Source organism: Coloeus monedula, assembly GCF_965178545.1.
Source record: "Coloeus monedula genome assembly, chromosome: 25".
NCBI classification, from domain to species: Eukaryota; Metazoa; Chordata; class Aves; order Passeriformes; family Corvidae; genus Coloeus; species Coloeus monedula.
The window spans coordinates 4,889,287-5,025,233 of record NC_138805.1 but is presented as its reverse complement, the minus strand read 5'-3'; the positions used below and the strand labels follow the sequence as shown (position 1 = coordinate 5,025,233).

General features: G+C 56.1%; 9 protein-coding genes and 1 long non-coding RNA gene across 14 annotated transcripts; 5 read left to right on the top strand and 5 right to left on the bottom strand.

The window, feature by feature from the left end:
- Positions 1-3,719: 3,719 nt before the first annotated feature.
- On the top strand, positions 3,720-9,824 carry NLRX1 (NLR family member X1). Its single transcript, XM_082296921.1, has 10 exons — positions 3,720-3,829; positions 4,294-4,420; positions 4,518-4,645; positions 4,842-4,902; positions 5,273-5,370; positions 5,559-6,175; positions 6,544-7,958; positions 8,760-8,846; positions 8,930-9,181; positions 9,291-9,824. The coding sequence occupies exons 3-10, from the start codon at positions 4,525-4,527 to the stop codon at positions 9,607-9,609; spliced, it is 2,970 nt and encodes a 989-aa protein (XP_082153047.1). The 5' UTR covers positions 3,720-3,829; positions 4,294-4,420; positions 4,518-4,524; the 3' UTR covers positions 9,610-9,824.
- An 879-nt stretch (positions 9,825-10,703) lies between these two features.
- On the top strand, positions 10,704-13,404 carry NHERF4 (NHERF family PDZ scaffold protein 4; the record flags this gene model as incomplete). Its single annotated transcript, XM_082297003.1, has 9 exons — positions 10,704-10,966; positions 11,185-11,249; positions 11,452-11,663; positions 11,801-11,987; positions 12,071-12,207; positions 12,281-12,485; positions 12,643-12,839; positions 12,941-13,111; positions 13,284-13,404. The coding sequence occupies 9 exons, from the start codon at positions 10,704-10,706 to the stop codon at positions 13,326-13,328; spliced, it is 1,482 nt and encodes a 493-aa protein (XP_082153129.1). The 3' UTR covers positions 13,329-13,404.
- Positions 13,405-16,191: 2,787 nt separating this feature from the next.
- On the top strand, positions 16,192-51,588 carry CBL (Cbl proto-oncogene). Its single transcript, XM_082296969.1, has 16 exons — positions 16,192-16,465; positions 22,663-22,910; positions 33,366-33,512; positions 34,767-34,923; positions 36,387-36,508; positions 36,971-37,108; positions 37,546-37,633; positions 38,039-38,170; positions 38,546-38,749; positions 40,122-40,253; positions 41,122-41,499; positions 42,361-42,455; positions 43,357-43,512; positions 43,988-44,091; positions 44,736-44,918; positions 47,436-51,588. Exons 1-16 carry the CDS (start codon positions 16,319-16,321, stop codon positions 47,714-47,716), a joined length of 2,712 nt encoding a protein of 903 aa, XP_082153095.1. The 5' UTR covers positions 16,192-16,318; the 3' UTR covers positions 47,717-51,588.
- A 2,672-nt stretch (positions 51,589-54,260) lies between these two features.
- Positions 54,261-64,067, bottom strand: MCAM (melanoma cell adhesion molecule). Of its 3 annotated transcripts, XM_082296830.1 has the most exons (16): positions 63,942-64,067; positions 60,073-60,200; positions 59,753-59,966; positions 59,575-59,645; positions 59,406-59,493; positions 59,133-59,312; positions 58,927-59,054; positions 58,612-58,768; positions 58,399-58,520; positions 57,992-58,130; positions 57,681-57,802; positions 57,466-57,601; positions 57,308-57,325; positions 56,674-56,818; positions 56,158-56,275; positions 54,261-55,506 (listed from the first exon to the last, which is right to left on the bottom strand). In XM_082296830.1, exons 1-16 carry the CDS (start codon positions 64,006-64,008, stop codon positions 55,477-55,479), a joined length of 1,863 nt encoding a protein of 620 aa, XP_082152956.1. In that variant the 5' UTR covers positions 64,009-64,067; the 3' UTR covers positions 54,261-55,476. The 3 variants fall into 3 exon arrangements, with proteins under 3 accessions (XP_082152956.1, XP_082152958.1, XP_082152957.1); XM_082296832.1 differs by lacking the exon at positions 56,158-56,275; XM_082296831.1 differs by lacking the exon at positions 57,308-57,325.
- An 8,616-nt stretch (positions 64,068-72,683) lies between these two features.
- RNF26 (ring finger protein 26) lies at positions 72,684-76,083 on the top strand (the record flags this gene model as incomplete). The annotated part of the gene is made up of 1 exon (XM_082296873.1): positions 72,684-76,083. The coding sequence occupies one exon, from the start codon at positions 72,684-72,686 to the stop codon at positions 74,049-74,051; it is 1,368 nt and encodes a 455-aa protein (XP_082152999.1). The 3' UTR covers positions 74,052-76,083.
- Positions 76,084-80,660: 4,577 nt separating this feature from the next.
- C1QTNF5 (C1q and TNF related 5) lies at positions 80,661-81,929 on the bottom strand (the record flags this gene model as incomplete). The annotated part of the gene is made up of 2 exons (XM_082297087.1): positions 80,661-81,178; positions 81,716-81,929. The coding sequence occupies 2 exons, from the start codon at positions 81,927-81,929 to the stop codon at positions 80,661-80,663; spliced, it is 732 nt and encodes a 243-aa protein (XP_082153213.1).
- A 2,703-nt stretch (positions 81,930-84,632) lies between these two features.
- MFRP (membrane frizzled-related protein) lies at positions 84,633-88,299 on the bottom strand (the record flags this gene model as incomplete). Its single annotated transcript, XM_082297002.1, has 12 exons — positions 84,633-84,857; positions 84,938-85,065; positions 85,172-85,306; positions 85,677-85,807; positions 85,987-86,135; positions 86,270-86,346; positions 86,465-86,590; positions 86,712-86,842; positions 86,924-87,167; positions 87,713-87,841; positions 88,054-88,165; positions 88,246-88,299. The coding sequence occupies 12 exons, from the start codon at positions 88,297-88,299 to the stop codon at positions 84,633-84,635; spliced, it is 1,641 nt and encodes a 546-aa protein (XP_082153128.1).
- Positions 88,300-89,095: 796 nt separating this feature from the next.
- On the bottom strand, positions 89,096-104,387 carry USP2 (ubiquitin specific peptidase 2). 3 transcript variants are annotated; one of them, XM_082297026.1, is made up of 14 exons: positions 104,134-104,387; positions 102,554-102,664; positions 99,688-100,442; positions 92,861-92,911; positions 92,471-92,594; positions 92,124-92,235; positions 91,936-92,046; positions 91,720-91,784; positions 91,526-91,629; positions 91,350-91,430; positions 91,153-91,231; positions 90,939-91,046; positions 90,635-90,755; positions 89,097-90,543 (listed from the first exon to the last, which is right to left on the bottom strand). In XM_082297026.1, the coding sequence occupies exons 3-14, from the start codon at positions 100,399-100,401 to the stop codon at positions 90,456-90,458; spliced, it is 1,758 nt and encodes a 585-aa protein (XP_082153152.1). In that variant the 5' UTR covers positions 100,402-100,442; positions 102,554-102,664; positions 104,134-104,387; the 3' UTR covers positions 89,097-90,455. The 3 variants fall into 3 exon arrangements, with proteins under 3 accessions (XP_082153153.1, XP_082153152.1, XP_082153151.1); XM_082297025.1 differs by lacking the exon at positions 102,554-102,664 and having other exon boundaries at positions 89,098-90,543; XM_082297027.1 differs by lacking the exons at positions 99,688-100,442; positions 102,554-102,664; positions 104,134-104,387 and adding an exon at positions 95,416-99,594 and having other exon boundaries at positions 89,096-90,543.
- A 149-nt stretch (positions 104,388-104,536) lies between these two features.
- Positions 104,537-117,114, top strand: LOC309582102. Its single transcript, XR_014227090.1, has 5 exons — positions 104,537-104,598; positions 105,777-105,963; positions 107,485-107,593; positions 107,712-107,846; positions 116,965-117,114. It is a non-coding gene; the product is annotated as an uncharacterized lncRNA (long non-coding RNA).
- THY1 (Thy-1 cell surface antigen) lies at positions 107,479-108,676 on the bottom strand (the record flags this gene model as incomplete). The annotated part of the gene is made up of 3 exons (XM_082297108.1): positions 108,598-108,676; positions 108,159-108,494; positions 107,479-107,591 (listed from the first exon to the last, which is right to left on the bottom strand). The coding sequence occupies exons 1-3, from the start codon at positions 108,632-108,634 to the stop codon at positions 107,479-107,481; spliced, it is 486 nt and encodes a 161-aa protein (XP_082153234.1). The 5' UTR covers positions 108,635-108,676.
- Positions 117,115-135,947: the final 18,833 nt, after the last annotated feature.

Here is a 135,947-nt window from a genome sequence, read left to right as displayed (position 1 = left end):
TTGCAGCGGGTGATCCGGACGCTGGGAAGGCCTTTGCACTTTGTGACTGGTACCGCTAAAAGATCCCTTTTGGCACACGGCTCTGGTGGCTCCTCCAAAGTCGCACACCTTGCAGAGGAAAGGCAGTTCGGCACCTTGCTGGCTCTCCAGAGAAACTGAGCTGAGCCCAGGGCTGGTGGGGCACCTGCACAAGCTGCTGTGCTGGGAACACAGCACCCTGCTCACCTGCACAGCACAGGCTCCGTGGGTGCGCTGGCACTCCTGGAACCGGGCTGCACTTGCCACCCACAGGTTTTTGGCGAGCACAGACGTGGGGGAGGCAGCCCTGCCCCACCCTGGCAGGCTGGCCCTGGTTCAGGTCAGCCTGAGGAGTGCTGCTCCTGGCACTCTGAGCAGCCAGGGACTGCAGGGCAAATGCCAGATTCCAGCAGAGTCCTGGAGACTGATCTTTGGTTTTGCTGGCTCGGGTTGGGGCTGCACAGCAGAGTCTGGCTGGCCTGACACTGATGCTGGGCACTCAGCAAAGCCGAGTTTCCCCTACCTGGAGGGCATCAAGGAATGTTTGGCCATGGGGCTCTCCTGCACAGAGGGTCTGGAAGCAGGACACACCTTGCTGCCCTTTCTGTGCAGAGCATTGGGCTTTTCCCCAGGGACTATTGTCTGACTTTGCACCATCCCTGACAAAATTCCCCTCTGCTCCTGGATCTTCCTTCAGTGCCGTGCTCTGCAGTGGAGCTGTGGCAGCTGGAGGGCTGCAGGGTCCTGGGCACAGTGCTGCCAGCCACAGCCACAGGGGCACGGAGGATTGGGGGACAGTCCCTGTGTCTGCTCTGTCACGAGGTGCATGGATGGGCAGGGAGCCGGGGGATGGTGGGGCTGTCACCCTTCTCCATCTCCTTGTCCCTGGAGCTGATGGGACTGATGTCCTGCTTCTGTTCTGCTCTTGGGCTGGCACTAGTTAAGCCTGGCCCAGCACAGAGCATGCTCTGCTGGGCTGAGGCTCTTCCCTGGATGGATCCCGAGGTGCAGGAGGTGTCAGCGGGGCAGCTTTGCACAGCTCCTGCGTCCTCCCTGGCATTTGGGGCTCTCGTGGTGGGTCCTGCCTTCTGCACCCTGGAGGCACAGCCATCCGCAGCGCTGTGTCCTGTACCCAGCACACCTGGACACCCCTGTGCCACCACAGCCAGGGCCACCACCACTGCCAGGAGGACCAGGACAAGACAGACTAGTGTGTGGAGCAAAGGCTGCTACCAGCAGGCACCAGTGACTGCCACTGCCCGTGTCCCCCATGCACAGGGAAGGCTTTGTTGACCAGGGCTCCCACTGCTGGGCCCAGCCTGTCTGGGATGGGGCAGCTGGCAGCACCCCTAGGATGTCCAGGAGGGCTCAGCACAGCCTGTGCCTCCTGCACCGGTGCGTTGCAGTGTCCCAGCTGACCAGGTACGTGGCCACTGCGGGGCAGAGGGCCAGGACAAGCCCTGGAGCTGCAGGATGGCTGTCCCCGATCTGGGCAAGGGCTCTGGGGGCTGGGGGTGATGGGGCAGGCCCCTCGTCCCCGGAGCAGCAGGACACAGGTGAATGTGTTGGTACAGAGGGGCTGCGATGAGTGAGGGATGTGGCACAGGGCAAAGGCACCCTTGGTGCTGCCTGAGGAACTGAGCCGAGGTGCCACTGTCCTTTCCCTCTCCTCAAGGACAGTCCCTGAGGTGGTGGAAGGTGCAGGGAAATGCAAAGGGAAGAAGCACGTTTGCACTGAGCCCCCGGGCCGGCTGGGCTGGGCTGGGCTGAGCAGCCGGGGGTTATTGTCCCTCTGCTGCCGGGATGGTCCCTGTCCTGCCGGAGCAGGTTGTCTCTGCCCTGGCATGGCAGAGGGATGGGGTGCAGCTGTCCTGCTCCCGGGGCCCCTTAGGGAAGCAGCAAGGATGCACTTTATCAGGGCAGGGAAGCAGAGCCGTGGGTGCTTCTGGCTGCAGGAATCCCACGAGAGAACGCAGCTGGATAATCACTAGGAGTGTGATGGCGGAGAGCAGGCTTCTTCCCCCACACCTCCTCTCCTCTCCTGCCCCTGCCTTCCCTTGTGATGCACTTTGAGTGGATGAGGGTGGGGTTCAAGCTGTGGCCCTGGCTCCCTGGGAACACCGGTCAAGCCTCAACCCACCACAAACTGCTTCAGCCCCTTCAGCCCACGGCTGTATCAGGTTCTGCCTCTCTCCGGTGCTGGAATGGCAGGCAGGCAGGCAGGGGTATGGCCACTCACCTCCATGCATGTCCAGGCCACCTTTGTCACACGCACAAGAAGAGCAAATGCTTCATCACCTGGCTGGGGGTTGCTGGAGGGGAGACTGGGCTAGAACAGGGAGGGGATGGAGCTTCTCCCAGGGTTTCACCCCTCCCCCAAATCAGGCAATAAAACAGTGTTTCCTTCTCACTGTGTGGACACCATTTGTCCTGTCCCTCTGCCACGGGCAGCCTGGGATCTCTGTGTGTGTCCCTGCCACGCTGGCCCCTGAGCTTTTCCAGCCTTCACCATGTCCACAGGTGCAGAGGAGGCTGGACAGTGCGGGGTACGTGTGATCCCGGGGGCAACCATGCAGAGAAGTGCAGCCATTGAAACTCACATTTCCACAAGACACAGGCGTGAGCTGCTTTCTCCCTGGGACAGCTTGCCAAAATAAATGCAGGTAACAGCTCAAAGGCCGGGGGAGTCTGCTGGCACAGCTCTGTTGTGGCAGCTGGCCAGGTGGCATTTGCCCAGGTCCTCCTGCTTTGCTGGGAGGGGGCTGCGAAGTGGGACCAGGGCACTGCTGCCCACAGCTGCAGCCTGGCAGGAACCAGGCAGGGTGGAGGTGAGGCCCTGGGCTCTCCAGGCTGGGCTGTACACGCAGGTAAGTGCCCCGCAGGGACGGGGTGCCAGGTCCCAGCTTGCTGCTGGCACTCACCAGTGCCCAGAGGGTCCCGGGAGCTGTAGGGCAGGAGGAGATGTTGCAGTTTGTGTCGGTGTTTCCGAGATGCCAGCTGTACTTGTTGGATTTCACACATCAATAAAACTTATATTTATAGTGTACTGCCTGGATGTCTCCCTTTGCTGAGAGCCTCGAGGGCACACGTGTGAGGGGTGGGGGGTGTTGTCAAGGGATTTGGGATGCAAATACGGCCTGGCAGCCTTACCCAGGTGTGACCCCTCAGTCCCAGCACCCCTGGGTGGGCTGGCACTTCCCGGGACAGCATCCAGGGACTGAGAAGAGTGCATGTGGCCCCACTGACACAGCTGTCCCTTGTTGGGTGGCCAGAGCAGATCTGCCAGCAGCGAGAGGCAGGTACAGCTGTGCGTGTTTGTGTGTGCATCACGTGTGTCAAACTGGCACAACCGGGCGCTGCTGGGCTGCTCTGCCGGCAGAGCCTCCCCCAGCTCCTTTTCCCGGTGGGGAGGGATTCTCGGCAGAGCAGAACTTGTCCTTGCAGGCTGCAGTTGCACAGCCGGGCAGCAGCTGGGGATGCAGAGCCGCCAGATGTGTCCGGAGGACATCCCCGCCTGGCAGCACATCTGGTAAGACCCCAGGCCCCCAGCCCTGCGCGTGGCTGTGTTTGGGCAGGGAGTGCGGATGCTCCTCCCGGCCGCTCTCCCATCCTGGTCGGGGAGCTGGCAGGCGCCGGGCGTGGGGCGGGACAGGGCAGGAAGGCGTTGCAGGAAATTCAATCTGCGGAACAGCCGCCTGCGCAGCGGAGCCGTGCCCGGGACAGGCATGGCAGGAGGCGGATGGGCAGCTCTGGGCTGTGCTCCGTGAGCACGGGGAGCTCGGCTTTCCCGGCTGGAACCCTGCTGGACGAGGTAACCCCGCTGCTTCCAGCGCCGCCGCCGCTCTCGCCCCGCTCCGTGCCCCGGGCTCCGTGCCCTGGGTGGGCTCCGTGCCCCGGCACCGCCACAGCCCCGGCCGTGCAGCGGGGACGGCACAGGGAGCGAGGGCACGAGTGCCACGGGGGGCCCGAGAGGGTCCCGAAAGGGCTCTGCAGCAGGAGGGCAGCACGGGGCCCTCGGCTCAGCAGAGCGGCTGGGAAGGGGTTGGACACTGGGGATGGGACACAGTGGGGTTTGTTCCTGCAAAGGCAGCGAGGTCGGGACACCCGTGTTCAAGGTCGGCTTCTCTGCCCCTGTGCCTCAGTTTCGCCATGTGGATAAACATAAAAAGGGACTGTAAACAGCGTGGCTTGTGGAAGGTGTGAGCAAGCTGTCACCCTGCTCGTCCCTTCCTCTCTGATGGGGTTTGCTTGTATCTTTCTTGCCCCGTGCCTCAGTTTCCCAGGATGTTGCGGGCTGTGAGCACCACCCGAGCTCCTGAAGGATCACCCTGGTGAGCCGGGGCAGGAGCCTGAGTCAGCGCCAGCACAGCCGGTTCTGCCAGACCGGACTGCACTGGGGCAGGTAAGGCTGGGCAGGGCTCTGCTGCAGCACAAACCTACAGCTCCCTGTGCTCTGCAGAGCACCCCGGAGCCCCTCACCCACCTCCCCTGTCTTTCAGGTGGAGGATGTCCCGGGCCATGCAGTGCCAGAGCTGCCTGCCCTGGGGCAGCTGGGCACAGCTGCCTCGGTCCCTGGCAGGGAGCAGGGGGACCCGCAGTGTGTCTGTGCGTGCTGCTGCAGTGCCAGGTGAGCTGGGCTCTGTGCCTCTGGCACTCTGTCCTGTCCCCAGGGAAGCCTGTCCCTGTTGGACATCCCTCCCCAGCTGGGCAGGGATGTGGGACACCCCAGCAAGGTGTGAAGCCAGTGGGCTGGGTGGGGTTAGCTGGGCTGGGCTGGGCTGGACAGGGCCATCCGTGACCACGTGCATTCTTCCTCCCCACAGGTCCTGCAGGCAGGTGCTTCCTCAGGAAGATCCTTCGCACAAGCAGCATCTCCCTCCCCAGGTACAGTCAGTGTCACACGGCTGGGGCTCTGCCAGAGCACCTGGGTGGCTGAGCTGGCTGCCTTGGCACCAGGACACTGCTTTGCTTCCACCTAGAAACACACCCAGACCCACCTCCCTGCCTGCTCTGACTCCAGCCCACCTCCTCCGCCTCTCCACGGGTTTTCTGGGAATGCACAGCCCATGGCTTGCTGACCTGCCTTCACCTCCCAGCCGTGCCCCTGCCCTGGCCCTGCGCTCTCCTGTGGTGTGGGGGAAGGAAGGGGTGAGCTGGCTCCTCTCAGCACTTCCCACGGCCTGGCTTGTGACCTGCCCACCCTGCCCCAGGCAGGGTTTGGAGCTGCTCCTCGTGACACTCCCTCCTCTTGCAGGGGCTGTGTTCGCTACCAGGGCGGCTCCCAGCAGAACTCTGCTCAGCCCGGCTCCTCTGGCCATGCCCAGTCCCAGCTGAGGAACGTGGCCTCTTCTGGTGAGTTTGCAGCTCTGTGCGGGAGGGAGGGTCTCACACAGTGGGGTGGGGGCAGCTGCTGTCCTGGGCAGTGTGAGGGTTCCCCATATGGGTGCTGTCCCCTCTCTGCAGTGGCTTGGGGCAGGCAACTTCCCCAGTCCCCTGCCAGGGAGAAGCTCTTGTCAAGTCCAACACCTTCCTCCTTCCAGGTGCCATCAAGAAGCACCAGAAGAGCCTGTCTGCATGGTTCAGCCACCAGCCTAATGAGGAGAGGCAGTTTGGCCCTTCCTTCTCTCTGGATGCCGTCCACGTGGACCCAGTGATCCGGGAGAGCTCCCTGGAGGAGATTCTGAAGCCCTCCCCTGACTTAACCATCCAGAACCAGCTCCAGCAGCCCTCCAGACGGGTTATCAGCCTCCACAACCTCTTTGACGTGGACACTTGCGGGCGGCAGGTGAAGAACGTGGTGCTCTATGGCACCGTGGGCACGGGCAAGAGCACCCTCATTAAGAAGATGGTGGTGGACTGGTGCCACGGCCGCCTGCCCCGCTTCGAGCTGGTCATCCCCTTCTCCTGCGAGGACCTGTCCCACAGCCACGCCCACATCTCCCTGCGGCGCCTCATCACCAAGAAGTACCAGCACCTCCGGGATGTGGTGCCGGTGCTGGAAGCTTCCAACCTCAAGGTGCTCTTCATCCTCAACGGCCTGGAGCGCCTCAACCTGGACTTCCGCCTGGCTGGCACGGAGCTGTGCTGTGACCCCAACGAGCCCGTGCCTCCCTCTGCCATCGTGGTCAATCTGCTGCGGAAATACCTCCTGCCCGAGGTCAGTGTTGCCCTCCTTTGTGCTGGGATGAGCCCTGAGGCATCACAGGGAGGGCTGTTGTGATAGTTATTTGCAGTCCAGCTGGACTGGGAGCAAGCAGGCAGCCTCCATTTGTGGAGAGACTTGCCATGGTGGCTTCATGTCACTGGTGGGGTCTTTGGGGAGGCCTGGTAAGGTGATGAAGGCTGTGAACTCCCAGACTGTGTCTATGTCTAGCAGGGAATGGGGAAAGTTCTTCTGTCCCCTCCAGCACCCTTTTTGCACCAGCTTTGTGAACCGCAGCCTGTGGATGGGGTGCTCCTTGTGCACCTCTCTGTGGGTTGTGCCCTGCTGAGCAGCCCCAAACCCATCCACCCCTGTGTCCCCAGGCCAGCATCATCGTCACCACACGCCCGTCGGCCGTGCGCCGCATCCCCGGCAAGTACGTGGGACGCTACGCCGAGATCTGCGGCTTCTCCGACACCAACCTGCAGAAGCTCTACTTCCAGATGCGTCTCAGCCAGCCTGGCTGCACCAGAGAGAAAGGCCAGGATTGCAGCTCTGCAGAGCAGGAGAACCTGGTGGAGATGTTGTCGAGGAACTTGGAGCGCCACAACCAAATAACGGCTGCCTGCTTCCTGCCCTCCTACTGCTGGCTGGTGTGCACCACCCTGCACTTCCTCTACTTCACCAGGACGGTCCCTCCCAGCCAGACCCTGACTGGCATCTACACCAGCTTCCTGAGGCTCAACTTCAGCGGGGAGGTGCTGGACAGCACCGACCCCACCCACATCTCCATGATGAAGTATGTGGCCAAGACAGTGGGCAAGCTGGCCTACGAGGGGGTGATGTCCCGCAAGACCTGCTTCTCAGAGGAAGACCTGCAGCAGTGCTTGGAGGTGGAGATGAAGACTGAAAGCGAGCTCAACCTCCTGGAGGTTTTCCGCAGCGATGTCTTCCGCTTCTTCCTCAGCCCGTGTGTGCAGCCAGGCAAGGAGCACACCTTTGTCTTCACCATCCCCGCCATGCAGGAGTACCTGGCAGCCCTGTACGTGGTGCTGGGCGAGAAGAAGACCCTGGCCCAGAGAGTGGGGCAGGAGCTGTCAGAGGTCATCGGGAAGGTGAGTGAAGATGTGGCTGTGGTTGTGAACATCATCTCCAAGGTGCTGCCCCTGCGCTTCCTCCCCGTGCTCTTCAACCTGCTCAAGATCTTCCCTCGCTACTTCTCCCGGGTGAGCGGCAAGGACAAGGATGCCATCGCTCACACCATGGCAGAGGAGCTGTTCAAAGAGGAGGACTACTACAATGATGATGTCTTGGACCAGATCAACTCCAGCATCCTGGGTGTGGAGGGCCCCATGCGCCACCCCGATGAGGCCCCCGACGATGAGGTCTTTGAGCTCTTTCCCATCTTCATGGGTGGGATCCTGTCCCGCCGCAACCGCGCCATCCTGGAGCAGCTGGGCTGCTCCATCAAGAACCTGGCAGCCTTCGAGATCGCTAAGGCCATGAAGAAGACAGTCATCAGGAAGGGCCGCAAGGGCCTGCCCCCCTCTGAGCTCATGGACTACCTGTTCTTCCTGCACGAGTTCCAGAACGAGCGATTCACGGCCGAGGCCATCCGCTCCCTCCGTGCTGTCAACCTCTCCTCTGTCAAGATGACCCCTCTCAAGTGCTCTGTGCTGGCGTCCGTCATGAGCACCACGTGCCACGAGGTGGAGGAGCTGAACCTGACCTCCTGCAACCTGGACAGCAGCAGCTTGAGGACCCTCTTCCCTGTCCTGCTGCGATGTAAAGCTCTCCAGTGAGTACCACCTCCTCCTGCCCTTGGGCACTGCTCAAAAATTGGGTTCTTCCTCACGTCTGCCCATCACGGGGATGCTTTAGGAGCCCAGGTATGGAAAAGCTGAGGATGGGTGTGTTTATCCTCAGTGCAGACCTAGGAACTACAGCTCCCAACATGCAACACTCCTTGAGCAGCCTTTCTAGGGCACTGCGTGCTGGGATTTGCAGTCCCAGCTCACCCTCCCGCAGGAATTTTGGGAAGTTCCCTGCAGCTGGTACAGGCTGGGCAGGCTGCCAGCTGTCCTGGCAGACCCACGTCCCTACGGGAAGTTCCCCGGCATCCCCGTGTCGTTAGCTCTGTGAGGAGTTTGGTGTCCCAAAGGTGGGAGTCTGGGCTGTGCAGATGTTCCCACAAACGTTCCAGAATATCTGTGGAGCTGCAGGTCTTCCTGTCGCCCAGGTGGTGGCGAGACGTGCTCAGCACAGATGGATCGGGCTGTGCAGCTGGGCTACGCCGCACTTCCTTCCTCCAGATGCTCAGGAGGGCTTGATGGAGCCCTGATCCCTCCTCTGACCTTCACCCACCCCCTGAAGACTTCGCCATCCCCTTCCTCTTGCCCTGCTCCTGCTGGCACTGGCTCTGCTGGCTCATGCTCCGGTGCGGTGTCACTGTGCTCCCTTTGGCAGAGGAAGCTTGGAGTGGCCTAGTTTGGGGAGCCCAGGGCGGATGGTGATGGGCAAAATGAAGCGGGCAGGGCTGCCAGGCTCACAGGTAACAGCCATTTTGCTCCCGTCACCCCCATGTCTTGCTCTGCACCAGTCTGCAGCTCAACAGCCTGGGCTCCGACGCCTGCAAGGAGATTCGTGACCTGCTCCTGCACGACAAGTGTGTGGTGAGCAGCCTGCGGTGAGTACGGCCCCCGCCCTGCATGACACTGCCACTGCTGCCCACCACGTGCCCTGGCACTCCCTGAGCTCCCGTGTCCACAGGCTGACCAATAACCCTGTGGGCGAGCAGGGCGCTCGCTACCTGGCCGAGGCGCTGGCCGGCAACCGCTCGCTGACCCAGCTGTCGCTGCTGCACACGGCACTGGGGGACCCCGGCGCCGAAGCCATCGCCCAGCACCTGGCTGAGAACCAGCACCTGCAGGAGCTCAACCTGGGCTACAACTCCCTGACGGACGCGGCAGCCCTGCGTGTGGTGGAGGTGGCCAAGAGGCACGAGACGCTGGACAAAGTGCAGTGAGTCCACTCTGCCACGTCCCTGCCCTTTTGCCCACACGGCCTCCCTGTCCTGTCTGCCTCTGTTCCTCCCCTCAGCCCTCACTGGTGTCTCCTGCTGCTTTCCCAGCCTCTACTTCAACGACATCAGTGAGGATGGCAAGAGGGCGCTTGACAGCCTGCGCATGGACCGGGATGGCGTCAGGGCTCTGGTTTTCCTCACGGCAGGCACTGATGTCTCCGATTACTGGTCCCACATCCTGAACGTGGTGCAGAGGAACCTGCCCTTCTGGGACCGCGAGCGGGTCCAGCAGCACCTCGCCCTCCTCCTGCAGGACCTGGAGAGCAGCCGCAGCCAGACTGCCAATCCCTGGAGAAAAGCCAAATTCCTGCGAGTCGAGAGCGAGGTCAAGAAAATGCTGGGGAAACTGCAGGATGGGACCCTCTAATCTGCTGCCCATCCACCAGCCAGGGATGGGGCAGTGGAGGGTGCCTAGCAGCACATTCCCTGCACCCTTACCCACCTAGAGATGCTGAGTGGATGGTGCTGTCAAAGGTGCTGGGTGTGTGGGGCTCAGCCTCCTCTGCAGGCAAGGCTGAAGTGTGGGAATGGGACAGAATCCAGGCCAGGAGCAAATGGGACTTGTTCTTCTGGGCTTGTGGAAACCCAGCCCCTGCACCCCAGCCAGAGCAGTGGCAGGCAGCAGGATTGGGGCTTGTCTGTGAATCTTTTGGGAGCATTAAAGTGCACCACTTTGTTTCCACTGAAGCGCACTAGTGCCAAGATGTGATCTGCTCTTTGGGCCCTTCCTGGGGTGGAATGTGGAGCTGCCCCTCCAGCAACTGGAGCAGAGGGTTCTGCCCCTTCCCCATCTCACAGGGTGTGCGTGGAGCAGCCCCCCTCTGCTCCAGTGCTGAACCAGTCACTCTTCCCTCCGTGTGTCCCCCTGGAAGCCACCAGGAGCTGTCCACACGCTGGGTGTCCCGGGGTGCTGGTCCCTGCTCCCTGCTCTGACTGGCAGTGCCCTGGGGCTGGGAGGGCAGGGGAGACCTCTGGGCTGTTTAACCATTAAACCTGGGGCGCCTTGGAAGAGGCGGGGACACTTCCCTGCCACTTCACCCTGTACCTTGCTCCCTCCTGCAATCCCTGCAGCCATGAAGCAAACAAAAGGTACGTGCCGGGGAATCCTCTGGAGACCCTTCCCCATACACACAGGCCCTGCTGCTGCATGGAGCAAGGCAATGCCAGAGCCCAGGCAGCCTGTGGAAAGGAGCTGGAGGCATGCAGGAAAATGTCTCATTGTGGGGATGCCGGGGAGGAATCCCCTCTCCCTGGGTTTGGGGTGCCTTGTGCCCCAAGAGGTGGGGAGGGGTTTTGTGGGGAGGTGTGTGCCGGGGAAGGTCTCTGTCTCCATCTCCTCGCTCCAGCAGCTCTCTGGGGTCCTGGTGAACCTTCTCACCCCTCACTGAAGAGCCTTGTAAACCCCCAGGACTGAGCTCCATCTGCCTGCTTTTCCCTCACTGGGCTGGGCAGTGAGTGCCCATGGGACCTGAGCAGCAGGTCCTGCTGTTGGGAATGCAGGAGGACAGTGGTGACAGGGCCAAGGAACAACCTGTGCTGAGAGACAGAGGGGCTCGGGGGCTGTGTGGGCTTGGCAGACCCCCTCACCTGGCATGGCAGGCTCAGCCTGTGAGTGGACGAGCCTTGAGTGCTCGAGGGTGTGGGGTCTGCTCCCAGCCCACCACCTCCTGTGCTGACCTCTCCTCTCCCTCTGCAGGGCTCGAGGGAGACAAGATGTCCATCATGTAAGTGCTGATCTCCCCTTGGCCAGGGCCTTCCTGGGGCACAGGAGAGATGTGGGGAATGGTCCAAGAGGGAGATGCCCTCTGGCTTTCCCCAAGGAAAAGGAGGCACAGGCCCCAGCTGGCCCTTTCTGGGAGGAACAGGCTCCCCAAAGCTGGGGGAGGCAGGGACAAGGCTGTCCTGCACTAAATGTGGCCTCTCCTGCCCTTTATCATTTCAGAAAATTTGAATTTAACCCCAAAGTTGGGATCGATAACCCTGCCTTGACACTGACTGAGGACACGGGTAAATACACACCCTCATCTCCCACGGCATCCTTGTGTCTGCATGGGGTTGTGGCACCTGGGCACTGCTGGGGTCCTTTCACACTGGGGGCCTGTGGGAGGTGAACACAGGAGGGATGAGCAGATCCCCAGCCCAGGATGGGGCAGAGAACTCGTGTGAGGATCCCTGCAGGGCCCTGCTCACGGGCTGTGCTCCCACACAGACGGCGAGGGCGTGGGGGAGCCCCGCTTCTACCTCCTGACCAAGGACAACACGGAGACCTTCGGCTTCTGCCTCCACGAGGAGCTGGGCTGCCAGGGCCACGTCATCCGGCAGATCGAGCTGGGGGGGGTGGCCCAGCGCAGGGGGCTGCAGGACGGGGACCGGCTGCTCCAGGTCAATGGCCACTTCGTGGACCACATGGACCACGTCAGGGTAAGCTGGGAGCATCCCATGGGAACGCCTGGATCCCCCCAGCCAGGGGCACAGAGGGTTCATGACCCCTGCTGACCCCAGGGACACCCCATCGGAGGGGAGTGCCTGCCCAGGGTTCACAGCCTGGGGCCTTCCAGGTGGTGCAGAAGATCAAGGCCAGTGGGAACCAGGTCCTGCTGGCGGTGCTGGACGGTGACTCCTACGAAGCCGCCAAATCCCTGGGCAGGGACCTGTCCCAGATGCTGCCGGACGACATCCGCCCACGCCTGTGCCACGTCATCAGGGACAAAAGTGGCTTTGGCTTCAGTGTGTCGTGTCCGGAAGGTAAAGCAGGATGCTGGCACCCACGAGCCTCCCTGCTGAAGCACCCCACTCACCCCAAAGTGCCCCTTCTGCTCCTCCTGCAGGCACCAAGGGCACCTTCCAGCTGTCGGTGCTGCAGGACGGGCCAGCGGACAGAGCAGGGGTGCCACCAGGCTCCTGGCTGCTGGAGCTCAACGGGGACAGCGTGAAGAGCTACTCCCACACACAGCTCACCAAAAAGGTGCCTGCTCATGGAGTGGAGGGTGAGGGATGGGGCTGAGAATGTCACTGAGCAGCCCGTGCTTCCCATCCAGCTTAAGCAGAGCGGCAACAAGGTCACACTGCTGGTGGCATCCAGTGCCGTGGAGGAGTTTTACCGCCTGCGGGGCCTGCGGGTCACGGCTGCCTTGGCAGACACCTCCTGGCTCCCCTTCAAGGTGCGGGAGCTGCACCTGGTGAAGGGCCCTGCTGGCTACGGGTTCCTGCTCAAGGAGGATGACTGCAGCTCAGGGGGCGTAGGTGAGGGGGCCGAGGGGGGCAGTTTGTACTTGAGCAAGGCACTTGTGAGGGTTGGGAGGAGCCCAACTGGGACCCTGTCCCCACCTGCACACGGGGGCCAGCAGAGCCAGTTCCTCCCTGCGAGCATCTCCCCCCTCCCTCTGCCCCGCTGTGGCAGGCCAGTTCCTGTGGGATGTGGATGTGGGGCTGCCGGCCGAGCAGGCAGGGATGAAGGAAGGGGACCGTGTGCTGGCGGTGAACGGGGAGAGCATCGAGGGGCTGGACCACGAGCAGACCGTGCACAGGATCCGCGCCCATGAGGACCAGGTGACGCTGCTGGTCATCGACCCCGCTAGTGATGAGTTCTACCACTCGGTAGGTTTTGGGGGCATGGTCCTGCCCTGGCCGGGGAGCCCTGGGGTGGGATGGGGGTCCTCCACAGGGGTTGTGCATCCATCCCTCTTCTGCTCTTCCAGATCGGGCTGTCCCCTCTGCAGTTCTTTGAGGACAGTGACCCTGCCTCGGGCTCCTGCACGCCCTCCCTGCCCTCTCGCAGTGGCTCCCCTGCACTCTGTGATGTTGAGGTGGGACCAAAGGGACCTGTGTCCTGGCTGATGGCTGCTGCCAACAGTATAGAGATCATACAGGTAACTCCTCAGGGCAGTGCTCACAGCCTGGCAGTGCTCTGAGTCCTGCCACCCTCCTATTCTGCCCATCCTAATATTTCCCTGCCACCTGTGGTGGCAGCAGGAGGAGGCTGTGTGGTCCCCTGGCCACGGGGGCCAGGCAGAAAGACCCCTCCAACCTGTGTCCCCACAGAGCCAGCGCCAGGAGGAACAGACGAAGCTGTGCCAGGCGTTCTAACACCCCAGGAGCCTCTGGACAGGCTCCCCCACACAGCACCTCCACCCAGGCCACATCCAGCCCCTCGGGCCGCAGCACTGCTCAGCATGGACCCTTGCACACACAGCTCCTGTGTCTCCATGCCTGGCTCAGCATGACACTCCCAGGGACTCGTCCCTGCTCACCGAGGATGGCTCCGAGCTTTTATCAACCACAGTGGCAGCTCCTTGTAACCTGACCGCAGACCTGTGTGTCTGCCTGCCCAGCTACCTCCAGGGATTTCTCAGGACATTGCACTGAAGTCCTCACCCAGCTCCAGGCTCTGGGAGTTCCCAGGAGAGCTGAGGCACTGCCCTCCGCACTGTGACCCAGGGGACTTGAGGGTTGGCTCAGATCTGCACACGCATGGACATCTCTCCTGTGCTTGTCCTCTCATGCTCTCCCTGAACCCGTGGGCAGTGAGTGTCCACCACCCACCACCACACTGTCCCTGCACCACCCTTTTGGGGTGTGATTAAAGGACAAATCCACACTGCTGTTTGTGTGGGTGATGTTATGGACAGCACTGTGACTTGGCAGCGTGTCCCAGGGCCAGATCCATCCTCTCTTCCCAAGCCTGGAGCTGGGCAGTGGATGTGGGAAGCTCTCCAGGTGTGCTGCTGAGGAGGGAGGAGCTGAGAGCCATCCTGGGAGCCCCTGGGCACTGGACCTCCCGGGATTTGAGAGCGATCTCCTGTAGGCATCCCTTGTGCTCCACAGCAAGGGTCATTCCTGAGGGTTCCCCTTGCAGGTGACACATCAGGAGCATCTGTTCATGCCCTGCTAGGGCTGTGACAATGCTGGGGGCAAAGGGACAGGGGGGATCCCAGCAGGGGAAGTTTCACCTTTCTGCCGAGTGTGGGAGAGTGAAAATAAGCGTGGAGTTTTGCATGTGGCCAAGAACCACAAACCTCTGGCTGAGGTTTTACCTCGGCCCCTTCTCGAGCACGAAAGGAAACGCGATAATGGAGCATCACCCCGTCAGGCAGGGAAGTCGCTGCCTCTGTGGTCTCCTCTGAGCTCAGTGCAGACATCTGGGGTGCAAGGAGTTCTTGGCCAGAGCCTTTGGGAGCTGACAGCTCGGGAGGGAGCAGGGCTGACCAGCTGCAGGGTGGTTTGGGGCTGAACAGTCAAGGGAGAGGTGGGATAAGCTTGGCTGGGAGCCCCCAGCAGCACCAAGGTGTGGGATCCCTGCATCTGTCCCAACAGTACCAAGTGAAACCCTCCCAGGAGTCCCAAGTGAGACAGTCAGAACAATCCCAAGCAAAACCAACCTTTGCTTGAAGTCTCACATGTAGCTACAGCCCTGACGTGGAGTGAATCATGCCCAGGGAAGCAGATAGTTGGGAATGCAATTGCTCAAGCGAGTTCCCTGATCTCTTTGGATCAGAGCCATGGTGATTTTTGTACTTGGCTCTCACAAAGCCAGTGTTGCCCTCCCCAGCTCTCTCCCCAGGTACTTGTGGTAGCGTGGAGCTGGCCAGGGCACCCGCTGGTGGTCAGTCCGGCTTGACTATTAGCCAGAATCCATTAGCACCTAATGGGAAAAGCCTCAGGAACACGGCCTCAATAAACGTTGACATATTTGAGGTCAATATAATCCTTAGGAAAATTTACCCAGGTAATTAAAGCCAGACAAGGAGTTGCCTGTCCCAGAAATATTTACCAAGCTTTACCAAAGGCAATAAAATGAAGACAGGGAGTTTTATAACCAATCCATGCTGCGCTCCCTTGTTGTGTTTAGTGCTGCTTCCTGCTGGCCTGTCGATCTGGCTCCTCAGCAAGTGGCTGCCACAGGGGAAGCAAAGCTCCCTCGAGGAGGCTGGTTGAGGCTGTGCTGTCCAGCCTCCAGGCCCGAGTTTGGGGTGCTCGTGTTCCCCAAAGGGATGTAGCCAAACTGCAGCACCTGCAGTTTTCCTTTGCCCGGTTTCCTGTCGCAGCCCCTGTGGTGAGGCTGTTGCCGTGTGGTACCAGCCACAGCTGTTCTTTGCAAAAGGATGTGTCCTTCTACCTTGGAGAGGAGATGAAAAGAGGATCTGAAGGCAGCAAAGAAACAGCGTATGAGCCCATGCTGTAATTTTTTGAAATTTTTGGTGGTGTCAGCTCTGACAAACTCAATGCTTGGTTCCCTTTAGATTCCCTGGTCCCCTTTTCACTCCCTAGTTCCCTCTTCTCTCCCTTGTCTCCTTTTGACCCCCTGGTTCTCTTTTTTGCCCCTGGTCCCTTTTCCCTCCCGGGTCCCCTTTTCTCTCCCTGTTGCTCTCGCTGCCCCGGTCCTGCTCCTTCTCCCGTTGGAGCCGGGATGTCGGGAACACCCGGTGGGCTCTGCCTTCCCCTGCCCTTGCGGGGAGACGTCTCAGGTACCTGCCAGATGTACTGCCACGCTCTCCTGTTCCCATTCCCTCCCTGCCATGGGGACGCCGGTGCTGCTCCTGCCTCGGGCACATCCCGGGAGAGGGGGGGTGCGCCGCCGCTTCCTCGCGTCCGGGCCGTTCTTAGAAAAGGGAAGGCGCCGTCAGGAAAGGGGAAGCGATCCTGTTTCGCAAGCTCGGCGCGGGAAGGGCGGCGAAAGGCCGCGGGTCCCTCCCGGGGGCGGCGGGGCGAGCGCGGCCCCCGCGTTCCCATGGCGACCGCGCCCCGCCCCGCCCCGCCCGCCCCGGCCATGGCCGCCGCGCCGCCCTCACGCCGCCGCACTGCGCATGCGCCGCGCTGCCCCGCCAATCAGCGCCGGCCCCTCCCCGGCGGAGGGGGCGTGACCGGGCGCGCGGGGGGGCGGGCGGCCAATCAGCGCCGGCGAGGAGGGCGGGGCCTCGCTGGAACCGGGCGCCGCCGCCGCCGCCGCCACCGCCCACGGCCGCCGCCGCCGCCGCCCTGCCCGGCCCGGCCCGGCCCGGAGCGCCCTCAGCCCGGTCCCTTCCAGGGCCGCGGCCCCGGTGCCGGACGGGCCCCACGGGCCGGGTGTGGGCGCCCCCATGTCGGCGCCGCTGAAGAAGGGCCCCGGCGGGCTCATCGGGCTGATGAAGGACGCGTTCCAGCCGCACCACCACCACCTCGGGCCGCACCAGCCCGGCGCCGTGGACAAGAAGATGGTGGAGAAGTGCTGGAAGCTCATGGATAAGGTGGGGAGGGCGGTGGGATGGGAGCGGCCGCGGGGGGCTGGGGTGGCTATGGGATAGGGCTGGGCTGGGGGCTTTGGGACTCTGGGATCAGAGGGGGTCTGGGATGAGCCTGGAGCCGTGGGGTTGGCTGGGAGAGAGCTGTCTGTGGCTCAAAGAGAAATATTTGGGGGGCTGAGAGGTGTGTGGGCACAAAATGGGGTGCAGCGCTTTGGGGGAAGGATGTAGCGAGCATGGAGTGACAGGACAAGGGGGAATGGCTTCACACTGATGGAAGGCAGGCTTAGATGAGATATTGAGAAGAAACTTTTCCCTGGGAGGGTGGTGAGGCCCTGGCACAGGTTGCCCAGAGAAGCTGTGGCTGCCCCATCCCTGAAAGGGTCCAAGGCCAGGTTGGACAGGGCTTGGAGCAACCTGGGATAGGGAAGGTGTCCCTGCCAGGGGCCAGAACAAGATGAGCTTTAAGGTCCTTCCAACCCCAAGCATTCTGTGATTCCACGTGGAAGCTGGTGGAGAGGTGAGCAATGGAGGAGAGGCCAGAGGCTGGATGGGAATGGGATGCCAAGACGGGAAAGTATGAAGAGAGATCAGCAGCTGTGCAAGGAACAAGCTGGAGGAAGAGGGGACAATTTGGGATGGAGGATGCAGACTTGCTTAAGAGGATCTGGGATGTTCCCCCAGGGCAGTGGTCACAGCCCTAAAGCTGCCAGAGCTCAACATTTGGACAGCACTCTCAGATACTGGGTGGGATTGTTGGGGTGTCCTGTGCAAGGCCAGGAGTTGGACTGGATGATCCTTGTGGGTCCCTTCCAAGCCAGGATATTCTGTGATATCTGTGTATCATATACAGGTATAGATGACGATAATCCTGCAGGTGCTGGGGTTGGCACTGGTGGTGCTGGGAATGGGTAGGGGCTGGTGGGGAGCTGCAGGTGGTGACAGCAGCAGGACAAGGGAGAAATCTAGGATTTGCTCCTTGCAAGGTGTGCCTGGGCCTGTGATACAGGCTGGTGTGTGGGTACTGGATAGTGAAGCTTTGTGGCAGGTCCGGTTATTCCTTTTGGAATGAGCAGGAGTGTGTTGCTGCTCTCAGGACAAAATATTTTCCTTAGAACTGGGAGCTGAGGAAAAACTGTAAAAGCCTGTAAAGAAACCCTTCTGCAATAAGTACGTGTAGTTACAGAAAGATAAAGTATTAACTGATGTTAAACAAGAAAAACTTGTGGCGTGGGAGTTGGAAAGGCCTTCTTCCAGTCCCACACCTTTAGGAGGGGCACGGCTCTCTGGGGTCATTAAGACTCTCCCCTCCTCCTCCTCCTTTTAAAATGCCAGGAAATGGCTTTTGCCGGGGGCAGGGCACCAGACCTTTTGGCCTGCTGGTGTGATGGGATATTTGATTTACTGGCCTGGCTAGGTGTGCTGGTCAATCCAGAGTTTTCAGAAATCCTGGGGAGTTGTCAGGGAATGATGTGGTGAGTGAGTGCAGGCACACAGAAATGGGCACAAAATAAAAATCTAACATTCTTGTATTTCATTCATACTTCCTGTTCAGCCCTGAAATCAAGGCTAAGCTTGACACGTTGCAGTCTGAAATGTGCATTTTATGGCACTGGGTTCAGCTCCTTAAAAGTAGTGCAGAGTAAGAGCATCACCCAAGTTGCCCCCAGGCCTTGGGGACTGCCACCTGGCCACCTTCTTCCCCTCTGGGAGCAGAGCAGGCAGGGCTTTTGGGCATCCCTCATCCAATTGCCCCTCAGGCTTATGCATTCCCACTTTTCCTTCTCCTTCCCCTGCATTGTTTATCCATGCAGTGTCTGAACCTCCTGCAGTAAGTGCTAAAAGCAGGCAGAGCAAATGACTTCTTTAAAGGCGTATTAAATTATATTCCTGCCAAGAAATCACTCTGTGTTGGCTGGCTCAACAAAAGCCAGGGTTTATAGTTGTGCCTTGCTGTGCCTGTGATGAGCTTTGATCACCTACAGCGAGACTGGGGCAAAGAAAAAAAGCCTTTTGAGAAGTGCCATTGGCTCTGTTACAGACACTGAGGGCCAAGCACAAGTGCTAATGTAGGGAAGGCAGTTTGGGCATGGAAACAGGATCCTAAATAAGTGTAACCTGTAAGAATGCTGGTCTTCATGTATAGGATATGTAGACATGGATGGCAACTTGTATTTGACCTCCTAACCTGCTCTGTTCAAAGGAGAAGACTGGCCTGAAAAAAAAAGCTGATTATCATTCTGAAATTATATTTTGAAATGCAGTGGGATGTTTTGTGGGGGGAAATTTCACAGCTTCAGGTCTTTAGAGCGGGTTGGATGTGTGCTCCCTCCACTGACAGAAAAGCCAAGGCTGGTGCTGTATTTGTCACAAGTTACATCAACCTCGTTTGACTTCAGGTTTACTCTTAGGCAGCATCCAGAAGCTCTCAGGCTTAAGGTCTTGTTCAGTCTGATTTGTACAAAAGGAAAGATCTGGCTCTGAAAAGCCTTTCAGATTTCAGTTAGATTTCAGCTGTACTTCTGCACACTCAGGAGAACACATCTGAATTAAAATCTTTTTAGTGGTGTAGCAAATTGCCAGTGAAGCTCATGGTGAGAAGGGCTAAATGAATGGAAGGTGTTGAAAATGGGTTAGATTTCTGGGCCAAGAATGTGAAATTCCAGGTGCAGATAAAAAACCTGCTCGTGTGCATGTTTAATAGATGATGTTTTTGCCTCTCAGAGCTGCGTGCTGTGTCTGTGTGGGTACACTACACTCACGACCTCATTTGTTAGTCTGCATAATTAGCTGGTGTTGTCAAAGCATTCGTGCATCTCTGCTTTCGGATGTGACTGATGAATTTCCTATGCAAGTTGATTCTTGTCCAAATATTTCCCCTGTAATGCTCTCCATAAGCTGCCTGACATATTTATGTCTTTCAGATTCTTTCATTTGAAGCCCTAATTTTTTGTCAGTACCATTCCTCCCACAGCTGCACGTGGTCACACAAGAGCATGGACATAAAATACCCTTTCCATCCCTGTGGATGTTCCCCTTCAGCTGAATGAGGTGATATTTATGCATTTCTCTGCAGAACAGAGATTTAAATGCAGCCCCTTGGAGTTCCCTGCTGTGGGTGGTATTTGAGGAATAGGTGGGTTAGTCATGAGCTGCTTGGGATGGAGCAGAGGAATGGTGGGATTCGTGTGGGAAGGCTTGGAGGAGGAAGAGGAGCTTTGAGATAAAGCTTCTCTAAAGGGTTTCCTGATACCATTCAGTTCCTAGAACTGAGACAGAGAAGTGCCACTGCAGGTCACCTTCATTGTGAGTAGAAGAAAGGCCAAACACAAATCCAGCAAGAGATAAGAGATGCTTGAGTAGGTTTTGTTTTGCTGTTGGCTGAAGCTGGAATGAGGTGTGATCTCAGTACAGTTGGCTGTTCAGCTGCTAAAGGAAGGAGAAAAATGAGTTTTCAGAACTGCCCTGGAAGAGGAAAATTTTACCTGGGAGTAGCCCCTGGATGCTTGTCAGGCCTGGGACTCTTAAATCCAGAATTAGTCCAGGCAAGCTGCAGATTGTTGAGGGGAAAGATTCAATTCCAGGCCTCAAAGATCTAGATGAGATTGTTTTTCCTAGAATGAGTAGGTAACAGATTCTTTCCTCAAAACTGAGTTGGGAAAACTTGTTTTTGATTACTTTCTCCTCTTGGTTTGGAAAATGGAAATGGGTGAAGTCAATTTTTGGGTTCTTCACAGGCCCACGTCTCTTCACGCTAAACTTTATTGGTGTGCCTAAAAACCCAGAAATGTCTCCCGAAAAGGTTTGTTCCTGAAACAACAAAGCATAAGCCATGCAAACTTTTAGATGATAATTTAAAACCATGGATTGCTTCTGTTCGTTGCCATCACACCTAAACAAAAAATAATTTGCTGCTTTTTGCTCGATTTCCTTCCACGTTGCTGGTCCCTGTGGAAGGCTGCTGAGGGGCAGCTGTTCCCAGGGCTGGGAACATTCCTTTGGATGTTGTCATGATGCTGCAAGTGCACACGTAGAGAAACAAGGAAAATGCCCCTGCTTTTGTTGCTGCTGTGTTATGAAACCACCAAGTTTGCTCAGGAGGCAGCAGTTCCTAATTATGCAGTGTTGTTTAACTGCTTATCTTAGCTAATTTTGGTCTGCTTGGTAAATAAAGAAACTGATTTGATAATAAAATACCAGCAGCTTTGACCTTTCCCTTAACTGTTTGAGGCATCTACAAGTCACTTCTTGGGAGGCATTTTACAGGGGCTCTGAGAATGAGCAGTTTGCAGAACTCTCTGCTGCTGTGGGGAGATTGTTCTAATTGATACCAAAGTCTGAAATGCAGCAGGTCTGCTGCTCCCAGAGCTGGGTATTTTCAAAGGGTAACAGCCAAATGGTTCTCTATTTCCAGCTGGCTGAGGGCAGTGCAGACTCTGCTTGCTCAATGTGGCTTCCTCCTCGGAGCTGACAGTGTTTGTTAAGGTTTTAAACCCACTGTATAATAAACAATTTCTGCTGAAGAAAAGGTTTTGCTGCCCAGAGCACAGCTCAGCTGGGTCAGAGGAGCGTATTTAGAACCTATTCATGCTCATAGCGAAACTATTTTTTTTTTTTTTCAGGGGACAAATGTGTTGACTTAATTTGTTGATATGGTTCATTGTACAATGTTCACAGGCTCCAAGGAAGCAGCAGTTGAGGCATCAGCATCAATTGACTAAGTCAGCTGTCTGCCTGTCCATCTCTTTATCTTAAGACCTTGGCAGCCTCCTCAAAATGGAGGGAAAATTTTGGTAGTTTGTTTTTCCCGTGTATTCTTGCAGAGGCTTTTTTAGGTGTTCATTTATTTTTTTTTTACTGGCAGTCTGATTTTTCTGGTTTGAGTTTTGATACACTGTGTGCCTTTCTCTTGGCTGAAATCAAACCTTTCTCAGTCAGCTCTTGGTACAGGCACTGCTGTAAGTCAGATAAAATTGGAGATGTCACTTCACAAGGTTGCTTTTTGCACATGCCATAAAGTGCAAAGTTAAACGCTAAAGCACCATTTCAGAAGAAATGACTCTGTTTACCATCCATGTTTAAGGGAAGTAGGTATTTTAGTGTGTGCTGTAGGGAACTGCTCAATTCCTCTTGAAGGTTTCACAAGGTTTTGTGGAAATGAGATACTGCAAAAGGTTGTTAAGTTGTTCTTTTGCTTTTTCTTTTGCTTTTTCTTATCCACTTTACTTAAGCTTTGCACTCTGCACTGTTTGATATCTGTAATTCCCTCATACCTGGCAGTGTCATGAGTTTAGACCTCATTTATATGCTGGATGTTAAGCAGCCAGATAATATTCATTATAGGGAAGAACTTTAGGGAAGTGTAGCTACATTTTGTACTCAAGTTTGCTGGAAATCACAGATTGTAGAAGTGTTGGACTGCTGGTTCTTACCTTGTAAACTTGATCCAAAACTGACCTCACAACTCTAATTCCTGCCCTTTCTATAACTGAAAGTTCACTACTTAATTTTTAAAATTGCAGCTTTGCCATCAACTCTGCCTTTTATTCCCTCAGTTTAGAGAATGGAAAAATTTGTCTGTGGCAGATGGTGAAGTGGCTTCCTTTCCCCTCCCCTGTCACATAAATTTATTACCATGAGTTTCATCAGTCCACATGCACTTCAGCCCAGAAACTGCATTCTTTTATGGTGGCTGGGCTCACTATCTGGAGAAAATAGCCTGGAGAAAAGGAGGCTCAGGGGAGACCTTATCACTCTACAACTCCCTGAAAGAAAGTTACAGTAAGCTGGGGTTGGGCTCTGCTCCCAGGCAGGCAGTGACAGGACAAGAGGAAATGACCTCAGGCAGCACCAGAAGAGGTTCAGGTTGGACATCAGGAGGAATTTTTCCATGGAAGGGTGGTCTGGCTTTGGAAGGGGCTGCCCAGGGAGGTGGTGGAGGTGTCCAAGGAAGGACTGGACATGGCACTCCGTGCTCTGGGCTGGTTGGCAAGGTGGGGATTGGTCACAAGTTGGACTTGATCTCAGAGGTCTTTCCCAGCCTCAGTGATTCTGGGATCCTGTGATTCCATCTGAATTTGAACAACAAATGGGCTTTGTTGGAGTGAACGTTTCGGAGCGTCGCGCTTGCGACAGGGAATTGTGTTTAACCCCTGATCGTGCTCCTCGAGTTCTCACAAAGGTGTTTTCTCCATTACCCACAGGTGGTGCGTCTGTGTCAGAACCCCAAGCTGGCCCTGAAGAACAGCCCTCCCTACATCCTGGACCTGCTGCCTGACACCTACCAGCACCTGCGCACCATCCTGTCCCGCTACGAGGGCAAGATGGAAACCCTGGGCGAGAACGAGTATTTCAGGGTCTTCATGGAGAACCTGATGAAAAAAACCAAGCAGACCATCAGCCTCTTCAAGGAAGGGAAGGAACGGATGTATGAGGAGAACTCCCAGCCTAGGTAATGCAGAGAAATGGTTTTAAGTGTTTGTTGTAGGAATTAAATGCGTCAGAAGCTTTGTATTTAAAGTAGATCAGTTGTCGGCTCGTCTTTCATTTTGTACAAAGGCATAGCTGAGGTCAAGGGACATCTTCAAGGTGAACAGCACTTAAAAAAAAAGATAGGTGGAGGTAGAAACTGCACTTGCTGAATATAAGGCTCTCTTGAACAAAACAGTATGAATTTAATGTACCTGAGAAGGTGTTTCCTCACCCAGCTGTAAGAAAAGGGAAGACAAGGTGATTTAAGAGTAAAGCAAAGCTCTGGGAAAAATGAATCTTACAAGTTTGTGTAAGGTCTAACAGGCAGAGATATACAAGGCATACATTTGTAACACTAAACTCATTTCAGGTTTTTAAAGTAGATGTTGAATTTTTTTTTAAAAAAATGGTGGGGGGGAAAAAAAAGTGAAAACCACCCAGTGGCTGAATGTAATTGCCCTGGGGAGAATGTGGTCAACTCCCTGGCAACAACTTGGAATTACTGGAGGGGGAAAAAGTGCTGGCACATGTTTCTGATTTGATAGTGAACTCTGTGTAGCATATTCCACAATATTGAGCTCCAACCAAAGGCTGTGGCAGTGGCTCCAGAAAGCATTGCTGGTGCTGTTTGGATTGCTGCTGACTGTGTTGAAGAATGAGTTAAGAAATGGAAATTTCTTTCTGGAGTGTTGTTAACTGTGTGTGTATTGTGATCTGTCATAAATCTGGAATATCTGATGAGTAAATGATGGCTGTGTCAGTCATGAATCCAAAATCCCTCCTCCAGTGCCTTGGTTTTTCAGAGAGAAGCAAAGAGAAATCATTCCAGAGGGTTAATCATCCTCACTGGTTTGTAATCCAGCTAATTGACTGGAGGGAGCAGGGGAAATGCAGATTGATAGATGTGAATGTCAGGACTGCAGCAGAGGCTGGTGTTCTCACAGCAGGATGGGAGTCCTTGGGGAATTGCTAATTGTCCCATTTATGAATAAACAGCTTAGCAGGGAAGGAACTGTGGTGAGACTTGTGTTAAACACAGGCATTAAAACGGCATCACATCCTGGCCACTCTGATGGCATCTTCCTCTGCTCTAGGAGTAGCCCAGGAAGCAGCAGGGACTGTTTGGTCCTAAAGGGGTAACACCAGAGAGCCTTTTCCTGGTGCTGAGCTTGGGAACTTCCTCAGTTCTTTAATTTGTCACAAAAAAGGACAAGATCAGAGCAGTCAGTGCATGTGATTTGTGTACCAGTCCAAGAGATACGTACACAAAGAATGGGGCTTTTGGGTTTTGGGGGATTCTGTTAAATGCTGCACTGCCAGTGCCAGATTCCATGGCTGTGGGAGCTCTTGGAACCAAATCACTTAAGTGCTATTTGTTAATTAAATTAAATGAGTTTTTGCTAAAAATGCACCTATAAATATAAAATATATATCCTAATCTGAGGTGAAGAAACTGAAATTTTCTCACTTGTTAGGAGTTGAAGAAAAATACTAATTTTTTTTTTTTTAGTAAGAATTAATAAATTCAAATACTCCAAGCGTGGGAGAAGCTTTCTGGAAGATGGTCAGTAAAGAAAATCTGGTATTCACAGGGAATGTACTCATGGCATTTTATATATGTATATATACATATATGAAAAATCTAGTTTGCCCTTGATCTCATGCAGGTTTGTGGCCATTAGTCTGCAGTGTTTTGAGAACAGGACTTTAAAAGTTCCATAAATGTGTTGTTTTGAATCTTTTGCTGACTTTTCCCCCTGTATTTCTTGAAGCTTTTTTCCTCCTTTCTTCCAGATTTCACATTCATTTTGCTTCCTGTTGTGTATCACCTTATTTTCTCCCCCAAATGGCTGCTGGTGTAGAGCAAAATGCACTATTTTGACATTTGTGTGAGCAGTGTGCAAGCTGTGCAGGTGTTTGCTCCTACAGACCAGTCATGAAAAATGACTGAAGCAGGATCAGAACTGCCCTGATCACTTGAGCATCACCCTTCTACTCGTATTATTTCCAACTTGCTCTTTGAGTATTTCCTCTCAGGCATTTGGGAGGTCCCTGTAGCTCTGTGGTTTTGGTGTACAGTGGTTCAGACTATAAATATATAAATTAACCATGCTTGCTTCTCTCCTGCCTAAACTCACGCTGTGATTTTTGTGAGGAGACCTCACTTGTTTTATTAGGAGAGCTTTTAAGATGCTATTTAAATTCTGCTTTAGCTCACTTCCATGTCTGTTTAAAAATTCATGCTGCTGAGGGTGCTGTGTGCACTTCCTGACTGATAGGTACGAGCAGTAACTTCTGGTTGCTGTTTAAAACTGAATTTTAGGGAGTGGATCAGATGCAACTTGGTGACTTGTGAGTAGCTGTGGGTTTTTAGTGGAGATGCTGTGCTGCTCCTCTGAGCTTTGATAGCTAAAAGTAACATCTGCAGGCTTGAAATTAAATAGTGTTTCTAGAGTTAATAATTTTGGATATTTTGTTGTATGCTTGTAATAAGGTAAAGGCAAATCATGCAATAATTGCTTGGTTGTGTGAGGTAATTAACAGGAATTTTTGAGGCTGAGCACATTCAGAGCTGCTGCTTCCTTTTCTTTATAGATCCAGAGGTAAATATGTGACTTCTCTATTGTGAACTTCTTGAGGCTTTTTTTTTAACCAGTGATAACAAAAAAAAAAATTAAATAAATGTATTTTTTCCCCTGCAGTGTGATGGTTCCATTGCTTGACAGTGCCATTCTTGCTCTGAACATGCTGAACCTGCCTCAGATCTTGATTTCAGTTTCATTTAGAGGCTCAGTGGTTTTGCTGGACTATTTTTTTTTTTCTGTTTCCATTGCAGAAAGCTTTTACTTCTCAGCTCTCTTGCTTTCACAGAGGAGCTGCAATTTGTCAGCCTTCCACACTACATCAATTACTTGTTGCAGCAGTGGTTTTGCAGTTGTGTAAATAGATTACACTTGACATGACAGGAGTGAAAAATAGCTTGTTGATCAGGAGACAGGTAGAGGAATTGTGTGTTTCTTGGGAAAGGATTAATTAGGCTGAAGAGTCCATTTTTCACCAAAGAATCAAATTTACTAATTATGTTAAACCAGAAGTAAAATTCAGAGAGGTTATTTTCTAAATAAAATCAGAGCACTGCAAATGTTTCCACATTAGAAGCTGCAGCTGTGGAAGCTGCAGGGTGAGTGAGGAGAAATAATTACTCAGGATGTGGACTGGATGTTTAAGGAATAGCACAAGTTATTTTTCTAGTTCAGCTGTGGGAAACAAACTGTTAACAAGCCCAGTTAACAAAATAAATGTATCTGTAGAGAAAATGGGGTTAGGCAGAGAATATAATAAATTTTTTCCATCTAGCATGGAGGTGAAAAAAAGCTTTGGGAAGCTGGTCCATGTTTAATTGTTCTTCTGACAACGGCTTAGGGGATGCTGGCTCAGCAGGATTTCATATTCTTCTCCAGCTCCAATGTTAAGACTCACTAATTTACACAGGAAAAAGCTACCAGTGTTTAATGTCTCCTGGAAATGACCATGCATATCTCTAAAGGGGAAGGAAGTGCATGAAGAATGACTTAGAGAAGAAAAAAAAAAAAAAGAAAAAAAAGAAAAAAAAATGTTGGAATTTAAAGAGGAAAAAGTTGGAAAACACTTGTGCTAAGCCCTGAACCAGAAAACCCTCTGGGGGAGGGGGGGTTGGTGCTCTAATCTCATCTTTGAGACCTCTTGCACACATTCCTGCCCAGTGAAAACGAGATAGTGCAAAATGTGGAACTCAAATGGTGCATGTGAGTCCTCTTTCTGTCACTTCCTTCTAATACAGCAGCACTTTTTTTCCTTTTTTTTTTTTTAAACAAAACCCACTAGTGTGAAGTCTACATCTGCATTTAAATTAGAGCATCTTAAAGAAAAGAACAGGCTCCAAAGCTGCCCACAAGAAAGGTTTCCTTGCCAGGCTCCAGCATATGAACACTAACTAACTACTTATTACCCAAGAAGAAATTCATTATCATGTAAATGTTGTTGGAGGGGAGGAATGTGAATTATTTCTTTTTAATTTGGTTTTAAATTGCAGTTTAGGTGATAGTTTTGGAACTTAAGTAACACTTAGCATAATTGGCTTAAGCTTGCATTCATTATAGTTTTCTTTCTGTCTAAAATTGGACCACCGTCTTGAAAATCAATTTGTGGACAAATGTAAGATTTCAGATGATTGCTTAATAAGGAAGGAAGATTTTTATTCTTCTTTCCTCTCAGAGCCTATAAAATTGTAGAGTTTTATGGGAGGCTGTGGACTTTCTGTTGTGGGTGGAATTACAAGCACGTTGGTTCGTTTGTAGTAATTATCATTGGAAATGTGATGGATTTCTCCATGCTGGCAAAAATGTGCTGCTGCTGCTACTTGGCAACTGTGTAGTGTCTCTTGGGTGCTTGGCTGGTGTGTTCAGGGCTGGAATGCCACATTTGGGATTTCTCGGGTTGAATTTTATCCCATCCCACCCCCTGCCATGGGCAGGGACACCTTCTACTGTCCCAGGGTGCTCCAGCCTGGCCTTGGGCACTTCCAAGGATCCAGGGGCAGCCACAGCTGCTCTGGGCACCCTGTGCCAGGGCCTGCCCACCCTTAGAATAAAGAACTTCTTGATACCTATTCTGAACCTGCCCCAGTTCCTTGTCATTGCCACTTGGTATCCAAGAGAATTTTGAGGTGGCTGAAGATTAATCATGAAATACAGAGTCTTCCTTGGTGTAGAAGCAGGGCTTTTGTGCTCTGTTCTTCTCTTTAACTATTGCAAATAGCCCCTGAAATACGAATTTGGATTCCAGTGCAGAGAGCCCAAAATTAGGTTTAATGAGAAGTGTCCTGAGCAGTGAGTTTGCTGTGTAATCCCCTTGAATCTGGTAAAGTAAATTAATCTGTTACCTAAGTGAGAGTTTTATCCTTTACCTTGTCAGTCCTCTGAGTATATGTTGAGCTCTTTAAAGACCATTAATCATATCAAATGTATTCTTCTCTTTAAAGCTTTTTCTCTAAAATTTAAATTTTAAAAATGGATTTTTAGCTTCTTAACAGTGGAAAAAAAATGTAGCACCAGCATTTGTGCCTAAAATAATAAGTCCAGATCTTTTAAAAGTCAGTAGGTTTGGTTCTTGTGGTCAGCACAGTGGCCTGATGTCCTTTCTTCTTCACATCAGTCACAGCCATTTGCATACTGATAGGAGAATATAAAGGTTTTGAGTGGTTTGTGGCTTGCAGGGTGTTTTGTGTGGCACTTTGAAGTGATGGCCAGGCTCTGCTCACAGAACTGAAGATATTTAAATATATTTATGTGAGCTGAAAAGTGCCAGGATTCAGCAGTGTAAGGAAACTGTCCTGTAATAGCTAAAGCACTGAAAAAGAACGAGCTGAGGGTGAAAAATTCTACAGAACCAGCAAATATTTAATATTAGGTTGTTCTTTTAGTTGTCCTGAGGAAATCTGTCAATGTTAGAGAGCTGCAGCCCAGCCTGACTCTGTAAGGTGCCTTTTGTTGAGCCAGCAATAGTTAAGAGGAATTTCATTCACTTCCTGTGTTGCAAGTTTTGTTGAAAGTAGTTCCGCTGTTTCTATTTTTAACCCCGATCTCTGCGTGGAGAGGACGCCCGAGCTGTCTCAGGGTTACAAAAGACAGCTTGGGATCAGCTCGAGCATTTCCACTCACTGCTTCTGTGAACGTGAACGCACAGAAAACTCCTGGCTGGGCTGGGAGCACAATGGAAGATAGAGTTCTTTTGGAAGCCAGGCACATCAAACTCTGCTGAAATCAAACTGCTCCTGCCTGGTGCATCTGAAAGCCTCTGTGACATGAGAACCTCTCACATCTCTGTGGTTTCTGAAAGGTGCATTTCACTTGTTAAAGTCGTTAAAAGAGCTGTTTGGTTTTTTTTTTTTTTTTTTTTTTTTTAATTAATTTTTTTTAGCTCTCCAAGTATAAAATCGTAAGATGTAGTTATAGGAAAAAACCTGTGGGTTTGTGGTTTGGTTTATTTTAAGTAGTGGAGCTTGCACTTAACTCCAGTGGATGCTCACCTTGTCCCCTAAACAGAATCTGGTGGTAAAGAGTGTAAGAATAAGAAACGAGGACAATAATTACAGAGAAGTGAAGCATTTTGAGGTTGCTTTCTTGTGCTCCAGCTCATCATTCCTCTGTGTTTGTAGCATGCCTGCAAAGCAGAAGGAGCTTTGCAGACACGACAGTATGTGCACGTCAAATTACGGCATGTGAGCACAATATTGTGACTAAATCAGCCTGGCGAGCTGATCCTTGCTACGTGTGAGGAACTAAATTACACTGTGTCAGCTGGGTAGCTCTGAAGGAGGTGAGAAATACTGGAAGAAAATGAAAAAACTGTAGCTGGCAGTGGCAGAAACCAGCCACGTTAACATTGCCTTGAGGGGAAAAGGCATTTAGTCACAAAGCACATTAATTTAACTAATTGTGTCAGCGTGGCTGAGAGAGACATCTCTGATTAAACCATCCTCTGCCCTTAATGGCTTTCCAAGACGGAGCCCATACGGTGGAAAAACGCTTTTCTCCAGGAAACTGGGGAAGAAAAATCTGCTGAGGGTCTGGGGGGAGAGACAACAGCACCAGAACCCCCAGCTGGAGCTGGCCATGGGGGGCTGCACATGGAGGGGCCTCCTCGGCCCCTTGAATTCCACACAGATGTGTGGAGCAGACCCATCCTGAGGCAGGAAGGAAGGAGCAGAACCGCAGCGGAGGGGCTCGGAGCAGGAAGGAGGGGGGGACCCGTCTGTGGGCTTGGGGAGCCAGCGGGGCACGGGGTAACTGAGGAGAAGCTCTTGCTTCATGCTGGTTTTGGTTCCCCAAAGCAGTTGTGTCTTTAGAGCCCGGTGGGTGTTGAGGCAGCAGGGTTTGGCAGCAGGGACTGCAGCTGAGCAGGCTCTGGAGCTGCTGCTGCCTTGTTACGGGAACAATTCTCAGCTCACTCTGTGTGCACAAGGACTGGTGCCTCCATGCTCGAGCCGCAGGTGTTCCTCGCGAGTGAAACACTTGGTTACTGTATACAGTGGAAAAATATCGGGCTTTTTACATTTTCACTTGTTGATTCATTATTTCTGACCGTAATAAACTGAAAGCTTTGCGCGTACGTGTGAAAGTGCTCAGAGATGTGAAATCCCACCTCGGCTGTGGCTGTTGCTGACTCTGGCTGTAACCACGGAACAGAAACAGGCTCTGGTGCTTTGAAGCTGGCACAGGTGTTGCCTCCAGCTGGCTGCACACACCGGGGAGAGCTCACTGATGTGGCCTGTGGTCCCTGGGTAACGTTTTCAGCAGTGCTGGGGTGACAGGTGTTTAAATTCCCCAGCAGCAGGGTTTAGGTGCTGCAGTCAGTGCTTCCCAAACTGGGCTTGGCAACCTCTGGTGCTGCCCTTGGTGACAGTTTTGTGTGGATTACTGTGTGTAGCTAAAATTTTGAAAGAGGGCCATCATGGGACATTGCTGGAGGTCTGTGGCCCAAACTGTTTGGGAATCTCTCGTCTAAGACACTTAAATATTCTTTGAATATATGAGCCTTTTTCTGGGAGTACGTTCACATCTGTTTAGTTGAAGCAATGGCCATAAGAACAGTTCTGATGTTACTAAAAATAAAATCACCAGTAAACTTTGATACACCAATAAAAATATTCTGTAGAATTGCAAATGTTTATTTGGTCTGTATAAATTTACAAATATGTAAATTGTTTTACATTAAAATTTAAACCCTTTTAGCATAGGATTGGTAACTATTTGCTGTATGTAAAAGCCACTAACACAAACTATTTTGCAATTCGCTCTCTTTATGTTCACTTCCTGTGGTTTTTCCTGTTGTTTACCTACAGTATAGCTGAATATTTATTCAAAAATATGATAATCTTGAGAATTTAAAATGTTCAGCTCTCAGAAATGTTTTTGGAAACGGAGTCCTTCAATGTGTGTGTGTAAAACTATTTGTTTATCCATCCTTAAGCCTGAGGAAGTTCTTACTTCTCTCATTAACTGATGTGCTCAGCTGAGTGCAAGCACTTCCTGGAGCTCAGCTGAGGCAGAAGGCTCTTGGGCAGAAGAGATAAACAACTGGACGCAGGAATATTCCCTGGCTTCTTGCAGTGTTTTATTTAAACCATGCACTTGTTCAGGGTCAGAAATGCACCAAAGGCTTGTCTGTCATACCCAAACTTCCCCACATTGCGCTGGGCAGCAATAGGAGAGTACAAAATCATTAGCAGGTTCATTAAAGCCTCCATTTTTATGAACTCAGTTAAAAAATTACCGTTTATTTTGCTCGGATTGTAGATGGATTAAATGATTGATAACAGCATGGTGTTTGCTTTTTCTTCTTGCGCTAACACAAACTGTCCTCTTTTTTTGTCACTTTATGGGAGTGAGGACTTTCAGAAGTCCACAGCTCACACCTCTGATTCGCAATTTTCCAGTGTTTGTGAGCCAAAGGCATTGCAGGGACACAGTGGGAATGTCCGTGAGGGAGGGAGCTGGGTGTGAATTTACAGTTTAATCATCTTCCCTGGACCACGAGCTCAGAATCGGAGCCTTCCCCTGGTAAATGCAAAGAGAAATACGCAGCTTTGGATTACTTAACGTGCCACCAGGGTGGGGAGATGCACAAAGCAAACTGCAGAACTGCTTTAAAATACCCACTTTGAGTGTGTAGCACAGCCAGAGACAGCTGGGGAATGGGACAGCTCGTGGAAGAGCAGCTGGGGGCTTTTCCTTGTGTTAATCCCAAGCACCTGCTGTGGTCGGACATGTATGAAATGACAAAAACCAGAATTCTTTGTGTAGCTGGTGCCTTCCATAAACACTTTGTGCAGCTTTCACTGCTGCACGCAAATCAAAATGTAGCTGTATAAAGAAGGGTAAGAGAGAACTGCTGTCAGAGATGATGTAGAGTTTTGGGCCCTTCTCATCTACCCAGTCTGTGTCAGAGTATGGAGAAAGGGCTCGTGTGGGGCTGAGTAAATACAGGAATATATGTCAAACAGTAGGGTTACTTCCAGTTGAGTTTAGACTCTGTGAAAATGTGGAAAAATGTCCCAAATGTCCAGGGAATTTTTGCTGAAAGGCTGGAGGTCAGTTCTGCAATCAGGCACATTAGCAGGGTAAGTCCTTCAAGCAGCAATAGCATGTCTGGAGCAAGTGGTATCTGGAAAAACATCAAAGATGAAGTGGGTAGGAACCAAAATTGGTGAAAGGCTGGAGCCTGGGGGAGCAGAGTTTGCTGCCAAAAACAGGTGTCTTCTGCAACAGCAGCAAACTCGGGGAGAAAGATGGGAAAATGAGAAAATACAACGTGACTGGGGATGTTCTGTGCTCCCCCTCTGTGGTTCAGTGTTTAAATAATCAGTGCCATAAGTGAGCCTGTGCAATGCCTGGGTGGTGGATGCAGTTTTCTGATCAGCTCTGCTGTGTTGGGCAGAGCTCACAAGTTGTTCTTTCCCACATGATGCCAGTTCCTTCTTTTACCTTCAAGCACGTGATGTGGGGGTGAAAAAACCCTCTGGCCTAGAAATAGCCCTGTCTCTTCAGGAAGTTTTCCTAGCGATGGAGTGGAGGAGAAGAGAGGCATCCTTTATTTGGATAAAGGAGTGAGAGAAAGAAGTGCCTCTGGTGAACAGAATAGCAGAGAATATCTATTCTCTTCTGCAGCTTTCCTGCTCCAGCTTAAAAAAGGGCATGTGCTGAGGGATAGAGCACTCCTGATACCTGAGTGTCATCAGGCAGAGAAGGGACTTGGGGTACCAGCTGTAATTCAGATTGGATCATTAAACACGAAATGTTTGAGAGCCCTGACCATGAAGCTTTTGTGTGGAAGTTATTACCATTTTAGGAAAAACCTGCAGGTGTTTTTGCATTCCTTTGGGAGCTTGGGCCTGTTATTATCAGTTAGACATTCCCTGAGCAAATCTATTGTGTTGGGAGCCTCTGGAGACCTGGGAAGACATTCAGCTTCCATTGTCTGGGGCGCAGGAGTAGTTCTATGTGCTCTCAAAAGGAATTTTCAGACCCAAGACCAAAGAGAGCTGATGAGGTTTTGTCTTCAATACTCAGTAGGTGAGGTCTGAATATTGGTTTTGCAGTTTCTGTGAATGTGTTTTTCCACGGGAGGATTTTTGCCTTGGAAATAGCCTGCCCACCTTAAAGAGATTGTACAGAGTTTGTCATTGTGGAAAATGTCTTGACAAACACAGACCTTGCTGGTAATTCCCGTGTTCTGGATGTTCTGAATGCTGGGGAAACACTTGAAAGAGAGCCCCAAATAAGAGTTTTGCATGTTGGGATCATTCTTAAATTGCAATAACCACTGGTTCTGCTTTGTTCAGAGTGATAAACTCTATCTTTTTCTGAAAAACGATTGTTTTTATGGTCCTTTGCAGGAGGAACCTGACCAAGCTGTCCCTGATATTCAGCCACATGCTAGCAGAACTCAAAGGCATTTTCCCCAGTGGCCTCTTCCAGGGAGACACATTCCGGATCACCAAGGCAGATGCTGCAGAATTTTGGAGAAAGGCTTTTGGTGAAAAGTAAGTTCCTAACTCATCTTAAAAATAGAAGTGTGGGAGCAAATTGCATGCAGTGTTTTTTAAGAAGTCTGTTTGGCCATCCACAAAGGGCTTGGTCAGGTTAAAATAAATGATGGAAGAGACCTACTGGTCATTTGTCCTTCTCTGGGGTGAGGTAAGGAATTATTCATACTTCAAATTTCCCAGTTTTTGTCCTGTATGGTTTTAAATGTGTCAAGTGGTGAGTCTTTCCCCACTTTCCCCAGGAGACTCTTGTATTGTCACAGTGTTTCCCTTGATTATTCAGCTTAAATTTTCCTCTCCTTGATTTAATTCTGTAACTTGTAAGTAAGCTCTACAAGCTATGCAAAATAATCCTTTCTTCTTCTAAAGGTTACCATGCCCCCAACATGGGTTGTTCTTTAGCTAAGCCATTCTATTATATTCTTTTCATCTTCCCTCCAATTAGTCTTTCCAATCATTTACTCACCTCTCTTCTTTGAATTTCTGTTTGCAAAATGACTTTGCTAAGAGTGAGGGGGAAAGGGAAATGCAACAATCTTTGTGTGCAGACTGCTGAAATGTCAGGTTTAATTTCTCTATCTAATGAAACGCTGACTAAATGAGCCATGGAGGTGTTCACAGCAGTGTTTGGGGATTAAAGTTAATGGATTGGGTACTGCTTTCAAACTGAGGGAACTGAGGTACTTCACCTAAAGAGTTTAATTAGTAGCTGTCAGAACAAAAAGCTGTAATATATTTACTCATGAATAGCACAGTTGTCTGAAGTGAGGCATTTTCTTTCTATGCTTCTTTTCCACTTGATATATTAAAAGAAGGAAAATATTCCTTTAAACAGAAGCTTGTGTTTTGGCTTCTGATTATCTTCCTTCTCCAGTTAATCCTTCTTTAGACAGTTGTTTGCAGCTTTATTTTTTAACCATCTAGATTTAACTCCTCCACCAGCTGCAACATCATGAAATTATTATCAGGTGATGCTGTGATAGGACTGCAAAAAGAGGGAAAGGAGAAAGCAGAGGGGGATTTCTAAATCCAAATTTTTGCATGTACAGAGAAGATTGTCTTAAGTTCATTTGTCTGCTGATTTCCTGCTGTCCCAAGAAATCTGTGTTTGTGTAACATGAATAAATCTCTCGTGGGTGTTTTTGATTTTTCTCTGTTCTGTCGTCACAACGTGGATACTCACAAAAACAATGTGTAGGTGTGCACATGGTGGGGGTCCTCAGCCATATCCCATTCCCTGGTTTTCCCCAGGACCATTGTTCCTTGGAAAAGCTTCCGCCAGGCCCTGCACGAGGTGCATCCCATCAGCTCAGGGCTGGAGGCCATGGCCCTGAAGTCAACCATCGACCTGACGTGCAATGACTACATTTCAGTATTTGAGTTTGACATCTTCACACGGCTCTTCCAGGTAAGAATTGAGGAAGGAGAATCACTTAGGGTGTCTCAGTGCCTCAGGTTAAACTCTTTTTTCCAGGCCAATATTTTACACACATTATTTATACTGTATGAGATTTGATTGTCTTGCCCTCCATCCCTTAAACAGTAATACTTAAGACCCCACATTGCAGTAAAAGCAGGTAATATTTCTGGCTGTAGGATAAAAGATTCCCTAAATATACACTGCAACTCCCAGGCACATTCAGCATCCTGCCATGAATCAGGTTTTCCCTTTCAAAGGTCACTTTGAGACTGAAGTTCTGACACAGCTTCTGCAAGCCAGGAAATGCGAAGCTTAGTTTATCACTCTGTCCTCTCTTGTCCCTTTCTTTATTGTCAGATTTATTTTCCATGGGGGTTGTTCAGGATGGAGCTCAAGCATGAGAATTTGGGCTTTCTATCTTTTGAACTGACCCAGCCAGGATGTTGTGGTCGTGTCTGTGTGTGTGAGAAATCTCTGTATCACTGAAGTGATATTAATAGTAGGTAAAATTCTTCCCCACAGTCTCTAGTACTGCTAAATTCAAAAACACAGCTTCTGGTGGTACAATTGGGTATTTACAAGAACAATCACTTACTTCTTTGGCTCTGACTTGCCTTTTCCCATGTGATAGGGTGGGCTGTAATTAAGATATGTCTAGATGAAGAATTCCCATGTTTGGTGTTGCAATGTAGCTGATCTCATTCAGCACTTTTTCCAACTGTCATACATAAAGAACAAGTCAAGAGCTACTGCAGATGCCAGGGGAAGCAGAGTTCTTAGGGAGTGCTGGTATTTTCTTGTAGACCAGTTTAAAAACTTGGAAAAATCAGGTGAGATTTAGACACCCAAGCCCTTCTCAGGGTCGAGAGCTTTCAAACGATTGTTATGACTTTTGGGGCATCATTTGAAAGAATATTTGAGATGTATGTGCTGGTTTCTTTATTCAGGTCTGAGATCAGCCTTGCCACACCCTGGTGAGGTTAGGTTGATGAGGAATAGTCACAAGTTACTGACAGTGGAACTGAGACACACAGGGGAGGTCACTGTCCCGAGGCTGTGCAGGAAGTCGGTGTTGGAGAGCAGACCTGTCATGGTTCCTGGGCCTGTGCATAATCTCATTAAACTCCTGCCTTCATCCCTGTCTGGGGAATGAGTCATTTTCTCTGCAGAAGCAGCACAATTGATGGCTATTCTGGAGCTGTGACCTCAGTGACTTCTCCTTTAGTATTTATTAAAGGAGGTTTGATTAAGGTCTGTCTTAGGTGATGATTTTATCCCCAGCAAGTGACGAACTCCAATGCCAAGTGCTGCATGGGAATGAGTGTTTTGGTCTCTCTACTGGATTTGTGATGGAATAGAAAATGTTTCTCTAACTGAAGAACCCTTTGATTCAGGAATATTGACCCTTTTCAGAAGTGTGTGGTTAATTTGTTTCTTTGTTGCTGCTGCAGCCCTGGTCATCTTTGCTGAGGAACTGGAACAGCCTGGCAGTGACTCACCCTGGGTATATGGCATTCCTCACCTATGACGAGGTGAAGGCCCGGCTGCAGAAATTCATTCACAAACCTGGCAGGTGAGAGAGAGCTCAGCCAGCAGGGCCCTGCTGGGAGCTTCTTCCTGACACCACTGATTGCAGCAGGGCTGACAGATTCTCTGTGGTCCTTTCTGGAGGTTATGTGTTTACTTCTGGGCTGCTTTTAAACATGAAAACCTCCTGTAGTCTGTTTGTTGTTGGCTTGTTGAAAGTTAATTTGGAACAAATGATTTTAAGGATATTAACTTCTCTTGCTCTGGATTCTGGGTTTCATTTCACCTGGAGGCCAGTGCTTGGATTCTTTTCTCGTTTTGTATGGTATTGCAAAGTTTCCCTTTGAACTGCCTGGGATCAGTTGAGGAAAGCTGGTACAAATCATCAAGTCATTCCTACTAATTTTTATTTGCTGTCTTGATATGGCCAGACAAAGGCTGCCTACATGTCATTTAATCTTTTCTGCCTGTTCCACACTGAGGTTTCCTTTCCTTTGTGTGTTTTTAGTTACATTTTCCGATTGAGCTGTACCCGCCTGGGTCAGTGGGCCATTGGCTATGTCACTGCAGATGGGAACATTCTCCAGACAATCCCCCACAACAAACCTCTTTTCCAAGCACTGATTGATGGCTTCAGGGAAGGCTTGTAAGTAACTTGATAAAAATTAAGACCTTGATTCAACAAAGCAGTTAAATCTTGAATAGTCCCATTGCTGTCAGTGGAATAACTCATTGCTGAACTATTTTGGCACTCAAGAATTACTGACAGCTGTCTTTGCACTGAAGAGCTGGGCAGTAGCAGATGATAAATGTGCAGCAGTGTTTCCCTTCTCATAAATCCCTTGTTTTGTCAAGCCCTTAATTTGAACCAATACTTTCAAGAATAATATGTTTGATTTTGGTCCAATCGTAAAATTCTTCCAAAACTTTAGAATTCAGAATACCTTGAATTCCCACCCCTTGCTTCTCCCCTTCATTCTTTCTTCGTTGCCACCCCCAAAAGAAGCCTTATATCTATGTGTGTGTGTGTATACATGTGTGCTCATGCACATATAGAGATATTTTTTTCCCAACTGCTTCCAGTTATTTATTTCCCGACGGCCGGAATCAGAATCCTGACTTGACTGGCTTGTGTGAGCCCACACCTCAGGACCACATTAAAGTTACACAGGTGAGTGAAATATTCCATCCCATCAAACTCTCTGCCTTTCTCCCTAATTCCCACCCTCCTTAGCTGTTCATACAACTCTGCCAAACTTGGTATTCCCAAGACTTGTTTTTAAGGCTGCAGTATTTTAGAGGAACTACAGAAATCTTTCATGATAGGGAACGGCAGAGGAGATTGCACAGACAGATTTTAGGGGGTTATTTTTAGAATATTCTGCCAAATATTGATGTTTTTGTGCCATTCAACATGTCTTGAACCCTGCTTTTCGTGGGACACTTAACTGGAAATTGTGGATAATTTGAACTCTACTTTTTTCAGAGCTTGACAGATGCATCTAGCACATGGAATTACAGTGAAATCTTTGCAGACTTCTGTTCTCCCTGTGATTTTATGCTGTCTTTCCCTCAGGAACAATATGAGCTGTACTGCGAGATGGGCTCCACGTTCCAACTGTGTAAAATCTGTGCTGAGAACGACAAGGACGTGAAGATCGAACCTTGTGGGCACCTGATGTGCACCTCCTGTCTCACAGCTTGGCAGGTGAGCCTTGGCCTCTTCTTTTATCCCTCTGAGGGCAGCTGCCTGCTCTTTTACAGATATATTCTCTTCTCAGAACTGTTCAGGTGTGGAGAGAAGGCAGCAGAAACATTGAGCTCATAATGTCACTGCATCAGAAGCTGTTTAGATGCCTGATCTCTTAATATGGAACAGACATAAACTGTGAGAACTGGCTAAAAAGCTGATTTTCTACTTCAAGGAGAAAATATTCTGTATTTGTAGCCCAGTTTGCCTTTGTCTTCCTCTCAGCTGAAAGCTACCTGCCAAAAAGCAGGTTAAAAGCCGATTGTTTATGAAGCAGGTGATAATTTGTGCACCCCAAAGGCTGCTGTGACAGATCTCTTCTGGCCCCTGCAGGAATCAGAAGGCCAAGGTTGTCCCTTCTGCCGCTGTGAGATCAAAGGCACGGAGCCAATCGTGGTGGATCCGTTTGATCCCAGAGGAGGAGGAGGATTGTCCAGGCAAGGGGCAGAAGGAACCCCCTCTCCCAATTATGACGACGACGACGATGACAAAGCTGATGATTCCCTCTTCATGATGAAAGAACTCGCTGGTACCAAAGTAAGGTGGTGCTGATTAATGTGGCAGTGCCTTTTCTCCAGCAGTTTTCTCTTAATGATTTGTGCTTGTGACGGTCCCCAGACCTTGTAACAGAAAAGGAAAACAGAGGTTTAGGTCCAGTTTTGTGAGCTCACTTCACACTGTCAGTTTGGGATCACACTTTGAAGCTTTTGATCTTTTGTGTGTTGTCTTGGAGGAATCCCTAGAGGGGTGAAACAGCTGGCCTGACCTGCTGGAAGACCTGGCTTTGGAACACTCCTCTGTGTGTTAGGTTTTGATTTCCTAGCCAGATTTCACCCAGATCAGCAAAAATCCGTCCATTTTTCCCCAGTGGTGGATCCAGCCAGGCAGGTACAGCCTTCCCAAGGTCCTGATGAATAACAAGGTAGAGGGCAGGCTGTTCTGCTGAGGAACTCAATTTGGCTGTCATCTTTTCATATGGTGGCTGATAAATTTGTCTAATAAAGGTGTGATAACTCTGCCTTTAGTGCTGCTTCCCTCCAGGAGCTGTGTACAAGACAGGTGTTCTTTGTGGATCCCTGCGTGGTTTTTTCATTTCATTTTCATTTTTCATATCAAAATCTGATTGCTGCTCTTGCATTGTTTTCCTGGATAAAGAAGTGGGTTTGAATTTGGCTAATTTTTAATAGCTGAACCAACTAAAATAAGCTGCATTTCAGAAAGAATCTTCTCCTCTGGTTTACCTAGAGTCTTATTTCCCTTCATTTTCCACTGTGTAAATAGTTTACTAATCAGTAAACACTATTCCTGGAGGGTTTTATATACATATTTTGGGGAAGAAAAGCAATTTCCTTGGTGTGACATCCTGTCAATGTTGATACTCTGTTTGCTTTAGTGAGCTCAAACATGCATGAAGCTTTTCAAAATTAAAAAGCACTAGCTTAGATTGTAAAAAAGAGAAACTAAAGAGAAGAACAGGCACTGTTCTGCTTTGTTAAGTGGAAAACCAGCTTTCCAGGGACAAAACTGGAGGGTCTGGTGCACATCAGTGCTCTGTAGTCGAGGCAGTTTGCACAGGGACAGGAAGGTTTGCAGCAGATCGTGCCCTCTGGTGTTGAAAATCAGCTTTTCCCTGCTCAGGGCCCACTGAGGCAGATTTGTTACTCCCTCAGAACAGCTTGGTTGGTGTTTCCAGGTGTGCATTTGCGGTGGTGTCTCACAGCTAAGCCCATTCCTCAAGGATTGCTCCGAGTGCTGCAGTGCTGGGAACTGGCTGCATTCCTGGAGGATGGCTGTTACTCACAGAGCAATTTATCACCAATATTGCAGCCAGACAGCTGGAAAGCCTCTCCAGAGGACAGGAATTCTGTGGGTTGAGCCGTGTGCTGACTGTGCCCTTGTCCCCTGTCAGGTGGAGCGTCCTCCCTCGCCGTTCTCGGTGGCTCCTCAGGCCGCCCTCCCTCCCGTGCCCCCTCGCCTGGACCTGCTGCAGCAGCGAGTGGCCAACCCCCCCGGGGCCTCCAGCCCTGGCACCACTTCCAAGGTCAGACATGCTCCTCTCCCCTTCAGCTGTGATTTGGGTGGGGCAGGCAGGGAGCACAACAATCTGGTGACCCCAACGTGTTCTCTGTGATGTCCCCAAGTACTTTCTTCCTTTTCAGTCCGGCCTCCCTTAGAGTGACTGGCATCCTGAACTACCAAATTATTGTTACTACCATCATATTCCCTGGTTTTCAGCCTCAATCCCTGCTCCCTGTAGCCTTTGGATTTTCCTTGTATTTTGTTCTAGCTAAGACAGAAGGTATCATATTTCTCTCCCAACTTTCCTGCACTCATTTTTACATCAAGCATTGTTTTAGATAGAAAATGAAGGAAGGAATTCAATGTGTGTGACTGGGAGAAATTAACTGGCTTTCTGATTGATCAGCAGAAGGCAGTAGGATGATCTTGGTGGCATTAAGTTAATGGTTCTTGAGATGCAGCAGCAGTTTTTCATCTGGTTTGGATGAAATAATGAAATTAGGAAAGTTCAAGCAGAAGAAAATACCTATTTCTGTGAATACTCGTTGCTGACTGATGAATGTTAACTTGTACAAATAACCCACAATTGAATCTTTTTTTTAAATAGTGGGGGGGCTCTGTTTGGAATCTTGTCTAAGGCTGCTGTAAACTCATGTTTTCCTTCAAGAAGAATAATCTGGGGTGTTCAGTGCCTGGCTGGAGTGCACGTAGTTCCTGTTATCTCCTCAAGCCTGTACGGAAGGTGTGGAGATATCTCCACATCCTCAGAGATAATTCCTTGTAAAAACACATAAAACCACCCCGAAACTCTCCCTTCTGCTCCCACCTGTTTATCTTTTCTGGCTGGGCTGCCTTTGTTAAGCAATATTTTCCATTCCTGTGCCCTGCAGGCCGCACCTGGTGCTCTGCACAAGGACAAACCTCTGCCAATCCCACCCACGCTCCGGGACCTCCCTCCACCGCCGCCTCCGGACCGGCCGCACTCCCTGGGCACCGAGGGGCGCCCGCAGCGCCGGCCCCTGCCCTGCACCCCGGGGGACTGTCCTGCCAGGGACAAGCCACCCCCGCTGCCCTCCAACCGCCAGGGTGACCTGTGGCCAGCCAGGCCCATCCCCAAAGCCCCGGCGGCAGCTGTGAGCCCCGGGGATGTGTGGGCTGGGAGAGAACTGTCCAACCGGCACTCGCTTCCCTTCTCCCTGCCCTCCCAGATGGAATCCAGAGCTGAGAGCCTCCGGCTTGGGAGCACGCTCAGCTTGGACAACCCGGGGGTGAGTAGGTCTGGGGGGGCTGGAGGTAATCTGGGAGAAAAGCACCTTCTTATCACACTGAGGAGTGGGATTTTGTCAAGGGAGAGATGGAAAGAAGCTGGTGGATGCCAGGCACGGGACGTGCTTTCATTCCTCTTGGGAGCAAGGTTGAAATCGCAGTTTCAGCAGTCATGAGCCACAATTGCCTGATCATTGTTCACCTTTCAGTGTTCACCTTTCAGTGTTGAAAAGCTGAGACTCTTTTCTGTTGTTATCTAAAAAACTCTGATTGACTCTGCTCAATTTTCAGCCCTGAGAAACCTACACACATCAGCTGTGATGAGTTTGACAGGGTAAAACCTGAGTTAAATTTGGGTCTATTCATGTTCAGGACACTGTTACCAGTGTACTGAGTAGTCCAACATTTTGTTTTCTAAAAGAAATTGCAGGCAGTTTTGCTTTCCTTGATTCTATTTTCTTAATTTTTCCTTTTAATGCTTCCAGCTCGCTACAATTGAAATCCACCACATTTTTAGCCAGATTTTCTAAGAAAGTGGCACGTGCACGGTTGTCATCCTGTCTCCAAATGTGTGTGCTTGTCTGCATCCTTTTCCTCTTGGCTCCCAACTTGGCCTGTTTCAGCTGAATTTGCCAAGGCCACTGAAATCTCAAAACCTGTGAAGTTCTTCCTGTGGGAAAACCCCTGCAGTGTCTTCACTGAGGGAAGGCTGTCAGAGAATTCCTAGATTTCTGGGGTGTTAGCAAATGCTGTGGAATAAATGAGGATGCTTCATTCCCACAGAGGCTGTTCAATGAATGGCTTTGCAGCTACACTGGGACCTGTGGTGTTTCTGATTCCTGCTTTGGAATTTTGTCTTCCAGAGCTCCAACAGTGGTCCAGCAGCAAGCTCAGAGTGTGAACACCCCAAAATCAAACCCTCCTCATCTGCCAGTGCCATCTACTCCTTAGCTGCCAGGTCTGCTGGGATTTTTTTCTAACTTACAGAGTGGGAATTGCAGGGTGCTGGTGCCAGGGACAGAACTGACACAACTCTTTCAGTCTTAAACTCTGACTGATTCAAAACACACAGTTTAAGAGAAGGCAGCTGAAATCAGCATCCCAAAGAGCTGTGGGGAGAGGTGGGAGTTCCCTTGGGCTGTGGCAGTAGGAATCAGGCTCCAGATGCCATCAGCTCTTTATTGAATTCACTTTTGAGTGGGGCTTTATGTGATGTAAAAGTGCATGATATCATCACTTCCTTTTGCATCACGACTGTACTAATTTGAAAACAAACCAGTGGAAGATGGCATAAATTAATAGGAAAATTAAAATAAATGCAATAGTACAAGAACACTGACAGAGGCAGCACACAACCTGACACCCTGTCAGGCAGGTTGGTGGTAGCAGTCCAGATGAAACGGTCCTGTTGAAGCTGTGATCCTGTAGAAGGTCCGGAGGTGTAGCTCTTATCCTCTGGGAATCCAGTAGGTAAGGGCTGAGTGTGCTGTTCCAAACCCCAGATTATATCCAGGTGGGAATGCTTGGCCCCTCCCCCTTGGTGGAGCCTCTCACAATGGGATGATGTCATTCCATGGGTCAAGTGGTGAGGGTGTTATCAGGGATGAGTCATGGAAGAGATAAGAAACATTGCCCCACCCAGTTTTAACAGCTGGTGATGGAGTGCATACTTTTGTTTACATTTTACCTTGTAACTGAGACAATGACCTTGTGCCAGTGTGACCTTGGGGGCTGCTTCCTGAAAACCAAATTATCTCTTTAGACAGACTTGCTGTGAGGTGACTGTGGATTTTCAAGGGCACCTTGATATTAATTAGATTTGGTGTAAATGTTTTATATCTTGTTTCTCTTGCCTCCAGACCACTGCCTGTACCAAAACTGCCTCCTGGGGAGCAGTCTGAGAGCGATGAGGACACTGAGTACATGTCACCATCCTCTCTGCCTGTGGTGCCTCCAGGTCCTGCTGTGCAAAAACCAGAGCTCAAAATGCCTTTGGAAATGACTCAGAGTTTACGGTGAGATTCTGGATGGTTTTGCACTTCCTCCTCTCAGCTCTGGGGCAGCACATTTGGGACATCAGGGTGGGAATTTTGCTTGCTCAGATTTCTGAATTCCCCTAGTGATATTCACCAGATCTTGACTAAAATAGCAATAAAGGAAATGTGACTGGTGCTCTTGTGCAGTATTAAAGGACTCAGATATCCCTTTCCTTCCCTCTCTCTTTGCCAGGAACCTTTTGAGAGCAGAAACAACTGAAATTCAAAACCCTTATTAAAATGTAATTTTTGGTGGTATCGGTTTTTATGGTATCATTTTAACTCTTTTAAGCTGCAGTAAACATTACCAGAGCATTTTCCAGAACAAATATTTCACAGAGCAGTGGTGATTTCACTTTCAAACAAGAATCTGTGCACAAGCTCTGTCACAGAGACAGGGTGGAGGTGGTGGCCGCTGTCACCTGTGTGAAGGGGAATGTGTTCTCTCCCTCAGAGTTTTGGACTGTGACCAGCAGCCCGAGGGCTCCATGTATGAAGCAATGTACAACATTCGCTCCCAAGCAGCATCCTCTGCTTTCGAGGCTGTCAGCACTTCTGGTGAGTGGGTGTGGCTAAAAGACAGCTGAGGAACTGGGGTACAGTGAATTGCTGGTGCCAGTGGAACAGCATTTTAGGCTGAATTAAAGGAATAACATTTGGTTTCGTTGTTAAAAAAGCTGGGGTGGATGTGGAAATGTGAGTCTGTGCATGCATTTTAAAGTATTCCCAGTCCATACTCCAGAAAAATCAGTTTTTTCCCCTGAATCCATTCTGTACACCGGGGAAAATCCAGTCCGGGTTTTCCCTCTAGCTGAATCCATTCTGTACGCCTGGGAGAAATCCAGTCCGGGTTTTGCCCCCGACCGAATTCGTTCAATACTCCGGGAGAAATCCAGTCCGGGTTTTGCCCCCAACCGAATCCATTCCGTACTCTGGAAAAGTCCAGTCCGGGCTTTCCCCCATGCCGTACTCCGGGGGAAATCGGGTTTTTCCCGTGCCGTCCTCGAGGAAGCAGGTATTTTTACTTAAATAGTCCAGTATTTTTAACTTAATATTCCCTTTTGGAAAGTGCTGCCATTAAATGTGAGGTTTTAGCAGCAAAACTTTAGTTCTGTGTCCTGTCAGTGTTTGGAAATGGGGGAACAGAGTCTGCCTCGGCAGACAGCTCAGTCCCAGAGCTCAGAATGTGCCTCCTCTTCCAGATGAAGGGAACTTGGCAGCAGCCACTGCCAGCAACGGCCCTGAGGAGTCAGAGAATGAAGAGGATGGTTATGATGTCCCCAAGCCACCACTCCCCATTGCCATTGCTCGTCGCACACTGTCTGATATCTCCAATGCCACTCCTGCCTTCAGCCGAATGTCCTTGGAAAATGACCCTGTCACAGGTCAGAGAGCTCTTGTGTCTCCTCTTGGTACCGATGGCTGGCTCTGCTGGTTTGAAACCTGTGTCACTCACTTGAGATTTTGGATGTAAGCTGTAAAATCAGGTTTATGAGGCAGAATTACACTGATTCTTAGGTATTTTGTTTGATTTATTTTAGCTTTTGTTTGATTTATAGCTTGGAATGCACTGCCTTGGTCATTTAATCCCTAAGCTTGTAGATCAGACTGAAATCACAGTTAGGAAAAGCTTTTCTCAGCTTATATTCCTTAATCCACTGCTGACTACAGGGGATAGAATATTTTTGTACCAGGGTGTACCAGGGCGTGAGACAGGATTTCCCATCCCTGGAAGTGTCCAAGTCCAGGTTGCATTTGGGGTTGGAGCACCCTGGGACAGTGGAAGGTGTCGCTGCCTGTGGCAGGGGGTAGAAGGAGATGGGCTTTGAGGTCCCTTCCAACCCAAACCATCCAGGGATTGTGTCCCTGCTCCAAGTGGAAGATGCAGGGCTGGCCTGGCACAGTTTGTGGCTCTGTCAGTCCCTGCAGATGGCACGAATGTTCTGCCTGACGCTCTCAGCTCCTCTGAGTGGGGACCAGTGGCTCAGCAAGGTCAGCTTTTTGTCCCTGGGGAATAGAGGACGTCGTGTCCTTCTGGCTGCAAGGCACATTCTCTGAGGGAAGAACTAAAGCCTCGTGTCTCCAAGAGCCTTTCTGAATAATGATTGACTTATTCCCTGCTCAGCAGCTCTTAAGGAAGCTTTGAAACTCTTCCTGCTGGGGGTTTTCAGTCTGAATGTGCTGGTGATTTGCCAAGGAACAGGAATGAGTTTCATGTTCTTTCTGGAGGCAGAACCTCCTGTACCCAGAACCCTTTCCCCCAGTGAGTCTTCTCTTTTCATGCTTCACCATTCCACTTCCCTGACCTTCTTCAGCACAGAGAAGAGTATCCTAGTGCAGAAAAGTTCATTATTTTTGCCCCACCTCCCTGCTCCCTGATTCTCTTTTTAAATGTGTCCCTGTGTGTGTAGAATTTGGCTGAAAGGGATAAAAAGGAACAGAGCAAATCACAGATGAAGTACTGAACTTAATCACTGACATTTTGTTTCTACAGCCCTGAAATAACACTGCTGTTGTCCTGCTTTAGGGGTAGGGAAATGGAAAATGTGGAAAATGGGAAGCAAGGCACTGGTGCAAGCAAGCCTGACTGGTGTGGGATTCATCTTGGCAGATTTATGCTCTCAGGAGTTGGACCCTGCAGTTTGGTTTATTAATGATTTACCAAAATAACTGTCTTAGCAGTTGTCCTTTCAGACTGACCCGTGGTCTCTGAAACTTGATCCAGCTCAAGCTGAAGCAGCTATTCCAGAAGGCAGTTTGGGGCAGAGGAGTGGGCAGACCTTTTTCTCACGCGTACAAAAAGCTTTTCATGCGTGAGAAACTTGAATTCTGAAGATGAGGGAGCTGGACTGAGTTGTGGTTGGTGAGGAAGCTTCAGGGAATTTGATTCCTGAGGAGCCTTCTCTGTCTCAGGGCTTTCAGTGCAAGTGTTTCAGAAAGGCCCCACAATGCTGCTTCTCTGAGCAGGCTGCGGTGCCCACTCTTACAAAGGGATTGTTTGGACGTGATTTGTCTGTTGTACTCCAGTTCTGCTGCCAGAAAACTCTGTGGAGTGCCCTGAGGACTTTTTCCAGGAGACAAATAAATCCTTTTTTTTAAGGTGATGTCAAATATCCATGCAGAAAAGTTTCCTGTGACTGGCAGAAAAATGCTTTCTGTAGTGATACAGAAGGTTAAAACTCAGAAATGATCAGATGCTGGATGAGCACATTAAACAATGTGGTTTTTCCTTGGAGAGTTTGGTGACTTGTTTGGTTTGTTGGCTGTTATTTCCTCTTCCCAGCAGTGCATGATGTGGCTGCAGGGCAGTGTCACATCAGAATGACTCAGGGAAAAGCAGAACAGGCTGAGCTTTATTGATCTGCCATTAGGCAGGGAGAGCTTCAGCAGAGGAAAAGGAGAACATAATTCAGTTGCTGACCCTTCAGAGAGCTTAATTCAGTTGCTGAAGCAATTGTGGTGGCTGAGTTGGACTGGGTTTGTGCACACAGAGGTGAGGGAGCTAAACTGGACAGCTAAACTGGGGGGTTCTGTCTGGTTCTGGGAGGAAATGGGATGTCTGGTAAAGAACTGAATATTCATGGTGTCATTTTTTCTGATTCTAAGGCTGCTATCTGAGCTCTGCTTACACACATAGATCCTATGTCATTTTTTATAAGGTTTTGTCTTAATAAATGAGCCTGATGAGACCTGCTAATTAAAACCAATCTCCGCAGCTGTTTTTGCACACAGGAGGGGAAGCTGGGCAGGTTGGGAGGGAGGATAAAAGGGTTGGAGAAAGCGGCGGAGCTCAGTGACAGCTTTTTGAAGTGCTTTTTATCCCCCTGATGTCATCTCAGCTTTGTTCCAAGCAAAATTTCCACTTCTTTTCACTGAAGTGATGCACTTGTTTCTCCTTGCAGGTTTTTCAGACAGCTCCCAGGTCCCAGAGCGGCCGCCAAAGCCGCTGCCCCGGCGGATAAATTCGGAGCGGAAAGCCGGGAGCTGCCAAGCAGGAGGAGCCAGCAGCGGGGCCAGCTCCTCCCTGCACCTCTCCAGCGAGATCGAGAACCTCATGAGCCAAGGCTACTCATATCAGGACATTCAGAAAGCTCTGGTCATTGCACATAACAATATTGAGATGGCCAAGAATATTCTGCGGGAGTTCGTGTCCATCTCCTCCCCTGCGCACGTGGCCACATAGCACACGACCACCTCCACACCTGAGCTGCTGTGGACCAACTGCCTGGGCAGCTGCTGCCCAGCTGTGCACCAAAGGGGAAGGGGGTTCCTTTAGAGACTTCGTGCTGAGGTCAGTCCTGCCTCTTTAAGAGAATCAGTTATCAGGTTTTCGTGGTTCCAGATTTCAAAGCAGTGGGATGAAACGGAGTGGAGCGGTGTTTTATACAGTGTATGTCTTGGAGTCCTTTACCCCTACCTCTTGTCTGAGAGAGCAGATTTATTTCCAGGGTGTTGGTAGAGAAAGTATCATGAGGAGGGATCCCCGAGCCCATGCCCTGGAGGCTGGGGGGTGTTGTTTTGTGCTGTGAATTTTAAGTGGATGCTCAGAGAAACAAAGTCTCGAGGTCGGTGTGGTGTGTCCTGTGGTTCATGGTACTAGGTTTGGGTCTGTTCGCTGCTGTGTGTCTGGCTCAGGCTTTTTAGAGCAGCTGGAAGGTCACCTTCTGCTGGGAATTTTTAGGAGACCTTGGAAGAATCATTTGATTGCTTCCTGTTGGCCATGGCATGTCCCCCTTGCCTGTAATAATAGCAGTTATTGCTTCTGATTCCAGTCCTCCCCTGCTGCCTGGAGAGAGCAGGATGAGCTTTTGTCAGGGATTTTGATCCTGGCAGTGCTGGCAGTTGGATTTCTCTCAAGTGTGTGCTCTTGCACTGGCAGCACCAGATTCCAGCAGCTGGAGGAGCTTGACCTGGTTTTGAGGGTTGGGACAGGGGGAAAGAATTTGAGCAAGAGCAAAGAGCTGGGGCTGCTGCTTCTCCTCTCTTAGCCTTGAGCATTTTGTGCTTCAGTGCTCAAACTTGATTGTGGCCCTGCTGGGCTGGAGCAGCCAGCACTGGGCACTCCCACTGCTCTTCCCTAGGAATGTTGCACCTGGTAAATAGGATGTTTTATTTATCTTCTTTGCATGGTGGCTGTTGCAGGCTAGTGGCCTTCACACACATTCCCTCACCTCCTCCAGAGAGCTTTTGCAGGAGCCATCATCGTGCCAGGGTGTTTTGTGGAATTGGTAGATGCAGCTGATGTGTTTGTTGGTATGTCACCTGCTTTGCAGTCACAGAAGTGCAGCAGTTCTCTGCATGGCTGTCAAAAGAACATGAGGGCTCTCTGTTCCATTTCCATTTCTCTAAGGTATTGCTAGGTCTGGTGTTAAACCAGGCCTGGGGGAAAAAATTCTGTATTTGTGAAGTGATCACATGGCTTTAAAGGTCAGAACTCAGCTGTTACATTGGAAAAACCTGACTTGCCTACTCAGCTACTTAACTCTGTTCATACAGGAGAAGTGGATGGTTCCTTTGGAGAGGATTTAGATCCAGGAGGCACAGACAGATCACAGCCTGACAGCCTGAGAGGCTCTTGGCCTTTGGAGCATGTCCAGCATTAGTTGTATCTGCCTGAGGTCAGCAAGGGGTCACCAGGCCAAGGAATATTGCTGGAGTGATTCTGGCAGTCAGGTGCAGTTTGGCCTTTTGAGGAATCCAGAGGCTGGGCCAGATGGCTGCAGTTGGCAGAGAGGCCTTCACAAGTGTTAGCAGAGCAGAAAGTGGGTTTTTAATTAAAGCAAAGGTTTCAGCTTTCTGAATTGCTGCAGTGGCTTCCAGGCAGGCTGAGCTGTGTCTCTACTCCCCTCCTTTCTGTAGTGAAGAAAACACTCTCAGACAGCGTGAGGAGATCTGCCACGCTCAGAGAGCAGCAGCCTTTGCTGTTTTGGGGTCAGGTCTGGCAGTGGGCAGGGTGCTCTGCAGGGCGCAGGGCTTGGGCACAGCCCCCAGCAGCCCTGGGCAAGGTGGGGTCAGTGCCTGGGGGAAGAAGAAGGGGAATAAGAGCTGCTCTTCCTCCTGTGCCTCCGGAGCAGCTGCCAGGGGTGCCAGCCCTGCTCCCTGTGGCATGTGCTGGGCATGTGGGAGCCTCTGGAGAAGCAAGGGCAGCACTGGTGCTGCTGAGGCAGGAGCAGGGGACAGCTCTGAGGGCTGTTGTGTCACACTGGGGGGCCTGAGCAGCCACATAGTCCCTTGTCCTGGAGATGCAGGTGAAAACCCTTTAGTGAGGGGTTTATTTCCCTCTTTTTCACACTCCCACTCGGCTCTGGGTTGGTTTGGAGCTGCTTGGTGTCTGCCCTGCTGTGTGAGCTCAGTGTGTCAGTGTGACTCTTGCCATGGCTGAGCAGAGCTGAGTCCAGCCTGCTCCAAAGCCTTAACTCTTGTCCTGCCCCGTGTGTGTGACCAGAGCAGTGATTCCCTGTCCCCTCCAAACCCCTCAGGGCAGGCTGGCTGTAATTTCAGTGAAACCTTGCTTGGCAGAGCTGTTCCAGGCCTGTCTTTGGGGTCTATGTGCCAAGAGATGTTCCTGTGGATGTTGTTCCGGGTATTAGAGATTAGAGAGAGCAATCTTTTGTGGCATGTATCACTGATTTCTCTGCATGTGTCCTTTCTGTGCACTTGTTTATGTCTCAAACTGATTTAAGAAACTTAAGTCTTGCCTTTTCTTCCTTAGACACGTTAAGAATTTGCTGATTCCACTGAGTGCAGCAGAGTCCTGGCCATGTCTTGTGGCTGTGCTCTGCCAGCTCAATCCAGGCACTGCCCAGTGGAATTTTCTTGTTCTTTCTAAGCCCAAGACTGATTGCTCTTCTTTCCCTTCACCTCCTTCTTCTTTATTCTGAAGAAAATTAACTTTCTGATGCTACTTTAAAAAGGAAAAAACAACCCAAATGTCTAGTGCCTTTCTTAAGGGGATGCTGCATGGCCAGGCTGGATCCGAGAATCCGCCCCTCTGGGAAAACGAGCAGAGCTGGACAAGCAGCAGAGCTGCCTTTGAGCACGGAACTGCTTTGGGAAGGGGTGAAAAGGAGGAGCAGGAGAGGTGGGTGATTGTCACTGGGACTCTGACACTGTGTTTTGTAGCATTTCAGCCGTGGAGCTTCCAGTCTGGACTGGTGCTGTGCCGAGCTCGGGGCCAAGTCAGCATTGTGGGACGGGCTCGGTTGGGGTAAAAAATGCTGGGTTTGCCCTGCAGCTGTCCCCAAAAGGAGTGGAAAACACTCCCAAGAGGAGCAGGAAACACTCCCAAGAGGAGCAGGAGCTGTGGGAAGAGGGAGGTGCCCTCCTGAGCAGGATCCCGGTGATTTCCAGCGCCACCGGGAGCCGAGCAGGAATCCCAAATCTTTCCCTTTTTAGTGCATGTCCTTGCCCCAGCCCTCCCCTGGGGGGCCAGGCATGCTCAGGGCCCAGCATGAGGCCTCGTGCACCGGACTGGTGCCATTACTGTAGCTAATCCTGAGGCAGGCTCGTTACTGTAAATGTGGTTTGCTTGGCTGGTTTGTTGGGTTTTTTTTTTTATTTTCAGTTGAGCAAGAAAAAATGCAACTCCCAGGGCACCTTCTCAAAGGTGCCACTTTAAAGATTAGTGGGGAATAAGGACATTTATTTTTAAAGTTCCTCCTAGAAATCTTTTTTGTTTGAAATTCCCAGCGGAGGAGGAACTGCTGTTACTGTTGTTCTTTCTCACGGATGACAAATACCAATTTGTAAAATATCAGTGTTAAAAAATGTTGAGATTTTCACGAAATATTTAAAAAAAAAAAAGTATAATAGTGTCATTAATATAAAATTATAATAGCAGTATTTAATCCTTTCAGATCTGTAAAGAATAAGGAAAAACAGAAGGTAAATATTCTTACAGAGAGTAGCTGAGCTTTAAGGTTCACTTGGTTTAAAGTCCTCATTTTGTTTGCAGATGCATTGTTAATGTTTAGAGGTTATACTAATGTTATTTATTAATTGTTTCCATCCTTGTATGCTGCCCACTAAGAGCTTCTTTGTTTGGGATTTCATTCACCTGTGTCAGTAAGAAAGAAAACAAAACAAAGTTTTATTTTTAAATAAAATTTCCTTTGTTGTAGCATATGGTGTGTGTGGTGTGGTGCTTCTGGGAGTGCTGGAAAATGAATATTTTAGGATTTCAGCCTCCTGGATCCTTTGCAGTCTGACTTTGGAGTTATTTTATAATTATTTACCACAATTACCTGTTAAATTCAGATTTATACTGTGGGTGCTGGCAGAGGCCAGGAAAGATTTATACAAAGATTACAATAATTAAACATATTCTGGGAGAATCAATGAATAAAGGCTCGAATCCATCAGGTCCAAGAAGGACATGAAGTTACCACCCAGGGAGAGAACCCAAGGGAATCCATGGGAATATTCTGCAGACTTTTATAGTTACTGCATAGAAATCCTACAACTATGCATAAACACACATTGTATCTATAGGCATCACAATTCTAGAAATAATAAATATATAAATTATATATATATATAAAATATAATAAAAATAATAAAATTATTTGAATTTATTATGTGCTATTAATAGAGATAAGAAAATAATACTGTATTTGAATAGATGAATATATTCATTGACTATTCATTGATACCTATTCATATCTACCAATAGATGAGTATTTTGCACATAGAGGAGATACAATAACCCCAGGTTCTGCCACACACTCCAACATTCCAGAGCCTGGAGGGGCCCAGAAATGGAACAGACTCAGGGACACACAGGCCCAGCTGAGCCCCCAGGACATTTGGGGCCCAGGGGACCCCACTTGGGGACAAAGGGGGACACAGGAGGCAAGTGGGAACCCAGAACGAGTCAGTGAGGGTAACTGGGGCCACGGGGAGCCAACTGAAGGTGGAAAAAACCCTCAAAGAAGCCACCGTGGGGTGAAATGAGGGTAATTGGGGTCAAAGGAGGACACAGGGGTTACTTGAGGTCATTTGAGGCCCTGATCGGGGTTACTTGAGGTCATTGGGGTCATTTGAGGTCATTTGAGGGCCTGATCGGGGTTACTTGAGGTCATTGGGGTTACTTGAGGTCATTTGTGGCTCTTTTAATTGATCTGGGGTCAAATGAGGACACGGGGGTTACTTGAGGTCATTTGAATCTCTGATCAGAGTTACAATGGGGTTACTTTAGGTCATTTGAGTCTCTGTTTGGGGTCATTTGAGGTCATTTGAGGCCCTGATCGGGGTTACTTGAGGTCATTGGGGTCATTTGAGGTCATTTGAGGGCCTGATCGGGGTTACTTGAGGTCATTGGGGTTACTTGAGGTCATTTGTGGCTCTTTTAATTGATCTGGGGTCAAATGAGGACACGGGGGTTACTTGAGGTCATTTGAATCTCTGATCACAGTTACAATGGGGTTACTTTAGGTCATTTGAGTCTCTGTTTGGGGTCATTTGAGGTCATTTGAGGCCCTGATCGGGGTTACTTGAGGTCATTGGGGTCATTTGAGGTCATTTGAGGGCCTGATCGGGGTTACTTGAGGTCATTGGGGTTACTTGAGGTCATTTGTGGCTCTTTTAATTGATCTGGGGTCAAATGAGGACACGGGGGTTACTTGAGGTCATTTGAATCTCTGATCACAGTTACAATGGGGTTACTTTAGGTCATTTGAGTCTCTGTTTGGGGTCATTTGAGGTCATTTGAGGCCCTGATCGGGGTTACTTGAGGTCATTGGGGTCATTTGAGGTCATTTGAGGGCCTGATCGGGGTTACTTGAGGTCATTGGGGTTACTTGAGGTCATTTGTGGCTCTTTTAATTGATCTGGGGTCAAATGAGGACACGGGGGTTACTTGAGGTCATTTGAATCTCTGATCACAGTTACAATGGGGTTACTTTAGGTCATTTGAGTCTCTGTTTGGGGTCATTTGAGGCCCTGATCGGGGTTACTTGAGGTCATTGGGGTCATTTGAGGTCACTTGAGGTCCTGGTCGGGGTTACTTGAGGTCGTAGGGGTTACTTGAGGTCATTTGTGTCTCTGTTAATTGATCCAGGGGTCAAATGAGGACACAGGGGTTAATTATTATGAGCTGGGGCAACTTTGGTGTAATGGACCAACCTCTGCCAGTGCAGTCCAGGGGAGCCCAAGGCCTCGGGGTCACCCAGTGGCCTCCAGTGTCACCCATCATTTGCCCGCTGTCCTCTCAGGGTAGTGGACAGGGGCTGGTTATTAGCTTCATCAATATTTTGCATTAATTAGTAGTATATTAGTGTTTATTATCATCTCCTGTAGTATTGGCATTAGCTATTAATACAATTATCAATAAATTCTACTGTTAAAGTCTATTGACAATATTATCTTGTAAGATCCAGTGGTGTAATCACCTATTACTACCTAAAACTAGGATTATTTATTAGAATAAATAGATTTATTCACATTGGTAGTAATTAGTGTAGTATTAGCAGCCACAGGGGCTGCTGCTGCTAATAATATTATTATTTATTATTATTAATAATAATTTTTAATTGTTATATATTTTTAATCTATATATATTTTATATATAATATTATATATATAAATTATATAATTTAACTATATAATTATTAATAATAATAATATTAATAATAATAATAATAATAATAATAAATGTGTCCTGTTGGAACCTCCGTGGGATTATGGAATGCCCTGCCCACCCTTCTGCCTGTGGGAACAAACTCCAGCACTCAGCTTTGAATCCGTACTTTATTTTCACATATATAAAAAAAACCTTGCAAGTATCGGACAAAAAAAAAAAAAAATAAACCAAACCAAACAAAACTCCTGGAAATGTACACACAATCCAACAAAAATATATATAAACCAAAGCTTTTGCTTGGACACCACGTGTAGCAGGTGGGGACGGCTCCCCTCTGGTCAGGGCTGTGCTGGGGACAGCGCTGGGGCACCCAGAGGACAGAGGCTTGTGGCCAGCAGAGCTCAGAGGCCGTGGTTGAGAGGCACGAGGGGCTGATCCCTCTGGGGTGAGGCAGGAGAGGGCTGGGACAGAAGCTCAAGGCAGGTTCTTGCCCGTGGCCCTGCCCCAGCGTGGGGCCAGAGGTGCCACCGAAGCACAGAGGGGAGTTGGACCTGGGGCTGGCAATGGCTGAGCACAAAAAAACCCTGAGACGTCACTGACTGGCTCTGGCTAATGTTGATTTGAAATCTGTGGGAGCTCTGGGACCTGCTGGTGCAGCAGCTGTGCAGCGTCCCTAAAATAAACCCAATTCAGAGGGGAGAGGGGAGCCCTGCCCCTCGGGTCAGCACAGCTCCAAACCAGACACCCTAAAGCCTTTCTGGAGACTGGCACCCCTTCCTTGCTCTGCCAGGTCCTCTCCTCCCACGGGATCACAGCCCTGCTGGGATACACAGGGCTAAACTGACACAGAACAGTTCAAAGGCAAAGCAAAGCACCAAGAACCTCTCAGCAACTCACCAGCTCTCTAACAAACCCCCTCCATCCACTCCTCTCTCCTCCAACCTGCACTCCACTACAGCTAAGGTGCCTCGGACATCCTAAAAGCCAATTTCACCAGCCTCTCTGAGCAAGGTCGGGGTAAAAAAAAACCACATCAAAACCTTCCCACACCTGTACAGAACAGATTACCTGAAAGAGCCTCAAATCCTTCCACCAAGTAGGGATTAATGGGATACTTCTTCCTAATATTGCTGTGGCTTCTCTGGAGTAGTAAAGCGAGTCCAGCTTTGCTGCTAAGGCAACACCTGCAAGCCCAGGGCTGAGGTAATGGCCAGGTGAGTCAGGGAGGTGGCCCCTGCACGCCCAGCACGGTGACACACGGGTGGGCTCTGGCCGTGCTCCCCAGGGGCTGGAGCAGGGGTGGGAGAAGGCAATCCAAGAGCAGGAAAGGTTCGAAGGAAGAAAGCACTTAGTAGGTTTCCTCTCTAGTTTCTCAGATCGATGTATTTCTCGCTCTTCAGTTCCGCCAAAACAGAGAGAGGGGGAGGGAAAACACACGGTTAGGGATGAACACGAACCAAATCCTCTGCTGCAGGTGGGGCAGTGGCACACACGGTGGGGTGGGGGACAGCTGGGGCACCCCAGGGTGGCTGAGCCAGGCAGGGGCTCTCTCCCGGCCCAAGGCAAATATAACCTCAGTGGGCTCAGGTGCTGCATCCTGTGGCTGGCACGGACAGTGGTGACCCAGCAGTGACACTGTGAAAAGCTGCTCCATCCCAGGTGAGGGGAAAGCACATGGCCCAAAAGACTCATCCCAAGAACTCTGGCTGAGAGCACCCATTCCTGCAGCCACTGCCCTGACTTCTGGCCAGAGATCTTTATATTTTCACTTCCTACTCCCAAAGCCCCCTGGGGAGCCCGGCTCCTGCTCCACAGAAGGAGGCAGAGCCAAGTAGGGCAGGCAGTGGGCACTGCCACGGGGCAGAGCTTTGTCCCCTCCCGGCTTTGTCCCCTCCCGTCCCTCCCACAGCTCCCCCGAGCGCTGCTGATGGATGATGGAGGCCCGTGCAGGCTGGGCAGTGCCGGAGGAGGGGAGCGAAGCATTACCTGGGTGCAGCCCCGGCCCTGAGCTGCGCTCCCGGCCCCGGCCCGGCGCTCTGTCCTACCTGGTCAGCTGCGGCTCTCTTCTCGCCGTTGGCGCCCTGCAGGAGCCCCGCCTCTTCGGAAAGTTTATCTGACTTAACTTCAACTACAATCTTGTCTTTACGGGCCTCTGGCTTTGTGCTAGGGGAGGGAGGTGACAATTTTTGAGACACGTTTGCGATACCCGGGAGGGCACGTGGCCGGCCAAGCCCTGGGGCTCCATCTCAGGGGATGCTCTGCAGTGGGGCCGGGGCTCAGAGCGCTGGGGTCAAAGAGACTCCAGCTCACAGAAAGCTTTGGGCTGCGCAGCCGCTGCCCAGGGAGAGCCCCCCTGGCTGCTCTACCACTCTGCTGTCTCCTCCCTGCACGGCAGTGCCCTGTGGGAAGCTGGAAAAGCCGCCGAGCCCCCGGCGCGGTGCCCCCGAGGCCGCGCTCCCGCCTCGCTCTGCGCTGGGCAGGGAGCAGCTGGAGCGATGGGATGGGATGGGATGGGAAGCACGAGCGATGGCAAGCACCCCCAGCCCCACGGCAGTGCTTACATGTCCTGCTTCCCGGCGCGGCCACACGGGATCTTGCCTTTCTTGTGCAGGAAGTAGATGACAGCGCCCAGCACGGCCACCACGAGGATGGCCACGATGATGGCCACGATGATCACCCCTTGGCTCTCTGCTGTTGACTTTTGATCTAAACACAACAGGGAGAGGAAGAAATTAATGCCTGTCCCACCACGACCCTCTCCAGCTTGCCCCGTGTGTTAGGAAAGGGCCCCTTCTCCCAAAAAAGCTCCAGTGCTTCCCCAGCTGCCTGCAGGATGCAGAATTCGGCACAGAAACGCTCTGTTGGGGCAGTTTCTGTAGGAACACGGAAATTCTGCTCCAGGCTGCCATGCCCCCGGTGCCACAGCAGGGTGGATATCAGGAATTCCTGCAAGGCACCAGCCATCTCTCTGCTTCCTTGCCCAGCAGGTCTGGGCTGAAAGAAGCTGCCCTTGGTGGCCGCGCTGGGGACAAGCGGGCAGCTTTCCCCCCGCTGGAGCCAGAGCCTCCACCTCCCTCCTGGCTCGGCAGGGAGAGGAGCAGGGAGAGCAGCAGTGTAGAGCCAGCAGCCAAGCTCCCTCCCCAGGCTGGAGGTGAGCATAACTCGTGTCCTGACGGACACCATCAGCAGACTGACCTTTCCTGATGGAATCATCTGGAAGAGCAGGAAGGCAGGGAAAGAAAAACACCGAGCTCAGCCGCCCCACGGCAGCACGGCACAGCCGGCACCGGGGCCACGGCCGGGACTGACACTGCTGGGGGGTCCTGGGACAGGGAGCAGCACTTGACACTCACCCACCAGCTGGATGTGCTTCTCACTGACGCCCAGCGTGTTGGACACCCGGCACTTGGCTCCCGCCTGCAGCAGGTCGTGGCTCACCCGCACCGTCAGGTTGCTGGCGATGTGCTGGTTGTCCATGTACTCGTGAGCCTGGGCAGGGCAGGCAGAGCAGGATTCAGTGCCTGGGCAGCCCCTCGGACATCCCAGCCTGGCCCCTCCCAGCTCTCACCGTGCCGTTGATGCTCCACTGGACGGTGGGACGGGGGAAGGCGATGGCCTTGCAAGTCAGGTTGACCACCTCGTCCTGCCGCACGTACAGCGGGGAGCTGATGGCCACGATCCGCGGCTTCCCTGAGGGCAGGGGACATCAGCACCCACAGCTCCCGGGGGAATGGGTGCTGGGCAGGCAGGGGTCACTCTGCACCCACAGCTCCCAGGGGAATGGGTGCTGGGCAGGCAGGGGTCACTCTGCACCCACAGCTCCCAGGGGAATGGGTGCTGGGCAGGCAGGGGTCACTCTGCACCCACACCAGGTCTTACCCTCAACAGTCACGAACACCTGCTTGCTCTGCTCCAGCCCTGGCACGCTCGGGGCCATCACCTTGCAGCTGAAGGTTTTGGAGGTTTCAAAGGTGAGGTTCCTCAGGACGAGCTGGTTCCCTTCCCCCACCTTCTCACCCTGTTGGGAAGGGATGTCCCCAGCAATGAGCCCTCTGTGCCCACATCCCAAAGGGGTTCAGATGCACAGGGAGGGAGGCTGCAAGCACAGGACTTCCCTGCAGTACTGGCCAGGAAGTGACAACATTGGGGTGGACAATGCAGGCCCATGGAAGAGGGAATCCTCCCCCTGGCCTCTCAGGGGAGATGGAGCAAGCTCCTGACTCTGCTCAATTTGCTGCAAAGCCCAGGCTGAGCCTGAACACGACAGAACTGGGATGCCTGCTCACCTTCCCATCACTCCACTGGTAATTCAGGGCCACGGGGCTGTGGGCATCACAGCTCAGCTTCACATCATCCCCTTCGCGAAGGTTTGAGGATGGCTCCATCTTCACACGGACCCCTTCAATATCTAGGAGAGGGATGGAGACCAGGGCAGGGTGAGCAGGAGGAAGAAAGCACCCACCGTGGGATCCACAGGGTCCATTCCCCCCCCGTCTTACAGTTCACAACAAGATCCACATCCTCCTCTTTCTGTGACAAATCATCCAGGTCCAGCGACTGGCACCTGTACGTGCCACTGCTGCTCTTGTTCACGTCGTGCAGGTTCAGGACCCCGCTGTCGGACTCTGGCGACGACAGATCCTGCCACTCATCCAGCTGCAGACAGTGGGCACAAAGCAGAGTCCTTAGCCCCACACAGGCCCCCTGCCACCCAGCCACTGCATCCCCCTCCTCAGAGCCCTCTAGGCAGGGGACAAGGAGCAACCAGGAGATGTTTGCCAAGGGAAGGGTGCCCCAGTCCCCTCTGGCCTCACGTTTTTCTTAAAGAAGCTGAAGACAGGCGGTGGGTTCCCATCAGCCTCGCAGACCAGCGTCACATTGTCCCCTTCCTTCACCAGCGCCGAGGACGACACCACCTGCATCTTCAAGTGCTTGGTGGAGTCTGGGGGCAGGGATGGGCAGGGTCAGTGTCCAGCCCTGCTGCAGGGCACCAGCACGGCTCCCCCAGCCCCAGACTCACAGAAGATGTTGAGCTTGACCTCCTGTGACTCCAGGGCGTGCTGCTGTCCCCGCAGCCAGTAGTGCACGGTGCAGTGGTAGCGGGAGTGGCGGTCCTCGCGCGTGACGGGCGCGTACAGCACGCTGCTCACCGTGTACAGCCCGCTCGACTCGCGCGTCAGCGTCGACTGCATCATCACCTCTGCAGGGGACACCGCCGCTGTTCCAGCCACCCTTGGGTTCTTTGGGTGCCAGCCCCTCTCCTGAGCCGGTTCCCCATCCCCATCCAACTCACCGTTCTCCCTTGGGTGCAGCTGCTCCCCATTCTTGTGCCATGTGATGTTGGGAGGTGGGAAGCTGTTTCTGCTCAAGCACTTGGCAATCTGTGGTGGCAGAGACAGCTGTGAGCATGGGTTAGGGTTAGCAGGGAGCCTCCCCGTCACCTGTGTGCAGCCTCTCCTCACCTCTGGGACCTCATTGCTTCTCACAGAGATGCCTCCTGAGCTGGGCTCAATCTCAGGGGTCTTGGGGACCTCTGGAAAGAGAAGCCACCCCACACGTGTTAGAAGGGACCGGATGGGATCCCTGCCAGCCCCACAGAGCAGCTGCCCAGCCATGCTGCCCTCCCGCCCTGTCACTCACTGTAGACTCTGAGCTCGGTGCTGCTCTCGCCCATGCCGTAGCTGCCAGCTCCCACCTGGCACATGAAGGTCCTGGCGTCCTGCACCGTCACTGAGCTGATAGACAGGGCCTTGCCCTCCTCCAGTGACAGCCGCCCCTTGTAGTCCGTGTCATCCTCCAGGACACCGCTGGCCGTGACGTGGTACAGCCTCACCTGCCTGTTGCTGCGGTCCATCTGCAAGGTGAGGGGCGAGGCTGGGCTGGGCAGCCCGGCAGGAAGCCCTGGGCTGGTTGCCACCCCAGCCCACCAGCCAGAGCTGCTCTCCCAGGCCAGCACTCACGTAGAACCAGTCGATGTAGGTGTAGGAAGCATTTTCGGGGATGTAGAAGTTGCATTCGATCCTGGCTGTGCCCCCGATCTCCACTTCCACCACAGCTGGCATGGAGATCTCCAGCTTGCTGGCTGCAGCTGTGGGGCAGAATTTGCTGTTAGGGGCAGGATGAATGGGGAAGAATGGGCTGTCCGAGCACAGCCTGTCCCCATCTCCATCCCCCGAAAGCTGTGGGGCAGAGCTGTGCCAGCATCCCCTAGACACTGTGTCCCAGCCCAGCAGGAGTGACAGCCAGGACCCCACTGCCTTCAGCATCCACAGAGAGCCCATGGGCTCAGGCCAGCGATCCTGTTCCCAAAGAGGGGACAAGACAGGTCGTGCCCCCACCAGGGGGGTGTCCCCTGGAAGTTGTGTCCCCAGGACACCGTTGGGAGGCAGCACGTCCCCAACCACCACAGCCCTGGCACAGCCAGGACTCCCAGCTCCCTGCACAAGCTCTGACCCTGCTGCCCCAGCAGGAACCCAGCAGTCAAAGCATCCATCCCTGCAGCATTCCCAAGGTGTCCCCTCGCTGCTGCTCTGCTCCCTGCCCAGCTCTGCCCAGCCACAGCACCCCTGTGAGCAGAGCTTGCCCATCCCTGCACCCCACCTTCCTCCCAGCCCAGCTGCCCGCAGCAGTAATGGAGCTGCTGGCCCTGCTCCAGAGCGGATGGGAAAGGTAATGGCTATTGATCCAGGACAGGGAACGGAGCAGCTTCCCAAGGGATTGGGAGCAGAGCCGCCCCAGCCGGGCAGAGCAGAGATAAGGGCGGCATCACAGCAAGGCTGGGAATGTCACTGCCACCATCCCTGCCAAAGCAAAGGGGGGTCTGCACGCCCTGGGCTGGCACACAGCCCTGCAGAGGGGACAATAGTCTGTCCCCAAGCAACAGAGCCAGCCCAGGTATGGGAGCTGGGGACAAGAGGCTTGGAGGAAGCAGCTGTGTCAACATCTCCCTTGATAGCGCCCGCTCTGTAACAGCCACCACCGAGGCGACTTCAAAGGGCAGCGCCGTGCCCACAGAACGCTCTTTGTTTGGAGTGGGTATGGGGTGGCACATTGCCAGAATGCAGCCAGGGGCCCTTCTGCCACAGCAAAGGCCCCAACGTGCAGGACCAGCCACCTCAGAACTCCCCAAAACACAGGTTTTGGCCTTCGCCCATCCCATCAGTGCATTGCAGTTGGCACTAAGCAAAGAGGGATGAGCAAAGCACGGCACGGCAAAGAAGGTGCTGGAAAAACGGGTGAAAGTCCCAGAGATAAGCACGCACCGGGGACAGGAAACTGGCTGAGAGTACAAAGCAGCTGCCCACCTGTACGGCCACGACTTGGCTGCCTGCTGCAGGAGGACACCTGCACAACTGGGCGAGCCTGGGGCACGGGTGTGTCCCTGCTGCCCCTCCGCTGAGCCCTGGCACCCTGGACTGCAGGCAACCAGGCCAGACTTGGCCTCTCTATCATTTTCAGACCTTTGGCAAGGGCCTCAGGCAGACCCAGCCCCTGGGAGAGCAGCTGGTCCTCCCCCTGACCCGCTCGGCATGAGAGCCCTCAACCAGCCAGCGGAGCAACCGAAACCATGAGCTCAGAGCTGGAGAATGGCTGGCATCTGGTGCTGGCATGAGGAACACAACCCTCCCAGCCATCCAGTGCCCTTGAGGAGGCCGACACGGTCGCTGCAGCCCCCACACTGCCTGGAACAAGGGCTCACTGCTGCCCATCTCCTCCAGGACAGGCTGGAAGAGGGACACAAGGGGACACTCACAAGGTCCCCCAGAACCCTGGGGACACAAGGCTCGCTTCTACAGCTCCAAGACCTTTTGCTATGTGCGTGGGCAGGCTAAAGAGGCACTGGGCACAGCCGGCCTGGCACAGCAGACTCTGGGAACTTGGCGATCCTCCTTTGTGCCCAGCGCAGCTGCAGGTTTGGTGATGGAACCTGGGGAGATCCATCGGCCACGCGTGGAGCAGCCCAGCTGCAGCACCGAGCTCCATCCACCCCAAGTGCCTGGCACAGCTCCAGCGGAGACCTCGAGATCTGGAGAGGGCGTCTGCAGGGAGCGAGCGGGGAAGGAAGGAGAGCCCCCGCGCCTTTTCCATCTGGCTGGCGGACAGCCGGCCGGCAGCCAGAGCTCCGCAAGAACAAAGATTTGCTTTTAGAGCTGGGGAAGGGGGTGGGGAGCAGCTCAGTCCCTCGCCAGCCTCCTGCAGAGCCGAGGTGTGCGGGGAGACGGCGAGAAGTGCGGCTGCGTTGGCGGCGCAGAGCCCCCGGCGCTGAGCCCCCGGCCCGGAGCACAGGAGGGGCACCACAGGGGTCTGGAGCCGCACGTGGGATGCCTGAGGTTTCCGTGGGTTTGTGTTCCCCTCTCAGGGAAACCAGCTGCGGCCAGATCCCGCCTGCTGCCGCACAGCCACACATGCTGCCCTCCTATTCCCCGGGAAAGCTGCACGGATCGCCGAGCCGGGGCGCCCCACCTCCCACGGAACAGCATCACCCGCACCCCGGCTTCTTCACAGAGAGAAGAAAGAGGGTGCAGAGCCCCAGCCCTGCACGAAGCAGCACGGCCAGCAGCGCCCAGCACCTCCACACACCAACCACCGCCGCCCAGCCCTCGTCGTGCCGGGGATGGGGACGGAGCCAGGGCTCTGCTGCAGCCAGACCAGCACACTGCACCCCAAAACAACCCCACCAGCCCGCCAGGACCCCGCCATGTCTACCTGGAGAGGCAAAGCTCTCAACCCCACCCCGCAGCTCGGTGACAACATCCAGACACCTCTCTAACAGCCAGACTGCGGTGCACAAAGGGCTGGGGTGGCTCAGGCAGCCCCGGGGTGGGCTCAGCCTCCCGTTCCAGCAGCGCTGGCTGGCCTGGGAATGTCTTGGCCGTGGCTCCTTGTGCTTCTGGGAAGCATCAAGCCTTTCACGTCGCTAGGCTTCCAAATACCCCGACGCCGCCAACCATTGAGAGACTCCTGGCTCAGCACATGTGCTGTGGGAAGGGGATCCCGGCACGGGACGGGGGTGGGAGCAGCCTGCTCTAGACTCCGGTCTGAGCCTGACTTTGGCTCCAACACCTCGGCCTGGGCAGGTTCCCAGCGCCGAGGCCACCTCCGCAGCTCAGCGGGGCAGGGAGCAGCGAGCGCACCGGGACCGCTCCCGGGCCCCCGGCGAGGGGAGAGCGGGATGCGGGGAGCGGGGCAGGGCAGGAAGCGCAGCCACCCCCCGAGGGTGAAAATGGACTGGAAAGTGGATAAAAAAAGAAGGCACGAAAAAAGCCAAGAGAAACACAGCGCTCAGGGGAAAACTCCTTAGAAGGAAAGGGGTGGATGCTTCCTAACAACAACCAGTTCACCCCGGTGCACGCTGAACGCACGTGGGTCACCCCTCAACCTGCCCTGCCCTGGGGGGCTGCAGAGGGGCCCCGAGAGCGGGACGGGGCACCCAGACCCGCCCCGCCGCGGATCGCCGGGCCGTCCGGGCGGGGACACACGCTGGGAAGGGCCGATCCCACCTGGGCTGCCCCGACCCCGCGATCCGAGCATTCCCGGCGCCGCGCCAGGCACCGCCCGAGGGGCGCAGCGCTCCCGGCTGCCGGCGCTGGCCCCGCCGCGGCTCTGCGGGGACACCCCTCCGGCTGCCACCCCGAGGAGCTGCACAGGGGCAAAACCCAGCCCCGCAACCCCCGCTGCAGCCCGATGTCCCCGGGGCGAAGGACATCCCTGCCAGGGCTCCGCGGGACCCATCGCCGCGCCCCGGAGCGCTCCGCAGGTGCGCGCGTCCGTCCGCCCCGCACCGCCCGGCCCCGCACCGCCCGGCGCCGCCCTTCCCGCAGCCACTCACCGCAGCAGAGCAGGAGGCAGCAGCCCCAGCCCAGGGCGAGCCCCGCCGGCCACCGCCCCCCAGCCATGCCCGCCGCCGGCCGCCCGAGACTGAGCGGGGCCGTGGGCTGACGTCAGGCGGAGGAGGAGGAGGAGGAGAGGAGGAGGTGGAGGAGGAGGAGGAGGAAGGCGCGGTGCCTGCCCACCGTCCGCAGCTGCTTATCACCCCCAGCAGCAGCCGGGCGGGTGCCGCCGTCGCCGCCCAGCCCCGCAGCGCCCTGTCCGGCCCCGCACGGCAGCGGGCAGCGCTCGGCCCGGCCCCCAGCCCAGCCCCCGCCGCGCTCGGGCCGTTCCCAGCTGCGCCGGAGGGGCTCGCAGACCTGCGAGCTCCTGCCTGTCCGGGCGTGCACGGGCTGAGCCGGGCAGACAGCCGGGCGCTGGAGGTGGGATCGCTCACAGACCCAGGGAAGGGGCCAGAGGCGTGGGATGTGTTTTTCAGAGTGTTTGGGGAACGCCGGCGACGGCGACAGTCCCTGAGAGTCCAATGTGCGGGTAGCGGTGGCGATAATCAGAAGTGACCTGTTGCCCTGCTCAGCCCCAGCCCCAGCCCCGCACTGCCCTAAAGCTCAGCCACAGCTGCTGGGTCACCTTAGAACCCTCGCCAAACAAGGACAGACACAAAATAAGGAGGCAGAACACTCTTTGTCATTGCCTGGGCTCCGAGAGACACCTGGGGGCAGTTTGGACTGCGGGGCGGAGCGGGGTTTTGTCCCAAGCAGATCATCAGGGTCTGCAGGGTCGGCACCCCAGCCCCGCTGAGCCTCGGTGTCCCCCAGCCCCGCCGGAAGCCCCGTCCTGTCCCCGAGGCGGGGCCCCAGGGCTGCACAGCGATCGGCGGCCCGAGCCCAGCGCAGCTGCTGCTGAATGGGGTGGCTATGAGAAGCCGTCCCCCGCGGTGGCCGGGGCAGCAGCCTGGCCGGGGGCCGGCCCGGGGGCGGGGGGACTGGCGGGGCTGCACAAGGCTCCCATTATCCAGGGGTAATCACCCAGCCCAACACTGCCCGGCCCCTCCGGCGGCCCGGGGCAGAGCCGCGAGGAGCACAACAAACCCCGCCAGGTGCTGCGAGTTGCCCACAGCCAGCCACGAAGGACAGCCGGCCCCAGTGTCCCTGCCCTGTCACAGCCTGGCTCCGTGCCTCAGTTTCCCCCGGGTCACTCAGAGCCAGAGGGGCTGTGTTAGAGGACAAAGGTTTTCTCCCCCTTCAAAGCCGTTTTGCTTCCCCATTCCCAGGACTCCCCAAACTCACTGTTTCAGGTTCATCCCACATGAGGAAAAGACCCAGGGCCTGCCCCAAACTCCCAGGAACTGTGACAGTGCTCTCCTCCCGCTCTCAGCCCGGAGGCTCTGAACTTTTGCACATCCTTTTCTCTCCTCCACTTGCCTTCCCTGCAGTGTGAGCCATATTCCTGTCCCCTGGCAGCAGGGGTTGCATCCCTCCCACCCTCCCTGAGCCACTCAAGGGCTGGGCTGCAGGTTCCCCTGAGCCACAGCATTCCTCCTGGGAATCCCCAGGCACCTCTCCCACCGCCGGCCCCTGTGCTGGCCCCCGGCCCCAGCCCTGCTCCCCGGCTGGTGCCATGCAGCGGCCCTTCCCATGCCCTCCTCCTCCACCTCCTCCTCCTCCTCCTCCTCCTCTGCATGCCTGACCAGCACCCCCCCCCCCACCAAGGTTTTCCCAGCCAAACACACTCAGTGATTCATCGGAAATGATTAAGTTTTTCCCCAGGAGATCAGTTGCTTAAAATGGCAATGCTGGGCAGAGATAAGGCTCAGAGCCCTCGCGCTGCCGCTGGAGAGGGGAGGCCTCCTCCCTTTGCTGGGAAGAACAAGTGCAAGGGAGATGTGCCGTCATCCATGGGATGCTCAGGAGCTGCTCTCCAGCTTCACAGCCGCAGTTTTGGGATGCTCTCACACCTCATCGCAGGAGCTCCCTGTCTGTGGTGGGGAATCCACCCCCTGAGTGGGTGCCCCGGGCTCAGGGACTCCCCAACAATGTTCTTGCTCTTCCCCTCCCTCCAAAGGGCAGGATGCTGCACTGGAGCAGCCTCAGGCTCTGCACTCCCTGGAGCAGGGAAAGGGATGTTCCACTTCGCACAAAACACCACAGTTTAAACCCCTCAAATGCCACCCCGAGAGGGAAGCGGGCCCACGGGAAAGCATCCACCAAAGTAAAACAAACAAAGCCAGAGAACTCAGCTGACACACCCCTGGTGCATTTTGTTCTGGGGCTAACTTTTATTCCGCGTTAAAAATAAAGCAGAATGTTGCTAAGAAAACCTCTGCAGAAAATTCCCAGCAGTTGGAAAGGGCAGTGCCACTCCCCGGGGAAAACAGGCTGGCCAGCCCCTGTGGCAGGGAGCGTGCCACCTTCAGACAGCCCCCTGCTCTCACTGCACGGCTCTGCCTCCAGTTGGTTGGGCTTCAGCCTGCTTAACTTTGAAGAAAACTCACTTTTTCCCCCCCCCCCCCCCAACAAACGAACGGTTCTGGGGAAGAGGGGAAGGATTTGAAAGCAAGGCATGAACAGATGGCATGAAATCGCCCCGCTGCGCTGTGTGTGGCACCCGGCGGGCTCGGGGACTCTGCGTGGGGAGCGTGGCAGGCTGGCCACCTTCATCTTCCCTCCCTGCTGCCTGATCTCACGCCTCCTTGTTTATCTGCTTGCTTAATGGATTTGGCTTCAGTCCCCACTCACAGCGATGCACACAAACTGTGGATGAGGCTCCGGTGTCGCAGTCCCACGCACACAGCTGGGGTGGGAAAGTCAGGGAGCAGAGGTCTGGCTCCACCTGAGGCACAGAGCAGCTCCCACAGCTCCCACTCCCTCGCAGTGGAGGGAATGCTGGTGCCTGGGCCCCCCCAGCACTCTCCTGCTCCATCGCTCCTGCCACCTCTCAGACGAGGCTGCGCCTGAGCAGGCAGTTCCGCCCCTGGCAGTGGTGGGGCTTTGCCAGTCCCTGGCACAGCTGCTGGAAACCTGGGATCCGCAGGACCCTGCCCAGGGCAGGGCTGATTTTCCGGCGTTATCTGAGCATCGCAGATTGCAGGAATGATCTGGAAGTGTGTAATTGCATTTGCCTCCCTCCTCTGGCTCCCGCTGGGCCTGGCTCTCCGCAGCCGGAGGGCAGCGATGGCCAGCATAGAGCCAGGCCTGGGGCTCTGCATCCCAGCACACACCACAGCCCCTTCCACCTTTTCCTGTGCTCCCAGCAAGATCCTGGCTGATACAGGGCCTTGGGATGCTGCCAGAGGGAGCTGGCCCAGCGCGGGCTGTGCCTGTGCCTGTCCTGACACAGGGCTCGGCGTGTCCCAGGTGGGGACGGGGGGCCCGGTGCCTTCCCCAAGCCCTGCAGCCCGCAGCCGTGCCCGTGGGGCCCAGAGCAGCTGGGGTGGGTCTGGGGCACTCTGTGCCGGCTGCCCCCAGTGAACCCCTGCCAGTGCCGATGGGTGGGGGGCTGGCCCGGCTCCCTGCAGGTCTCCGGGGTGGATGGAGGGCAGCCGTCCAGGGCGGAAGCCTCTGGCTGTGTCCACCCAGGCCTGCACCTCTTCACACAGCACCGTCAGGGCCGAGAGGGCCCCGCTCCCCGGGGAAGGGACGGGATGCAGGCCAGCGCCGAGCTTTCCCACACGGCCCGCGAGCGGCCGGCTGCTCCCCTGCCACTGCTCCCCTCACCCTCGGGGCACCTTCTGCCGGTCCCTGCTGCTGCATTTTGGGGAGGCTCTAGGGCTCACATGAGGCTTTGCACTCTGGGCTAAGTACAGGAACCCTCCTGGACTGTCCAGCCTTTGGCTCTCTGCTCCCTGGGTGCCATGAGGTCACTTTGGGGTACCCACGCCCCATCTCTGTTCACCTCTGGGAGCCCTCTTCGAGGCCCGTGTCCTCCAGCTCAGGAAAACGCCTCCTTCCAACCCCCTTCCTCGGCTTGGCTCCCAGAGGCTCCTTTGTGTCTCCCCTCTCCTTCCTCTCCTCTTGTGCAGGGCCTTTCTGTGGGGATTATTAACCATGGCTACGGGGCCTTTGTTCAGGAGGGGCCAGGAGCGGGGTGAGGAGCCGGGAGGGTGGAGGAAGGAAGGACAGGAGCGGAAGGGGGGAAGGAAGGTGGGGGGGGGGAAGGAAGGTGACATCTGGATTTCTGTCATGGGGGAGTGCGATCCCTGGAGCAGCTGTGTGGGGATGGCCGAGGGATCGGCAGATGCAGAGCAGTGGAAAAGCCCCAAAAAGGAGCTGAGCTGGCAAGGGTCACCCAGCCCAGTGCAGAGAGCTCAACATCCTGCCCTGGTGATGGTGGTGCTGACAGAGGACAGAACCAGCACCCCAGGGCTCCAGGACTGCTTTGTGGTGCACAGGGGTGGCAGGGAAGGCTGTGGAGCCGTGCAGCCCTTCCCTTGCTCCCTGCTTAGGAGCCCAACCCTGGTGGTGTGCGGGGCAGATGGACAAGGACAGCTGGAGCACGCCTGGGAGAACCTTACCCAGCTGAGAGCCCCTGCCAAGGCACAGGGGGAAGGAGCCCTCTGCCCAGGGTTGGGCTGACACTCGACATCCTGGGGTACAGGAGCCCCGTGGCCCGAGCAGGTGCAGCCCTGGGACAGGGTGTGACAGCCACGTCCTGCCCTCCCTCGCACACGTCCCACTGGGCTGCTCACGTCCGTGTCCCAGGCTCCTCTCCCAGCCTGGGAGCGCAGCGGGCATGGAGCAAGGGGCAGGACTTGGGGATAGGCGCTGATGGGGCAGCCAAGGGAAGCCAGGAACTATTTATAAACCGGCCTTTTCCTTGGGAGCACTTCCGAGTCCATCTCCCCCCAGCGCCGGCCGGAAAAAGACCGCATTGTGCTGGCGCCGGACGGGACAGGGCCGGGCACTCGCCCACACAATGGGGCAGATGATGGGTCTGGCTGTGGGGTCTGGTGGGGGCTGCCCAGGGGACAGCGAGGGGTCCTGGCCATGCTCATCCAGCACAAGCCAATGCCACAGCTCTCCATAGGAGCGGGCAGGAGGAACAGCCCTGCCCTGTGCTCCCCGTCACCTGGCTTTTCCGGCTCCCTGCCAAGGAAGGGAGGAGAAGCCAGGATGGGGACAAAGCATCACTCCACGCACTTGCCTGCAGGGATCTCTTCCTCCCAGCTCTGCCTGGCTTGGGGCTCCCCCAGGACAGCTCATTAGGGTCATCTGTGAGAAAGCCTAATGAGAGATTAGCCCCAGGCAGGCCCAGCTTTGGGGGAGCCCCTCTTGCAGGGGATCCCTTTGGAGGCCTTTGGGGAAGGTTCCCCCTGGAGAGGGGTGAGGGCAGCTGAGGGCTGGCTGGGAGAAGGCAGCAAGCAGAGCACAGTCCCTGTGTCACATCCCCACACCACTGGCCCCACAGCACTGGGGACACCATGGAGCACCAGGGCCCAGGGGAATGGTGGGGCTGGCCTGGCCAAAGAGGAATTTCTTCTTGCAGGACTTTCCCATGGAAGAAGACTTGCCTTTCCCAGGGCTGTCTGGCCAGGCTCCAGGAGGAGACGGATATCCCAGCTCCCATCGAGGGGAGACACAGAGCCCTCCAGAAACACGGCGAGCAGCCCTTGTGCTCCTGCTCTTGCCCAGGGCTGCAGGGTGAGCAGAGGCAGGGAAGGTTCCGGCTGCTGGGGACACAGGGCTGGGCTCCCTGCAGCTCCCGGTCCCTCCCGAGGGCTCTCCCCAGCAGCCCCGCCGCGGGGTACGAGCCGTGGGGGGATTCCATCACACCTGCCCCTGCAAGGCCAGAGGAAGAGTGAGCCACAGCATCCTGGAGCGGAGCCCGAGTGGGGCCGGGGGGTTTTCCGGAGCGGATGCAGCCGAATGAGCCATTGTTCCCGCCTGGGCTGCGAGCACTGGGCAGGGGCGTCCTGAGGGGACCCGAGGTAAGGCTGCTGGCAGTGCCCAGCAGGACCGTGCTGCCCGCCTTGCCCCGGCTGTCGGGGCTGCCCCACGGCCCTGGATCTGCAGGGGAGGGCACCCTGGGGATGGGCCCCGCTGCTCAGGCAGCTGGGAGCACACTGGGAGCGCTGGAGGGAGTGATGCCAGCAGGACCCACACTCCAGAAATTCCCTCAGGGTGTGCCCAAGGAGCAAGGGAGGCAAGGGAATGTGCTGGGGCTGGGGAAGCCCCCCTGGCACGCTGGGCTCCAGAGAACCCCTCAAGCACTGGGACACCCAGCCCAGGAGTTGCTCCCTCTCTCCCGGTGCTTCCAGATAAATCCAGAAGGACTCAGCACCTGTGAGGCAGCGCTGGAGCTGGCGTCCTCTGGCTGCTGTTTTTCTGGGATGCGCGGTGAGCTCAGCAGCGGGAAGGCAGCTCGGAGCCGTGATGCAGCAGCCCCGTGGTCGGGCTCGGTGCCAGCAGCTGGTGCTGCACAGCCCTGGGTCTCCGTGCAGGGCAGAGCTGCAGGAGTCACACACCTCACGGGCTCTGTGCCCTCAGGGTGGGCTCTGGTGGTCCCAGGTAGCAGCAGAGCTCTGTGTGCCCTGTGCCCAGTGAGGCTGATGAGGGGAGGGGGCTCACAAGCGGGGTACCCCCTGTCCTGAGCTGCCAGAGCTGCCACGGGCACAGCTGGGAGCGCAGTGGCATCATCCCAGACCTCCAGCAAGTGCATGAACAGCTGGGGGGACTGTCCTTGAGAGGAGGGGTCCCACCCACAGCCCAGCTGCCAGGCACCTTGGCAGGGGCCTCCGTGCCCCTGCAGAGCCCCGGGAAGGGTTTCCATCCAAAGCCCCACTCTACCCCAGCCAAATCACTGTCCCGACCTGAACTGCTACCAGGTGTTCCCAGCCCCCTGCACCCCTCGTCCTGTGCTGGGGTGCCTGAGCCCTGTGCCTCTCTCCTGCAGGCCTGGACGCCCTGCAGCTGGACATCCTACCGGAATGGGAGCGGGCACAGCTCCCCTGCATCCCACGGAGCACAGAGAAACTCTGCTACGGAGCCACGACCTCTGAACGCAGCACCCCCGGCCCGGCAGGGAGGAGCCCACCGGGGTGCCCCGGGCATGGCAGGGGCTTGGCAGGCACCGGGAGCAGGGAGGGTGAGGCAGGTGCACAGCTGGAGGCAGGGAACGCGTGGAGCACGCCCAGCCCTTGGCTCGGCTCCCTTTTCATTCTCCTGTTTGGTAAAGCAATGAGAAATCCAAACATTACCATAAATGCTGAAAGCATCCTGACTCCGTCACTGGCGTGCACTCCCTGGGGATCCAGGCGCCGGCTGCCACGGAGCCACAGGGACAGGGCTGGCGCGGGCCAGACAGCAGGACAGAGCCCAGGCAAGGACAGACAGACACGGATGTGCCACCCCGGCTCCTGCCCCGCTCAGGGTGTTACAGGGAGGCAGCTGCAGGAAGATGACCCCAGCTCCCTTGGGAGCCTCGCTGCCCGGGGTGTGGTGCTTCCCTCCTTGGCCCCACACTGGCCGGAGCCTCCTGGGCTGCACACGGCTTTCCCATGGGTCATCACCCACTGCACTTGCCCTCTCCTTCCTTAAAAAGCCTCGGGCTTCAGGGCTGGATTTTCCTGAACTTGTCATCACCATCAAGGCGGCAGGGCTGGACCATCCCCTGGGGCACGGCGGAGCAAAGGCCAGAGGTTTTGACAGCCCCACGCCCTGGCTGGGAGCCAGCAGGGAGGGCAGGACCTGTTCCAGGGCTGTAACCTTGGTCTGAGCCACGGCCATGGCTTTATTTTCGAACCTCCTGCAGGAAACTGCTTGGCCGGGTGACCCTGGGCTGATCCTGAACCAAACAGGCCCTGGGGATCCTGCTGGCAAGTGCACACCTTCCCTGTGCCAGGGCTGAGGCTGGCACAAACTCATCTCATGCACGGACACTGAGGGTGGTGGGTGCCTCCTGCACCGTTTGGAACCAGGATGAGGGGGCTGATATCAAACCCTGTCCATCCCGTGCACTGTGCCTGCCGTGTCCTGGCTCCTGAACCCAATCACATCACCCCATCCCTTGTCCCAAGTCCCTCTCCAGCTCTCCTGGAGCCCCTTTAGGTACTGGAAGGGGCTCCAAAGTCTCCTCCTTCTTCTCTTTTCCAAGCTGGACACTCCCAGCTCTCCCAGTCCGTCTCCAGAGCAGAGCTGCCGCATCCCCCTGAGCATCCCTGTGCCCTCCTCTGGGAGCGATGGGACAAGGGGGAATGGCTTCCCACTAACAGGGGCAGGGTTAGATGGGACGTTGGGAAGAAATTCTTCCCTGTGAGGGTGATGAGACCCTGGCACAGGTTGCCCAGAGAAGCTGTGGGTGCCCCATCCCTGCAAGCGTCAGAGGCCAGGTTGGACAGGGCTTGGAGCAACGTGGGATAGTGGAAAGTGTCCCTGCACCCTGAGCTTTTCGTCTTACCGTAGTGGTCAGGCAGATCCACTTCCACAAAGAGACAGGGAATTACCTCGACATTCTTCGTTCCGCAATTAAAAAACTGCGAAAACCGACGTCGCGCGTGGGGAAGCGGAACGGTCCGGACTAACGGGAGCTGCTGGCCCTTTAAATGAACGGCGGTGGGCGCGGCCAAGCTCGCGCCGCTGCTGGAAGCCACGCCCCCTCCGCGTCCTGCGAACCGACCAATGGGAAGCGAGTTCAGGCGGAGCCCCCGCCGCTGATTGGCCCCGCGCCGCACGGCGGCGGGTGCCAAGATGGCTGCGCCCAGCGCGGAGGGGCCCCGCGGCTGAGCCGCCGTACGGGCCCCGCGGGGACCATGGACGTGCTGTTCGCGCTGCTCCGCGGGCTGCGCCTGCTCGTCGACCTGCTGCTGCTGGTGCTCGACCTCAACTTCTTCCTGGTGTCCTCGCTGGTGTCCGCGCTGCTGTGGCTGCTGGCCGCGGCCTCCAGCCTGCCCGCGGCCGCGGCCGCCGCGGCGGTGGCGTGCTGGGATGCGCTGGTGCTGGTGCGGGGGTGCTGCGGGGCCATGGAGGGCATGCGGGCGGCCGGGCACCTGGTGTCGCACCTGGCGCTGCGGGGCCGCGAGCTGGCGCAGCGCGGGCTGGGCGCCGTGCTGGGCTGCGGGCAGGCGCTGGGCCGGCAGCTGTGCGAGGCGCTGGCCATCGGCACCAGCCTGCTGATGTACCTGGTCAACAGCCTGGTCAACGTGTGTCTCATCGGCACCCAGAACCTCTTCACGCTGCTCGCCGCCCTCTGGGACTCGCTGGCCGGGCCCGTCCTTAGGGTCACGGACCTGCTGGCCGCGTTCTTGGCGCACGTGTCCAGCGGCGCCATCGCCGTGTCCATCCTGCTGTGGTCGCCGTGCCAGATGGCCTTCGAGCTGCTCTGCTCCGCCACCAACCTCTTCATCAGCGTCTTCTTTGTCAATGTCTACGGCCTGGGCTTGCTGCTGCTCATCGTGGTGGTCAGCGCCTTCGTGTTCAACCCCGGGCTGCTGTGGACGCTGACGGGATACCTGCTGGGCTACTTCCACACGCTGCCCTCCTTCCGCCGCCTGCAGCGGGACGTGTGGCGGCTCTACCAGGTGGCCGTGCTGACCCTGGGCGTGGCCATGACCTCCCAGCCCTGGCGCAGGCTGGTGGACTGGATCCTGCAGGTGACCGACTGGAGCCTGCAGGTGACCAACTGGAGCTGGGGAGGAGGCAGGATGGTGAACCAGGGGAGTGACCAGCGACGGGCTGTGGCTGCCCCCAGAGCCCCGGCCCCCAGCAGGGTGACCCCGGGCCAGCTGCCGGCCGAGCAGGAGGAGCAGCTGGGTGCAGAGCAGGGACCACAGCCACGGCCTGCTCTGAGCCGTGCTGGGGCAGGACAACGTCACCAGACATCCAGGGAGGAACCAGGCACGTCCTGGTGGAAAGCTCCGAGGAAGCAGCAGCTGAACGCGACAGCCGGGAATGCTGAGGGAACCCCCGACAACGACCCCTGGGTGCTGCTGAAAGAACAAGAGGAGCGTAAGAAATGTGTCATCTGCCAGGACCAGACCAAGACAGTCCTGCTGCTGCCCTGCAGGCACCTGTGCCTGTGCCAGGAGTGCACAGAAGTGCTCCTGCAGCAGGACATCTACCAGCGCAACTGCCCCCTGTGCCGCCAGATGATCCTGCAGACCCTCAACGTGTACCTGTGAGCCCACGGGGGGCTTGGGCTGTTTTCCCAGGAGGTCAAGAGCACCCCTGTCTGCACTTCCCAGGGCTGCCAGGAGCAGTTTCCAAAGAACTGTGGATGGTGCTGGAAGGGCAGAACACTGTGGGGTGTCTGCTGGTCACATTTGCTGCGTAACTAATTGTAGCTCTTGCTAGCAAGCACAATACTGATCTCTGCAGCAGGCTGGAAGAGTTACCTGTTGTTTTTTTTGACAACTTTTGCTGTTTCAAGGCCTCTTGGTTGCGTTGAGCCTGCAGCAGCCTGAGATCCAAAGCAGAGCACAGAAAACTGCTCTGCTCCCTCCTAGCCAAAGCTGATGGAAGGGTTAAAGGCTGTGTCCTCCTGGGAGTCACAGGGGCTGGTGCAAGGCAAGGGAGGTTTTTCCCCCAAGGTTTCACTATGAAACTGCCTGGCAGGCTGCATCCAGGCTTCTGTTTCCTCCTCCCACCATCAAAGGGGAAGAGCTCCCTGGGAAAAGGGAAGAGTGCCCTTTTTGCAAGGCCTGGGGAGAGCAAGGAGCACACTCGAGTTTTTTAGTCTTTGCTGAACCTGGCTCTCAGCTAGACAACAGCGTTGCTGGGGTACTTCATCACCCCAGTGGCTTTGCTTTTTGAGGGCTCTCCCTTGCCAGGCCAGCGTGGAGCTGTGATGAACTCGGGCTCCCTGCAGAGCTCAGTGTTGCTGCTGCTTCCACGCATCACCTATGCAAGCCTAGTGAGCACACGTCAGGTTACCTGCACGGGGAGGCTGGGGGGAGTCACTCCTTCTGCAGGGCTGGTAGTGCTGCTTGGGGATCCCCAGAAGTGGCCATCCAGCCAGTGCTCCCAGCCCTGGCAGCAGCAGCAGCCCAGGTTTGAGCCAAGGCTGGAGAATCCAAGCCCCACACATGGCTCAGAGTGCCATGGAACAGGGAGGGTCACTCCAGAGCTTGCTGGCTCCTTCCCAGGCTGGGCTGGCTAGAGGGAAGAACTCTTTGGGAGGAGAGGGAGCACCCCAAAGCTCCTGGGAGCTCGCAGACATTCCAGCTCCAGGCACAGTTTCTGCACATCCATGCTGTGGATCTGCAGTTGTGTGCGTGGAGCAGTACCAGGACCACGGATCTCTTGGATTAGGGCAGGGCTGGACTGTTGTTTTGTCTTCTTATCTGTCACCAATGTAGCTACTTACATTCACAGGTGTCCCCTGAAGTCTGACGAGGGCATCCCATCCTGGCTGGGGGAGGCCTGAGGTGGCTCATCCCAGCTTGGGGAACCAGCACCATTCCAAGAAATTGCTGGGCTGCAAGAGGGTCTTGCACTAAAAAGCTTTTCCTTTTCCAGCTGCTTGCCTGAGGTCAGCCACACGCCACAGCCAATTTTGGCTGGAGCCAGACCGGAGAGAGTCTTGACTCTGGACTGCAAGCCAAGAGCTTGAGGGCAGCTGGCATGGTTTTCCTTCTATTTTCCTTCTTGATTAGCAATTTAAGCCAAAACAGAGGCAGCAGAGAGGCCAGGCCGTGCTGGAAGATGCCTCTGAGCTGTAAAGCTGAGCTGTGGCAAGGAACTATCTTCCTGTTGAGAGGCTTTGCTCGGAAAAGCACTGCCAGGGCTGGTTGTTCCCACATTTCCTGGGAGCTGGAAGGTTTCCCTGGGCCCAGCCAGGCTCCTGAGCACTAATGGGTGGTAGAAGGGCTGTCAGCTGCTTCCACTTCACTTCAAAGAGATGCAAAGCTCCCCATGGCTCAGCCTCTTGTCCCTGTGCCTCCCCACACACCTCCCTTGTTACTGTTGGCTCTCTCCAGCCACCAACACTTGGGAGCAGCCAAACCCTCGCCAGAGCAGTGAGCGTGACCCCAGGCTCTGGCTTGTCCCAGGCACTTGCAGAGGAGTCAGGGACCTGCACCTGGAGGCACTCAGGAGTGGGATTGTGGCCGTGCTTCTGGCCACAGGCAGCAGCATTCCCTCGGGACCAGCTTGTGGATCAGGGGGTACAACGTTCCCTCCATGAGTTACAGGGTGGGGGGGGAAAGGAGACCTCCCCAAAACTGCAGTTTGTTCCCTCAACCCCTTTTTTTATTACTATTATTATTATTATAGCAGTCACGCTTGTTTGTTTAGGGCCTGTTTGCTGTTTATAAGAGAAGGCTTTGCCTTAAGTTTAACTCTTTGCACTATGGACTAGATACTGAGCAGATTAAAATCTCCTTTACCAAAAGCTGGGTGCTGCCTTGTTCTTGGGAAGGTTTTTAGGGGGAAAAATGTGTGTTTGTGTCTCCTCTATCCACCCCTGGACTCCAGGGGAAGCCCACAAAGGGTCAACACCACCTGCAAGTCCCGGGGTGTTTGCTCCCAGAAAAGCAGTGCTGTGGGATACCCTGGAACCAGGCTGCTGCACAGGGAAAATCCAGCACCCAGGAGATGAATTTACACCCAAACCCACTCTGGGTGGGCTTTTCAGAGCTGGCAGCCCCAACTCCTGCTCTGCCAACCCATGGTGAGAGGAGATGGTTGTGGATATGCCACACCAGGGGACAGGGAGGAGGGGCTGGGGTTTCCCAGCATGTTCCAGGCTGGCAGGAACATGCTGGGACATGTTCATTCCTGTTCCTGCACGTATCTGATGCCTCAGTGTCCTGTGTCAGACTGTCCCCAGCACCGGGCTGGGTCCTGCCTTGCAGAAAGGCTGTGGCAGGCTCAGGGTTGCCATGAGCAGATGCATTTGCTGCACAAGGAGCTGCTCCCTGGCTCGGATCTGAGCTCCTGGCAGGTTGCTTTGTGCTTTTAAGCACTCTCTGCTTCCCCAGCATCCTTGTAAATTGCTTGGAAAAATGTCTCAGGACCCTGATGGGCAGAGACTCCAGGAGTCCTGGCTTGCCCTGCCCTGGCAGGGCCATGCCAGCAAAGTGGCTCATTTTAATCAGGATGGAGACCAAGAGAGGGGAGATGGGAGCTGCTGGGAGGCCAGAAAGGGGCCAGATGTGCTCAGGCACGGGGAGGAGGGCAGTGCTGGCAGCCCTGTGGGGACCTGGCTGCACATGGGTGACAACTGGGCAAACTGAGGCACTTCTCTTGCTCCCAGGGTGTGACCTGAGGCTGGCTGGGCACTTGGGGAGGCTGCAGAGGGGGCAGGAGGGTGGGATCAGCAGGGAAACGTCTGCCATGCCGTGCACAGGCAGGATGCTCCCAGCCCAGCCCCCCCAGCAGGGGATGGGAAGGGTGTTTGGCCACCTCAGGCCACTGCGGCCGAGCTTTCCCAGCGAGGACAGGATGTGCAGGACACAGCCCTCCCCCGGGAGCCATCCTGCACACACTTGGCTCCATCTCTGCTCAAGCAGCCAGCAATTGCAGGAGGAAAATGCAACCACCCCCCTGCTAATGGACAAGGTCCGTGAGCCCTGCCTGCCCTGGCAGCGGGTGCTTGGTGCAGGGCTGCGCTGCCTGGGCAGCAGCATCGCTCGCAGACCGCTCCAGGGCACGGGATCTGCAGCCCTCGGGGTATCCCCTGCTCCAGAACGTGCTTGGGAGCCTCCCACACGAGCCAAGCGGGCTGCTCTCAGCTCAGCAAAGCGCCAAGACCCTTCCCCAAGGAGGGAGGAGCGCGATGCTGCCGGGTGACCCCAGTTTAGGAGCACTGCGGTGGTCGGCACTGGCAGCCCGCTGAAAGCAGGAGCCCTCAGGCGCTGGGAAAATCCCTTTGTCAGCCCAGCTGCAACTCCCCCGCCCTAATGAGCGGCTCGTCGCAGCCTGGGGACAAGAGGCACGGTCTGCCTGACAGCAGGGAGCGGGCGCGACAGGCGGGAGCGCAGATGTGGCACAGCAGGAGGGGGGAATGATACCCGGCCGGGAGGGAGGGAGCAGGTGAGGATCAGCAGCGGAACCACGGGGGGCCTTTGGGCTGCTCCCGGCACCAGCTTGGCTCTCTCATTAGTGACCCAGCACTCATCAGCTGCCTGGATGCAGCAGCGATCCCGGTGCCTCGCAGCCTCAGGGACACGGAGGGGCTGAGGCTGGCGGGGACATCGAGGTCAGCCAGCCTAGAGCAGCTTGCCCAGTCCTGGGGACAGTGGGGCTCCCAATATCCCCGTGGAGGGAAACTCTGCTGCCCCTGGGAGCAGCCCGTGCCAGGCTTTGGTCAGCACAGAGAAGCTGCCACCTCCCATCCCTGCTCCTTGGGATGGACTCGAGTTTGGAGGAACAGATCCTTCATCCTCTTGGACACCTCTCCAGCACATGGGATTCTCCCAAGGACATCGCTGAAGGAGCCAGCGTCTGCTCTCCTAAAATCCAGGCTTGTGGTCCTTTTCTTGCTCACTCCACCCCCACATGAGCAAGGACTTTCCCCTCTCCTGCCCATTCCCAGGTTAAAGGGCTCCTTACCAGGTCAGCAGTCCTGAAGATGTCTGGGAGTGTTTCCTGCACCTCGTCAGCGATGAGGCCTCTGAACCTGGGCCATAACCAAACTTTGGGCAGAGCAGGAGCCATCCTGCTGCTGCCAGGAGTCACCAGGACACCCTTCACCTCTGGGGGCATTTCCACGCTCTGGCACCATAAGCACTGTGCAGCTGTAGGGTCTCAGAGATGATCCAGCTGATCTCTTTAATGCCCTCTCTGGTGCCTGCTGACCTCAGATGCCAAGGACACGAGTGCTGCTCTGGAAAGAGGTGCTGACATTTATTTTTGTTTCTAAAAACTCACAAACCAACCACAAAAACCTCAAAAGAAACAACAAAACAACCCAACTGCTGCCTCTGTCAGCTGTATCACAGCACCTGTGGCCTCAGCCTGGCTCTTATATAGGCTTCTCACTTGCCCTGGCTGAGGGATGCTGGCCCCTCCCTAACCTGGCCTCAGCTGGAACGGCGCCTCCAAGCTCTCCTTCCTCAGGGGGAAGCTGGCAGAGCTCATCAAAAGCAGCTGGAGCTCACTGGAAACCTGTCAAAGTCTCCTGTGGCTCTCCTTCCCTTTTCCTTATCCTTTCCTTTCCCTCTTCCTCATCCTCCCTCGGCAGCAGCAGGCACCCCCACGTTCTCACAGAGCTCCCCTGATCCCAGACAAAGCGTCCACACGACCAAGAGCATCCCATAGGAAGCAGAGCCCAGAAAATGCTGTGCCAAGTGCTGCGGCTGCCTCTGCTGTCCGTGCTCCCCCACATCGTGACAGGGACCAGGGAATGCTCCCAGCCCCCACACACTTCGTGCAGAAAATTCCCTTTCCTCCTCCCAGAACAGCCATCGATCTGCTCTGCGGCGTTGTTTGCCCCCTGGGCAGCTCTGCTTACAGAAAAAGCCATCTCCAACCCAAACAGAGGCTGCAACCCAACCCCGGGGCTGGCTGAGGGGCCTGTCCAGCACAGCCCCTTGCACCCCAAAGGGGCCCGAGGTGTCACCCCTGCTCCCAGCACCTCCACAGGCCCCCACGAGCTGGGGGTGGCCCAGGCAGGTTGCGCTGATGTGCCCACGGTCCCCGGTCCCGGAGTGGGGGTTTCCTTTGGGGGTGGCGCTGGCCCTGTACAGGAGTGCCCAGGTGTGCCCACGGCTGCTGCAGCTCCCAGGTGAGCAGGGACACGGGGTTGGGGCACAGCCGTAGTCCTGGGGGTCCATCTGGCACGGATGGGGGGCAGTGGGGGTTCCGGGGCAGAGGAGGGGTGGCTGCCCAGCTGTGTACGGGGGTCCTGGGCTGGGGAGCGCTGCGAGGTCCCGCTGGCACGGCCAGGAGAAGAGCCGGGCCCAGCTGGCACCCTACGGGCGGGCAGAGCAGCGTCCCAGGCCCTTTAAGGGGGTTCGGCCACTGGCCAAGAGCCCCCTCCCCGGCTGGTCTCCGCAGGGACCTATTTTGGGCAAGGAATGAGGAAGCTCTTCATTCCCCCGCTAAAAATAGAGACCTTTCCCAGCGGCGGGTCACGGCGTTCACACTGGGGCGGGGGGCGGGCACGGGGGGGCTCCGCAAGCCCCGTGCGGGGACGGACGGGCCACCCCCAGGACTTGTGGCTCTGCTCGCCCCGGGCAATCCGCTCCCCGCGGGGTGGCCCTGACAGCATCGGGACCCTCCCATCCAGCGAGAGTCGGTCCTCGGGGGGACCTTGAGGGCGCTCCCGCCGCGCTCCTCGCTCCCGAGCCTTGGGGAGGTGCCGGGGGCTGTCGCAGAGCTGCGCTCGTGGCCCAAGGACGCCAATGCCACCATCTAGCGGCTCCCGCTGGTCCTGCGGGCACAGCCCGACGCGGTGGCCCCGGGCCGGTGTCCTCCCCGGCAGGGCTGCGCAGCCCCCTCCGCCCTCGGGGCTCCCGCACCGCCGAGGGTCCCACGGGGGCACAGGCAGGCGGCACACGCGTGGCTGAGCAGCCCTTTATTGAGGGGAGGGATGGGGCAGGACCCGCGGTTCGGGCTCCTGGCCCCGCAGCCCGGCTTGCCCTGCCCCGGGGAGCAGCGGGGAGCGCGCACCGTGGTGCGAAAGAACAGCGAGCTGCTCAGCAGCGCTGCTCCAGGGTTGCTCCCACGGCACGGGGGACGTTTCTCCGCCCTGAGCAGGGCGGGGGTCCCGGTGCCCCGGCTCCCACCACGCTGGTGGCTGGGAAGGGGCACATGCCCGGCCCCACCACCCGCAGCCGAGGGCGAGCTCAGGCGAACACGGCGGAGTTCTGCCAGTAGGAGTAGACGAGGAAGCCGGTGAAGGTGCTGTCCGTCTTGACGCTGGCGTAGAAGCCAATGTAGTCCCCCACGCCCACCTGCACCCACACCTCGTCCTCGGGCTCCAGGCGGACCAGGGTGCCCCCCGAGAGCGAGGTGGGCTTGGGCCAGTTGCCGTAGTACTGGAAGAAGGAGGCGATGGAGTGGCCGTTCTTCATGATGTCGAACTGCAGGCTGGTGCGGTACACGGTGGCGTGCACGGCGAAGTAGTACAGGCCGGGCACCTCGCAGGTGAACTTGCCCGTGGTGGGGTCGTAGTGGCCCTGCTCGTTGATGAGCACCACGTCGAAGAGGATGGGCTGGTCAGCCAGGGGAGGGCTGCGGGACTCGGAGCGCTTGGCGCTGAAGGCCGAGCGAGGGGCCACGGCACACTCACCCTGAGCCCCCTTCTCACCGTGCAGCCCGTCCACACCGGGGCTGCCCATCTCCCCGCGGGGACCGGGCACTCCTGGGGCAGGCAGGAGGGGACAGGGTTACCTCTAAGTCACCGACACAGCTCCTCCACCCCTCCTGCCCAATCCCAGTCCCACCAGGGATTCCGTGCCAGGGCCAGGGCATTGCATGGGGAAGCAACACAAATGGGGAGGGCTGGGTGCACGAGGTAATTTAGCTCAGCATCAACAAATCGTTGGAGAGAGCTTCAAAGGCTGGGAGAAAGCCCAGCTCAGGAGCCATGGCAGGGATGATGAAACCCTATTCCTGGTGATCTCTCCTAAAGCAGGGCTGGAAGAGAGGGGTGGCATCAGGGATGGGGGCAAATGCAGCTTTGCCAGTGACAGGGAGCTGCTGCCCTTTACAGGAACACAGGGGCACCACAGGCAGGGCCAGAGGGGTGGTGGTGGCATGGGAGGGGCACTTCTGCAGGACTCACTCTCAGTTTGGCAATCTGTGCCAGCATGCAGGACTCCCCCCCTGGCACGAGGGCGTTCCCCATGGGCAGGGAATGGCAGATCCCCCTCCCCAGCTGGGATCTCTCCTTGCTTACCAGGAGGGCCCATCTCGCCCTTCTCCCCTGGCATCCCTGTGGCCCCATCCCGGCCATCTCGTCCATCTCTGCCTGGCAAACCCTGGCCCCCGTGCAAGCCTGGGGTCCCTGGGATGCCTGGCTGCCCTGAGCACAGCCCAGGGATCTTGTTGTCTTCAATCTGCAAGGACCTGGTGATGAGCCCGAGGAGGAAGAGGAGGAAGAGCTGCTTCATCTTGTCCTGGAGGGGCTGGAAGGGGGCAGAGAAGGATCACAGCTCTGGGGACTGCAGTGAAGAGGGTTGGGAGCGCTTGGCAGGGAGTGCCAGGGGGTCAGCAGGGGACATTCCCCTCTTCTCTTCCCTTTACAATTTGGGCTGCTCCCCTCAGCGAGGCCCCAGTGCTGTCTGCACCTGCCACAGCATCCCGGTGGCCCGGGTGCCATCACACCACCCTGCAGCCCCCGGGACAGCTCAGGATGTGTGTGGGGCGTGGCTGTAGGGCCAGGGACTGTGCCAGTGGCTTTGTTTGTGGCTGGGGGCTCTTTGGGGTGGGCACTGCCCTATCGTGCCCAGCGATGGGGGGAACGGGCAGGGGGATTTAGGGCTGTCAGCTGCTGAGCTGTGAGCGTGCCTGGGGTGGGGTTGTTGCCTCGGGGGGTGCGTGGTGGGGCGGCAGCTCGGGGAACGCGGGGCTGCGCCGTGGCCCTGCCCTTGGCAGCATCCCGGCTGCCCGCGGCTCCGCTCCAGCCCCGGCCGGCTCCCCGGGGCACGGCTGCCCGCGGCTGCAGCATCCCCGGCCGTGCCGGACCACCCCTCCGCCGGGACCACCCCCCTGCCCGGGCTGCCCTCAGCCCTTCTCACAGCAGCGCAACGAGGGCTGAGCCCCAGGGCCAGCGCTGGCCCCCTCCCCGTGGCCTTGACCCAGAAAAGCTGCTCTCTTCCCTCTCCACGACGGCAACAAAGAGGAAAAGGAGGAGAAAAGCGTCTCTCCTCCGCCCAGGCGCCGGAGCCAGGAAGGCAGGGAGTCCCAGCTGCCCCCGGCTGGTTATCCCCACTCACTGTGATCCCGCGGTTCCTGTCCCGGGACCTCGCTGCTCGCCGCTGTGGAAGGGCTGAGGCTCTTCCTGGCCACTTCGCTCTGACGAAGGCCCTAAGAGAGGCAGCCTCTCCACCCCCCCTCCTCCCCACGTCTCTCCTCCCAAACTCCAAAGGAAATCAAGGGCCTTGGGAGCCAAAAGCTACAAGACAAGGGGAAAAAGAAAAATAATCCCATGATGTCGGAAGTGCTATAAGCAGGGGGAAGGGAGAGCTCTGCAAACAGCCTGGCTGAGGGAGAGGAGGCACAGGCTGTGAACCACCTCAGCTGGGCACGGCTGGGCACGTGGGCAGCAGGATGGAGGGCAGGAAAACAGGGAAAACAGGCAGCAGAGGGAAAGGAAACAAGATAAAAGCTGAGGGAGGGAAATCCAGCAAGGCAGAGAGAGATGGAGGGGCAGAAAGAAGAGGGAGCTCTCAGGCTGTGTGGGTGCCCTGACTGGCAGCAGAGCTGAGGCAAAGGGGATGGCAGAGCAGAGCCAGCCTGGCAGTGCCAGCCCTGGGAGCATCCAGGGGAAGCCGCAGGATCCATCTGGGCAGTCCCAGCACGTTGGGCTGAGCGTGCAGGGCAGGTGGAAGCGCAGGCAGAGCAGCGCTGTGCCCGTGCCAGGAGGCAGGGCTGGCCCCAGGGAGTGCGGAGCACGTGGTGAAGCTTTCGAGGCACTTCCAGCTCGCCTTTAACTTGTTCCAGCGCCGGGTGCGTCCAAGGGACACAGTGACACGCTGGCCAGCGGGGCGGGCCTGTGGCTGGGGATGTCCCCATGCCCGGCAGCAGCTGGGACATGCAGGGAGCGAAGGAGCTGGGTGGGCTCAAAGCCCCAGAGCTGGGTGGGAGTGGCAGTGCTGTTCTGGGTACAGGGGCAGAGCCGTGCTGGCATGAGTGGGTCTTGCTCTCAGTGACCCCAGCCAGGCTGGGGACTTCCCCACACTCTCAGGGCAGCGGGAAGCACGGTGGCACTGCTGGCTCTCTCCTCCCTGTGCCTGCAGTGGAGCAGGTGACATTGCTGGCTGATCCTCTCTGACCTGGATGCCCGGGGCCAGGCTGGGTGCTGGCAGGGAACCGCCTGTCTCCTCTCTCCCAAGGTGTGAAGCGACTGTTGTTTTTGGCCAGCTGGACACTGGTTTGTGGCCACGGGTGTTGCCAGGCCTGTGGCCACCAGGGTGGCCTCCAGCCAGCATAGCCAGCAGGGCCACAGCTCTTGGTGGGGCAGGTGGGTCCCTTCCCTGCACCATGAGGTCACCAACTGGACCCCCTCTGAGACCCATTCATCTCCCTGGGACCCTGCAAGCCCCCAGCCCTGTGAGGGCACAGCCAGCTCTCCCCTGTGCCCCTCCATCCCTGCTCAGATCCCCCATCCCATCCCTGGCTTCCCTCCCTCGGCCCATGCCTCAGTTTCCCCTAGGATCTGGCAGCATCCACACAGTTCCCTCCCCCCAGACGAGTCACCTGCTCCACTGGGTTTGTCAGCTGCTCACAGTTTATTCTGCTGGCTCTGGGGCTGTGGGACACGGGCAGCCCTGGGCTCTTGTGCCTGCAAGCCTGGCTCACCTCTGCCCAGCCTTGCTCCATTTGGGGAGCATTCGCCCTTTCCCTGGTGCCCCCAGCACAGCCCCTCCGGCACGAGCCTTTCCCTGTGGGATATGTCACCTGCTCTCTAGGGATCTGGAGCTGTGGGCAAGCCCGTGGCATCCAGGCACCGAGCCAAGCACTGGGCAGCGGGGCTGACCCGGCGCAGGTGAGGGGCCGCCCCAGCAGCTGGGTATTTACAACAGGAAGAGCACGGGAGGGACATTTGGGGTGGGGAGGGTGACTTCAGCCCCTGCTGCTCTCCTCTTGCCGGCTCAGGGCTGGAAGCACTCTACGGGGTCGTTGGAGTCGGGCAGGATGTTGCAGTTGATGGGCCAGAGGATGCCGAGGAGGCCGAGGGACTGCTGGCAGCGCAGCTCGGCCGCCAGGCACACGGCCCGGCAGGGCTGCAGCACCCCGCCGTCCGGGGTGCACTTGGGCACGAAGAGGCTGCAGATGAGCAGGCGGAGGTGCTGGTAACACGCCAGCTCCATCAGCGTCTGCGGGACAGCGGGGACAGCGGCGTGAGCCCGGTGGGGTGTGGCGAGGGCAGCCCCGAGGGCGGCCCCGGGCAGCTCACCTGGTAGTCCTGCAGCACCTCGGCGGCTCCCTCCTGGTCCGGGATGGCCAGCCAGATGTTGGGGAAGGAGGTGGCGTTGTAGCCCAGCCCCAGGCACATCTCCACTTCCACGGGCTCGCAGACAGACCCTGCCACAGGGAGAGGGGATTCACCCGTGCCAGCGACAGTGCTGCCCACCGGGACCGGCTCAGGGGGGGCCGGGTGCTGGGTGGGGCACCCAGGGGTGGCACTCACCAAAGGCTGGGTAGGACACCCCGGTGCAGTTGAGCTCGTCAGTGCCGTCGGGGCAGTCGTGCCAGCCGTCACACACGGACTCCAGCGCCTGGCACTCGCCATTCCCACAGGAAAACTCCGCGGGGCTGCAGGTCTCTGGGAGGTGAGAGGGCAGGGCATGGCTGGCAGTCAGCCTGCTGACCACCCCTGTCTGCTCTTCTTGGTCACTGGCTAGGGGATTTGGCAGGTCCAGCTTGGGGAGATCCCAAATTCCCTGGGTTATTTGGGGGCAGGCCTCAGGTCATGGATCACGCCTGTGCAGGTCACACCCCCATTGGGTTATAGGGTAAATCAGGTGAGAAGGGACCCCGGGGGCCCGTGGCCCAACCTCTTGCTCCAAGCAGCGTCAGCTGTGGAACAAGAGCTGTTTTTCCCAGGTTTTTATCCAGCCTTGCCTTGTAGCCCCCCAAGGATGGCGGTAGCACAGCCCCCCTGGGCAGCCTGTGCCCCCCCCTTGGCTACCTACTCTCTGTGGCATTGCGGGCATGGTAGGTGGCAAAGAACCCATCATCTGCTACTCCCTCGTCTGCCACGAAGAGGACGGTCATGACATGCCGTGAGGAGGTCAGGGTGGGTGGCAGCTGGTGGCCACAGAACCTGCCAAAGTCATGGGACGAGGGATGGGGTCAGGGGGCTGACCAGCACCTCCCCAAACCCTGCCTTCTGGCGGCTCCTCCCCACCAGCCAGCCCCGTGCCTCAGTTTCCCCAGCTGAGCCATGACATCGGTGTCCCCAGGGTGGTGCAGCAGGGCTGGGGGTGTCGGGGATGCCTGTACCTGCCCATGAGGCTGGCAGCCCCCGTGCCCGCGCTGTCGTGCACCTCCACGAAGTCGAAGCTGCAGTCCCCGTGCGACTCCAGGCTGAAGTTGTGGAAGTGCAGGTCGATGACGTGGCCCAGGGGCACCGAGATCTGCCAGAGGCACAGCTGCGGGGCGGGGGGGCAGCCGGCGACACCCGTGAAGCTGGGCAGGGGCACCCCCCAGCTCTCCCCGGGGGGAGGTTGCCTTCCTCCCTACCCCCCTCGCCCTCACCGTGCTCGCACAGCACCCCTTCTCTCACCTGCTGGTGCGGGTACGGCTGGGGGTGGTTTGGGGTGGACAAGTGTCCCTCCAAGGCGGTCAGCGGCCCCCCACACTCTGGAGGGACACACACACGCAGAGCTTTACCCCTGCCCCTCTCTCCTCCCTCCACCTCCCCACTCCCCGCCCGGTGCCGCGGGGGCTGGGGGCTGCAGGTGGGGTCTGTCCCGCCCACCTCTGTGCTTCAGGCTGCAGTTGGCCTCGTCGCTCTTGTCCGTGCAGTCGTGGAAGCCGTCGCACACAAAGCCCGGCTGGAGGCACAGCCCCTGGTCACACAAGTGCTCGTCCCAGGCGCAGCTCTCTGCACGCAGCCAGACACCCAGAATGGTGGGGGGGTTCCACCGGGCACCCTCCCCGCGGGCTCTCCCCACGGCCTGCCGGCACTGAGGGACCCTGGCAGTGCCCTGGGGCGGGGAACTCACTCTCGGCCGGGGTCACGGCGCGGTAGCGGGCGCTGAAGCCCTGGGCGCCCACGCTGCTGTCGGAGACGAAGGTGACCCGCAGGCGGTCGGAGTTGGAGTTGAAGGTCGGGGGGGGCACGTTGCCACAAAACCTGGGGGCACAGCGAGGGCTGGCACCGCTCGCTGCCCCGCCGCGCTGCACCTCCGCGCTCCCCAGGCGGGAGGGGCCCTACCTGGTCGGGGCCCCCCGAGCTGGGGCAGGGGCTGTACCGCCAGAGCCCGGCTCTTCGAGGAGCTCCAGGCGGTCGAAGAGGCAGGAGGCGGTGCCCTCCACGCTGAACGTCTCCATCCGCAGCTGGATGGCGAGCCCGGCGCCCACCTCGATGCGCCAGACGCAGAGGGCGTTGGGGGGGTAGGGGCCGGGGTAGTTGGGGGAGCTGAAGGAGCCCTCCGGGCCCCGCAGGGTCCCTCCGCAGGCTGAACGAGGCAACGGTGTGGGCATGAGCTGGAGCAGGGCACCCCCATCCCAAAACACCGCCCCACGCGCGATTTACCCGGTACTGCTGCGCGGGCCGTGGGCAGCCAGCTCTCGGTTGGGCTGGCAGCTGTTCCGGGGGCCGGAGGGTCCCTTCGGGGTGGTGCTGTGGTGGTGGTGGCAGTGCCACGGGCGGGCAGGGCTGTGGCCGGGGCGCCGGGTGGGTGTGGGGACGTCAGTTCTGTGCCCAGGGAAGAGCAGGGACTGCTCAGCCCCAGCGGGGAGGGACGGCTGCGGTGCAGGGAAGGGGCTTAGGAAGCCCACCCAGCCCTGTGCTCCCACGCTACCCAGAGGTGTGCAGCTCTCCCAGGGGCAGTGATCCTGCCGCATTCCAGGAACGTGGAAATCCACCTTGCTCCTATGCGTGGGGTCATTTTCTCCCCACAGCGGGCAGACCCCGGGGTGTCCCCTGGGTGCCCCTCTCCCCCTCTGAGCCGGTTCTGTGTCCCCCACCCCGGTCACAGCCACCTCCCGGCTCGGCACTCACGGTGGATGACGATGCCGAGCAGGAGGGAGATGAGGAAGAGCAGGATGGTGCTCATCAGAGCCACGCAGAGCCAGGTGAACTTGCAGTCGGCGCGGTACCTCCAGCCCACCTGTCCCCAGAGCTGCTGGCCTGGAGGCGAGGACAGCGGGCAGAGCCGGGGTGCTGCTGAGCCATCCCCCCACCTCCCTGCGCGGCTGGCTCAGCCCTGGCCGGATGCGTCCCCACCGCTCGTCCCCGCGGTGTTAATGCATCCCCAGGCAGCCCCAGAGCCCAGCACCCCGCCCCCAGCCCCACGGCAGCCCCACGGACAGGGGTGTGTGTACAAAGCCCCGGGCTGGTACCGAGGCGGTCCCGGCGTGGTGCGGGGCCGGTCCCATCCTTGTCTGGAGAGTTCTCCGCGCTCGGTGCCGCCCGTGGCTCCTCGCCCTCAAAAACGGGATTGCAGAACTCGGTCTGTGGGACAGAGAGCGCGGGTGGCACCCTGGGGGCCCGTGGGTGGGGACCATCAGCAGCACCCACAGCCCCAGCCCTACCTTGCTGTGGTCCAGAGCCTCGGGGCAAAGCGTGATTTCGGTGAAGTCTTTCATGGCAGCAGGCGGTTCCCGGCGCAGCCTGGCTAAAATCCTGCCCAGTGCCCTGTGCCCCCCAGCCCCACCGCCCCCTCCTCCCCAGCTGCCCCCATGAGCCCCGGGGGGCTCCGGGGCGGGGGTGGTGGCAGTGCCAGCTCTACACGTGCCAGCCCAGCGCCGGAGCCCACCCGAGGGCCATGCCCGCCGTGCCGGGAGTGCGGGGGCCCCGGGACGCAGCAGCCCCAGTCCCCTCTGCAGGCCCCTTCCCCCTCGCCCCGTTAATCCAGCTCAGCTGAGGATGCCGAGGTCAGGCTCTGGCACGGAGAACCAGCGTCTTAAAGGGGAATGAGTGCTCGAGCCCATCCCGCTGCGAGCCCATCCCAAAGGGACCCTGCTGTGGTGGGGTCCCCACAAGGGACCTTGGTTTTCCAGCTGCCTCCAGGCTCCTCACCGCTCAGAGCAGCACTGCAGGGGCTGTGCTGGGGACCCCGGGCTGAGCGTGTCCCTCTTTCCCTCGCCTGGGCCCTGCCACCTGCATTCCCGCTGCGCCTTAATGCCCGTCTCCGTCCCTAAGCAGGGGAGAAAGGGGCCATTGTTCAGCGGTTTTGAGGGAAGAGTGTGGGCACCGGGGAACTCCGTGGGGCTGGAAAGGCTCCTTCTGGCACCTGCACCCACATCTCCCTCGCTCCAGGCCAGCCCTGGGTGCTCCTGGTCCATGGATGCTCCTGGGTCTCCACCGGTGGCAGCTCCCCACCCTCTGCCAGACCACGCAGAGACAAAACACGCGCACCCAACGCCCTGTTCAAGCTCAAATTTATTCCTGCACGAGTCTCCCATGTATGAGACACTTCCCACCCGTCTTGCTTACACAGTAAACAAGCCACCTGCCAAGCAGCATCGCTGCCCCAGCCCAGCTCCCGGCGCGGGCAGCCCCCCTTTCCCATCCTGCTCCCCCCCGAACCCCGCTGCGATACCCCAGGCTGGGCAGGATGCTGGTGCCAGCGCTCAGCCCGTGCCCGCAGGGCAGCGACGGCGAAGCCGGCCGGGTGTGGGTTGGATGGAGCTGCCCCGAGGGCTGGGATGGTGCCCGTGTCTCCTCCCGCTGCACCTCAGGCAAGGCAGGACGGGGAGGAGAATAAATTAAAGGCTAAAAAGGCCACTGGCATTTGCTAGCTGGAGGACAGAGCAGCAGGGCGGGTCCCCGGGCACCCAGGGGGGCTCCTGATCACAGGGAGAAAAAAGCCCCGTTTGCAGATGGTCCCGGCAAGCCGCTGTCCTCCCCTCCCTCTTCCGCACAGGTTCCTGTGCACCCCCACGGCCCCGGCTCCCCTAAATGGTTTAAGGCACCGTCGTATGAGGAGGCAGGTAAAAACCACCCCGGAGCAGCTCCCGGCACAAGTCCCTGGAGAGGCAGGAAGCGGCGGGGGGCTCCAGGTGAAGCGAAGTCCACTATAAATACATATAAATTCCACAAAAGGTTTTCCTCCCTCCGGTCCGTGAGTCTGGGCCTGGGCTCGGGCTGCTTTGAGGAGTGTGTGTGGGGCAGCTGCTGGGGATGTGCTGCCTGAGACGGGATGGAGGCCACTGGAGGGCTGCAGTCCTTTGCCAGGAGGTTTGGAAGTGCTGGGAGGAGATCGGGAGCAGTTCACGAATCCTCTGGGACGGCCAAGCAGATACAGGAGTGGCAAGAGGCCAGGAGGGATGTGTGAGGCTCTCCTGGGTGCTGTCTCAGGGGAGCAGAGGTCCTGGTTGAGTCAATGGGACAGGTGGCCCCATTCCTGTAGAGTCCCTTGCTCAGGATTTTTATTACGCACCAAAAAAAAAAAAAAAAAAAAAAAAAAAAAAAAAAAAGAGAGAGAGAGAAAAGAAAAAAAAAAGAAAAAAAAGGAAAAAAAAAAAAAGAAACTAAAACCCCGAGGTAAGAACCAAATGCCAGCAACCAGAAGGCGCCTGAGCTGCCTGAGCCCTGTCCTGACACGAGCTGCCCTCCTCAGTTCGGAGCTGGGATATCCTTGCCCGGGCTCTGCTCCTGGCTGTCCTCAGCCTCCCTCTGCAGCCACCTCGGGGGTGTCTCCTCTTCGCCTCCTTCTTGCTCTGGGGAGGCCGAATGCCCGAATCCTGGCGGAGCCAGCTCTGAGGGGTGGCACAGGGGGTCCCCAGGGAAGCAGGGCTGGCTACATGCGGGAGGACGGGCTGGCCAGCTCGTAGAAGAGCAGGTAGGCATCGCTGCTGCGCACGTGGCTCGAGGACATCGGGGTGACGCTGCGGGGAGGGGACGAGGAGAGCTGTGAGCAGTGGGGACGAGATGCCCAGAGCAGGGGGTCCCTGCTCGCCTGTCCCACCCCACGCTCACCGGGAGTCGTTGAAGCTGTGCCACTCGCTGGACACGGGGCTCTTGCAGTAGGCTGTGTAGTGTCCCCCCATGGTGGTGCCCGAGTGGTTGGAGACGGCGTAGAGGTTGTAAACAGCGTGGTCTGTGGGGAGCAGGGGTGCTGCTCAGCCCTGCTGCCCCCCAAAGTGCCAGCACAGAGCCCCTCACCACACCAGCAGCTCCAGCACCCTGGATTCCGTGCCTCCCACCCCTCACGCCTCTGCCCCCCACCACCCGGGGACACGAGGAGACCAGGAGTCATCAGGAGCTCAGGGCTGGGACTCACTGCAGCTCTGCGAGGCGAATTCCCGGAGGTCCAGGTCCTTCAGTGGGAAGTTGACGAAGGTGGTGAGTTTGCTGCTTCGTATCCTGGCCTCGGAGAAGCGCTTCAGGTCTGGAGGGTCCCGTCAAGGAGGCAAGGGACAAAGGGGAGCCTGCAATAACACATCTGCCTCCCCCCCCCAGCACCCCCTGTCCTCATCCCTCTGCCCGAAGGATACGAAGCACCAGGATCTTGGGGAACTTCTGGATGCTGAATTTTTTTGTGCACCTCGTCCTGGCTTTGCAGCGACAACACGTCTGTGGGAGGCAAACAGCACAAGCAGGAGGGTGAGGGGCACTGAGCCCACAGTCCTGGCAACACAGGCACGGAGGGCAAGGGGCCCAGCCTGCCCCAAGGAGCCCCCCTGCCCCGTACCGGTTTCTCGTCCCCATCCAGCACGTCCTCTTTGGTGAAGAGCCGGAGGCAATCCATGAGCGTCACCTCCCCGTAGCCTTTCTGTGGGAGTGCAGTGAGGGTCAGGGACAGGGAGCATGGGACAGGGGGACAGGGAGCGTGGGACAGGGGGACAGGGATCACTGCGGCTCCCTCACCTTGGGGATGGGCAGGGACAGGTCCCAGAAGGGGTCGAAGGCTGTGGAGCAGTAGCCGCACTCGCTGCAGGTCAGAGAACTCTTCAGCTGCCCCACGAAGAGGTCTGGTGGGGTGGGACAGAGCAGGGTGAGACCCCTGGTTCCCAGCCTTGCTCCCAGCCCAGGCCTGCCCTCCTTCCCCCAGCCCTGCTCACCACTGATGCGGCTGTCCTCTCTCTCCTGGTACCTCCTCCACATCTGCCGGCTCTTCTCGTCGTCACTGCAAGGACGGAGACACAGCAGGGCACTGAGCATGGCCTGGGGGATGCCAGCACTGCCACCGAGCCCAGAGGGACCCATGTGGTCACCGTCCCTGGGCTGGCCTTGTGGGCAGTGAACTCTTGCAGGGCTTGTGCAGTGCCAGCACTTACGGGAGGTGATCCAGGGTGTCGGTGCTGGCTCGGGGCCGCACCAGCACACGGTTCACCTCGCTGTGCAGCCCGTCCAGGAGGAACCGCAGGAACTCCTGAGCATCCTGCTGGCTGCAAGACACGGAGCACGGCCAGTGAGGGGCTGCAGGGGGCTCAGCTCCCCCCACCACCCTACACCCCCCCCTTACTTGTATCCGACAAAGCGTGGGGCGTATCTCTGGATCTGCGTCTTGAAGTCCGAGGGGCTCACGCTCTCGTTGGGGGATGAGGTCCAGAGCAGCTGAATCAGCTTTGCAAACTCTGCAGGCAGGGAGGCAGCTCAGCAGGGGAGGCGGCCCAAGGGGACAGCTCAGGGCTGCGCTCTGGGGTCTCAGGGCCTGATCCTCCCCTGGCTGGGCAGCCCAGCGAGGAGCTCTGAGCTCTGGGTGGGGGTCCCGCAGGACGTGGGGTATCTCAGGGATATGTGGCAGGGATGTGCTGCGGGAGCTGCTGCAGGGAAGGCCCCGCAGCCGCCAGGCCCGGGGCCGGCCGTTACCTGTCATGAGCGCCGTGCGCATGCGGCTGTTGTTGTTGAGGTCCCGCAGGTACTGGTTCTGCAGGCAGTAATCCCGCAGCTCCTTGGTGTTGCTCAGGCACTGCAGGATGGAGTTCATGAAGCACTGGGGGAGGCAGAAGAGAAAACCATGGCAACGGGAAGCAGAGGGAGGCAGGCCGTGGCAGGGGGACACCTGGGGCGGGCGGGCAGAGGATGGGGACGAAGCCGTGGGGAGCAGGGGAAGCTCCTCCTCAGGCAGCAATGTGGGGAGCGGGGTGCAGGGAGCTGCCAGGGTGAGGGTGTGGGTGTTGGGGGCCAGGTGAAGGGACAGGGCTCCCCCTGCCCCACAGATGTGCCCGCTGTGAGCCAGAGGCCTGGGGACACACTCACCGTGTTGCCGAGGTTCCGCAGGCCGGTCAGCCCCTGCACGGCCTTGGAGCTCTGCAGAGAGAGGGAACAGGGCTGGGACGGTGGGCTGGCCATGCCTGTGGGCAGCCCAGCGAGGCCATGGTGCCACAGACCTGCCGGTGGAGCAGACCCTCAGGGGCAAGCAGAGACCCCATCCCGCTGTGACATCATGGGCAGAGCCAGCACCGAGCAGCTCTCTGGGCCAAGGGCCTGGTGACAAACCACGGCCGGCCTGCCCCGTCCTGCTGGCCCAGGACAATGCACAGGGCTCAAAGTTCTCTCTGCCTGGTAACACTTTTGCCCCATGCCCTGGATTGTAGGTGAGGCCGGCAGCCTGGGCTGCCTCCCCTGGGGGTGCTGGGGGGTGGCAGTGCCCTGCCCCTGCTCCATACTGCAGGAGGAGCACAGTGCCCTGTCACTGCCCATCTGGTCCATGCCAGGTGTCCATCCCGTCCAGGACACCCTGCACAAGCGCAGCCCAGACTTTGGCACAGCTGTTTTGCAGGATAAAGTCCACCTGGGAAAGAGCAAGCCCAGCCCTGCGGCAGCGAGCGAACAGGGGAACAGGGCTGTGTGCCCGGTGGTGCCTTCCCAGCCGCTCGCTGCCCTGGCTGTGCTGCACCTGTGCCACAGGGTGGCAATTCCAGGTGATCCAGGTGCTCCCTGAGCTGGGAAAAGCAAAGATGGGCATGGGCAGCTGGGCGCTGGGGCCAGGAGGCATCACCACTCTTTGCTGGAGAGACCGAGAGCACAGAGGGGTTTAGGGGTGCCACCACCCCTCTCCCAGCATGCAGGACAGGGGGCAGATGGGGGACACTCCCTGCACAGGAGAGCAGCAGGATGAACCTCCCTGAAGCAGGGTTGGGTCTGACAGGGCTTGCAGGGTCAGCCTGCTGATTGTGCTCCCCCAGATGCCCAGGATTTAAGGATCCTTAGGCAAACACCCCAGCTGCCCACCCCAGGCTTGAGGAGGAGGAGAGGAGGCGAGAGGAGGGGAGGGGGCCCAGCAGCTCCGAAATAGCAGCAGCTGGTGTGTGTGTGGGAGGTGCTGAGCACCCAGCCCTGACAGCAGCCCAAAATAACCCAGATCCAGTTACACGTGCTCCTTAGCGACGGCACAGGCATCACCCACCGCCGCAGGGACCGGCACCAGTGGGGACCCGGCTGCCCTGCGTGGGCACGTGCGGCTCTGCCAGACTGACCGGGTGCCCTCTGTGCCATCGGGTGCCCCTGCAGTGCCCAGAGCACAGGGGCGTCCCCAGATGTGGCTGCCCGTGGCTGTCAGTGCTGGGGGGTGGCTGTCCAAAAGTGCCAGGCAACTCCCTGGCTTCTTCCTGGGTGCAGACAGGCTTGGATGGGCACAGGGTGCCAGCAGGATGTGACAGGTCAGTGCCACACCACGGCTGGAGGAGCTGGCCTGGCTCTGGTCCCCGAGCAGATGGCAGCAGGAGAGGTGGGCCTGTGTCCCAACACCTTACATCCATCCCTTGGAGGATCTGAACCCCAAGGCCTTGCTCATGTCCCCACACCTATCCCAGGGAAGGTCACAGTGCCAGGGGTGAGCAGCAACCCCTGGGAGTGCCCCAGTGTGCCCCAGCCATCCCCAGCAGGACACTGCTCATCCAGTTGCCCTGGTTGGGCAGCTCCCGCCGTGTGCAGGAGGGACCGGACAGTCCTGCCCATGTGGGTGCAAACCTCCCCACAGATCCTGCATTCCCCCACAGCCAGGTCCTAGGCTGCCCTCCCAGAGCCTGGAACAACCCCTGGCGAGGGCTGGAGCTGAGGACGGGGTGTCAGGTGCTCCCCTAGCGTGGCACAAGCCCTGTGTGCACCGAGGTGTTACTTCCCCCCCTGGATTTCCCTCCCCTGGGTGACTCAACTCCAGCTAATCCTCCTCTCCCGTACAGGGCTTTATCTAGGACACGACATGCTCAGAGGCGATGAAGGAGAGCTGGCTCACGCGGCGCGGCTGGGGACTCCCCGAGGCTGCACTGCAGGACGGGGACAAGGGACAGGCGATGGGGACAAGGGACACGATCCGGACTGTCCTGCCCCATCCAGGTCCGCGTGGCAAGTGCCTGTTGGGGCAGCAGGAGAGCTGGAGCAGCCAGACTTACATAAGAGACCAGACCCTGCCCTCTTTGCCCCTTGCTCTGCCATCCCTGCAGGAGAGATCTGCCCCAGCACCGTGGCTCTGGGGAGAGCCAAGTTCACTCCGGTGACGCTGCCAAGGGGCTCAGCGTGGCCAGCAGACCCTTCCTTGCGGTGGGACACGGGGACCTGGCCAAGGTCACCGCAAGGGCAGGGCTGGGAGAGGAACCCAGGTGTCCTGACACGTGCAGTTCACCTGCCCCCTGCCATCCTGTGGGACACCGGGACACGCTGTCCCCACGGGCAGCCGGGAGGACACCCACCCCAGGCATCACATCCTCGGGCACGGGGGATGGCACAGGGCATCCCACGCTCCCCAGGGAGGGCAGGGGGTGCCCCCTTCTCTGCCCCCAAGCCGGGGGCCGGCGGCTGCGGGCATCTCGTACCTTGGTCTTGTTGAGGACGAGCCCGACGAAGGTGGAGACCAGCAGGGACCCTGGCATGGAGGTGCGGGGCCGCAGGTCCTTGTGAAGGTCGGGGAGCGCGGGGGGCTCCTCGGGCAGCGTCACCGTGTAGGAGTCCCTCATGATGGCCCCGGCGGGCACCGCAGGACGGCGGGGAGCAGCCGCGGGCAGCGGGGCTCCAGGGGACACCGGCCGGGCTGCCCTCGCCCGGGGCCGGCTGCAGCCGGGGGCGCGGGGTCAGGTGCGGAGCCCCCCGTGCTGGGTGTGCGGGGCCGGAGCCGGTGCCGGCTGCGGGGCTGACGGCACCTGAGCGGCTCTGACATCAAATGGGTGGAGAGGCGGCAGCCGGGCTCGGTGACGGCTCGGTGACGGCTCGGTGACGGCCAGCCCCCGCGCACCGCGTGGTACAGCGCGCCGGGAGCCAGGGGGGCCCGCGAGGGGCGGCTCTGCCCCGGGGACACGCTCCGGAACGGGGCGGCCACACCGCCCCGGCTCCGAGGGGGCTGCGAGACCCGCGGTGCCCCCTCAGCATCTCTCTCAGCGGGGCTCCCCGCGCTCCCGTACCCCAACACCGGCACCGTGCGCGCACCGCGGGGGCAATGGGGAATTGGGGCGAGGAGGCAGCCGGAGGAGCGCCTGCCCCCCCAGTGCTCCCCCGTACTCCCAGCTCGGCGTGCCCAGGGCTGGTGGCACCGGTTGTCCGGCCCCGGGCACTCTGTGCTCCGGGCAGGCACTGGGCAGGGAGCGGGGCTCCCCAGCTAGGGGTTACTCGCCAAAATTGCCTTGAGAAAAGTGGGACGGTCCCACAGCATGTGGGTGCAGAGGGTGTCTGTACCCAGAGAGGGGCTGTGGGCTGCCAGACAGGGTTGTGATGCTCCCGGTCATGTGCCTTCCCTGCAGTGCCAATGCCAGGCACCCAGGCAGCGACATTTTGGGGGAACCCCCCTCTTTGGGGGATGCATTAGCACTGAGCTCAGAGGATATTTCAGTGCCTTGCGCTGGGGAAAAACTCCCCGCAATTCCTATGTGGAGCAAAGACCCCACCTGGTGTCTCCCCTCAGGAAACTGAGGCACGGCACGGGCAGGATTCCAGCTCCTCTCCTGCAGCAAGGGCAGATGCGGAGCCTGGCAGGGAGCCCGGGTGTCCTGCGTCCTAGTCCTGCATCTCCCGCTGCTTCACCCCTCTGACCGCGGCAGGACGAGCGCCGGAGCCCTGCGCCTGCTGTGCGTGCCCAGGTGTCTCTCTGCCTGCTCAGGGAAATTTCCATGGGCAACCAGGGCAAGGGAGTGCGGCTGGGCTGCTCTGACAGAGCCACAGCCTCCAGCCTCATTGAGAGGGCTCCGAGCAGAGCCTGCTTTCCTCCCCTGGAGCCCCCAAAGCACCCCCATCCAGCGGCGGGGGCTGCTGAATCCCAATGGCTGCAGATGCAGCCTCCCCTGTCCACGGCGGAGCTCGGCACAGCCAGCGGAGGGGCTGGCTGGGGACGGGGGGGGGAGGGAGGAAGGGAGGGAGACTATTTTTGGCACCAGCAAAAATATCTGAGGAGGCATCTTGCAGTGTTATTCATCTGCAGGGCCAGGGCTCTTTTGCATCACAACCGGAGGCCTGTCGTAACCGGGGCCTGCGCGTGCTCACACGTGTGTACATGTACACACCCCGCGCTGTGTACAGTGTACACACACGGGGACACGCTGTGCACGCCGCGGCACACGCCCCACTGCCCTCCTGCAGCCTGTGTGGGTGCCCTGCTGTGCCCAGGCTGGGCCTCCGGGCTGTGGCACAGCTCCCTGAAATCCAGGGCTCCTGCCACCCTACCCCGGCAGCGCGGGTGGGTACGGCAGGGGCAGGATGGCCCCGGTGCACAGCCTGCCCTGAACGCTGTGCAGGGAGCTGGGGCAGCTCTCCCCGTGGGGATGAACCGTGCTGGCCGAGCCGGTTCCATGGCAAGAGGGTGGTTCAGCCACATCCCGTGTTGAACCTCGTGCCCCGGTGGCATGGACCGCCCCAGGCCAAGGACCAAATTCCCCGCCAGCCAGAGAGCGGCACGCGGGCTCTGAGGCTGGAGTGGGAGAGAGAAGGGGAGACCCGGTGGGACGGCATCACCCAGAGCCAGATCCCTGCCCTCGGCTGGCCCCTCTGCAGCGGTGACCTTCTGCCGCGGGCAGAGGTTGCCACAGGCCCGGTTGGCACCGCGGTGGCAGGCAGGGCCAGCACTGGCTGCGGGCCAGGGACGTCAGCTGCTCAGGATGGGACTGTGGAGAGCTGCCGGCGGTTTTGTGGGTGGCCCTGGCCTTCTGACCCTATGTACACCCGGGGTGGTTAATGGGGCGGCACAGCTCCAGTCCTGCCCCCTACCAGACTGCCCTTCCCGGGAGCCAGCGCGGCCCTGCAGCTCCGCAGGCACAGCCCCTCGCTGAAACCGCACCTGCACACACCTCCCTTTGCCCACGGGGTGGTAAACTGAGGCTCGAAGTGACAGTGAGGGTAGGGTCATACGTAGACACCCCCACTCCTGGCTGCAAACCCCTCCGGGTGGCGGTTTCTGTGGCGCAGAGGCAGGAGGCGGCGGTGGAAAAAGGGATGGGAGGAGGCGCGGGGCCAGCCCCGACGTCCCCTGGCTGCGTCGGGAGCGGGTGCTGCTGACACTGCCCTCGGGGCTGGGCAACGGGGCAGAACCGATGGCAGCTCCGGGGCTGCAGCCTGCGCTTGTTTCCGGCACCTGGCACGGCCGCAGGCACCCAAGTCTGGTTTACGATCGGGACATTTGCTTCCCGGCTTGGGAAAGGGAGGGAAAAAACCACAGCAGTGGAAAATAGCAGGTGTGCCCATCAAAGCAGCAAGGAAACCTAAGGCAGTGACACTGACCCTGCCTGTCCTGGCATGGGTGTCTGTCCCAGCGCCCTGTGCCACCTTTGCCACCCACCAGCCCTGGCTATGTTCATGTACAGAGCACAGGGCTGTTGTTTGGAACTTGCACAGCCCCTGCTGCCCTGTGGGCATCCCATGGGATCAGGCTGGCACCCCATCACAGCAGTGTGTGGGCACATGGGGTGGGCAGCCTGCCCTGGCAGTGGCAGTGTGGGCTTTTGTGAGAGCCAGTGGCTGCAGCAGCTGCTGGATCCCCCCTTGGTGCCCCCCCAGCAGGGCCTGGTGTGGGAGATGGAGGCAGGAATTCCCTTCCACAGCACCAATCCTGCACTCTCCTGACTCCCCAGCCCGCTCCCTCACCCCAGGACTGGGGGCCAGGGATGAGGCAGGTGGGCACAGCAGGTCCCACACCACAGCAGGGCACTGCTGAAGGTGGCTCTGTGGGGGAAGGGGCACAGGGAGGGATGTGGGGGCACTGGCTGCAAAGGGAAGGATTGCTGGGGGATTCTTTCCTGCTTCCCTGCGAGCAGGACAGGACTTTTCCTCCCGGTTTGGCTGATGGTGGTGGGACAGAGACGCAGGCAAGCAAAGGGCAGGTCAGACCATGGGTGAATGGAGGGTCACTGGAAAGACAGCGGGAGACAATGCAGGCAGAGCCTGGCCAGATCTTGGAAGGAAACCTGAGTGGAAAATTACCAGGCTGCTCCCCTGCACGGGCTGCGTGTGCAGCGCCTGCTCCCGGCCCGGGCCAGGGCTCTGGGGATGCCGCAGCACTGACGGGGGCCTGGGGCACCGAGGACCTGCCAACAGTGCCCAGAGCAGCACTGCCACAGGGAACCCGCTGCTGCCACGCAGGCTGGGGCACAGGGTCCCAAACTGGCAGCAGTGGATGGTGCCAGGGAACTGGCATCGCTGGGCACCGAGTCACTGTGGCAGAGCCAGCACCAGACAAACCAGCTGTGCCAGCAGGATGAGTGCCCAGCCTGGTCATGTCACCTTCCCTATCTGGGATGAGGCGGCAGGAAATCCCCGTCAGCCCCACATGGGGCCAGAGCCATCACCTGCTGTCACATGCATGCAGAAAGTGCAGCGGGCACAATCCTGGGCACAGGCTGATCCTTCCTCCTTGGGGAGTGTCCCCTGTGAGCGCAGCCCCTCAGAGGACACCCGCCTGCCCGCACACGGCTGCCTCAGCAGCTCCAGCCAGGACTGCTGTGCCAGCAAGGGCATCTCAGAGGGTCGCACACAGAAACTGAGGCTTGGAGCAGCACACCCACGTTCCCAGGCAGAGCACGGGTGCCTCGGGCTCCTCGGCTCACCACAAGCACGGCCCACATCCCCCCCAGCACAGCTCTGTCCCCCCGCCCCCAGCCAGCTCCGCGTACCATGGGGTCCTGGGCGGACACGTCGCAGTGGTCATCGCTCCTCTCGCAGGGCTGGCTGGCACAGCGGGTGCCCGAAGGCGGCAGGGTGGCCTGAGAGGAGCTGAGGTGGTCGGTGGAGAGGCTGCTGTGGTGGCTTTTCCTCCCGTAGCTCTCCAGGTAGCCACGGACATAGTCGGAGTGCGTGGCAGCCTGGTACAGACCCTGCAGGTTGCCGAGCTCTGGCCGGCCGCGGGCGCTCAGCGCGCCGGCTGTGGGCAGGTAGGCGCTGTCTGAGGTGTGCAACCCCGAGAACTCCCGCGCCAGGTCCGAGTGGCTGATGGATTTGTGGCGGCTGAGGGGCGCTGTGGAGGGCAGGTAGCCCGTGGGGCTGCCGGGGGTCCCGCTGAAGGTGTAGCAGGCACCCCCGCTGAGCCCGGTGCCGGGCGGCCGTGGCTGCGTGCGGAGGTACAAGGGGCTCAGGCGGATGCTGGGGTCGGGGTACAGCCGGCTGCTGTCATAGCCGCTGGTGGGGGACAGCCCCCCAGCGTGGTGGTAGCGGGGGGAGGGCAGGTAGCTGGCTTTGAAGCCGATTTTGTCGCTGTCTGCATAGGTCGTGGACAGCGTGGAGCCATAGGAGCTGTAGGAGCTGTAGCCGCTGGGCACTTTGCTGTAGGTGGTCTCGGCGTAGCGGGAGGAGTCCACGTACCGCTTCAGCGTGGAGGAGAGCTGGGACATGCTGGAGTCTGGGGTTCAGCAGGCTGTCCTGGAGGCATCGACTGCAAGGGAAGAGCCCAGGGATCAGCTTCCACAGGCCCTGGTCAGCACAGCAGGGCACCCAGCAGCTCCCACCCAGCAGCTCCTGCCTCCCCTGGAGACCCCCTGGGAGAGGCAGGAAGGTGACAGAGGGCATCCAGGGGCTGTTGGCCACAGTGTTGCCATGGCTCCTGCCACCTGCCAGCCTTCCTGGAGAGCCTGGGACAGCAGGACCCAGCTGTCACTGCCACCCCCGTGCCCCCAGGAACCTCATATCGCAGAAGGGCACAGCCAGAAGCACCCAACATCCCCATAGACACCAAGGAACTGCAGCAGTCACCTCTGCCCCAGCCCTGACATCCCTGCCACACCATCCAGTGGCTGTCCCACTCCTGGGGCTGGAGAGATGTCCCCAGTGCCTCCTCCAGGTGGGAGGCAGTGGCCTGGTCACAGGGCTTAGGCCCAGCTCTGGCTGAGACAGGCAGGTGGGATGGACCGATCCAGCCAGCCCAGCACCTTCCCCTGGTTACTCACAGTGAGCGCTGGGGCTTGGTGGGGGCTGGCATTTCAGCGAGAGGGAAACTGAGGCGAGGTCAGGATCTGGGCAGCTTTCCTGTCTCCCTGCCGTGGCTGTGCCCCATGAGCCCCCATCGGTAATTCAAGCCGAGAGTCCTCCTGGTGAGGTGGCAGCTGTGCCCCTGCCAGCCAGCCAGAGCCAGCACTCGGTCCCCACGGGGAGCTGGTGGCTTCTGCCCTGTGGCACCCGCACAGGGCAGGAGAGGAGCATACAGGGTACAGCGACAGAGGTCCCCAGAGCACACACAGAACCAGCCCGGAGCAGGGACAGGGCAGTGCGGCAGCCAACAGCCCCCAACACGGGCTGTCTGGAGCTGGAGGAGAGTTTGCCCTCAGTACCCACGCTGCCAGGCTGATGGCTGGATCCCTACCTGTCCTGGGGCTGTGGGTGGCACTGGGGCAGGCAGGACCCCAGCCGAGCTCCTCTGCCCTGGCGTTGCTGGTGCTCAGCTCCCGGGGTGACTGGTGTCCCTTCCCTGGCAGGACAGTGGCTCATGTGGCTCCGAGAGTCTCCAGTCACCCGGGAGATGACCCTGATTCAAAGGCTTTTCCCAGCCCAGCCGGGGAGGGCTCTGGCCCGGCTCCAAGCCAGGAGGTGCCGGAGCCTGTGCCTGGCCCGTCCCTTGCACGGCCCCGGCAGCACCGAAGGGGCACCCGGGTTTGGGAACGGGCCAGGCACTGCACCCCGGCAAGAGGAGCCGCCGCGGCGGCACTCCCCGCCTGGCCCCGCGGGGACCCAGCCTCCTGCTCAGAGCCCCGGAGGCTCAGTGAGGAAATGCCCCGGGAATACTTTTAGGAGAGGGTGGTGAGAGACAGCAGACAGCCCCGTGGGCTCCTGGCTGGCAGCTGCCTTTGCAGCCAGCCGGCTGCATCGCGGCGCTGTTGATATTGCCCAGGGAACAGCCGTCCCACAGCAGAGAGGGAACTATTTACAAGCAGCAGCGAGGTGGAGCGCACGGACCTGTTTGGGGACGGAGGCTGAAGGGTGAATAATCTGCTCCCAGGCAAGGGCTCCACGAAACACCCGGCTCTGCCCAGCCTGGCTGCGGCCGCCCTCATCAGGAGAGTGGCTCTGCCAGTCAGGATTTGACATGGACAGTGGGGAATTTCGCTCAGAGGGAGTGGGACCCCAGCCAAGGGACTGGCACTGGAGTGCCAGGATGAGAGTGACAGAGCCCCTGGGCTTCCAGAGAGCACATGCCTGGCTGTCTGCCCTGCTGGGGCACGGAGCAGCCTGGCACAGGGACTGCCCCTGCTTGCCATCCTCCTCGCCAGCAGAGATGATCTGGGCTTGGGACAGTGCCAGGACAACCCCACGCCATCGTCCCCTGCCAGGTGCCCACGCTCTCCCACTGCGGCACCTCTGGCACCAGCAGCACCAGGAGAGCAGCAGTTTGGGAACAGGAGGGCAGCAGGTGCTCCTGGCAGCAGGACAGGTCTCCGCAGGGCAGCACCTGCCCTGGGGATGCGGAGGAGCCGATGAAGGGCTGCAGGGTCGGGAGTGGGCACTGGCCCCAGACACATGAGCTACCCCATTTCTTGGGAAGAGAGGCCTTACCATGGAGGAGTGTCACATCTGCCAGGCTTGCCTGTGCTTCCAAGTCCCCATGTCACATCCAAGCGGACCCCAGGGCGGCGGGAGAGCGGAGTGTGCCAGGAGCCAGAGGAGCTGAGGGGGTGTGAGAAAACCCCGGTTCCTCCCAGCGCTTCCTGGGCTGCCTGGCCCCTCCCTGCCCGTCATTGTGCTGAGCTTTCCTGCTGCCTGGCAAAGCCCTGGGGCCGGCACGGCTGAGTCAGGCCTCCTGCACCCTCATCATCCTCCCGGGGTGTCAGGGGAAGCTGAGGCACAGGAATGTCCGGTCCGCAGTCATGTGGCCAGGCAGGAGCAGCGCCAGGACATGGGAGTGGGACACCGTGGGGCTGCTCAGGGTGCTGGGGAGTCCTGCCCTGGCTTCCAGCTCCAGCAGCTTTCCCAATGGGAAGCTGAGCTCAAAGCAAGGAGACAAAACCTTCACCCCTGAGGCAGAGAAGCAGAGCCCCTGCTCTGTCCCCAGCTGCTGTCCTGCCCGTGCCCGGTGGCAGGTGTCCCCTCTGTCCTGCCCGTGCCCGGTGGCAGCTGTCCCCCTCGGTGGCCACGGAGCCCCAGAGCAGGCTCAGCTCAGCTTACATAGAGCTGGCTCCATCCAAGGTGTCACAGCACAGCTGCTTCTCGCTTACGCAGGCTCGGAGCTGTGTCCCCTGTCCCCTGAGACACAATGTCCCAGCCTGGAGGTTACGTGGGAGCTCCCAGCACTCTGCAGTGGTGGATGCAGAGAGGGGACCCTGTGTGAGGCACTTCACACGCTCCAGAGTACAAATGGTTTGGGGCTGAGGGGCTCTGTGTCCAGCTGAGAGTGCCAGCAGGGTGGGACAGCCTCCTGCCAATTCCCCAAGGGGAACAAGGCACAGAATTCCTCCAGGTATCCATTTCCCTCTAGGAAGGGTGACCACGACCAGCCCTGGGGGGAATGTACCACGAAACGTTTGCTGCCTGTAAGGGACAGGAGTCATCCTTGTCGACAGATGGGGACCCCGGTGCCTCTGTCACAGCCTGGCTCCAGCGCTGCCCCCCACCACTCCCACCCCCCAAAGTGACAGGCCCTGCCCAAGGTGACTCATCCAGCCCGGACCAGCCTGGCCAGGGCCCTTCCCCTGCCAGCCCTGGGCTTGAGAACCCTCCAAGCTCACACCACATGGCCGGGAGTCATCGCCCTGGCCTCGCTCCGTGCTGCTGCCACATCCCCACCCTGCTGCAGAACCTGCTGCTCACTGCTCCGGGGCCACCCCCCAGGCAGCAAAACCCCAAACCCACGGGGGACCCTGACGTAAAACCCAGGGCATGAGTTACTGCTTTGAGGTCTGTGGGTGGCAAAAAAGAAGGGAACCCCCGGGCAGGCGGCTCTGCCCACGCCGGGGGACAAGGCAGGTGCCGGGGAGGGCGGCTCAAAGCCGGGATTTTGTGTGTGAACTCTGAACCCGCTCCTTGGAGAGAAACCTCTCCCCCTGGTTTTATCCAGCCGAAGGAAGAGGGGGGCAGTTTTCTCTGTCTCCGTGTCCCCCTCCCCGGGGCGGTGTCCCCACGGCACCCCCTGCACTCACCTGCATGTGCCGCGGGTGGCCGATGGCTGCTCAGGGCACGGCGAGGGGCGACCAGCCAGGCATTTGGTGATGCCTTCGGGGCTGATCCTGCCTCCTTGGGGAGCTTCCCCCTGGCACCGGCGACGGGCGATGTGGAGATGGGCAGCAGCCGAGCCCTTTGCAGGGGACAGGACACCCCGGTCTCAGCCCCTCCGCCCTGGGAGGCAGCGCAGTGGCCGGAGGCGGCCGAGCCCGAGGGCTGTGGGGCCACGTAAAAACACCACCGCAGAAATTCAGGGCTCAGGTTACCGCCAGATAAATATAGTGTCTTTATCTGACCTCACAGGGTGCTGAAATGCTCCTCTCGCATTCCAGCCTGGGGAGGCTTAAAGGGGACGTGAACCGGGGGGGACCGGTGGCCCGCGGCAAGGGGGTGCCGGGAGGGGAGGCTGCGGGGGCAGCGGGAATGGAGAGGGATGACTGAAGGTAAGCGTGAGGAAGGGAGACATTTAGGGAGGGAGATGGAGGTCCAGGAGGGAAAGGATAGAGGGAGGGTTAAGGGAGGGAGCGGGGGGGACACAACTTGGTGTGGGGGGCAGGGAGGCACAAAAAGGCCTGGAGTAGAGCACGAGGGTGAGGTGAGGAGTGGGACTGGGGTTTGCCCCCCTTGGGGCGAGCTGTAGGGAGAAAAGCCCCCTAAACCTTCAGCAGAGGTGGGCACGGGGCAGCTGGCGTGGCGTGGCCACCCCTCGTGGGGACACCGGGGCAGCGCTCCGGGACGCCTGACCCGCCCAGGGTACGGCACCTGCGCGGCCGTGACTCAGCGAGCACCTGCCGAGGATAATGGGGAGGGATGTAATTAGGGTGGCATCTCCCTCCCGCCTGGCTCCAGCCCTTAAACAGGGAGGGACGCGTCGGGGCGTCACTCTGGGAGGTGGCGCAGGGTCACCAATGGTGTTAGGGGGTGGTGGCAGGGTCCTGCCGGTGGTTTCTGGTGCCAGGGTGGCATCTTGACCCTGGGCAGGGCAGCGTGTGGCTGCTCCAGAGGACACCGGAGCCCTTGGCAGCCCTCCAGGCAGCGTGTGGGCACACGGGCTCCGGCGGGACTCTGGTGTGACGGGCACAGGAGCTTTGGGACACACGTGCACACCCAGCCCCACCCCCAAGGCCACTTCCACCCCTGGTAATTCCCTCCCCAGAGGATGGATGGGCCAGGACCAGACTTGGGGTCCCCTGCTTTGCCTCCCTGCCACCACCGTGGGCACTAGGTGGCCTCTGGGATGGAGCCAGGGGTTTAGGGACAGGGATAGGGGACAAAGGGTCTGGGCATGGGGGCCATGCTCCGGGTGAGCAGGAGGGGGTTGCCCTGCCCAGGAAAGTCAAGTCTTTCCCCCCTGCCTGCTTCTCTCCCACAGGCATTGGGGTGCTGGAGGCACAGGGGGGCTGCCTGGGGGGCTGTACCGCTCAGCAGGGTCCTGGAGCCCAGCCCCACACAGCCCCTGCCCCCACTGCCGCACACATGGGCGCCTGTGGCTCCAACACACAACCTAGGTAGGGTTTTATTGTGCAGACAGAGGAACACTCCTGGATGATAAGGTGTTTTTTTTTGTTGTTGCTTTTCATAGGGTTCTTTTTTTTCAGTTTTTTTTCTTTTCCCTTAACAGAATTTCTTTGACGACAAGCTGTGGAAACAACTACAAATGTTCACAAAAAAATGAGACTTGAGCTGCGTCCGTGCTCTGCCGCTGGGCTCTGTGCCTGCCCCGGCGCTCACCAGCACGCCCAGGGAGCTGGGCACAGCCAGGCCTCAGCTGGGCACGACCTCAGCAGCACTAGACAGCAAGCAAGCAGGCAGGGATGGGCAGGGGATGGGCACGGGGGAAGGAAGCAGCTCTGGAGAAGAGCAAGGAGTGGGGAGCAGCTGCTGTGTATTGCTCTAAGCTGTGGTGGCACAGCCCAGGCTGCACGGGTAGCACAGCTGGGGCTCACCCCATGGACCTGGATGCTCCTGCCTGCCTCTTCCCTTCCCCGTGCCCTCCCCTTGGCGAGGCTCCTCGGGGTCCCGTGGGCATCAGGGCAGCCCTGGGCTGGCGGATCTGAGCTGTGCTGGCCATCCCTGTCCCTGCTCTCGCCAACCCCTGGCACCATCCTGGCCTTACCGAGGTTGTGGGCTGCCCTTAGGTCCTTTCCTGCTCTTAAAGGGAGACAGGGAAATGCTGAAAGGGAGGAGGGAGAAGGAAGGGGGTACACAGGCTCCTCCCAGGAACACAGTGGGATTCCAGGAAGACTGCTCTGCCTCTTCATGAGGAAGGACTGGGGTCCCCAGATGTTCCCTTATGAGGACAAGATGCCGGTGCAGAGGAGTCTCTGCGGAGACCCTGGGGTCACACTCCCAGAGGGGAGCCCCCTCCCCACCAGCCAGCCTGGGTGCAGCCCAGGGACCCCTGGGGAGGGCAGTGGGGCTGTGGCTAGCTCAGAGAGGCTCTGCTTGCCTCCACTGGTGCTGGCAGCAATTCTCTCGTCACAGCTAAGGGCTGCTCCCCGGGGAGAGCGAGGGGTGTCTCTGGCTCGGGCAGCCCAAAGGTACCAGATAGTGTCGAGGAGGCCTCACTTCCTGCTCAGCTGTAAGAAACAGATTAGGAAAAACTTGTTGCCGGAGCACGTTTGTACTGACCCCATTCCCAGGGCCCCAGAGGAGCCCTAAGGAGGCAGGGGGGGTTCAGTTCATGGTGGCTCCTGGACCTGCTCCCCTCTCTCCTCCCCTCCTGCCAGGCCCAGCATCATCCCATGGCTCTGCTGTTCACTGAGACAGGAGTCATTTTGTGCCCTCTCCCAGCTGTGGCAGCTCAGGGTGAGGCATTGGTCACCTGGCTGGCAGGCAGGGCAGGTGGGGACACTAGGAACCCTGTCACCTCCAGGGGCTGTGGGCACAGCACCCACCACGGGCATCCTCTGCACGCTCTCCCGTCACCCCTCTCTCTTACCTGCCAATCCAGCTGTCTTTCCCCAGTTGAGAACAGGCAAACCCCAAGAGTTAAAGGGATGGGACAAGCGAGGCTGAGGCCTCCAGTACTCCCAGCACAAGCAAACCAGCCAGCCTACGGAGCGGGGAGGCGCGATGGGAGAAGCAACGCTGCCTAGCAGAGCCACCATGCTTCGGAGCGGGGCGCGTGTGCGTGGGATGGTGGCCTCGGCACGGGACGGTGGTTAGCGTAAGATATACGGCTAAATAGAGATAACACAGAGAGGTTTCACGGCTTCCAGATGCTTCAGCTTCTCTTTCCAGGGGCTGCGAGGAAGGCGGGGTGGCTGGGGTGCTCGGTGTGTGCGTGCGTGTGCGAGCGCTGTGTGTGTGTGTTTTGCCTTTCACAGGGACACGAAGTCCACGGCTTGCAGGAGAGGCAGTGAAAGGAGCAGCAGCAGGAGCCATGAGGTGTTCTGGATCAAGAGGCTGAAGCCGGCGCATTTCTCCAGTTTGTCTGTGAGGAGAAGGAATGGGGAGGGAGAGAAGAGAGACCATGAAATCCCTTGGGAACGGGGCTCAGGCTGGGTGTTCTAATGGTGCTGGAACCCAGCTTCTTGCCTTTGCTCTGTCACAGAAATGCAGCAAGTCCCATCCTGGCCCCTTGACTGTTTCCCTCCCACCATGTAGCAGCAAACTTTGCGGTCACAGGGACACTGAGAAGCATAACCCTGCCTGTGCCTGACTGAGGCGACAAGGGGATGGGCACCAGGTGAGACAAAGGGCTCTGCACCTGGAGGACTGCTCCTGTGTGATGTAGGTGTGGAGGATCCCCACTGTCCTCTCTATGGGAGGATATTGAGGCAATGTGCCTCAGGTGGGACCCAAGAGAGGCAGGAAAAGCAGTGTGAGATGGGGCAGAGTGAGCCCATCTGTGGGATGAAGCATGAAGGGCATGTCAGGGTGGGGACACATTTATGGAGCTCAGGGAAGATCTGGGGACACCACAGGGAGTTGTGGTGTTCTCTGCTGGCCCTGCCAAGCCAAGGAGATGGCTGAAGCCAGGTGCCACTGCCTATCTCACCTTTGATAACAGTGATGTTCCTGATCTGGTTGCCGGTGTAGTCGTTGGTGGCCTTCAGCTCGCACATGTAGATGCCCTCATCGCTGGTGGTGAAGCTCTGCAGGTGGAGGCACACCAGGTTCTTGTGCATGGTGACGTTGGCTCGGTTCCGGTAGATGTTCTCAGAGACGCTGATGGTGCTGTGGATGACGTGCTTCCTGTTGTCCTTGGTGATGCTGAACTCGTAGGTCAGGGGGTTGTCGGTTTTGTTCTCATAGCGACAGTCCACGCGCAGGTTCTGGCCCAGCAGGCAGGCACTCAGGTCCTTGATCATCTGGCAGTGGGCGGCCTGGAGCACTGGGAGAGGCAGGAAGGGTTGGACAGGGAACAGAGAGCTCTGGGGATGCCCATGCAGCCTCCAGGCTGCTCTGGGCCAAGCAGGGAGCAGGGAGGGATGTACCTGTCAGGATGACAGCAATGCCCACGGTAGGGTTCATCTTGTCGCTGAGGTGCCCGGTGGGGGCTGTCTCTGAGAGGGGAACCTGGGTAGGGGGAGAGAGAGGCAGTTAGCCAGGCCATTGCCCTATGGATGTGGGCACTCGGTGGTGCAGGCTGCCCTTCTTGCACAAACTGTGTTCTAGAGCCTGCTCCTCCTCACCATGGCATCTGATTCACTGCACAGAGCCCAGCTGGTACTGCAACCAGCTGGGGAATCAGGCACTGTGTGTCTGCCCAGCATCATCTTTCCACATCTCCAGGCAATGCCCCATCCACACTTTGTTTTCCTCGTCCAGATCCCCCCAGCAGACATTAAATGAGCATGGCCAGACCCGCAGCAAGGCCTGCGTGCGCTGCCTCCTCCCCCTTCTGCCCCATGGCCAGCCAAGGTGCAGAGAGGTGAAATCAGGCTGCACCCCAATGCCTGCACACCTTGACCAGAGGTCTGTGGCTCACGGAGAGGGAGCTGCCAGGTGAGGGACTCTCTCTTGGGGCTGGCAGGCGCCTGTCCTGCCAGTCCTCCTGCAGCTCCAGCGGGTGAGCTCAGCAAGGATGAGTCACTGCGATGCAGTGAGGGAAAGGGGCCAAGAGCAGTGAGGAAGAGGGACACAGCAGCTGGACAGGGAGCCAAGACGACCAAAGGATGGCACGAAGCCTCCAAGAGCTGAGCTCAGCCTGCCTGGCCACAGGGTGGAAGGGGTTTGGGTGGCAGCATCCACTTTCTGGGTTCCTGCCTGGTGCCTGTCTCTCTCCAGGCTGTGTGTGGGCAAGGGACCCGTGATGTGCCATCCAAACACCAGGGCTGCTGATTCCAGGCAGCCCAATGCAGCCACAAGGAATCAATTAAAGGTTTGCAGCCTGGCCAAGCAGCCGCATGGGGAATCCAGCCACAGACATGCGGAATGGAGGGACAGGGTGGGGGAGCAGCAGTGAGGCAGCCACCAGGCTGAAGGACACACCGAGCACCCTGCAGTCAGCCCTCCAGGCTGGCCATGTGGGGCCAGGTCCAAGAGGGGGAGCTGATATACCACCCCTTCGTGACTCTGGGTTGGCAGAGGGGACAACAGACCCTCAGTTTGCTCCCTCTGAGCTTGGCAAAGCATCCAGGGAAGAGCTAGGAATTGCCTGTACCACAGCCAGCTGCATTTTTCTATTTAGCAAATTTTGGGTCTTTCATATAACATTCTAGGAGGAAATACCAAACCCATTTGCTCACCCTGAAGCTCTGAAAAATCTCTTTATCCAGGAAGAAAAATTCCCTTCTGGGGAATCGTTGGCCAAGAAGAAAAATTCCCTTCTGTTTGATCTTGACAACCAAGAGGTTGCAAATGGGGCACATGCCTGAACCTCTGGATTCCTAGAAACTGTCCCCCGTGTCCCTTGCTTTATCATTTCCCAGCACCAACCTGCTCCTCTTTGAGTGTCCTGGGACACTATCTAGGTCATAGCCTGGCTTTCCTCCAGAAAATCAGTGCAAAGAAGCTCCCAGAGAGGGGGTCTTCCTCCCATCTATGTGCCCAAGCACTCAGATTTTCTAGGCTCTGGGTTGATAGCCCTTGGACCCCTCTTCTCCTCCTGACAGCAGTGCTGGGAGCAGAGCAAGCCAGGTAACTCTCACTCCTGCATGATCCCAGGGGTTTGGCGTAGGGACAGGGCTCAGGAGGATGGCAGCATTCGAGGGGCTCCAGCTCTTACAGGGCAAAGTTCCCGGCGTGGTCCCCACTTGCTCGGGGTCACACCACGGCAGTACCTACCCCCTGTGCCTACCAGCGTGACAGGCTCAGGGTGACAAACGAGCTGCGGGGATGGGGACGGGGACGTGCAGAGCCAGACTGGTGAGCTGAGAGAACCCCAGAGCCCCAGGGAGCCGGCTGTGCCAGGGGGTGGCTGCCAGCAAAGAGGATGCACGGGGACGCGGTGCGCAGGGAAGGCGATCGGGCGACCCTCGAGAGGGGCAGCAGGGCTCGGGGTGGGCGAGCTCCCCCCCTGCAGCAGCGCGGAGCGGGAGCGCGGCTGCGGTGCGGGCGTGCGCGCGGGCGCGCCCACCGGGAATGCCGCAGTCCCGAGCCGGGGGTGGGGGGGCATCGGCAGCGGGGCGAGAAGCTGAGCCCGTCCCCTCCGCCAGCGCGTTCCGCCCGGCCGAGCATCCCCCGGGCGAGGGGCGAGATGCTCCCGGTGCCACGGCCGCGCCCGGCGGCTGCGGACCCTCCCCGCGCCCGCAGCCCCGCGCTGTGCCCCGAGCCCAGCGGCTGCTCCCGGCCCGGCAGGGCGCGGGGCGCTGCGGGCGGTCGGTGCCTACCTGCGGGCGCTGTCCGGTGCTGCCCGCTGCCTGCGGGGCTGCCGGCGCTGTCCGGGGCTGCCCGGCGGGCTGTGGGCGCGGCGCTCCCGCAGTCTGGGCAGGGCTGGGCGGGCGGACCCAGCGAATGGGGACCGGGAGGCGTCACTGAGGCTCGGCCCCCGGCCCTGCGGCGGGGGGCGGTGCGGGGGGGGCCCTGCCTCTGCGGGACTCGGACGCCCCCGCCCCGGACAAGGGGTGCGCACTGGTGCGGAAGGTGCCACTCGCCCCCCTTATGTTCACCAGGAAGGGCGACACATCCCCATTGCCATGGGAACATCATTTTGCGGAAGAGCTGCCAACCCTCATCCTCCCCGGCAGCGTGGGAGGTGTTTTGCTGGGAAAGGAGGATGGGTTGGGAAGGGGAAAAGGAGCCTGGCGTGGGCTTTGCTGAGGAGGGGGCAGGTATCATCCTCTGCCACCAAATGAGTTCAGCTCAGGTGCCCGGAGAGGCCACCCTGCACCAAGTCACCACAGGCCTGTGTGACACAGCTCTCCTTCATGTGGGAAACCATTGTGGCAATCGGAGGACACACAGCTGAATTAAAGAATCACAGAATCATTTAAGCTGGGAAAAGCCTTTGAGACCAACGAGTCCAACTGCTAACCCAGCACTGCCAAATCCACCACTAAGCCATGGCCTAATGTGTCACATCTACAGGCTCTGTCTGTGATATCACTAGACACAGACCTTCAGTTTTAGGCCCAGGTCTGGTGAGAGTGAGGACACACCAAGGTTTTGCTCCCCACAGGCTCCTATCAGCATGTTTGGGAAGGGGATAAAGCAGAGCTGCTTCTGCACAGGCAAAATGGCTTTGGATCCAGAAAGAAACCTGGGACAAGACTTCCTCTCTGCTCTTTGGCAAGGTCATGACAGGAGAGGAGGGCAGCATCAGGGAGCTCTTTTCCCTGGGAGTTTGGGTCCAGAGGTATCCCAGGAAGGCACAGAGACACACAGGATGGCCTGCCCTGCCCTCACCTTCTCCCACAGCCCTGGCTGGGCTCTGCTAAAAGGGCTGACACTGGGAAAGTTGATATAAAAGTCATGTTCTGCTCCAGCAGAACCTGATCCCAGGTGACACTTGACTGCTGAGGTTTTGCAAGCTGGCTGTGCAGGGGGTTTTGCTAATTCTACAAAAGCTTGGCTCAGGCTGCTGCATGGGCTGCAGGTGTGCTGGCCCAAATGGGGACAGCCCTCTAAGGTGGCTGGGGGGTATTGAAGGCACTGTGGCAGCACAATGACACACCACACTGCTGGCCCAGGACAGCTCAGGCTGGCAGGGCTGGCTATGGATGGGATGAGAGGCATGGCAAAACAACAGGGAAAGATACTGAGACTGGGAGCAGATGGATGCAAGGCAAAGAGACAGACACGAGGCATGCTGCAATGTTGTCAGGGTGGAAAAATTGCAAGCACAAGGTCTATGTCCAAACACAGCTGTGATGTGGGGCAGTACATGTAACCACACACACACACACACACACACACACACGTCCTTTTCACATTTAGCCTCACATCTCCACAAGCTGCATCTCCTTCACATCCCCAGCCTCACTCCCAGCTATCCCACAGGGAACCAGGGAATTCAAGCTCCAAGGACTGGCTTTTAGAGGGATGCAGTGGCCCAAGACCCACTGCGAGAGATTTGGGCTTCGTATCAGTCTCTGGCTGCGGTGCTGAGGAGGCAGGTGTGAGTGTGCAGTTTCTGGGCAGTGCTGGCAGCCACTGTCCTGCCTAGGTATTTGCAGGAGGCTCCTTGCAGAGGTTTTCCCTCTGGATAGTCCTTTTGCTGCAGATTGCAGCCTGGCTGCTATCCACAAACCAGAGAAAAGCACCCAAGTCACACCTAATGCAGAGGCCTCCAGATAGCGGTCAGAGGAAAGGGGTGGGGAGGAGAAAACCAAATAATGACAGACCAATGGAGAGGGGGGCAGGCAGTGTTTGCCGTGGCAGGTGTCAGTCAGGGAGACAGACAGCAAGAGGGACAAGGAGGCAGCCAAACAGGCACAGTGCAGCACAGCAGTGCAGACACCAGCAGGAGCCAGTGGATGTGGCAGGACAGACCAACCATCAGGCAAGAGGCAGGGCACAGACAGCTCCCCTGGGAGCTCAGATCAGCCAAGCTGCCCCTGGATCCCCTCTGGAGAGAAAACCAGGGCATGAGGGGAGCCCCTGGGGGGAGATTCACTGCTCCCAGTAGCTCAGTAGCTGCAGGAGGCAGGCTGGGAGCAGAAGCTCTGAGGGGCACCATGACTCGGGTGTCTGGTGATGCTGCAGCAATTAAAACCTGGCCTTGCCCAAGGACATCCTGCTGCAGGAGACACCCTTCTAGAAGAAAGGTGGATGCACATCCTTCCCAAGAGGAACATATCTGCCCTGCCCTCAGCCTATCCCAAACACAGGAATTGGAGAGTCTCTCCCTTTCCCTCCTGCTCATGAATCACAGCACAGCAGCACACCCTGGGTCCTACTCAAAACAATGCTGACACAGAAACCATTTGCTCCCACACTGCCAATTGCTGGGGAGAGGAGATGTGAGGACATGGACAACAGGACCTGGGGGCAGCAGTGCTGTGGAGAGACCCCTGACACCCTCTCCAAGGCCATTAGAGCGGGGGAGTTACAGCATGGAGGAGTAAGGGAGGGCATCTGGGAATCAGTGGTGGATCTGCAGAGATCACAGCCCTAGGAGTGACTTGCTTGCCTCACAGCTCAGCCCCTGCCCCAGACACAGGAGGGCTGCAAAGGGTTTACTCCTCACTGCACTAAGCCAAACCCAGGCCCTTCTCACCCCATCTTTGAGGGATAAGGAAGGGAGGCTGCAGAAGAGCTGTGCCCTTGATTGGAGGTACGGAATGGCCCTCGGGAGCCCAGCGAGGCCCCACAGATGCTAAATGTAGCATGGCCCAGATATGAAGCCCCTGGGCTTTGTGGTGGTGCTGCACAGAGCAGGGGTGGAGGAGACTGTGCTACCCTGCTTCCTGCAGGCAGCACAGAGCCAGGGAAAACGGGCAGGCAGGACTCCTGCTGCAGCACTGGCCTGGGGTCATGTCAGCCTTGCAAAGGAGATGGCTGGCACAGAGCCCCAGCCTTGATAGCCTGAGCTACCAAGTGCCTCTGCTTTGTGCCTGTGTCCTGCATAAAGAGAAGCCCCAGAGACTGAAGATCTCTGTCTAACAGTGATCATGGCTAGGGAGTGCCTGTGAGCAATCAGCTCCAACCCTGCAATGAGACACGGCTGCCAGCAGGAACATCCCTCCCTTCCCCCTGTTCCTCCCTGTTTGCTGCACACTGTTATCCTGTAGCTGCCTTGTAGCCCCCGGCTCTGTGCTCACATTCAGTCACACGAGTGGCCCAAAGTGGGAATGCTGTCGAGGGGGCTTCTCTGGGAGGCTGCCAGCAGTGAGCATTCACTACAGCATAGGATCCTCCACAGTAATCCCTGCTTCGCCTGCACTGCTGCCTTCCCAGCCTACCGGGATCCACCAGACAAGAGCCCAGCAGTGCAGCTCTCCTGCCCAAGCAGAGCGGAGCCGTTCTCCTTGCAGCCCGATATCCATCTGGAGGAGTGGGTGACTATCTCTGTCTGCCTCCAGCCCAAGGCTACTAAAATCTCTTTGCAAGAGTCTTGGGAATCCTTGTGGGAGCCAGCCAGGACACGAGGAGCCAGCTCAGCCTGGAAGAGGAGGTTGACTGAGGTAGAGAACTCTTAGTTTGCTCCATCTGCTCTCCAGACTGAGTGGGAAGGGTGCTTGGCTGCCTGCTCCAGCCTCCTCCTCACTGCCTCCCATCACATCCTGTTACTTCTTGGCAGGGGCTGGGTTTTTTTGGGAGAGCTGCTTTCTGCATCATGCCCTGCAAACCTGATCTCTGCTGAGCTGAGAGGGAGACTTGTCCCTGGGGGCAGGAGAGGCATCTCTGCCAGCTAAGCCAGACAGGTTTGGCAGGTAACTCCTGGTTCAGTTTGCAGACCTGTCTCTTACCTGCAGGGTCAGTGGCCACAGGGCCTGTATTCCAAGCTCTTTGCAAGGTGCCATATCCCACGGGCTCTTTCAATGGGAGTGAACATGGGCAGAGTTGGAATTGGGAAAAGCTGCCACTTCAGATGGTGAAACTCCCCTCCTCCACCTGCCGATCACCTGTGACACCACTACCCCCACTCCCTTTAAAATGGGGAGTACCTGTGGGGGCTGATACAGGTTGTGCAGCATTGGAAGCCCTGAGAGGGAACTGATTCCCAGATAAACCTTAAGCCCCTTTGTTTTAGTGACATTTACTCATGTTGGAAAGGAGAAGCTGCTGGGGACCTCCCAGGAGGTGCTGGACAGAGAGAGGTGTGGAGCACAGCCCAGTTTCTGCTGCCCATCCCCAGCCAAGCTTTCCCCTCTGTCTCAGGAGAGATGACTAATGCAAGTTACAGAAAGTGGAAATAGCTTCCTTGATTATTCTCTTCCTATCTGCTGGACCTTAAGTAATAGAAAGTGTTTAACAGCATTACTTATTTATGAAGGAACCATTAGGCCAGGCTGGTTAACTCACCACACAGGTTCCTAGGGATAGCACCAGACAGGAACCACAGGAAGCAGCTGCCTGCAGGGTCTCCCTATGCTCTGAGCCATCTGGGAAGCCCCAGACTCTGGAGAGAGGCAGGTTAAATAGAGTCTACAGTTAAATACAGTCTACAATTTCCTCCTGAGGGGCAGCACCAATCTCTGCTGTTTGATGACCGGGGACAGGACCTGAAGGAATGGCTGGAGCTGTGCCAGGAGAGATATAGGTTGGATATTAGGAAAAGAGGGTGGTGGGGCACTGACCAGGCTCCCCAGGGAATGGTCACGGCCCCAAGGCTGCCAGAGCTCCAGGAACGTTTGGACAACGCTCTCAGGCACAGGGCGGGATTGTTGGGGCTGTGCCGTGTGGACTCAATGACCCCTCCCAACTCAGGATATTCCATGATTCCATGATAAACAAAGGCAGTTTTTCCCCTTTCTGGCACTGCACAGGGCTCAGTCCTACCCTGAGGCTGTCAGGAACCCTGTCTGGGACCTGGGCAGTGCTGGCAGGGCAGGGGCTGTGGCTGCACACACAGAGCTTCCCTTGAGCAGCCACCAGCTGCTCCTGCCCTGGGGTTTGTGTCATCAGCTCCAGCGCTCCCTCCTCTCCCCATTGTTAGCAGGGACAATGGCACATGTGCAGGGCTGAGGGAGAAAGGGCTTCCCCTGCTCTTCGAGCAGCCCTCCTGCCCCAGCCACAGCCGAGTGCCTGGAAGAGGAGGAGGCAGCCCTGCCTGTCTGCCGGGCTGTGGCTCCTCCAGGCACTCGGCCAGCCCTGCTGCTTCCCTTCTCGGCATCACACCCCAAACACCGGCAGCCCTCCAGCCACATCAACCTCTTCTGCTGTACACGGTCACTCAGGGATTCCTCCCAGTCCATAAGGACAAACTGTTTGGAGCAGAGGGGGATTTTCAAGTGCTTCCCAGGCAGCTCAATACCTATTTGTTGTCTGCTCCTGCTTAGGCTGGAGAACCCTGGAGAACGCACAAGTGTCTGGGCTCTCACAGCAGAGTTGAAAGCCCAAGTCTCCCATCCCTTCTGCTGTCTCCTTCAGGGACAGCAAGTGGGTCTCTTCACATCACTGGGGAGCAGTCTTGCCACAGAAAAACACACCCTGAAGAAATTACTTTCTTTTTTTTTTTTAGTCCAGGCCAATGCTCTGATTTGAAATATTAGTGTAGGAAAGACTGTGGATATAGACAGCACTGTCATAAAGAAGCACTGAGCTTTAGAAAGGAGAAGCCCAATGTTAGAAAACAATTAGAAATGAAAGGGGAAAAACATCAGGATTGTAGCAGTGAGAATTTACCCAGGCACACAAAGAACTGTGCTGGTGAGTGCTCATCTCTCTGAGCTATTACTTATTATCCATTATCATTAATTATTTATTATCTATTATTATTACCAGTTACTTATCTCTTTATTATTTATTATCTACAGTACCTAAAACTCAGCAAGCAAAGGCTCTGCCGCTTGGAAAATGCTTTAAGTTTGGCCAAGAAGCACGACAGACATGAGCAAAACAGGTTTTACTCTCCTGGTGCTGAGGAATTCACAGCTGGTGCCCTGTACCAACCCCAGGAATAAACAAATAAAGGCAACACATGCTTAATAAATCTCTCTTAAATGTTAAAGTCTTCGTTGCAAAGAGCAAACACCTCCTGTCTGTGTTTAATGGAAGAAATTTCTCCCTACGGATGAGGGAGCTTGAGCATGTTCCAAAGCAGAAGCTACACAGCACCCGGTGTAACATTTATGCCTAAGGGGTTTGGGATCCTGCCAGCCAACACCTGATTACAACTCACTCTCCTTTTCAAATAATTCATGGAGATCTGCCATAAGATGTCAGCTGTAGCAGGGCAGTGGCACCTACCTGGACACCAGAACATGGTAACACAACTGCATTTAGGAGCACCGAGGATGGACAGACACCTCTGACATCACAATCTGCAGCTGCAGGGGAAAATGTTAAAGAAATACAAGACAGTTGTAAAAGCATGAGAGAAGAAAAATGGTGTATGAAAAATTGTAAAACAGAGACTGAAAAAGCATTTTATTGATGGAAAAGAAGATGGAGGAACAGCTAAAATGGAAGTCACGGCTGCTGTTCCTGGGGAGAAAAAAAGAAAGATTTTGTGGATGCTGAAATCCAGATGTTTTCTCCCCAGTAAAAATGCTGTAAAAAACAAAAACAGGTTGAGAGACAAGACCACCACACTTCTCTAAACAAGATGGGCAAAAAGCCTAAAGGAGCAGGGCAAAAAGACATGCTCACCCCATGCTAACATCCTTCCAAGATGTTCCTCCTGTACCTCACAATTTACCTCAGATTTCACCCCATAATATTAATTCTGTACACTATAGATTATCTCAGATTTATGCCCAAAATATTCCCTAAAGAGAAATTCAGCTTTTCCCTCCAAGAGTTTCATTCTGTCCCTCAAAATTTACCTCAGATTATGCCCCCAAAATGCCCATTCTGTCCCCTATAGATTATCTCAGATTTTATCCCCAAAATGTCACCTACAGAGTAACTCAGCTCTCCCATACAGAATCTTTATTCTCTCCCTGACAGATTTTACCTCAAAAAATCCCCTGGCTCTTACTTCAAAGTTCCCTCAGCTTTCCCCCGGCGAAGATGTTGTGTCCCGTCTGAACGACCTAAGCTTCTCCCTCGGCAACTCCACCGAAACACCCTGCTGCCTTCTGACGCCGCTGTTCAACATTCCCTCCATCTGCAAGAGCCCCCAGTCTGCCCCAGGACCACTGCAACACCTTTTTTCGAGCCGCTCGGAGCGTCTTTCGCCTGCGCCCGCCTCACGGACCGCGGCGCTGAGGGAGCTGAGGGCGCTGAGGGGACGGGCGGCAGGCGCCCCCTTGCGGCGCGGAAAAAGCTACGCGGCAGCGGCACAGCCCCGCCCCTCCCCGTGTCCCTCGGGGCAGCCCCAAGGCCTCTGAGTGACCACCTTCCCCCTCAGTGACCACCTTCCCCCTCAGTGACCCTCCCGGCACCCCAGCGACACTCCAGGCACCTGCCTGTCCCTTAATGACACTCGGAGCACCCACCTTCCCCCCTCAGTGACCCTCTCTCCACCCCAGTTACACTCCAGGCACCTGCCTGTCCCTTAATGACACTCGGAGCACCCACCTTCCCCCTCAGTGACCCTCTCTCCACCCCAGTTACACTCCAGGCACCTGCCTGTCCCTTAATGACACTCGGAGCACCCACCTTCCCCCTCAGTGACCACCTTCCCCCTCAGTGACCACCTTCCCCCTCAGCGACCCTCTCTCCACCCCAGTGACACTCCAGGCACCTGCCTGTCCCTTAATGACACTCGGAGCACCCACCTTCCCCCTCAGTGACCCTCTCTCCACCCCAGTGACACTCCAGGCACCTGCCTGTCCCTTAATGACACTCGGAGCACCCACCTTCCCCCTCAGTGACCCTCTCTCCACCCCAGTGACACTCCAGGCACCTGCCTGTCCCTTAATGACACTCGGAGCACCCACCTTCCCCCTCAGTGACCCTCTCTCCACCCCAGTTACACTCCAGGCACCTGCCTGTCCCTTAATGACACTCGGGGCACCCACCTTCCCCCTCAGTGACCCTCTCTCCACCCCAGTTACACTCCAGGCACCTGCCTGTCCCTTAATGACACTCGGGGCACCCACCTTCCCCCTCAGTGACCCTCTCTCCACCCCAGTTACACTCCAGGCACCTGTGTCTCCCTCAGTGACACGCAGGGCACCCACCTTCCCCCTCAGTGACACGCAGGGCACCCACTTTCCCCCTCAGTGGCACTCGGGGCACCCACTTTCCCCCTCAGTGACCCTCCTGGCACCCCAGTTACACTCCAGGCACCTGCCTCCCCCTCAGTGACACGCAGGGCACCCACTTTCCCCCTCAGTGACCCTAGAAGCCCCTCTGACAGTCAGGGCCCCAATTACCCCTCAATGACCCCCACTGACCCCTCAGCGGTGCACGGGGCATCTGCTTCCCATTCACTGACAATATTCTCCTACATTGCTAAAACGTAGCCCTCTTAGATATTTAAAGTCCTGAAACACGAGATGATTTAAAAATAAAATAAAAAAAGAAATTCCTATTTAAGTTCATATGCTGTCTTAAAACCCTTTGGAACAAGTATGTTTCTCAGCTTTTTGTTGCAAGGATTGACTTATTTACTATGTTTATTTACACATAAACGTGAGCTATACTTAGGTAGTTCTTTACTATCAGAAGAGTGGAAGGTGTTTGTGATGCATTGGTTATGACATTATTTGTCATTTTACTCTTTCCATGGGATATAATTTTTTATCCTATGGTTTGGTTTTTTTTTTAGTGTAATGAATCTGTTTTGAAGAGATTCAGATTTTAGTGAAAGAATGTTGGGCAAGATACTCCAAAAAGCAATGTTTTCTTAACTTGAAGGAAGTAATAGTAATAGTAGTAATTACTTATTTCTGAGACTGCACATCAGTAAATTCAAAAAACCCCTGAAAGCAAGTTTTTTGCAACCAATGGAAAAACCGAAAATTCTGTTGGTTTAAATCAGAAGCAGGGATAAAAAGATGGGCAAAATAAGAAAGTCAGAGAAAACTAGATGAAAACCAGAGGAAAATATTGCTATTATAATCATGCTACACACAGGCATGGGGGAAGGCACTACTTGCAAACACACACTTAACGACGCGGGGATTTATGAAGCACCACAAACAACATAACCTGCTGTTTACTATAAGAAGAGTAAACAAACGCTAGGAACCAACCCACAGCTTCTTTTCATGCAATTCCTCTCTGTGCTGGCAGGCCAGGACTGCATTTCTGAAAATATATTGGAAATAAATCACAAGAAGCTCCATTCAGATGAAGCAAAGCGTTGTAAATATGAAATAATCAACTGTGAAGGGCCAACAAAGACGGCCCATGTGTCCTCCTCACGCAAAGCAATGATTTGATAGAACCAGCCTCTTCCTCTGGATTGCTTTTGCTTGGAGAGACACGAGGGAATCAGAACCCCAGAACGGTTTGAGGTGGAAGGGACATTAAAGCTAATCTTGTTCCAGTCCCTGCCATGAGTAGGGACACCTTCCAGTAGTCCGGGTGACTCTTGTTCTCTGCTCTTCAGCAGGTTTTTAGATGTGACTGGGGCTACAGCGGGTATTTGCTGGAGTTGCTGGTCAGGTTGAGTGGGAGTCTTGCAATCTTGGCCTTTCTTCCTTAAGTGTGTGGTTCTTGGTGGATGTAGTCACTGATGGATTTGCAGCTTTTGGTAAGATCCATAGATCTATGGATCTGCTAATTGCAGGCTCCAAATAAAGCTTTTCTTTCAGCTGGGAGGGTCAGAGCAGGCCTACAGTGGGATTGCTGTTACTCGTAGGTGTTACCCTTTGTGTTCCACATGGTCCGGGTGCCACCAGAGTCGCTCTCCTCCCAAGCAGCTGTCAACAGTTGCACAGCTGGAACAGCTGGGGTTGCTCCACGCAGGGAATTGGCAGCGAAAGCAGCAAGAGGAGTGACGAGGAGGGCGAGCACAGGCAGGGTGTGATCCTGCCGGCGACCACGAGAGAGCAGCCTTGCCCTTCGCTGGGCCGCTGAGCGCAGGTGCGGGGGACACAGGGCGGACACGAACTCCTTGCAGGTGAGCACAGATTACACAATCCACGTGTCCCGTGCTTTCTTTACAGACTACAGGCCGTTGGTAGGGCGGCCTTTGATTTATTTTTTCATGTTTTAATGCTTCTTGCTTTTCAGAGCTTAGCCTTGTGTTCCCTGCTAGGGTAGATAGAAGGGATGAAAGGGAGCTTTATGAGCTGCACAGCTCTTTTTTTTGTGGTTTTGTATATACTCTCAGGCCTGACTTACTGAAGCAGGGCTTTAGTGGACAGCACAGATTTCAGTGGGGAGGAGCACTCCCAGCTGTATGGAAAGTAGAGGGGGAAAAAAATGTTAAAATCTGCTGATCTCCCAGCAGCTTAGAAGAAGAAATGATAAAAAGTAAGAGCAGCACAACTTCTGAATGCTGGCATGATGTGCATGGAGTGTGCAGTGGGCTCCTCCAAGTTTTATGGTTGCATCAAGGGGCTAAGGCAGACTCTAGTGGGGAATTCTGGTAGGGAGATAGTTATAGAATGACTGGAAAGCCAGACTGGTAGAGTCTTTAAATAACATATAAGTCTTCATTCTCTGTCCCAGGCTTTTAAGTACTGGCAGTGTTGCTGGCACACCTATGTGTGGTGGTGAGGGAGTGAGGGGCTTAGACCTGGGAGCTCTCCTGGACTGTTTTTCCAGGCCTAATATGTCCATCTTCTGCAGGTGTGGACGTCTGACCTGTCTGGATGGCTGTAGACCTCAGCGTTGTGCTGTGCTTCCTGCCTGGCTGCAGCTCAAGCTATCTTGATTGATAAAATACTTTCCAGCCCCATGCTAAACAAAACAAGGAACTGTTCATTGATCACTTAAATGTTTTTCAGTCCCCCATCTAGCCAAATTCTGTCTCTTTGGCACCACTTACCACTCAGAAAACCTCAGCCAGCAGAAAAACAAATTGTATCTTTGTTTACAAAATAAAAAGAAAAGAATGATTCTCTGCTTCAGAGGCCTGGAGACCTTATTTACCCTGCAGCCAAGAGTGAGTTTTTATGGGCAGGTTTATAAACCCCTGCACAGCTCTGTAGTGCTGACAGACCTTTCAGTGTAACTGCTTTAACACCTCTGCTCTGACAGCAGCACCACTGAGGATCTCAGGGACAGCAGCAGAACAGACAGACGTTTTTGCCTTTTGGCAGGCTCGTGTGTACTGCAGAAACCTTTATCTTGCTAAGGCAGTGGAGCCCTTTTAGTGTCTTGATGGGGAGGGGGCAGGAATTCAACATGAACAAGGCAAACCCATTGCAGTCCTGCCAAAGCCGATGTTTTGCCCTGAGTTTTTGAGCCAGAAACCTGGTACAGTGTGTAGGGGAAAAGTGCTGGCGTGAGCCTTGTTCTAGAGCTGTCACCAGCAGTGTCCAGTCACAGCACTGAGGACCTGCAAACCCCTCAATGTTCCCTGTGCCCCCTCTGGCATGTTTTCTTCTGCAGCCTTTGGTTCTTCTGTATCATAAATCCTGTAGGATTTAACTTCTAGCTACTGATCCTTTTGACAGTAATGGACCATTAACTAACTAGACATAAAATTGAAAGTGTAAATCCCTCTGCCCTGGGGAATTAGAAAGCAGGTTTAGGATGCAGGCCATGGAATGCAGGAGTTCATTGTGATCACCAACGAGGCCTGATTAACTCTGCCTGCCCCGGCACCCTGGTCTGTGCCAGCTGATGAACACAAGTCCAGGAGCTGAGGCTGGTGCTACAGGACATTTGCAAGTGCCAAGGGAAAGTCTTTGCTCTTGATGCTTGAGCTTGTTTATCCCATTGCCAGGGCCTTCCCTGCAAGAGAGTGAGGGAGTCTGGGCTGCTGAGGAATTATCTCCAGACACTGATTCCGCTCTGATTGGAAATTTGGTGTGTTTGTTGAGACAAAGTGAGAAGGGAAGACCAGAGGTGAAGGTGCCTCTGCCCCCGGGGAATGGCATCAGGGAGAAGGATGAGGTGATGGAGCAGCTCTGCAGGTTGGAGTGTACCAAGTCCAGTTCCCAGCCCTTTCCTGGGGCCTCCAGTGGCATCACAGAGCTCTGCTCTGAGTCCGTGGGAGTGAGTTTGCTTCTCTCTCTCTGTTCACTAGACCTTGAGATCAGTGCCCACTGATTAAAAAAGTTAATTACCTTCCTCTTGCAGAAATGACTCTGCTTTCAAAGTCTCCCAGGCCCTTAATTGAGCATCTTTCTTTGACAGAACTTTTGATTGAATTGCAGTGAGTCACTATCAGAGCCAGGATGGCCAGGTCAGAGGGGGATGTCTTCAGGGAGCCAGCTGGGCTCTGCATGTGGTGAATGGAGTGGTCCCAAACTCCTCAGGAATAAGCGACTGCATCAGAGAGAAGAGAGGGAATCGGGTTCAAAAGCAGGGCTGGGTGGAGTCCGCGTTGCTGTGGCCTCCTGGGAAGTGAAGTGCCTGGTGGCCAGTGGTCCCTGCACACCTGAGCCTGCCCAACCACCTGTGTGTGCTCCTGAGCTGAGTGCCTGTGCCATTCATCATGCCAGCAGCACAAGAGCAACTGGAAAAAGTGTCTGGAATTTATCACCGATGGCAGGAGCTTTTGTCTGTAATAAAGAACATTTTCCCCCTCCTCTCTTCTAGCGCTTTTCTCCTTCCCTTCTCTCATTATTATTATTATTAAGAAGCTTAATGCCATATGTCTTGCTGTTTCATAAATAACCCCTGTAATCAAACAGCACTGGGTAAATGGGCAGTCCAGCTTGTGCAATTTGTTTGACAAAATGAATCCAGAAGAATATGAGTCTGTGGAGGAAAGACAAATAGAGCAGCTTGGATGAATGTGTTAACCAAGAGAAAAACGGCTTGGCAGAGCAGTTGATGCTATTTTTATCCATGCAAAGGGAGTTCGGGGCTAATTTATTAAAAATACAGTACGGAACTTGCCAGAATGGTCAGTGTCTCCTGGGATGGAGACCAAGGAAGGTTCTCTGCCTCCTGGGGGTACAGAAATGCAGCTAAGGAGGGAATGAGGTGCAGCCAGCCTGGAGTGTGCTTAAGCTGCCAGGAGGAGGGCTGGGCCTGGAGCATCACCCAGGTGGCAGGAAGGGAGGAGAAACTGCCCTGGGCTGGTGGTCCTGGCAGTCAGCCATCCATCCATCCATCCATCCATCCATCCATCCATCCATCCATCCATCCTCAGATCACAGGGAGATCCCAGAGCTACCTGAGCCTCGGGAGAGCCAGCTCCCAGCTGGGTGTGACCCTGACAAAATCACAGAGAGGGTTAGATCTGTGCCTTCCTGAACAGCTGGGCTGCTGCTCCCTGTACCCTGCTCAAGGTGTACCTGAGCATCCAAGTGAACTTCCTTGGGCAGGAAAAGCTGAAGGAAGCCTTTATCACTTCCTGCACGGCTGTGTCTCTTCGCCAGTGCTCTCTGCAGTCTCTTCCATGGGAAATCCATCCCAGAAGACAGTGAGAGCCTGCCTTAGCCTGAGAGGTGCTGCAACCTAGAGGAGAAATCCCCTCATTCTGCAGCAGGGCCCTGCCTCCTCCTCGCCATCAGGCGGCAATACAGGCTCTGGTGCCTGGCCGGGCTGGGATGCGCAGATGAAGGGGAGCATTTTTCATTGATGAGAAATATTTCGGCTACCGCTCCCTGCAGCTCACCTTTTATGGATCTGCCCCGTGGCCAAGGCAGCTGAAAAGATGAATTTTTAATCAAAACAATGAATGTGTTTCTAGGTAAGGGGGGATTGTGCAGAGAAGGATGTTTCCCTGCCTCCTCCCCTCCTTCCTTCCCTCAGAACACCTGAGGTATCTTTGCTCTGACTTTGCAAGCACAACATTGTCCCGTGGGCTTGAAGGGAAGCCTGTGGGATGACCTGCACCCCGGGATGCAAGGGGGGAGAGCAGAGGCTGGGCCTGAGCTGTGTGCTGGAGGTAGAGACAGGCAAAGCTGCAGTGCAGGTGGCTCACGTGTCGGACTGCACATCCACAGCCAGGGATGCTGGCTCATTAGTCAAGGAAACACCTTTTTCCTGGCTGCTTCCCTCCCCCTCCTCCAAGTGAGAAAGCAGCCCCCATCCTTTTTCCCCATTCCTGGTGTGTATGAGAATTCTTTTTTAAGTGGCAAGCTGAATATTTTAAACAAACACTGCTTAAAATCTATAATTTATGGGCAAGTCTTCAGAAGAGGAGATCAGTCGTCTCTTGGTGCTGAGGGTGTCTCTCCATCTGCAGCAGCCCCCACTACTCTGTTCCCAGTCAACTGGTGCAGCATAAGGGATTAGGCTTGGGCATGGCAGCACTGAGCAACACTGAGCAAGAAACACTGAGCAGCACTGAGCAAGAAAATTCCCAGCTCTGAATGAAGGAAAACTGGACTGTCTTCTCTTGCAGGCAGGAACAGATCCAAGCCCTCCACCAGCAGGAGAGCCCTTCTGCTAGCCCACCTGGAAGCAGCCGGCTGGGCCCCACATTGGCTCAGAGCTGGGCTACTTGGCACAGCTCTTGGAATTGGGGGTTAGGAATCTGCAGCCCCCTTCAGCTCCCAGCTCGACTCTTACTTAAAACCTGAGGGAGCCAGGGCACAGGTGAGGAGTCCGAGCTGGCAGAGGCTGGACTCCCAAAGCTGGCAGGTCAGACATGATGAGAAGCTGAATCAGGATCTGAACCTGAGCTTACAGGCACTGCTGGGCAGCGGGAGATCCCAGGTCACTGGGAGAAGACCCTGCCTCTGCTGTCCTTCTCCTCTCTGTGCCCCTGCATGTTCCCCAAGCTGAGCTGCATGTGGGAGGATTCCAGGCTTGTTCCTTAATGGGAATGGAGAGACTTTTGCTTCGATTAATTAATTTGCTGCTCTTCCCCATTTTCAGGACTATCTTTTATTCATGGCCAAGTAGCTCAGACACCGCTGCTTGCTGCCTGTTCAGGATGCTGGCATTAATATTTCATCCCAGAGCCTGCTCGTGCTGAACAGAGCTCATGTCCCATGTTTCTGCCTCTTCCTGCTGGTCTCCTGCCCTGGCCCAGCTCACATTCCCCCCTTCCAGCCCAAGGCTCGGTCTCCCTGTCTCTTCACCACTTGCATGGCCTCTCCCTGGATCATATTCCCTGGGAATTAAATGTGGCACGCTTGGAGCTGGGGCTTGGAGCTCCCTGCCTTTGTCTCCTGTGGCTCTGGGCAATCAGCCCTGCACAGAGGGTGTCGTGCTCACTGTGGGAATAATGGGTTCTGGGAGCAACTTGTTGTGATATCAGGCGGCAGGGAAAGGGGAGTGACTCTCATCCTGCTGTCCCCTCCCAGGAAAGCGGGTTATGTATTTCAGTGGCCACAGAAGCAGTGTGGTGCTGTGGCTGCAACCTGGGAGAAAAGAAGGCTGCTGAAGGAGAAAACCCTGGCTGTTATCTTCCAGGGGAGCAGCAGAAATGAGGAACTCAGACTCTCCCGCTTCTTCAGCTCTCTCCTGGCTCCTGTGCATACACTCCCCAGCATTCCAGGGCCAGGAGCAGCCTTTGTGTGCAGCTCTACAGCCCCTGCAAGGCCCTGTGTCTGAACGAGGGCAGGCCACAGTGCAGCTGCTTGGAGTGGCACTTCATTTACTGAACGGCAGCTCCATAATCCTCTTCAAATAAAAAGACTGTGGAGTCTCTGTATTGGGGGCTGATGGAAGGCTTTGCTCTCAGGCAGGTGGCACAAAGGGAGTATCTCCTTGCTGCATGTAGGAGCTCCTGGGTTTTGCTTCAGCTTTGTTATTTGATTATTTGTTCTCTTATTTGTCACTGGGGCTAGTGGATGTGATTCATTCTCCCTGATTGAAGCACTTGTTTTGTCAGGGAAACATTTCCCAGGTCTCCTGGGATGGGAAGAGAGGCTTTGTAAGGCACAATCTGTGCCCTTCCCTCTTCATCCCAGAGACGCCAGAGCCAATTCCTGGTACATCTTCCATTTCTTCAGGAACAAAACAGCACAGCAGCTCACGGACTGTCTGGCTACAACCCTCTGGCTCAGAGACTGCAGAGCCACCAAATCAAAGCATCATCTTAAAAGAGGTCTCCAGACTGGGGTGGGAAAATGTGGAGTTGGGAGTCAAGTGTGGAACTGTGCTGGAGAACATGTGCACGTGCCTGTGCATCCAGACGTGTAGTGGGGACACGTTCAGTTAAGGGAATGTGACTGCAGGTTGCAGGATGTGGAGGCTGCAAGTGGCAGAATCTCCACAGCCTCATTAAACTCTTATGTCCAAATTAAATGTCAGATTTGCATATTGGTTCTGTGTTTTCAGGCCCGTTATGCAGCAGCCAGGAGGAAGCTGATCATGGGCGGGGGTGCTGTGGGTATCCAGATTGCAACCTCCCTCCTGAGAGCCCTGCAAAGCCAAGCATGTGAAATTTTAGGGAGATCTAAGGATTAAACTTGGTTTTACAGGAGTCAGGCCTCTGTGTCTCAATTCCTGCAGGTGGAGCAGAGAGCTGCCTGTGGTGGGCAGTGTCATGTTGTCCAGATTCCCAAAGCAGCTTCTGTGGGGTTTTCACTACCCCCTTTCTTTCAGGAGACAGAGGAAAGGCACAGCACTGCCTGGACTCTGGCTGTAGAGCTTCACCTCTGGGAAGCCCTTTACAATTTTCCCCAGGCTGGATTCCAGTCAGATCATGTTCTAATCCAGATTTAATTACCTGTGAAGACAGACAAGCCTCTTCCTTGCCCCTTGGGAAGCCCAGCCAGCAGGGTAGCATCGGGAATTGGGACGAAGCCAAACTGCAGCCCAGGTTGGTGAGCCCCTGATGTGCACAGCAATTTTCATTGTAGCTGGAGACAGATAAATGTGTCCAGGGACTGAACTAGGCAGCACTGGGAATCAGTGATCCAGCACCTGAGAGAGACACAGCCCTCCCTGCGGGCAGTGGGAGGTTTACCTGGCTTTGTAGTGGAATGCTGATTACCCATGGAGACTCCTGCCAGTGGTTTGGCTGCAGAGCCAAGGGTGGCAGTGGCAGGAAGGTGCTTCCCAACAGCATGGTGGAGGAGCTAAAGGTAGGAAGAGATTCCTGGTCACCTGGGTACACTGTTGTGTGCTGCCCCAGTGTCCCTGCTGGGAGCCGAAGGAGCCATGCAGCCCATCTGCTTCAGTCCCTGGAAAGAGATGGGAAGCAAGGAGGAAGAATGAGGTCTCTGTTGCTCTGGGAAGCCTGTGCCTGCTGCTCTGCACAGCTGTGGAGCATGTCACATCCCTGATGGGCCAGATGCTGAAAGATGCTGAACATCCTTAGAAGGTCAAAGTCAGAAGGCAGAAAACCCTCCTGGCTAATTCTGAGACACAGCAGTGACAGGGCCTGCACGACAGGAGACACCCGGGAGGCAGAGCAGTTCTGAGTCAGCCGTCTCCAGAGGAAGATTTGTCAATGGCTGGGCCAGTTTTCACCAGCTCCACAGCTGGTGGCAGTTTCTGCACTTCATTCGACAAGCATCTTGTGTGGCTGACATGCTGCTCCCTGGAGGGGAGCCAGGGGATGAGACCCCTCCTTTCTCACTGGGGGTCGGTGCCTGTGGACTTTATCCAAGCACTCTTTGCACTGCAGTACCATTTCCCCAGGACGAAAAGGGGCCCAGCATCAGGGAAGAGTCTGCAGGCCTGGGCTGGGGAACTGCAGGGTCTGAAGCATCGTCTGTGGCCACCTTCCCAAGTGCTGCCTGCCTGTGAGTCCTGGCTCTGAGTGCAGCCCAAAGCTCACCACCTTAGGGCAGGCTCTGGGCAGGTAAGGACAGAGTAATTCCAGGGGAGTTGCTCCAGATTTACATGATTGTAAAGAGAAAGGATGCAGCCTTGATTAAACTTCTTCTGAGTCCTAGGAGAGGCTGGAATAAAACTCTGAGATCTGCCACAGGCTGCCTGTATGTCAGTTGTATAATTCCTCCTGGTCCCAATTCTCCTATCCATAAAGGCTGCAGTACCTCCTGCCTTGGTTATGAGGGATGCAAACCTTTCAGGGCTGTGACTGCTCCTGCCAACCACCGCAGCATCCAGGAGAGTAGTGGAGCTCCATGTGCTGCTCTGCCGACTGCTTCATCCCTGATCCTGGGCTGCCAGGACTGCCCATGGAGCAAAGCCCACATTTCCCTTCCAGGTCCCCAGCTGTGAGACAGCATCCAGCTCCCTCAGCCTGCAGTGGAGGCAATCCCAACAGCCTCTGTGCTCTCCAGGCATCCCTTGGTGCATTCTCTTCCAACAACAGAGGCCGATGTGCTCGCTGCATGGCGCATGAGAGCATCCCTCATGGCACAATGGAAGGAGCGAGCCTGAGGCTCCTGCAGGCAGGAGAGAAAGCCATGAAGGACAGCTGAGGACATGGGGCTCCAAACAGGACCTGTGCCCAGTTTTAATGTGCCTAGCCTTTTGTGTTTGCCTCTATTCATGCTGGGAAGGAAACTGCTGTCTCAGGATCCATCTTTCTGTCAGAAAATCCTTAGGCTCGGAATAGATTTACTCTCCAATCTGTAGGCTGGTTAGCACCAGGCCTGTCCAGTGGGAGGAGGTGAATGACTCTGGAGGGCTTTATTGGCAGGACAGTGCTCTGGAGAGGAGGCTGGCTTGCTTGTTATTGATGGGATCCTTCACTGGCTGAGACAGCCTTGGGCATAAGGAGTTGAGCAGTGGTAGATAGTCCAAAGATCCCAAAGTTGGCTACAGGCTTGACCCTCCTTTCTGTACCCATGGGCAAATCCCTGGTATCCACTTTATTTCTGTAAGAGTTGCCTGTCTGTAGCACACAGTGGAGTGTCCCTCTCTCCATGGATGGCGATGCAGGAGTCTCCTCTTCCCTTGTGTTTCAGGCCCAGAGCTGTTTGGCTACCTATAAACAAGCAGCCAGGTAGGTTGTGAAAAGGACACCACCACGGAGTGCTTGCTCAGCCTGTGCTTTCTGTCAGCGCAATGATGGTGCAGACAATTCCTCAGCTCCCTGGCTGGATTCCCCGGGGGCTCTTGTTAATGCTGCTTTCCCAGCTCTTCCACTGAGCTGTCTCTGCCTGCCGCACTCATATAATCAGGAGCTGTAAAACCACTGACAAGTCCACAGACCAGAATGGAGATTACATGCAACATTAAAATTAAAAATGGGCCAGACTCACCAAGTTGTCTTCATTAGGCGGCTGTGTTTTATTTGTGGCTTTTACTGCCAAATAAATAATCTTTCAGGTGAGTTAGTTAAGCTGCCCTCAGGAGCAAGACAAGATGGGTGAGGAGAGGCAGTTCAGCACAGCCTCTGGGATTCCTGCCACAAATCAGCCAGTCTGGAAACGGCAGAACTGGTGTCAAACCAGGATGAAAACCTTAAAATCCCACCAACACTCAATGCAAAGCGACACAGAACAGTCCCCTCCCCTGAGCCAATGCAGAGCTGGCTTCAGCGCCGAGAGTGAATTCAGCCATTCGAGGCTCTGCCTCCCTCGCAGCCTCTCTCTGTCATCTGCATTCATTTGGTTCCTCAGGTTTTTTTCTCTCCCTTTCTGCCAGACTTCTGGCTTTAGGAATGCTTCTAGGGAAAGCATTAAGGGGAGACAGCACTATGGATACTTAAGGGCAGTTGTAGACTGCAGAGCATTTTTTCCCCAGAATATTCCAGGACTTTCTATGGAGAAAATGCACTGGTCATACACTCACCAGGTGTCAGTGCTGGTGGATTGTGTTCCATGTGGCCACGAGTGCTGATAGAAGCTGCAATGCATGAATGGCTTGGTTTGACTGCATCAGAACCAGATGAAGTCTTGTCTTTGCCTTGTCTCCTCTTTGCACTTCTAGACCCTTTCAAACCACAGACTTGAAGGGCATGACAGTTGTTCCCCCAGGGATCAAAAAGTCTCATGCAAACCACTGCAAAATCACTGCAGACAGAGGAGAGGCAGAGGAAAGGTGTTAAAATTCTCTCTTGCTTCCTTCCTCGTCTAGGTCGGGGTCCTGTCTCCCTGATTACTCCTGACTCCTGGTCCGGAATCATGGCAAACACAGGAATCCAGCCCTCCCACTTCTGCCACTGTGTCAGAAAATTCCTCAGTACTAATGAGGGAAGATGAGACACACTAGGTAAGGTCAGGTACTCTCTGATTATCTGCTTCCTCATCAGAACACTGTTTTAATGAAACTGAAGTTCTTTGCAGGAAAATCTTCCATAAATAAGTCAATTTTTGCAAGAAACATGACAATGAGTATATCTGTAGGAAAGAATGAAAGATACTGGTGAATCATATCATTTCAACACTTCTAAAATGAAAAAAACCTGCCACTCTACATTTTGTTCAGAAAAGAAAGTTAATTGATATTGCAAAAAAACCCCAGCCAAAACACAAAGGCTGACCTTGTGTGGAGGCAGATGGTGAAGGAGCCCTTGTCCTCCTGCTCAAGGAGTCCAGACTGAGCTCAGCTGAATGAACTTCATCCTTTTAATACAAAACAGATCTTTTCCCAACCACTCTTTGACTTTTAAATACCCTCTACTGCAAAGCCAGAGCTGTGAGCAGGCACCTTGCACAGTTTGAAATTACACCTGCTAGTAGGGTGAAAAATAAACAGTGTGGGAAGTTGTGAGACACTTGGTAATCTGTCCCCAGCAGTTTGGGGACTTCTTTGGTGTGTGACATGGCTCTGCTCACCTGATTGCCTTTGGGTAAGGGAGACTGTCAGGGGCCTGTCATGGACCATCAGGAAGAATTCGGGAAGCAGTCAGGAAGAATTTCTTCATGGAAATGGTGGTCAGGCACTGGAAGGGGCTGCCCAGGGAGGTTTGGAGTCCCCATCCCTGGAGGTGACCAAGGAACAACTGGATGTGGCACTCAGTGATCTGCCACAGGTTGGACTCGATGATCTTGGAGGCCTTTTCCAAACTTAATGATTCCATGATTCTGTGAGCAGATTTGGGTGCTGGTTGGCACTGGTGCAGATGTGCTTCCTGGCCCCAGTTTTGTCATTTAGATTTCTCTGTGCTTCTCATCTCTCTGTCTGGAAAAAAAAACTGGGACAAAAGAGAAAAGCAGGTCACAACTCCATTCCCTAAGGATGTGTGAAGCTGGCGAGGGGGTCCTGCACAATAGCAAGAGATGTTATTCAAGCCTTGGAGATGGGTATGGTTTCACTGGCACGGATGTTAGACCATAATAAATTCTCCCTGCCAGGCTCCTGCACATCATGTGTGACAGAGGGCAGGACAGAGCCCACGGCCACGCTGGCAGTGCCTGAGTGTCCCCTCCCTGCTGCAAACAGGGAACTCCCCATCCCTCAGCGGGAGCAGTGGCTGAGAGCCCCGCTGCTCCCCGGGGAGGCAGCAGGAGAGCGTTCCTGCTGCGTGGCTCTGTGTGTCTGTGTGTCTGTGTGTGATTTTTCCCTGGCAAAATCAAATCAAATCTTTCTTGGCTCATCTGCCGGGGCGTGAGGGAGCTCCCTCCCGCCTCTGCCATGAAAGACTTGTCACCCCCTGACTCCGGAGGGGCACAGCACGAATGGCTGTGCTTGTCCCCAGCTGTGCTTTGAAGGGGATGGTTCTCATTTGTGTAACGTCCTATTGTGAGGGGATTTAATTAGCTGTGGTTTGTTCTCTCCACAGACACAAATGAGGTTTTAATTTTTTGTGTACAGGCGTGAGGTGGTTTTTGTTCATCACATTGGGAGCTCTCGCAGGCCTCCCATGTCAGAAGCTGCCTGCAAGAGGATGGAGAGGGCCAGACAAAATGGGGATGGTATTCCAGAAGTGTCAGGATAGGCTGCAGCTTCAACATGAGCTGAGTATTTTTTTTGTCACAAGCCCATAGCACTACAGTGTGCCCTTCCTCTGCACCTGCAGTGTTCCTGTCTCCAGCAGAAAGCCCCAAATCCCAGCAAAAGGAGAGTGTGTAGATGCTGAGAAGGCTGGGGAGCAAACCTAAGCCTCTCTAAATCTTTCCAGAGCCTCATTTCCTTCTGCTCCTCATCATCTCTCTCCTCTCTTCCAGCACCCAGAAGCACAATGGCATTTACTTTCTTACTTAATGTCAATATTTGCTTTGCTTTGGAACTGTCTGTTTAATAATAACAATTCCTGAGCACAGAGGAGAGGTGAGGCCTCTGTGGGTTCAGACTGGGAAGAGTGGTCCCAACACTCACATTCTCTCCTTCTCCTGGGGTTGGAGCAGCCAAGGGAAGATTCCCAGACTTCAGGATCCTCACCCACAGACAGCTGATTTCGGTGGAATGCCAATGCATCAGGTTCTTACTCCTGTATGTTTTCCTTCCTTCTGTGATGAATGCTGTCTCTGAGACAGGCAGCTGCAGAGGGAGATGCAATTTTTCTTAGCTTGCCAGCCATCAATCTCCTGAACAATACCCTGCTAATGAAATGGCAATGTTATCACACGCCTGTCACCAGCAGTGATGGGGCGGCCGTTCCAAACTCAGACCAGACAGAGGAAAAGCAAGGAGAGCTCCAGAGTTTCTCTTCAGGGTATGATTCCTCCTGAAGGCTTTTGACAAGCTCTGGGCATCCTTCAGTGTAGAACCGAGAGCCCCCAAGTGAGGTTTGCTGGCCACCTCCTCCCACTTTGCAAGGACAGAAGTGTCCACACATAAGCAGCCACTGTCCTGTAGGCCCACGCTGAGTTTTCATCTGAATTCACCGTGTGGTCATCCAAGGAGCCACTTCCTGCTGTCTCCTTTGGGAACTGACATCACTAAGTGGGCAAGAAAGTCCTTGATGCTTCTTGCTTTGAAATCCAAGTGGTTTTTAAGTGGATAGACTGTTCCCTGACCTGTTGCTATTCCACCTCCTGCTTTTCCCCATTTGGAGCTCTTCAGATTAGACAGCAAAGAGCTCCTTGAGTGGCATTTTGTCCCCGAGGCCCTTCTGTTCATGATTTCAGTGAATCCCAAGGCACAAAGCACAATGACAAGGCTTTCTGCTTTGCATGGCTTGTTTTTGTGCTGAGAGAGTCCCTGCAGCCTGGTGAGGTGTTTCATTGTGAGGAGCTGGAGCTGGTGATGGGGACACAGCTGGAACTTGCAGGAGGCGTTGATCAAAGCAGAGGTGTTGCCTGGGCCATGTGTCATGGGGCAGACTCTCCTTGAATGGTGAAGGACTTCCACTTCAAATAAAACCCCTGGATGTGTGAACAGATGGTAGCAGCTACTTGGAGGGAATGAGAGATGAGGGGAAGTTACCAAAGGGACAATCTTTCTAAAACTCAGGGCTGCCTCCAGACAGGAAAGGTGAGCTACCCTGTAGGTCTCACCCTGCTTTGGATTATGCTGAGAAAATGCCTGTGGTTTCTGTGCAGGACCAGCAGGAGAAACTCCAGCTCATTCCCCAAGTTTCCCACAACCAGATGAGGCACTGAGAGACTGAGCAACCCCTGAGCCCTCCTTTTTCTGAGGCTGATGCCTGCTCAGCATCCTGCAGCAACATCCTCCTGCTGCCTGGATGAACACTGAGGAAGTGGATGACACCTCCAAACTGTGAGAAGTGCCAGAAATAAGGTGTTTGGAGTGCTTCCTTCCGTGTCTGGCAGGTACAAGTTAAGCTGAGGGTGCATGGGGGGGCAGAAGTTAAAAAACGTGTGCAAATCTCCTCAGTGCATCCGAGGTCACTGAGGTTCCCAGGATTTCTCTAACAGGTGGATGCAGCCTGATTGCTTCATCCTTTAGAAATCACGGTTTACATGACTGCTCCCACTTTAGGTCCTGGCTGGAAAAATTGTTCTTTTTTAGTAATAATTGTCACTGAACACTGAAAAACAACCATGAGAAATGACCAGAATATAACCTCTTGAGAGTGCTGTAAAAATTTTTGTTGTTTATTTACTTTGGAAAAAAAGGAAAAATCAAAGAGAAGAGTAAGAAATCTAAGGCACTGCGATGAGAGAAAAATGCAATTTACTTTTTAAAGCTCTTTCTGATTTTAAAGTGATATACGGAAAAATATAAATGGTTCTAGAAAGCTTCACCAAATAATAGAGAGGAGAGAAAATAACTACAGTGAAGGGCAGTATATTGAGGGTCATATCTGCCTCCATCTCCTGTAAAACAATATTTGCTGCAACAAAAGCACGGGTATTTTAGTTATTTATTGTCGTGTCAGCTACAAAATATTAAGGAAGTAAAAAATTTTAATTTATCCTGGATGAAGTCTGGTGGCCAAGAGGCGGCCCAGGAGCATCAGACTTGAATGCACAAGCAAGGAGGGATGAGGAGAGCAGGAAAAGCCTCTGAATAAGGAAGTGGGACTGGTCCCTTTCCTTGAGTTGAAGCTGGTCCAGGGAGTGCAAGGAAAAAAGGTGGAATGTCAGACAGCACCTGCTGGGAGAGGACTGGTCACCCTCAGACCCCATCACACCACAGGTAGACCATAATAAGCGAGATTTAAGTGCCAGAAATTCATCACCTTTTTGAAATGGAGTGGTGTCAGCTCTTGCTCACCCCAGTTTGTGCACAGAGGGTTCGGAGTCTTTTTCAGTCCAGCCCACGAATCATCTTGTCCCTTTTAAGTCTCCTCTTCACACAGCTGCTACTTGTCATTAGCACATTTTATTAGTCTTTGTTCCCCACCCCCAGTAAAAAAAAAAAAAAAGTCTTAATAGAATGCCGGAACACATACTGAGCAGAAGAGCAAATTGTTAATGCAGTCATTAAACAAATACACCTTTCCTCTGGTCTTTGGATGGGAATTAATTACCCTCCTGCAACTGAAACCTGGATGTGTGCTTTGACTGACAGCTGGGCTTTCGTCTGGAGCCTTTTTCCAGAGGATGAAATCAGAACTGGGCCCTTTCTCAGTCATGAGGAAGGTGATGGCAGGACTCTGAAGGACTCT

Bases quoted from the DNA above. Each gene is read 5' to 3' on its own strand.
- NLRX1 (XM_082296921.1), top strand. From the start codon at position 4,525: ATGTCCCGGGCCATGCAGTGCCAGAGCTGCCTGCCCTGGGGCAGCTGG. The intron at 7,959-8,759 runs GTGAGTACCACC...GCTCTGCACCAG, and splicing joins CTGCGATGTAAAGCTCTCCA to TCTGCAGCTCAACAGCCTGG. The intron at 9,182-9,290 runs GTGAGTCCACTC...CTGCTTTCCCAG, and splicing joins GAGACGCTGGACAAAGTGCA to CCTCTACTTCAACGACATCA.
- CBL (XM_082296969.1), top strand. From the start codon at position 16,319: ATGTCGGCGCCGCTGAAGAAGGGCCCCGGCGGGCTCATCGGGCTGATG. The intron at 33,513-34,766 runs GTAAGTTCCTAA...GGTTTTCCCCAG, and splicing joins AGAAAGGCTTTTGGTGAAAA to GACCATTGTTCCTTGGAAAA. The intron at 36,509-36,970 runs GTGAGAGAGAGC...GTGTGTTTTTAG, and splicing joins TTCATTCACAAACCTGGCAG to TTACATTTTCCGATTGAGCT.
- MCAM (XM_082296830.1), bottom strand. From the start codon at position 64,008: ATGGCTGGGGGGCGGTGGCCGGCGGGGCTCGCCCTGGGCTGGGGCTGC. The intron at 59,055-59,132 runs GTGAGTCTGGGG...CCCTGCCCCCAG, and splicing joins GGTCAAGCTCAACATCTTCT to ACTCCACCAAGCACTTGAAG. The intron at 56,276-56,673 runs GTAAGCACTGCC...TCCCTCCCCTAG, and splicing joins CGCGCCGGGAAGCAGGACAT to CACAAAGCCAGAGGCCCGTA.
- USP2 (XM_082297026.1), bottom strand. From the start codon at position 100,401: ATGTCCCAGCTCTCCTCCACGCTGAAGCGGTACGTGGACTCCTCCCGC. The intron at 91,785-91,935 runs GTAAGTGCTGGC...CCGTCCTTGCAG, and splicing joins GACACCCTGGATCACCTCCC to TGACGACGAGAAGAGCCGGC. The intron at 91,431-91,525 runs GTGAGGGAGCCG...GCACTCCCACAG, and splicing joins TGTCCCTGCCCATCCCCAAG to AAAGGCTACGGGGAGGTGAC.